Below are 144,179 nucleotides of genomic sequence, written 5' to 3'. Positions count from 1 at the left end.
GGTATGGTTGGGTCTAACTATTCTTACGAAATGTGTTACTTATGAACCAAATAAACAAAGAAGGTATGAACTGATGCTTCCAAAGCAACTTTTTTGCTTGAACTGAAGTACTGATGACATTAATATGCGTGAAGAAAGGGGACAAGTTTTCGTTTTAGGCAACACGATCAGATTTCGTACGAAGCGTGTTCTATCTATTAACCATCTCTTACTCGTTATCCATAGCCACAAAGGAAAATTTTCATATTAAGACGCCGCAAAATATAGTGGGAGGTAGGTTAAAGTATACTATTGGGAATGACGCAACACAGTAGTGGAACTGACTGACTGAATTATTAATTAAAACCAGAAATACAGAGTATCTAGGGAGAAACATTCATTTTATATTTCATCGTCCACCGTCTTCTAGCATTCTAGGCCCTCTCAAGAGAATTTGAGACTGAACAGAGAATCTACACAATATCAGAGGTACTATCGGTATAACGATTATTATTTTCAAAGGTATTGCTATTTTACAAGTACGTATACGAAAAATATAAATTGCAATGCTTCAATTTTATATAAGTACAAAACAAGAAATAGAAATTTAACAGTTATCTTTAATTTTGTTTACGATTAGTCATCATAACTTGCATATAACTGCACTGAAGATAGTTACACCGTAGCTGAAGTCGATCTGCAATAAAAAGATTAAAAATTTACGACCTATGCTGACGTTCCTCCTATCTTTGAACAGGAAATATTCTGTGATGATGTACTGAAAGTTTTAAGCTCTAAATACTCCTGTATAAATCGCTAAATCTACTGACTGACTGATGTAAACACATTGTATTAAATAAATTATACAGATATTTGTTAAGGTCTCTTAACTATACACAAATGATGAACTGTCATTAAGCGTATTGATAAGCATATTGTAATTGACACAAATAAGATACGAATGAGTAAACTTTATAATAGATTAAAAGTAAAAGAATAGGAGACTAAAGCAGTACACCAAGTCAATGCTATTACAGACTACTATGTCACATGGATAGAATTACTAGTGAATCTACAGTTCAGGTAGGAAGTTGTATTGTTGTAGCAGTATATGCGGTTGCCGATGCCTGAGAAGGTTAGGGAACCTGCGGCTTCGTCGCTACAATTTGATTAATAAATGGGACAGGTCAAAACTACGACCGTGACCGAATCTTGGAGTCACACATGTAGTCGCTAAGGTAACGCTAAAAGCTCTATTGTCGTCATGGCACCAGTTGACGGAAAATCTCTTTCGTTCACCTTCTTTTCTGTTGATTGTTCTGTGTGGTTTCTCATTCTGACCAAAATGTTCCTGTAGGTCCAATACGCTGCACAATCTGAACAGCTAAGCGCAGTTTGCCACTCTTTTCAATGCCATCAATTCATTTAATTGCGAGAGCTTCTTGTATCTGAGGGATTTATTCAATACGTCTCTTTCTTTGACTCTGTTTACGTCTCTTATTAAAGAAATTTCACTACGTCCCCAAGTGTCATAACTTCTGCTGGCAGCCTGATAATAATATCAATGGTTAAGCGAAAGATTAAGGTTAATTACGCTTGCAGTTGCGAGAGGAACGTGATGACAGGCTCTCGCTTAGGACAGGAAACACTAATGCGAACGCTCATTTTAGCAAAGAATGAAAGGCACCGCCTTGTGCTATTATTGCCTCATTGCTAACAAAACGTGTGGTGAATATTGAAGACTGCATATTCTGTTGGTGTGTGATGAAATGATCGTATTGGCATTGTTGCCCGGGAGGTCCCATTCGGATTGGGTCGCCAAGTGCAAGTCTTATTTCAGTCGGCGTCACATGGGGCGTCTTGCGGCCGATGATTAGGATCAAATTATGATGACGACAACACAACACCCAGTCCACGAGATGAGAAAATCTCCAACCCGGCCGAGAATCGAACCCGGGTCCAGTGCATGGGAGGCTAGCACGTTTCCACCCAACTAAGCAGGCGGACATTCTGTTCGTGATTATCGTCTTACAAATTTAGTAGTACCCAGCGGGGAAAGTACAATTTGCTTTATAGGTACGAATCAGTAATTGTGTTATTTTAATACACAGCTTAACAAAAAGAAAGTAAAACACCTAGAAGACTAGTTCCGATGTCAATATAACTCCGTCCACATATACACCATGGGCGGGCACATGGATGATTAGAGCTGCAATTCTCTGTGATAGCTATAACGGCCACCAGAGTGCATTAGTGTTGTTTGTGTTTAGTGTTGTTTCTAGGCCTGTTGGGGTATGTAATGGTCGCGAACAGCTTCAGATATTGAGTGACTACTGTGAAGAACCCAGGGATTCCACGTACTCGTCTGAGACAACGTTATCAGCACCTACCGTAGCGACCGCTACGGTCGCAGGTTCGAATCCTGCCTCGGGCATGGATGTGTGTGATGTCCTTAGGTTAGTTAGGTTTAATTAGATCTAAGTTCTAGGTGACTGATGACCTCAGAAGTTAAGTCGCATAATGCTCAGAGCCATTTTGAACCAGTTTCAAAGGGACCCCATTTGTGAGTCTCCATTTGGCCGGCTGGACGAATCGTGTAACATCCAGGTTTGTGGGGCATTCGGATATCGGACTACATGGAAAGTAAGGGCCGGCGTACTAGTCCTCAATTTCCTGGTCGTTTGTCAATCACTAGAGAAGATAGCTGCATTGTGAACAAAGCATATTGTTACTCCGACGCATCTGCACCTACAACAAGTAAAGGACTCTCTGCAACATTGTGTCATCACACACACCATTCGTCGAATATCAGCAGCAGCAGGACTGCGGAAGTACCGACTCAAGCAGTCGTCGTTAACACCACATCACAAACGACGGTGTTTGGAGTGATGCTGTGACTGTGAACCATGGCTTGGATCAGGAATATGCACCACCTCGGATGACCAACGCCGCAGAGTATGTTGACAACTTGGGGAGGGGTCTCAATTCCTCCAATGTTTCGAATAGGCACAGTGGTGTTACTTTTGGCTTCACAGGGTGTGGAGGGCATTAGGGAAGCTAGAAAATCTGAAAAAGGAAATGCAAGGGCTCTATTCAGATACAGTGGAGGTCAGTAAAGTGAAATGGAAAGCGGACAAGGATTACTGTTCAGACGAGTATAGGATAATATCAACAGCAACAGAAAATGGCATAACGAGAATAGGATTCTTTATTAATAGGAGCGCAGGGCAGAGGTTGAATTACTTTGAACAGCTCAGTAATAGGGTTGTTCTCATTAGAATCGAGAGCAAAGCAACATTGACAACAAGTATCAGATTGCAGCGGCGAATATTCTGTTCAAGAATCACAAGAGGAAAATGTATACTTGTAAATGGCCAGAAGATACTGGGATATTCCAGTTCAGTTTCGTTACAGTCGGTCAGAGATTCAGAAAGCACTTATTAGCTGTAAGGCAAACCAAGGAGCAGATTTAGATTCAGATCAAAATTTAGTAAGGATTAAGAGTAGGATGAGGTTTGAGAGACTAGTCAGGAAGAATCAATGTGCAGAGAATTTGGGTTCGGAAGTACTAAGGAATTAAGAGATACACTTGAAGTTCTCTGAGGTCATAAATGTTGCGATAAAGAATAGCTCAGTAAGCAGTTCAGTTGAAGAGGAATGGACATTTCTAAAAAGGACAGTCACAAAAGATGGAAAGAAAAACATAGGTACCATGAAGGTATCACGAAGAAACTATGGGTAACAGAAGAAATACTTCAGTTGATGAAGAAAGGAAGTAAAAAATATCCAGGGAAATGTAGAAACGCAGATATACAAGTCACTTACGAATGAAACAAAATGGAAGTACAAGAATACTAAGGCGAAATGACTGCGTTAAAAATGTGAAGAAATCGAAATAGAAATGATTGTTAGAAAGACTGGCTCAGCACATAAAAACGTCAAAGCAATCTTCAATCAAAGTGAAAGGAAAGATGGTGACATCAAGAGTGCAATGGGAATTCCGTTTCCTATGCAGAAGAGAGAGTGGTTAGGTGGAAAGCGCAGGCAGCAGCAGGCAGCAGAGACAGACGCAGCGACAGGGAAGTGACTTTTACAAGTTCCTAACCAGGAGTGAATTGTATAATTTCATCTGTGTGCTTTGACAGTTTAGTTTCTTAAGTTAATTTAATAACTAATAACCACAGTTCCCACGTTTCCGTTTGCGTCCGAAAGTAAACCGATTTTGTAACATATTACAAGTTCCTAATCAGGGACGAATTATTTAGTTTCACCTGAGAGCTTCGGTAGTTAGCTTTTTCAATCTCTGGGTATTAATCTAACTTATTAGACACAGTTCCTGCGTTTTCGTCAGTGTCCATAGTAAAGTTCCACAGCATGTGCCGATAGTCCATCAGTTGAGTAGTTTAGTTTTGCACGGTCTTTGGTCTGGGTAGGTACTGTGATTGTTGTGTGCCGATGCGAGTCGAGTTGGTGAGACTTGGCTCTCAACTCCAAGTTGTGATCGGTTCGGTTACACAGCCTGAAGCTTCAGTGAACGGGTACCAATGCTGTGGGCCTGCTGTGGGGATCCAACGGACGTCCAGCACGTCCGATTCTTCCGTCACCGGTGGCCAGCCCGGTTACTGCTCGCTCTGAGGATGACCCCCCACCTGTGGTAGAGTGGGAAGTCGCCCTCGGGAGTAGCAGGCGGTGAGACTTCCCGGAGAGCCGCACGTAAGGCCTTCCCGGTTAGTCTGACAAAGAGGTTCCAGGTGCTGTCTGTGGCTGACACTGTACTGTTTCGGAGGAAACCTCTCAACCTGCAATATCCGGGCAATCACAGAGGGTGGGATTATTGATAGTTGGGAGCTCCAACGTTAGGCACGTTGTGGGGCTCCTTTGGGACATGGCTGCCAAGAAGAGAAGAAAGCCAATGTGCACTCCATGCACATACCGGGTGGAGTCATCCCAGAGGTGAAACGGGTCTTTCCGGATGCCATGAAAAGCTCAAGGTGTAGCCAACTGCAGCTGGTAGCTCACGTCGGTACCAATGTGTGTCGCTTTGGATGGGAAGATATTCCCTCTGGTTTCGAGCAGTGGTAATGGCTGCCAGTCTTGCTTGCAAGATGAAAGATGAAGTGACCATTTCCAGCGTAGTCGACGTGACCGATTGCTGACCACATGTAGAGCCGAGTGGAGGGTCTGAATTATAGGCTCATAAGGTCCTGCGACCGTGTGTGCTCCAGATTCCTAAACTTGGGCCAAAGGGGAGTTTGTTTTAATGTTCTGCTGAACTGGTCAGGTGGCCACCACACGCAGGAGGCGGCTACACGGGTAGCAGGGGCTGTGTGGTGTGGACTGGGTAATTTTGTAGGTTAGAGGGTCTCGGAAAAACAAAAAAAATAGCTTCAGTCACAAAGGTGTAGGCCGAACACAGGAAGAACGTGGATACAGGAACCATCGTTATAATCGTTCTAAACTGTCGTAGCTATGCTGGGAAATTACCAGAACTCATAGCGCTAAGAGAAAGCACTGATGCTCAAATCGTTATAAGCACCGAAAGCTGGCTAAAGCCGGTGATAAGTTCAACCGGAATTTTTGCGAAGATCCTAACGGTGTTCCGAAAGAACAGGCGGAACTCAGTTGGCGGTAGCGCATTTGTTGCTGTTAGAAGTAGTTTATCTTGTAACGAAATTCAAGTAGATAATTCCTGTGAATCAGTATGGGCAGAGGTCACTGTTGGCAACCAGAATAAAATAATAATTGGGTCCTTTTACCGACGTCCCAATTCAGATGATAAAATTTCTGAAATGTTCAAAGAAAACTTGAGTTTAATATCAAACAGCTACCCGACTTATACAATTATAGTTGGTGGCGACTATAATTTACCCTGTATATTTTGGCGGAACTACATGTTTAATTCCGGAGGATCACATAAAACATCATCCGAAATTGTACTAAACGATTTCTCTGAAAATTATTTTGGGCAGTTAGTTCATGAGCACACGGGACTAGTGAACGCTTATGAAAACACACTTGGCGTCTTAGGAACAAATAATCCTGAGTTAATAACGAGCATCAAAACCGATTCAGGGATTAGTGAACACAAGGTTGTCGTAGCGAGAATGAATAATGTAACCCTCAAATCCTCCAATATAAACGAAAAATGTACTTATTCAGAGAAGCATATAAAAGTTCACTTGACATCGAAATGCAGCAGGATTTTGGAATATACGAATGTTGTGTTCGAATAATTTAAACTACATCGAAGAAAACGGGTTATTGACACACAGTGAACATAGATTTAGAAAGCATCATTCTTCTGAGACACAACTAGCTCTTTACTCGCTCGAAATGTTGAGTGCTGTCGACAAGAGATTTCAAATTGAATCCGTATTTCTGGATTTCCGGGATGCTTTTGACACTGTACCACACAAGCGGCTTGTAGTGAAGTTCCGTGCCTGTGGAATATCGTATCAGTTATGTGACTGGATTCGTGATTTTCTGTCAGAGAGGTCACAGTTCATAGTAATTGACGGAAAGTCATTGAGTAAAACGGAAGTGATTTCTGGCGTTCCCCGAGATAGCGTTATAGGCCCTTTGCTAATCCTTATCTATATAAACGATTTGGGAGAAAATCTGACCAGCCTTCTTAGTTTACAGATGACGCTGTCGTTTGCCACTAGTAAAGTCATCAAAAGATCAAAACAAACTACAAAACGATTTAGAAAAGGTACTTGTATGGGGAGATAGTTGGCATTTGACCCTAAATAACGACAAGTGTGAAGTCATCCACAAGAATGCTAAAAGGAATCGATTAAAATTCGGTTACACGATAAAACAGTCAAATGTAAAGGCCATAAATTCAATTAAATACCTAGAAATTACAATTATGAACAACTTAAATTATAAGGAACACAGAGAGAATGTGAAATAATAGAAATATGAAATAATTTGGGTGAAGGTCACGGTTAAAACAGCTTAAACATGGTAACTGGATGTCTCTATAGGCCTCCTGGCTCAGCAGCTGCTGTGGCAGAGCACCTGAAGGAAAATTTGGAAAATATTTCGAGTAGACTTCCCGACCATGTTATAGTTCTGGGTGGAGATTTTAATTTGCCGGATACAGATTGGGAGACTAAAACGTTTATAACGGGTGGCAGGGCAAAGAATCCAGTGAAATTTTTTTAAGTGCATTATCTGAAAACGACCTTGAGCAGTTAAAAAGAGAACCGACTCGTGGCGATATCATGTTAGACCTTCTGGTGACAAACAGACCATAACTATTTGAAACAGTTAACGCAGAACAAAGAATCAGCGATCATAAAGCGGTTACTGTATCAATGATTTCAGCCGTGAATAGAAATATTAAAAAATTTAGGAAGATTTTTCTGTTTAATAAAAGTGACAAAAAGCAGATTTCAGAGTACTTGACGGCCGAACACAAAAGTTTTGTCTCAAGTACAGACAGTGTTGAGGATCAGTGGACAAAGTTCAAAAACATAGTACAATACGCATTAGATGAGTATGTACCAAGTAAGATCACAAGAGATGGAAAAGAGCCACCGTGGTACAACAACCGAGTTAGAAAACTGCTGCGGAAGCAAAGGGAACTTCACAGCAAACATAAACATAGCCAAAGCCTTGCAGACCAACAAAAATTACGCGAAGCGAAATGTAGTTTGAGGAGGGCTATGCGAGAGGCGTTCAATGAATTCGAAAGTAAAGTTCTATGTACTGACTTGGCAGAAAATCATAAGAAATTTTGGTCTTATTTCAAAGCAGTAGGTGGATCAAAACAAAATGTCCTGACACTCTGTGACCACAATGGTACTGGTCGGTGTGGCCGTGCGGTTCTAGGCGCTTCAGTCTGGAACCGCTTGACCGCTACGGTCGCAGGTTCGAATCCTGCCTCGGGCATGGATGTGTGTGATGTCCTTAGGTGAGTTAGGTTTAATTAGTTCTAAGTTCTAGGCGACTGATGACCTTAGAAGTTAAGTCGCATAGTGCTCACAGCCATTTGAACCGTTTTTACCAAAATGGTACTGAAACGGAGGTTGACAGACTTAAGGCCGAAATACTAAATGTCTTTTCCAAAGCTGTTTCACAGAGGAAGACTGCACTGTAGTTCCTTCTCTAGATTGTCGCAGAGATGACAAAATGGTAGATATCGAAACAGATGACAGAGGGATAGAAAAACAATTAAAATTGCTCAAAAGAGGAAAGGCCGCAGGACCTGATGGGATACAAGTTCGATTTTACATACAGTACCCGAAGGAACTTGCCCCCCTTCTTGCTGCAGTGTACCGTAGGTCTCTAGAAGAGCGTAGCCTTACAAAGGATTGGAAGAGGGCGCAGGTCATCTCCGTTTTCAAGAAGGGACGTCGAACAGACGTGCAGAACTATAGACCTATATCTCTAACGTTTATCAGTTGTAGAATTTTGGAACACGTATTATGTTTGAGTATAATGACTTTTCTGGAGACTAGAAATCTAATCTGTAGGAATCAGCATGGGTTCCGAAAAAGACGATCGTGTGAAACCCAGCTCGCGCTATTCGTCCACGAGACTCAGAGGGCCATAGACAAGGGTTCCCAGGTAGATGCCGTGTTTCTTGACTTCCGCAAGGTGTTCGATATAGTTCCCCACAGTCGTTTAATGAACAGAGTAAGAGCATATGGACTATCAGACCAACTGTATGTTTGGATTGAAGAGTTCCTAGATAACAGAACGCAGCATTTCATTCTCAATGGAGAGAAGTCTTCCGAAGTGAGAGTCATTTCAGGTGTGCCCCAGGGGAGTGTCGTAGGACCGTTGCTATTCACAATATACATAAATGGCCTTGTGGATAACATCGGAATTTGACTGAGGCTTTTTGCGGATGATGCTGTAGGATATCCAGAGGTTGTAACAATGGAAAATTGTACTGAAATGCAGGAGGATCTGCAACGAATTGACGCATGGTACAGGGAATGACAATTGAATCCCAATGTAGACAAGTGTAATGTGCTGCGAATACAAATAAAGAAAGATCCTTTATCATTTAGCTACAATATAGCAGGTAAGCAACTGGAAGCAGTTAATTTCATAAATTATCTGGGAGTAGGCATTAGGAGTGATTTAAAATGTAATGATCATATAAAGTTGATCGTCGGTAAAGCAGATGACGGACTGAGATTTATTGGAAGATTCCTAAGGAAATGCAATCCGAAAACAAAGGAAGTAGGTTACAGTACACTTGTTCGCCTACTGCTTGAATATTGCTCACCAGTGTGGGATCCGTACCAGATAGGGTTGATGCAAGAGATAGAGAAGATCCAACAGATAGCAGCGCGGTTCGGTACAGGATCATTTAGTAATCATGAAAGCGTTACGGAGATGATAGATAAACTCCAGTGGAAAACTCTGCAGGAGAGACGCTCAGTAGCTCGGTACGGGCTTTTGTTGAAGTTTCGAGAACATATCTTCACTGAGGAGTCTAGCAGTATATTGCTCCCTCCTAAGTATATCTTGCGAAGAGACCATAAGGATAAAATCAGAGAGATTAGAGTCCACACAGAGTCATACCGACAATCTTTCTTTCCACGAACAGATCGAGACTGGAATAGAAGGGAGAACTGATAGAAGTACTCAAAGTACCCTTCGCCACACACCGTCAGGTGGCTTGCAGAGTATGGATGTAGATGTAGATATTGTGGGCAAGGCTAACCTAAGACTGCGTTTTATTGGCAGGACTCTTGGAAAATGTAACAGATCTACTAAGGAGACTGCCTATACTACGCCTGTCCGACCTCTTTTAGAATACTGCTGCGCGTTGTGGGATCCTTACCAGATAGGACTGACGGAGTACATCGAAAAAGTTCGAAGAAGGGCAGCACGTTTTGTATTATCGCGAAATAGCGGAGAGAGTGTTAGTGAAATGATACAGGATTTGGGCTGGACATAATTAAAAGTAACGTGTTTTTCATTGCGATGGATTCTTCTCACGAATTTCCAATCAGCTACTTTCTCCTTCGAATGCGAAAATATTTTGTTGACACCGACCTACATAGGAAAAAACGATCACCATGATTAAATAACGGAAATCAGAGCTCGTTCTGAAAGATATAGGTCTTCGTTATTTTCGCGCGCTATACGAGATAATAGCAGAGAACTCTCAAGGTGGTTCGATGAACCCTCTGCCGGGCACTTAAATGTGATATTCAGAGAATCTAGGCAGATGTAGATGAGTATATTGAAGGCCTCTATGACGGGGAAGACTTGGATGACGGGATAGGAAAAGAAACAGGAGTTGAAGAGGAAGGGATAGGGTGTCCAGTATTGGACTCAGAATTTAAAAGAGCTTTCGACGACTTTAGATTTAACAAGGCAATAGATATAGATAACATTCCATTGCGATTTCTAAAATCACTGGGGGAAGTGGCAACCAAGCGACTATTTACGTTGGTGTGTAGAATGTATGAGGCTGGCGGTATACCATCAGACTTTCAAAAAATTTCATCCACACAATTCTGAAGACAGCAAGAGCTGACAACTGCGAGAATTATCGCACAGTCAGCTTAACAGCTCATGCATCCAAATTGCTGATAAGAGTAACACGCGGACGAATGGAAAACTAAACTGTGGATCTGTTACATGACGACCAGTTTTAGTTTAGGGAAGGTGAGGCACCAAAAGGCAGTTCTGGATGTAGCGTTGGACAATGCTAGCAATACTGAAGAAAAATCAAGACATGTTCACAGGATTTGTCGACCTGAAATAGCGTTCTACAATGTGAAATGGTGCAAGATGTTCGAAATTCTGAGAATAATAGAAGTCAACTTTAGGAAAAGACAGGCATTATACAATATCTACAAGAACCAAGAGGGAACAATAAGACTGATAAACCAAGAATGAAATGCTTGGATTACGAAGGGTGTAAGACAGGGACGTAGAATTTCATCTCTGCCATTCAATATATACATCGCAGAAGCAATGGCGGTAAAAAATGAAATTACACAATTTGAGTGACATTACTTGTTTCATACTTATATGAGTTCATGTATACAGACTTAAGCGGAAAGAGAAAAAGCCGGCCGCTGGTGACCGAGCCGTTCTAGGCGCTTCAGCCTGGAACCGCGCGACCGCTACGGTCGCAGGTTCGAATCCTGCCTCGGGCATGGATGTGTGTGATGTCCTTAGGTTAGTTAGGTTTAAGTACTTCTAAGTTCTAGGGGACTGATGACCTGAGATGTTAAGTCCCATAGTGCTCAGAGACATTTGAATCAAGCTAAAGCGAAAAATTTGACCCAAAGCCAGGAATAGAAACCGGGTGCCCTGCTTACTTGGCAGGTACGTTAGTGAATAAGCGACCTTATTGCAACGGTTCACACAACTCCACGGATTACCTTGGCATGCCTCCCTCATCGATCCAAAGTCTCACCGACCCCAGTCTACCTTAAATTCACCACACACACGAACAGAATTTCCAGGCTTCTGGGAAAGCATCTAAGAATCGAATGTAAATAGGGAATCCAGCCGGAAATACTGTTGCAGGTACTTATAGATATGAAGTGACACACTTTCAGAGACTTTGTAAGTAGGCTGTTTAGGTTTTCTTATTGGTAACGCCACATAGCGCTCTGTATGAAAAATCACTGGCTGTGCTGTGTGCAGTCTGTGGCTAGTTTGCATTGTTGTCTGCCATTGTAGTGTCGGGCACCGGCAGCTGGATGCTAACAGCGCGTAGCGTTGCGCAGTTGGAGGTGAGCCGCCAGCAGTGGTGGACGTGGGGGAGAGAGATGGCGGAGTTTTGAAATTTGTAAGAATTGGTGTCATGAACTGATATATATATATATATATATATATATATATATATATATATATATATATTATGACTATAAAGGTAAATACATTGTTTGTTCCCTATTAAAATCTTTCATTTTCTAACTGTGCCTATCAGTAGCTAGTGCCTTCAGTAGTTTGAATCTTTTATTTAGCTGGCAGTAGTGGCGCTCGCTGTATTGCAGTAGCTTGAGTAACGAAGATTTTTGTGAGGTAAGTGATTTGTGAAACGTATAGGTTATTGTTAGTCAGGGCCATTCTTTCGTAGGGATTTTTTGAAGTCAGATTGCGTTGCGCTAAAAATATTGTGTGTCAGTTTAAGCACAGTCGTGTATAAATTGTTCTAAGGGGACGTTTCATATAGACCAGTCTTGTATAATTTTTCTAAGGGGACGTTTCATAACTTCGATGATCTCATACAGATATGGTTTTATGTATATAGACTGAAACGGCGGGTGAAAAATTGTACCAAGGCCGGGAACCGAAACCAGGTCTCTTGCTTAATACACAAATGTGTTAGCCCTTTATCTCATATTTTTTAAAAGGAATCTTGCCTTCCTGGCGTCCAAAGGAAGGGGTGAGGGCAAAATGGGCGGGAGCTACAATCGAAGACCTGGCCACCATGTCCCTTTCCTTCTGTCCAGGAACCAAAAAAAGTGTAGAGAACGTGGAGTTGAGGTACAAAGAACATGAATAATTTATTTATTGATTTCCCCTGTTTTTATAAATTATTGCTAATACCACCGAGAATACCAGGGAACCAGCTTCGCAAGGAGGAGGGAGAGAAATGTTGCCATATTCAGAGAGACGATCGACGCAATGTTGCGGAGAAGGACATGCCGATGAACAGAGAATAACCGCTTCTAAGATGGAAAAATCCTCATTGCCGTAACACCCCAACTTTTGGGTGAGTTAAGAACGACACTACAGAGGAAACTGGAGAAAATTGTCTGTATTTGGGATTGTGGGGAAGTACACAATGGTGTTCATTAAGAAAGTGCAAAAAATCAAGGATATTTTTCTCACCATCAGTAAACAAGTAGTGAACTGCGTGCACCTAAATCCACTTCATGTAGTTCGTCTTCGCTTGCGGGTGGTATCCTGCGTCCGGAAAGAGGAGCACGTGAGGAATCTGATGAGGAATCGTACGGATCATTAGGGCCAGCTTCTATCGCACCAAGAAACACGCACCTCTCGCAGATCCGCACACCAGGCGATGCTTCTCCGTGTCCAAAACATCACAGGCGACAAACAACGGGGTGTCTTCGAGATGAATCCTGTGAAGACGTGACCAGCATGCTTGCTTACCATTGACAATAAGGTACCATGCTCACTAGACTCCAGTGTCAAGATAAGGGGCGCACGCCGATTGCCAAATGGCACGTCAGTCGACGCGGGGATGCTTTCCCTCAGTCACATTCTGTAACCTATGCTCCTGAAAGAAGCCGTCGCCTTCGTGGATGTCAAGCGCGTTGGCAATATCGTAGTACGAACGCAGCTCAATTGGAGCAACGGAACTTCAGAAAGCTGGATAGGTGCTGAGAGAGAATGTGATGCAAGAGTCTCAAGCAATAGGCCGGTAAGTAGTGTAGGACAGAGACATGTGAGAGCTGATGAAAAGGGCTATAGCTTTGTCAGGCACAAGATACAGACCTAAGCCGTCCATGCGTCGCGCGAGGGTGAGAGTCTCGTACCTCATCTCTAACGGCAAGCTGTGGTAAACATACGAAACCCAGTGCCACTAGTACGTGGCGGGCCGTGGATGCTGTCATAGGAAGTGCCTGCACCATGTGGGGGATACGTGATGCCAAATATACGTTTACATATTCTATCCGCTGCAGAAGTTCAAACAATGGCTCTGAGCACTATGGGACTTAACATCTATGGTCATCAGTCCCCTAGAACTTAGAACTACTTAAATCTAACTAACTTAAGGACATCACACAACACCCAGCCATCATGAGGCAGAGAAAATCCCTGACCCCGCCGGGAATCGAACCCGGGAACCCGGGCGTGGGAAGCGAGTACGCTACCGCACGACCACGAGATGCGGGCTGCAGAAGTTCAAGGGCTCCTAAACGATGATATAGGAGCCCATCTCGTAGTGGGGACAGTAGGCGTCGCCAGCTGGGATGGCCGAGCTGTTCTAGGCGCTACAGTCTGGAGCCGCGCGACCGCTGCGGTCGCAGGTTCGAATCCTGCCTTGGGCATGTATGTGTGTGATGTCCTTACGTTAGTTAGGTTTAAGTAGTTATAAGTTCTAGGGGACTGATGACCTCAGAAGTTAAGTACCATAGTGCTCAGAGCCATTTGAACCATTTGAACAGTAGGCGCCGCCAGTTGAGGGCAACTGAACAACACAGATCACTTGCGAAATCTAATCTTGAGCATCAGATAGTAGCGAATACATGCAGTGCAGCAGCCCTGCGTGAAGGAAGCCCCACACCAATAGGCAACGCTCTCGAATTTCGGACGTTAAAGCAGCTACTAGAACCGTCGCGCCGCGCGGGATTAGCCGAGCGGTCTCGGGCGCTGCAGTCATTGACTGTGAGGCTGGTCCCGGTGGAGGTTCGAGTCCTCCTGTGGTGTCACCCCCAGATACCACACTTGCTAGGTGGTAGCCTTTAAATCTGCCGCGTTCCGTTATTATACGTCGGATCTGCGTGTCGCCACTATCAGTGATTGCAGACCGAGCGCCGCCACACGGCAGGTCTAGTCTAGAGAGACACCCTAGCACTCGCCCCAATTGTGGAGCCGACTTTGCTAGCGTTGGTTCACTGTCTACATACACTCTCATTTGGAGAGACAATAGTTTAGCAAAGCTTTCAGCTACGTCATTTGCTACGACCTAGCAAGGCGCCATATTCAGTTACTATAATTACTTCAAGAATGTATTCTGAACAGATAATATTGTGAATCATGTACCGTCAAGAGCGACGTTCATCATTAATGGATTAGAGATAAGTATGAAACTAATTAAGCCCGCTTTCTGAATTCTCATTCCTTGTTATATTCCATACCTGACGTCAGTATAGTTCTTCCCTTCTCACGCCAGCCTGGGTGAGCTAAAGCGCGTGCACATTTCGGCCTCTATTCGTAACACGGTGTTGGCTCTTCTGCTACACAAAACCTCCCTCGGGCGTGGGTTTGTGTATTTGTCCTTAGGATAATTTAGGTTAAGTAGTGTGTAAGCTTAGGGATTGATGACCTTAGCAGTTAAGTCCCATAAGATTTCACACAAATTTGAACATTTTTTTAGAACCGTCGCCGTAGGCAGTAGCCCATGCTGACATCAGCACCACTACGAAGAACTATGACGAGATTGTCCGCATAAGCAGGGCAGCTAAATACATGGCAACTGAGAGATGTCCCAGGCAGGCGCTGCCTGAGGCTACAGAGCAATGGTTCCACTGCGAAAGCACACAGCAGTGTAGAGAGCGGCCAGCCATAACGCACCAACGGCGGATCAGGATGAGAGGAGTGAGACGACAACTGTAGAGTAGACGGCGCGTAGCTCCATGAAGGAAGCGCATTAAAACGTATACGGTAGTGTCGGGGTATCTCATATGTAGTGCACCCTTTGCAGGTAGTCGTGATCTACCCGACTGAACGTCTGGTTGAAGTTAAGAGGAGCCAAACGTCCAGGAATACGAGGTGCGTGAACTCGAGCGAATATGTCCCGATAGCGACAGACGGCAATGCGGATGGTAGCGGCAGAAATTTGATCAGGGGAAACCATGTACTGAGCCACCCGTTTAAGCCGTGTAGCCAACAGCTGGGTAAAGATCTCCGTGTCGCTGTTGAGCAATGTCAACTGGCACTAATCGCATATGCATGAGGAACCCGAGGCTTGTGGGTGGGGAAAGTTGAGGTAAGGTCTTATAGGACCAAAGTGCTGAGGTCATCGGTCCCTAAGCTTATGCAGTACTTACTCAAACTAACTTACGCTAAGGACAACACACACACACACACACACACACACACACACATGTCAGAGGGAGGACTCGAACTTCCGATAGGGGGAGCCGTGCGGACCATGGCAAGGTGCCCCTACCCCGCGCAGCTATCCCGCGCGGTGTTGTGGTAGCGTCAGACATAGAAAGAGAGGTAACTGTTCCACAAGCAGGACGGGGGGCCATTGGTGGGGGGGGGGGGGGGGGGGGTAGGAAGTCGCTTTCCGTAGGTGGATGCTGATTGGAGATAGAGGTGGGGAGACACGACGCTGCGTCAGGTGCCAGGCGACAGGGGACAGCGCATCATCAGTAGCAGGATCGTCATCCTGTGCACACATTCGACGGAGACAGGCATCAGAAGGGGTACGGCGTTATCCTTTCCGTTTCCTCGGTGACCGTTGCTTCATAACGCGCTGTTCCGTGTCGGATCACGGGTGGCTATCGATCTGCATGAGGGTAGATGTCTGAAAAGCGGAGGTTGTTACAGCTTCATGATCAACAACCATGGCGTCGCGACGTACGGCTTACGTCTCCTGAAGAGCATCTTTCGTTGGCACTGCCTCCGGAAGCAGTGTAGGAAGGAGTCGACCCCGGTACCTACTGACTCAGAGTGCGTACAGTAGGCAGCCCCGCTGCGGACTCATGAGGTAAAGGTGACGCAGTGGGCACAGACGGAGAGCGAAGTCTCCGATGGTGTCTGAACTTACCTACTTTGCCACATTCAGAACGGACATGACCACAACTTGGAAAAGTGCGCTACTTGCCACTGTACATGACGACAGCTCTGCAGCCAGCAATTAACAGGTAGAAAGTTATGTGCTTCCTCAGTTGAATTTTTATCTGACGGACACTGCTGAGGACACGACATGTTTCGAACGTCTTCCATGTTTCAGCTATGTGACTGACGGCGGTGCCGTAAGATTTAAAGGCGACTAACACATCAAACGTGAGCTCGAAAACCCGCAACGTTCGGAGGCCAACACCAGAGCGATCTACAACGACAGCTCCTATACGGATGTCAGAGTAGCGGAACTTAAAAACGTTAGTATGGCGAAGCACAACATCGGTGCACAGCTCATCATTCGCCAGACTTATGTACACAGTGGTACTAAGGATGGAAAAATGAATTCCGATGACATCTTGCGGCGGCAGACGCATTTCGCCCTTATAAACCGTTCAACTTCATACGCTTTGGGCCATTCATGAGCCAAAGGTAACGTTAATTGAATCGTGCCTTAGGGATAGGAAAACGCCACGATGGTCGGTGAATTCGGATCTTAAGACAAGCCGCTAGCGCAGAAGTAAACAAACTCCAGCTCGCTCGCAAGCAGCACCACAGGCAAAACGCAAACAAAGCGTGCTCGCCTCACCATCACCGAAAGCTCACTGCACCACTAAGCCACCTTGGCGCAGCAGTTCGCGCGACTGCACGAATTACTCTGGCAAGCCTCCCTGCTCAATCGAAATTCTCATTGCTGCCCGAGTCTCCTTCACATTCCCCATTACCCGCGAACAGAGCTCCAGAGGCTTACCATGTTCTGGAATAGCACCTACGGCAAGAAAGGAAGAATGGATTGATTGTTGGTGTTAATAACGATCATCCTCCTTTACCTCCTCTGCATTACTGCAGATGACGTGTCACTGAGCACATTTGATCTGTGCATGCAGTACACGTGAGGCGCCTAGTTGTTTCCACTGCACTGTGTGCAATACGAAGGTTCTGTTATAGTTCACTAACCTCCTACCTTCAAGTTGACGTCCCCAGCGCAGAAAACAGCACGCAGGTCGTAGGTTGTGTATCTTGAAGCTGAAACTGAATTCTAGCGAGGTTCTGTTCTGAAATAATGTATCACTTCTTTGGGATGGCACTCGCGTAATTTAATATAGCCACACGAGAAGACTACGTGATGTTAAGACAACACCTTCTGATACAGCAAAGGCACATGATCAAACACACTCTCTTTACACTATTTGTGACACGTGTCTATGCCTCATGATTACCGGAGTGAATCTTTTAATACTGAATACTGGCAAACACATCCTACCACTGACAACATGACTGTACATCTCGACTGCCTAATCCAGAGTGACGAACAGGAACTTAAACAAAAATTGGAAACACACACTCCGACAGACAATATGTCTGTTCTTCTCGACTGCCTAATCCAGAGTGACGAACAGCCCGAAACACTTCGCGCGCATACCAGAAAAGGCGTGACCCGAACACTTCCGAAGTGCTTCGTCTGCAATTTCGTCAGTCTTTTGTTTTTGATTTAAATTGTTTTTAATAATTCTAAAATGAATGATTAATAGTCAGCTGGTGAGAGATATTTATATTAAAAAGTGAAGTCATTCCAATGAGTACTTTAACTAATAATAATAACTATACATAAACGTTTTGGCGCCCTTGCTCCGAGCACAGCAGCCAATCACAGAGCAATAGCATTATGCAGGCGGTCTTCTAACTGGAATGGTACCGAATCTAACATTTATGACAGGTACCTCACACCACATTTCGTCATCTATATACTTCCTGCATCTCCACTGCTCTGGGAACAGCTTCTTGGAGCCTAATATGATGGCTGACTAAGCCAGAAATATTACACACCTCAGCATCGAAAATAAATGGGGGATCCAGCCTGAAACCAAGACGTAGGTACTTATACAAGTGAAATGACAATTCAGAAACTTTGCTAGTCTCATACAGATTTGGTTTTGTGGATATAGACTAAAGCGGTGAGTGGAAATTTGTACCTACTCCAGGACATGTAGAGCCTCGGAAGTTCTGCTCCTGTGTAACGGAGATTTTAAAGTAGACTGGTGTGGCTGTGAGAATTTGGAGCGAGGTATTAGGGATGCCAAGGTAATCTGTGCAGGTCTGTGAACCGCTATGTGAAGTTGGCTTAGTGGCTAACACACCTGCCTGCTAAGCAGAAAACTCGGGTTCGATTCCCAGCTTTGATAAATATGTGCACTAGGTGCTTCAGTCTAGATATATGAAATAAAAGAAAGATTAAAGGATTAAAATTCAGGGCGAAACGATACCAGTCAGACCATTTGCTGATGGCATTACTACCCAGAGTCAAATCGAACAAGCCCTATGCAGGACATGTTGAATGGTAGAGACGTGTAATAAGTGCAGAATATGAACTGCGAGTAAATCGAATAAAGACGAAAGTAGAGAGGAGTAACACAATTGACGGCAACGAGAAACTTAACATCAGAATTGGGACCACGAAGTCGAGAAATTCTGTTACCTCAGCAACAAGATAACTCATAATGGACGGAGCGTGGAGGACATAAAAAGGAGACTGACACTAAGAAAAAGAGCATCCCGCCAAGAGGAGTCTACTATGTCAAACATAGACCTTAACCTAATGAATAAATTTCTGTTCAAATGGTTCAAATGGCTCTGAGCACTATGGGACTTAACATCCAAAGTCATTAGTCCCCTAGAACTTAGAACTACTTAAACCTAACTAATCTAAGGACATCACCCACATCCATGTCCGATGCCAACTAATCTAAGGACATCACCCACATCCTTGTCCGATGCAGGATTCGAATCTGCGACCGTAGAGGTCCTGTGGTTTCACACTGTAGCGCCTAGAACCGCACGGCCATCCCGGCCGGCGAAATTTCTGTGAACTTACATTTTCAGAACAGGGTTGGACAGCCATGAAACATTGTGGGAAAACCGGAACCGAAGAGAATCGAAGCATTTGAGGTGTGGTGCAACAAAGAATGATGAAAATCGTTTGATGAGGTGGAATGATAAGGTGAGGAATTCAGAGGTTCTCTGCAGAATCAGCGAAGAAATGAAAATATGGAACATACTAACAAGAAAAACGGACAGGAGAAGGGTACATCTATTAAGACATCAAGAAATAACTTCCACTGTACCAGAGGGACCTTAGACAGTAAAAACTATAGAGGAGATCAGAGACTGGAATACATCCAGCAAGTAATTGACGACGTAGGTTGCAAGTATTACTCTAAGATGAAAATGTTGGCATAGGGGGGGCGCGTCAGATCAGTCAGAAAACTGATTGAAAAAAAGGAAACGTTAAGGAACCATAGATTATAGCTTCAGAACGCGGCTGAGAGTGACTGAGGAACCAGCTCTGATACAACGGTACATAATGGAGATCCTATATCTTTCGCTCGCCTTGTTCACACATGGCACGCCTATGAACTGTTTGCGTGATGTTGAGTCCTCCAATGCCCAGTAAGATCGCTAAATATGTCCTTATGGAACATTTGTGGGACTAGATTGGACGTCAACTTCGTGCCACTACCGGTATCGGCGATAATATGAACCAATTACATTACCTGAGGGCCAGCCTGCCTCAGGAAAGGATTCAACGGCTTTATTATACCCTTTCCTACCGAATCATAGCATGCGCACAGTCCGTTGGTGTCAACATACTGATAAGTCGGCTCATACAGCCATAACCTTTGAAAATCTGACTTAATATTGCACTCACTGCAATAACAATACATAGCTTCACAATCCATGAAGATTCACTTCGTTTCCTCCTCTCCTTCTGGGTGCTTTACTCCTTTTGTCAGACATTACTCACTGCACATCCTGCCAGTACCAGTATGTGCAGGGAGAGGGCATCGTGCCGAATTTCTGGTAGACGTAGATGGTGCAAAGTGGACATCTTGAATAGAGCGGAGTTTACGCTCATCGCCTAGAGGCAAGTAATCCAGCCGTCTGGTGCGAGCAGCCAGTACCCAGGTTCTTCCATCACCAGCGCAGCCCCGCAGAACCAGTTCGGCGGTAACGTCGGCTCCAGCGGTCGTAAAAATTTAAATATTCATCGCGTCCACGCCTCCCGTCATGGGAGGGCCGCGTGCACACGCAACCAGTGCTGACAACCGGGGAGAGTAAAGGCGAAGGTTGCAGAAACGATGGGACCTCCGCAGTCGCTGCGCACATCTGAGGAAAACACTGGAGCTCAGCAACTTCCCGAATCTTTTAGCGCTTTTCAGCGTGTCAGGCGAAAAAGCTGTTAAAACTTAATTTGAATTGTTTGCCTATAATCCATTTGAATTTACATTTAGATGTGAAAGGATTGTAAGAAAATATGCCAAATGAAGCTGAGTGCAAGTGTATCTAATCCATCAGAGAAATGTTTTCCTGAGAGGCGGCTTGTTCACGTGCAGACTAGTCACAGCGAATTTTAGAATATTTCCAACAAACACCGGGAGCTTGAGAAGGGAACATGACATGGGAGTTGGACAAAATATGAAAACACCGTGAGAAATGGATGCTTGAACACAAATGCTGAGCTAGTCAAGCATTCTGATGACAAAGAGCAGCTATTCAATGTCCTCAATACGTTGCAAGTGTCAATCGCGGTCAAAACCGTGTTCTGTGTTATTCTGTTTGCATTATGTCGGAGAAAAGTGAATCCGAACGTGGGTACATTGTTGGTGCTCTTACGGTGGTTGTTTCCTTAAATAAGGTAGCCGAAGTGTTTGGTCTTACAAGAGCGCCAAATAGAAGATTTATATCTCATATAGAGAAAGTAGGAAAACATATCCCCTAAGTCACAACGTGGGTGAAAGTATGTGCTGAGTACTCGTGACAGACAGACAAACAAGAGGACTTACGTTTTTTCCTCCATGAATTTTAATTCGTACTCCAAATTTTTCTTTGATTTACTTTCTTCATCTACATCTACATGGTTACTCTGCATTTCACACTTAAGTGCCTGGTAGAGGTTTCATCGGACCATATTCATACTACTTCTCTACCATTCCGCTCTCGAATGGCGCTTGAGAAAAAGAAACACCTAAATCTTTCCATTCGAGCTCTGATTTCTGTTATTTTATTATGATGATCATTTCTCCCTACGTAGGTGGGTGTCAACAAAATATTTTCGCATTCGGAAGAGAAAGTTGGTGATTGAAATTTCGTAAATAGATCTCGCCGCAAAGAAAACTTCCTTTGTTTCAGTGACTGCCACCCCAACTCGCGTACCATATCAGTGACACTCCCACCCCTATTGCACGATAACACGAAAGGATGTAAAATTTGAAATTTTCCCGGCGAATCAATTGTTGGAATAGATTTCGGGCTTGCAGCCGGTCGTCGTAAACTTCTTCGCGCGATATTTCGGCTAGACAACTGCCAGCCATCTTCAGGTGAGCCGAACGAGGACTGACGAAGACGGTCACGGTCACGCTGCACAGGAGAGGGTGGTCCCTCGACTTGTGTAGGAAGTACTAGCGCTGGCGCGCTTCGCCTTCCTCTTGACGGGTGGTGAAGAAGTGGACTTGGCGGTATGATTTGCTTGACGTTGTGCATTTTGTTTTTTTTTTTTTTTTTTTTTTTAAGATGAAAGAATAGTGAGAGGGATAGTTAGAGAAGCAGGAAAACGAAAGGCCCAATTGACTGGCCGTTGCAAGGTAATTAACAGTAACAGGTGACAGAACAGTAAAAGGAATAGTGAGAGATAGAGGAAAACGAACGGCTCCATTGACTAGCCGGAAAAGAAACGTTGAGTGACAGACGAAAGAATAGTGAAAGATGACAGGAAGAGGATGAAGAAAACGAAAGGCCTTCGTCCTGGCCAGATCTTCTTGGCGACGGCGATGACGGTGGCGGCAGATATTTCAGGATGGGGTGACAAAAGGAGAAGTGGTAGGAAGAGGAAGAAGTAACAGGACGGGGGGGGTGGATGGGAGGTGTCAGGGGGGGGCGGGAAAGGAGGTCGGGCCAGCGAGTGGTGGCCAGGCGATGGAGGCGGGTGCCAAGAGAGACAATGAGTGGATTGGGGGAATGACGGGATTGGTCATAGAAGGAGATGGCGGAGGATCGGACACGGTCTTGAAGGAGGGGGATATTGGCAAGGAGGTGAAGTTCACGGGTTGGGAAACGGTAAGGGAGGCGAAGGGCAATTCGAAGGGCACGATTCTGTACCGTCTGCAGGCGGTGGAGATGCGTAGGCGCGGCATTGCCCCACACAACCGAGGCATACTCCAGGAGGGGGCGGATGAGGGATGTGTAGAGGAGGAGGGCAAGAGGAATGGGAAGGGTAGAGGTAGGGTTCATAAAAGGGTAGAGTTGGCCGATACGCCCCAAGGCCTTCCGCCGGATGGCCTCTATGTGGGGACGCCAGGTGAGGGCCCTATCCAGGGTGACCCCCAGGTACGTAGCTGTTCTGGCCCAGGGGGCGGGGGTGCCGAGCACAGTGACAGGGGGATAGGCGACCGGCCACCGCCGCCGACAAATGATGAGTGCCTGCGTCTTTGCCGGGTTGAAGGCCAGGCGCCAACGTTTGGCATAATCGACAACAGAGTCGATGGCTTGTTGTAGTTTCTGCCGGAGGAGCGCCTTGCTCCGGGAGCGAGCAAAAACCGCGGTATCATCCGCATACAGGGCGAGATGCACACGAGGCACGGTTCTCCATTCCGTCTTATATAGTGCGCTGATAGTACTGCCGCGCATGCGTTGCAGTCGCCGAGACAGAAGAACCACACCGCCCAGCAACAGCGCCCTCGCTGGTGGAACTGCGAAACTCAGGTGCCGTCGGTATTGTCGCTGGCCGCAGGTATCGATGTCTTCTGGCGTCTTCGTCTCGAGAAAATTTCTGTGATGACGGGATTCCATGCATTATTCAGTTGGTAACCACTGTCCCGGTTCATTAAATTTCCAGCACTGCGTATTTCAACGGATTCTTTAATAATGGAGTCCCAAAAAGTTGTTGCTGTGGCCAAAATCGAAGTTTTGTCGTACTCCATTGAATGTCCGTTAGAAATACAATGTTCTGCAACTGCAGATTTACTGGGTTGCAGTAGACGGGTGCAACGTTGATGTTCTGTACAACGCTCTTCCACAGTATGTGTTGTCTGTCCTATATAGGCCATACCGCAGTGACACGGTATTTTGTAAATTCCCGCCTTCCGCAGCAACAGATCATCCTTCACCGAACCCAGCAAATCTGAAATCTTAGAAGGCGGACGAAAAACAACTTTCACATGAAAAGTATTTAGAATCCTTGCTATTTTAAAAGAGATATTACCAACGAAGGGAAGAAAAGCTAGGGACTTGGCTGGCGCACTCTCTTCTTTATCCACTTCCCGGTTCCTGGCTCTAGTTGCGAAGGCCCTGTTAATTTGCCGGGTCGAGTAACCATTGTCTCTGAACACCGTCCTTAAATGTGCAAGTTCTTTAGGTAAATTTTCTGCATCCGACACCGTGTGTGCCCTGTGCACAAGGGTTTTAAGTACACTCATGGTTTGGGATGGGTGATGGCAACTGGAAGAATGCAGGTACAAATCAGTGTGACTCGGCTTTCGGTAAACAGAGTGTCCCAACGAGCCGTCACTCTTCCGTTTAACCAGAACATCCAGGAATGGAAGGACACCATATTTCTCTAGTTCCATGGTAAATCGAATATTCTGATGGATGCAGTTAAGATGATGAAAAAACTCCATTAAGATGGACTGCAACGCATGCGCGGCAGTACTATCAGCGCACTATATAAGACGGAACGGAGAACATCTTCGTCAGTCCTCGTTCGGCTCACCTGAAGATGGCTGGCAGTTGTCCAGCCGAAATATCGTGCGAAGAAGTTTACGACGACCGGCTGCAAGCCCGAAATCTATTTGAACAACACGAAAGGAGCTTCCCTTCTTTGCACTTTTTCGATGTCCTCCTTCAAGCCTACCTGGTAAGGATCCCACACCAACAGAGGACGGACAAGTGTCTCTTTAGTGGGTTTGTCGCACCTTCTAAGCTTCTAGCAAACAATCCTGTCTCACTCCCTTCTCAACTGTTGCTCCCCTTTCGTCACCCTCGACCCTCATAAGCGCCGTCTGGTTTCTGTACGAGCTGTAAATATTCTTTCGCTCCCTGGGTTTTACCCTGGCTACCTTCATAACTTCAATAAGCGGATTGCAGTAAACAACTTCAAAATCTGTCTGTAAGTCTGCACAAATACTACAAATATAGGTTAGCCTCTCCATAACCTACCTACTAAGAGAACTGATAGGGCTACCATTGCCTAGTGTGTTCCTATATTTCTCCTGAATCCAAAATGACCTTCTTCGTATTCAAATTCTACCAGTTTTTCCATTCTTCTGTACAGAATTCGTATCAGTATTTTGCAACCATGTTTCATTAAGCTGACAGTCGGTAGTTTTCACACCAGTCAGCACCCACTTTCTTTGGAATTGGAATCATTACTTTCTTCTTGAAGTCTGAGGATATGTCGCCTGTCTCATACAACTTGGTCACTATACGGACGACATTTATCGTGATTGCCTCTCCCAGGACTACCAGTATTTTATGTCATGTAGTGTCGTCTGCTCCAGAGACCTAGAGGACTTTCAATGCTCTGTCAAACTCTTCTCGCAGTATCGTATCTCCCATCTCATCTTCATCTACTTCCTCCTCATTTCTGCAATACTGCCTTGCAAGCTCACCCCCCTTGCACAGACCGTCCGTATACTCCTCCCACCTTTCAGCTTTCCCTCTTTGCTTGGTTTGGCTTTCCATTTGAGCTCTTCATACTCATACAGCTTTTTTTTCCATAGGCCGCTTCAGTTTTCCTGTAGACAGTATCTATCTTTCCCCTAGTGAAACATGCTTCTAAATCCTTCCATTCGTCCTCTACTCATACCTGCTTAGTCATTTTGCACTTCCTGTCAGTCTAATTTTTTAGACGTTTGTATTACCTTCGCTTGGTTCACTGGCTGCATTTCTATATTTCCTCCTCTCATCAGTTAAATTCAGTATCTCCGGTGACATCCAAGGATTTCTACTAGGCCTTTTTGCCTGTTTCATCCTCTGTTGCCTTCATTATTTCATCTCTAGAAGCTACGCATTCACCTTCTGCTGTATTCCTCTCCTCTGTTCTCATCAGAACTTTATCACTCCCAGATCCTAGCTTTCTACCATTTCAAACTCGCCTTTAAAATTCCGTCACATCAGGAGTCCTTGGTATAAATGATGTTTCAAAAAGATTCGTCCGATCTCACATTGACTATTAGCTATATGACTGAAAACAAAAACTTAATTTATGCATTGAAACTGAAACCGATAACAACTGACAACTGTCGGTTCGTGTGGTGGCGGATAGGGTCGGTTTGAGGAAGCGATCGTTCTTTATCAAAAGTGCGGCGAGGTGAGGTAATGGTAACACAGGAACAAAAGTTATACTCTCTCATTTCAGTGGGTGCAATTCAGCTGCAGCTGTGCAGATTATGACAGAAGGGTGACACCTACATGGCCGTCAGTGAGTCAGAGAAAGTTTCGTTCGATAGTGTAATGTGACCATTGAATGTTGTGGTTGTCTGAGCTCTTTTCGAGTATCCTAAAACTCAACCGTGTCCTATGCACTGTAAATAAAACACTTCAAATAAAATTCGTGTAATTACTTATATGAAGTTGGGTTGTAGGAGCTCTAAGTCGCAAGTTTCTCTAAAGGGGAGTGGACAAAAATATGGAAACACCAAAAACATAATGCGTTACCATTCCTAACACGGTGTAGGAAACTTGATGGAATTCGAAACAGTTTCCGGTCGTGTCGAAATGGATAAATAGAACTTCTGTACGGATGTGAATGGAGTCATACACCATTATTCCTGTAAAATAAAGACAAGTTGAGTTAATGATGACAGAGGTTTGACAGTGACGCTGCAATTCTGTCAGAGACGGCAAATGACTTGGAAGAGCAGTTGAACAGAATAGACACCTTGTTGAGAGGAGGCTGTAAGATGAACATCAATAAAAGCGAAACAAGGATAAAGGAAAGTAGTCGAATTAAATCAGGTAATGCTGCGACAATTAGATTTCTAAACGAGACACTAAAAGTAGTAGATGAGTATTGGTATATGAGCAGCAAAAGAACTGATGTTGGCCGAAGTAGAGAGGATATAAAATGTAGCCTAGCAATGGCAAGGAAACCTTTTCTGAAAAATAAAATTTGTTAACATCGAATATAGATTTTTTTGTTCGGAAGTCTCTTCTGAAGGTATTTGTGTGCAGTGTGTAGCCATGGAAGTGAAACACAGACGGTAAATAGTTTAGACAATAAGAGAATATAAGAGTTTGAAATGTGATGCTACAGAAAAATGTTGAAGATTAAATGGGTAGATGCGCAAGTCAAGAACAGAATTCGGGAGACAAGAAATTTGTGACACCAGTTGACTAAAAGGAAGGATTTATTGATAGGATACATTCTGGGACACCAAGGTACTACTAATTTAGTACTGGAGGGAAGTATGGGTGGTAAAAGTTGTATAGGGAGACGAAGAGACGAATACAAAGCAGATTGAGAAGGATGTAGATTTCAGTAGTTATTTGGAGATGAAGGGGCTTGCACAGGATAGCGTAGCATGGAAAGCTGCATCATACCAGCTGAACCTAAAGAAAATAATCCTTCAAACATCTTTAATTATCAGAGAGGCCAAATTCAACGTCTACAAGGAGGAGGTATCCTTATACCCCGTAGAGGCAGCAATTTAATTTACAGTTTCTGTAACAGACCATAGTATTTTAGAACCAAACAGATTCTTTGAACTCTATGACAATGGAAAAGGGCCTCCAGTGCACTTGCAGGAACTCACTACAATTTTGGCTACTTGGATATCGATATTACAAAGACCATAATGGGCATTATAAACTTTCAAGATAACGAAATATGCAAGATAATAGATACCTCTACACAGAAAGTGAGCATCACGAATTCATCAAGCATGATCAGTTATTCGAAAAAGCATCAGATAACAAATCAAAAGCAATTAAAGGAGCTGAAACTCGTGGATTAACCAACACATAGTATTACCGGCTTGAATCAGCCCAATCTCCAAACGGTTGTTCGATCCAACACACGTTCTAAAGCATACACACAGAAGATGGAGTAAAGTTACGCACCTTATAAATGGCAAACCGCACACGAGTTTTTTTAAGCTTAACTAACAATGAAAAATGTCAAGGATACCCTACACTGAAGAGCACATACACAAGTAGTGCGCAGAAAGATCTTTCTACAAGTTTAACAGACAGAAGTAGGTAAAACGGAAGCCACTTACAGTCGAATAAATTTTATAGCTATGACAACATAATGCTTTGTAATGCGTACATTCTTTTTGAAATACCCTGCACTTATGGGTGGCCGGCCGTGGTGGCCGTACGGTTCTAGGCACTGCAGTCCGGAACCGCGGGACTGCTACGGTCGCAGGTTCGAATCCTGCCTCGGGAATCGACGTGTGTGATGTCCTTAGGTTACTTAGGTTTAAGTAGTTCTAAGTTGTAGGGGGCTGATGACCTAAGATGTTAAGTCTCATAGTGCTCAGAGCCATTTGAACCACTTATGGGTGTGTCAACAAGCAAGGTTGTTGGAGCACTACACATGCCGAGCTTGTCATCGATTTTACTGGCGTAGTGGTGTAGACTAGCGGCAATAGCCAGAGACAGTGACCGTATGTGTGCGAGTTCCGCTTGTGTGTGTGTGTGTGTGTGTGTGTGTGTGCTCGCTTTCCACTTCGAAAGAAGCCCTACTGGCTGGAAGGTCAAATGTACACAGTCTCTTCGTTTTGTGCGTCTGCGACTCAACGTCTTTACTGTATGTTCAGTAGCGGTCTATGCTTTTCATACTTTTGTTGTTACTCAGTATACAGGTAAACGAATACATACATTCAGACAAATGGATGAACATATTCACACATTGTGTTTTCTCATGTTTTTTTCTTTTTTTTTTCCTGGGCTGGTTTACACCGCCCACAGTTAAGTAACAAATAGTACCTACGCCCTGGTTGTGACTAAGGCTTCATGAGATTTCTTTTCGTTGTAAGGCAAATGCCGGAACAGGAACTCCCTTCCCAATTATTCAGAATTGGGATTACCTCTGTCCCATACCAGTTCGAGTGGTACTTGACTGAAATCAAATAAAATTTAGTACGTGTATCCTGAGTGCAATTTAGTCGCCAGAGTACATTTGAGTACTGGATGAACAGTTGTAGGGAAGTAAAAGACTGGTGCAGTTCAATATTGTCTACTAATACCTTGTTTATATAGGAAGGGGTGGTATAATGAGCCCGAAACCTTGATTTCCTGTTCTTGCTGTCACAGTTACCACACAGACAATAATAGTACAATGAAGAGCAAGAGAAACATATCGTGTAAGGCCCCCGTGAGAACGGGGATGTGGCGCAGCACGACGTGGCACGGACTCAACTAATATCTGAAGTAGTACTGGAGGGAACTGACACCATGAATCTTGCAGGACTGTCCACAAACCTGCAAGAGTACGACGGGTGGAGATCTCTTCTGAACAGCACGTTGGAAGGCATCCCAAATATACTCGATAATGTTTATGTCTGGCTAGCGGAAGTGTTTAAACCGAGAAAAGTGTTCCTGGAGACACTCTGTAGAAGTTCAGGACGTGTGGTGTGTCGCATTATCCTGCTGGAATTGTCCAAGTTCGTGCACAGTGGGCATGAATGGATGCAAGTGATCAGACAGGATCATTACCTGTCAGAGTCGTATCTAGATGTATCAAGGGTCCCAAATCACTCCAACTGCACACGCCCCACACCATTTCAGAGCCTCTTAGATCTTGAACAGTCTCCTCCTGACATGCAGAGTCCTTGGTTTCATGATGTTGTCTCCATACCGTACACGACAATCCGCTCGATACAACTTGAAACGAGACTCGTCCGACCAGACATAAAGTTTCCAGTCAACAGTCCAATGTTGGCGTTGACGGGCCCAGACGAGGCTTTGTGTCGCGCAATCATCAAGGGTACACGGCTGGGTCTTCGGCTTCGAAAGCCCAGTCGATGATATTTCGTTGAATAGTTCGCACGCTGACACTTGTCTCAGGATTGAAATCTGCCGCAATTTGCGGAAGGGTTGCACTTCCGTCACCTTGAACGATGATTCTCTTTAGTCGTCGTCGTTCCCGTTCTTGTGTGATCTTTTTCCGGCCGCAATGATGTCGAAGATTTGGTGTTTTACCGGATTTCTGTTACAGTACACTCGTGGAAAGGCCGTATAGGAAAATCCCCACTTCATCGCTACCTCTCAGATGCTGTGTCCCATCGCTGTGCCTACTGTAACAACACGTTAAAACCCACTTAAATCTTGATAACCTGCCATTGTAGCAGCAGAAACCGAGCTAGCAACTGCCCCAGACACTTGTCTTATATAGGCGTTGCCAACCGCAGTTCCGTACTCTACCTGTTTACATATCTATATATGAATACGTATGCCTATGCCAGTTTCTTCGGTGTTTCGGTGTATGCACACCTTAGCGGCATTTTATGATACTTTCACTGTAGATGCACCCCAGATATGGTCATGCTAAGATGCGGCCAGTGAGGATGTTTGGGTGGGGGGCGCTACGGAAGTAATGTGCGACTGGTTGGTAACTCTGGTTGGACGCGAAGCGTGCTCTATTATCCGAAGCAGATAAGGCGAACGCTCGCTTAATTCGGGAAATCCGTGTTCGAGACCTGCCACAGATTTTCACATCTGCCTGTACATCTACATCTTACTCCGAAAGCCATCTAGTACTGTCTGGCGAGGTTACTTCTGGTACCACTAACTGATCCCCCCCACTACTCCGTTCTGATCCCTAACGGCATAAAGGATAGTGATTGTTGGTAAGTTTACCGAATTTTCTCGCCATGGACATTACGCGAGATGTATGTGGGAGGAAGTAATATGATGTCCAACTTTACTCTCTCTATCGCAATTTCAGCAGTAAACCTCTCCGCGATGCACGACGGGTGTCTTGTACCACCTGCCAAAGGAGTTTGTTGACCATCTCTGTAACGCTCTCGCGACGACTAAACGATCCCGTGACGAAGGCGCCTCTCGCACTTATCGCCCCTGAAATAATTCAATCCCTTCGTGAGGCTGACGTCGATATTTCTCTTTCATATTGTTTCATTGAACCTACTGCAATCTACAACAAAAAATTGTGGTTTTAATATGAGCCCCATGAGACAAATTCAAAAAATTATTCAGAAATCTTGAAGAATGGCAACTATATTTTTATAAAGTTGTAATTGTAGAAATCTTCTTGATGACCGTTCCCTTATTTTGACGCCCTTTTTAGGGCGATTCTTTGCTCGACAGTACCTTTAAAGCTCGGATCATGTCTCACTTGTCTCAAGACTTCCTTTTTTTCTACTGTTTTTTGATCTTTACATGGCATATGCGATACAAAATTGATCAGAAGTTCTGTAGTATTGGGGCCTCGTATTTCCAGCACCAAACAGGCTCACAATAACAACAGCGCCATCTTTGTGACCAAAAATTTATCTTCGTTTAACATTAACCTTGATGAGTGTGGAATACAAAGAAAAATCATAACGAGTATTTAAATAAGCCTAGCTTTAATATTATTGGCCCAAATCGCTACCTATAAATTTTGTTGTCGTTAGTGACAATAAGACAACTTCACTGCTCACTGAAAAAACTTAGCTTCTGCGTCAGGGAACTTAACTGGCGCAACTGCCAACTAAAACTTTTAAATGACACTTTCACCACGCGAATGCGCGGCTTTATTTATTGAACATTGGGATGGCCCAAATTACTAGCAGAAGCCCACGATACCAGGTCACACGGGACGAGTTAAATAGCACTGGTGTGGCGCTCTATGAGTTTTGTGACATTGACAGGAAACTGTACATACTTCCTCTAGAATTAGGATCTCACGAACTTGTGAGCGTCTTTGTGCTGTTTGGAGTTACAAGCACCCCGTGTCATCAGGGACGTGCTGTCGTCTGGAGGCTTGTGTGGACCACCTTTGCTTTGCAAGATGCGCGGGAGGTGATGCGCACTGTTAATCGTGAGATGAGGAGAGACATTAGTTGGCAGTTGCGTGTCATGAAAAGTAAGTAGTGCTGCATAGGCCGAGTGGTAGGCTTGCAGTTGCATTCTCAGGAAGTGGAACATGCTGATTTACTGATTAATTATTTGAGATGAGGAGAGAGATTCGAGAATTTTCAGAATAATACTTTATTAAGATTATTTTGATGAGTAATAGAAGTTGATTTAATTTAAGGTAATTGATTTTGTACTTCATTGTGGCAGCTCGAAGTAACACATTCTTGGTTCAGACATCCAGACAATTGCTACGCATGACTTTCTGTATGAATTTTGGAGTAAGAGTTGAATATTTAATGTCTTTTTACGAGTTGCATTTTTGAAAAGATCTCATTTGATGTTCAAGACTGCTTACGTTTGTCCACTCAAGAACAGTAATATTTTATGTATTAATATGTGAGAAGCAAAGAAAGAGAGCAATTTTCAAGACAGAACTTTTCTAATCGGAAAACTAATTACATTTCATCTTACAATTTATCCTAAGTCATTGACCGCATCCAAATCCATACCAAAATATGAGTTATCATTTTTACTTATTCAGATATTATGAACCAAGTATGCTTTTGCTTTAAAACAAAAAAAAATTGCACATCGCTCTAGGCGCATCTCAGTAGTTAGTTGTAGCTCATCAAATGCGACGCACTTTCAAGGCACGAGCAGTGTTACCGTGTTTCCGTTGTGCAACAGGCAAGTCAAAATCAAATGGTTAAGAAAACGACACATTTAGTTTTTCTAGCGCCAATTTATCAGCTTAAAAGCTTAATGATTGACAGTGTTAATGCAGACAGTGTTCTCGCCATTATGAATGTTTAAACAGATAGTGAACCAGACAGGCACTTTCAAGTTACTTTCTCTCAGTCAGATTTTGCAACGCATTCTCGCAGTCGTATTCTTTGTTGACAGTTCATTAATTCATATGTTGAAGTTTACAGACAGTTGACAATGGCAGCAATTATTAATTTAAAAATACAATTTATCAAGTGACGTCCTGCTGTTTCTCCTAGAGGAAACACAAAGTGAGTTTTGCATTATTTCGGCAACGTGCTAAGTGACGCAGACCCAAAGAAGATCCTAGAACACTATGTACGTCACAAGCAGAATAACTTACACCACAATGAATACATGCTGTTTCTAAGCGCCAGCGCCGCGCGGGATTAGCCGAGCGGTCTAAGGCGCTGCAGTCATGGACTATGCGGCTGGTCCCGGCGGAGGTTTGAGTCTTCCTCGGGCATGGGTGTGTGTGTGTTTGTCCTTAGGATAATTTAAGTAGTGTGTAAGCTTAGGGACTGATGACCTTAGCAGTTAACTCCCATAAGATTTCACACACATTTGAACATTTGACCTAACCGCCAGCACATAGAACCAATCTTTTAAGAACGCGTCGTTATTGGTACGATTTTTTCTAGTGAAGTGACTTAACAGATAATTTTGTTGGTTAAAGAATTTTCGTATTTAGTTCTTTTCGTTCTATACCTCTCGTGTTATGAAAGTACACCGTTTTAAGGCAATGGAACATTGACAATGTATCAAAAACATGCTATTCTTGGTAGGGTTTGTAACAATTAAATGTCAGTCAATTACATATCGGTGACTAAAGACTTCTTTAGGTTGCAACATTAAATACGAGGTAACTCATTGCAGAATTTCTGCGTAGTTAGTTGGTACGGGCGATATAATCATTGCAGCAGAAGATTTGTGCCATGCTCTACCCAGATTACTTTTTGTCTTCCGGTTTTCGAAAAGGATGTAGAACTTTCTTATTAAATTAATAGAAATAATTTCTGTAATATTTAATGTTGTGAAAATATAATTGCACTGTCTTTAAGGCGTAAGTTTCCCTTATTTCGTAAAATTTTATGAGCTGATTTCCTTACTGGACGCATATCTTTCCTTCTTGTTATATTACATCCTCGTGGATACTGAAGTTTCTTTTTATGCATGGCATACACAGAACAAAATGACCAGCATACGAACGGTGTAGGTAATTTGCGAATTAGTAGAGCTAACGTACGAATTTTTACGCACCCCGTTTTTGTACAGTAACGTGTGGTTTTCCGGGCAAATAAAGCCGACAACTGTCGTTGGACAGCGCTGAAAGCGCAAAATCACGTTAACCAGCTCGCCCTGTATGCCGACAGTGCTGTGTCTCTTGACGTTGAATTTCCTGTTTGTGTTCACGTCAACGTCAGCTGTCTCGTCCCGTGTGATGACAGCTCTACTCCTAAGTGTCCAGCTCAGATGTCTGCTCTGCTCTGACGACCTCCCACTGTCAACGAGAGTCTAACTTTATGAATAAAATAATTTCGAGTATTCGGCTTCGTGGTTGTAAAACTGGCGACATTTCCACCGACTTGCTGCGATCTTTTCAGGGCGTTAAAGTGCTGGACACTAGAGAATGTCTTCATCTATGTAGTATCTGTTTCGGTTATTTGGTGGCTACTGACGCCATATGTCTGGGATGTTTAGGACAGTTTGATGAGAGGTTTCTATGAAGGAAGATGGCTGTCGCTGTGCTACTCTGATGGCTGGAAGGCAATACTACCCCATGAACAATAGGTGCCGATTTGCTATTCGCCACCAGTCACCAACGAGTGTTGCCTATCAGTCACTTGTTGCAGTGCCACAGGTAATATCTTGCCTATATACAACGAGGTGTGTTCAGTAACTAATGCAACACCATCTTCTTCTCCGCTAATTTCGGTTGAAAAAAATGTTAAATTTGTCTTGAGACGTTGCGTAATATTCCCGATTTAGCACGTTTAGTTTCGTGAATTTCCGATTGATGGCGGCGTTATTCGGAGATTTCAAAATGGCGTCTGTAGCAGAAGTGCATTCCAACCAGAGAGCTTCATTGAGTTTCTTTTCGCGGGATACTAGAGCATCGCAGATTTCGTAGGCGCTTGCAGAACGTCTAAGGAAACCTGGTAGTGAATGAAAGAACGGTGAGTCATTGGGCGAGGCATCTCTCACCTCTACAAGGTCGTGAAAACGTGATCCATTTCCCACGAGACGGCCGGCCACAAACGGATGTCTCTCCTGCAATGTTGGAACATGCGGACATTCTAATTTGAGGATGTCAAATTAAACACACTTCAGCTGTCAAATTTCCAACCTTATTTTATTTGGCAACTGCAACCATCTCTAAAAAGAAGGACATAAAGATTATCATTTGTGTTGTTCGACGGTTCACTATCAGACAGTACCGAGCGAGGTGGCGCAGTGGTTAGCACACTGGACTCGCACTCGGGAGGACGACGGTTCAACCCCGTCTCCGGCCATCCTGATTTAGATTTTCCGTGATTTCCCTAAATCGTTTCAGGCAAATGCCGGGATGGTTCCCTTGAAAAGGGCACGGCCGATTTCCTTCCCAATCCTTCCCTAACCCGAGCTTGCGCTCCGTCTCTAATGACCTCGTTGTCGACGGGACGTTAAACACGAGCAACCACCACCACTATCAGACACCTCGCTGCTCACCTTGGCGTCTATGCAGGTAGTGTTGATGCACTCGTCCACCACCTGGGGTACTCTAAGGTGTATGCTGACTAGTTTTGTCACCGCCAAACGACCATTAAGAACAACGTAGGACAATCTGCAAGGAATTGCTTGCGCATTATGAGGTCGAGCATGAATTTTTTTTTTGTCGAACTTCATCACTGGAGATGAAACATAGGTTCATACCTTCAAACCGGAAACGAAACGGGACTCCACGAAGTGATGTCACACCGCCTCTCCTCTAAACAAAAAGTTCAAAGATGCCCGCTAAACCAGTAAAATCTTGACGACGGTCTTCTGGGGCTCTGAACGGGTTATTCTGTTTGATGTCCTCCCTAATGGTCGAACGATCAACTCTGAAGCGTATTATGCTACCCTCAGGGAAGTAAAGAAACTACTTCAGCGTGTTCGTCGCCACAAAAATACAAACGAACTACTTATTCCCCAGTGACAAACCAAGTCCGAACACAAGTCTGCACCATCGAGAGTTGATCACAGAACTTGACTGGACTGTTCTTTCTTATCCAGCGTAGAACCCAGATCTTGTACCTTTCAACTTCTATCTGTTTCGCCCAATGAAAGATGCACTCCGCTGGAAGCAGTACGTGGATGATGGAGCAAGATGTTTTCTCCGACATCTACCAGAGGAGTAGCATGTTTTGGGCATACAGGCCTCGCAAAAAGGTGGCGTAACGACATCAGATTGAACAGAGAATATGTTTAAAAATAGGGTTTTGTAGCCAAAAGATTGGGAAATAGTGTGGTGTATTGAGATCTTGAATAAAGGCAACCAGCAGTGAGGAAAAAAATGTGTTGCATTATTAACTGAATGTACAGCGATTATCCTCCGTAGAAAACTCGCTTCAGGGTGTTCATTGTTCTCCCAGATATGTGGCGTGGTTAGCCATTAGATAACGAAAAAGGTAGGTTTGTATGAGAAGACATTCACTAGCGTCCAGCAGTTAACCGCCCTGATGAGAACCACAGGAAGTAGGTCGGAACGTTGGCAATTTAGTTGCTGTAGTTACGATAATGATGAAGTGTGACGCAATGAATTAAAATTTGTATCGGCACTGGCATATGAACCCGTAACTCGTGGTTAGGGGGCAGTACACACTGGCACTGCAGCTACCTCAGCTGCACGGGTACCCTAGTGCAGCCCCCTCCCCGACAGAAATTCCAATTCACGCTTCTGACCATTGGAAGGGGAATAACAATGGGCTGAGTTGTGATTTGGAATTTGCATCAGGTTTGCAGACGTACTAGGGTCGTCTGGGCAGATCTAGTGCTAGAGTACCAGCGTGCTGCAGTGGGTTAGCCCACTTTGCCCCCACCCGTTTGGGCGTTGGGAAGGTGCCTGGCCAAAGAAAAAAAAAAGAGAGCGAGAGAGAGAGAGAGAGAGAGAGAGAGAGAGAGAGAGAGAGAGAGACCCCGCCAAGGTAGCCGAGGGCACTAACGCGATCCTTCCTGGACTCAGGTAGGCGCGCCGACCCTGGATCGAATCCGCCCGGTGGATTAACGACGACGGCTGGTGTGCCGGCCAGCCTGGATGTGGTTTTTAGGCGGTTTTCCACATCCTACTAGGTGAATACCGGGCTGGTCCCCACGTCCGGCCTCAGTTACACGACTCGCAGACATTTGAAACACATTCACACTATTTCACGATTTACAGTCGATGCAGACAGCTGGGGGTACACTAATTCCGTCCCGAGGGGTATGGGGTGGCGGTAGGAAGGGAATCCGGCCACCCCTTAAAATTAACCATGCCAACTCAGTACTTAACCCTGCCGACCCTGCGCACAATACGGGATAAAGGCAGTAGAAAAACAAAGAAAGAAAGAGAGAACGACGCGGCGGATGTGGTTTTTAGGCGGTTTTCCACATCCTACTAGGTGAATGCCGGGCTGGTCCCCATGACCCACCTCAGTTACACGACTCGCAGACATTTGCAACACATTCACACTATTTCACGATTAACACTCGACGCAGACAGCTGGGGTACACTAATTCCGCCCGGAGGGGGGGGGGGGGAATGCGGTGGTGGTGAAAATGACCCAGAGAGCGTACGAGCTTACTAGACTGCAACTGCTGCACCCCTTACGGCCGCGTATCTCTTCATCATCGGAGGAGAGCCAGCTGCATGACGCAATGCCGGCTTCAGGGCAGAGCTACGACCAGGGAATGCGGGCGTATTCACTCGGCGGCTGCTGCTGCTACTCGGGTCTGCCGACCGGTGTCGGCGGCCGCCGCTGGCGACGGCCGGACCGGCTGTGGCCGCGGCTGCCCGCCCACGCCTAGACGTGCCCGGGCCTGCTCCAAGCGGCGCTTCTTTTTGCTCGCGCGCTCCGTTAATTGGGAGTGCGCCGTTTTCCAGCTGCGCGACTGCCACCGGCCGGCTACTTCCCCGAATGATTAATTACCGCACGGAGATTAATGTTTCGTTTGGTTAGCGCACGCGCTACCCGGCGCCGCCGCGGCCCCGGGATCGCGCTGCGCCGTCCGTCCGTCTCCGCCTGTTTGCCGACCTCGTCGCGGGAGACGCGGTAATCCATCGTCGCCGGCCGCCCGTAAAATGCGGGACGCCCGCGGGCGGAGGCGTCTCGCCGGAACCCGATAGCCGCGTAGCAGGCCGAACTCGTGATTGATTAGTTTTTAATAAGCGCGCCGGAGCGGCGATTATTCGTGCAGTGGCGCTGGCTCCTGTCATCGCCATTAGCCCGTCCCGACTCCCAAACGTTAATGGCTTTCCTCGGAGGGTCTTCATATTTTATTACGGTTTTACTGCGCGCTGCCGGTCGCCTATCATCAAAACGGTTATAGCCCCGTTTTTCCCTGTTAATAGGAATTCCTGTTTCATAATGCAGAATTACACACACACTTTCTGCTGTAGGTAAGAGTGTGTTTCCTGACATTTTCCTGCCATATTTAATAGTAGATATTCAAGCACCAAGTGAAAAGTTGTCGGATTGCCACTGAGTGTGAATAGTTCAAATGGCTCTGCGCACTATGGGACTTAACTTCTGAAGTCATCAGTCCCTAGAACTTAGAACTACTTAAAACTAACTAATCTAAGAACATCACGCACATCGATGTCCACGGCAGGATTCGAACCTGCGAACGTAGCGGTCGGACGGTTCCAGATTGTAACGCCTAGAACCGCTCGGCCACCCCGGACGGCGAGAGTGAATGACTTACCTCATTTACGTTACGACGCGCTAACACAACAAATAGAGATTTCGTTAACATCAACCCCGCTCTAGTGTCAGTTTCACTTTCTTAATACGTATGTTTCCAGCTAGGAAGACAGCATGGACATTGCATTTTTTCTATGAAAAGAGCACCTGCTTTTTAGTGGAGATGAGTTGGAAATTTTGTTAACCCGTAATTATCTGTCCTGATAGGACGTTACTCTGTGACTTACTAACGGTTGTTTGTTTTGTAGTGTATGTTGGGTTGGTTGGTTGATTTGGATTGGATTGGACTGTTTGGGGGAGGAAACCAGTCAGTGCGGTCGTCAGTCTCAACTGATTAGGGAAGGTCGGGGAAGGAACTCGGCCGTGCCCTTTCAAAGGAACCATCCCGGCATTTGCCTGGAGCGATTTTAGGCAAATCACGGAAAACCTAAATCAGGGTGGTCGGATGCAGGATTGAACCGTCGTCCTCGCGAAAGCGAGGCCAGTGTGCTAGCCACTGCGCCACCTCGCTCGGTGGTTGATTTGGGAGAGGGGTTGGGGGTTGGGAGGGGACAAAAGAGCGAGGTCATCAGTCCCATCAGATTAGGGAAGAATGGCGAGGGAAGTCTACCGTGCCCTTTCAAAGGAACCATCCCGCATTTGCGTGATGCGATTTAGGGAATTCAAGGAAAACGTAAATCAGGATGGTCGGCCGTGGGTTTGAACCGTCGTCTAGTGGTATGTTGGGTAACACTCACTTGACAAGACTTATGGCAAATGTGACGTCAATTTGACAATACGACGCCGGCTGGGGTGGCCGAGAGGCTCTATGCGCTACAGTCTGGAACCGCGCGGCCGCTACGGTCGCAGGTTCGAATCCTGCATCGGGCATGGATATGTGTGATGTCCTTAGGTTGGTTAGGTTTAAGTAGTTCTAAGTTCTAGGGGACTGATGACCTCAGCAGTTAAGTCCCTTAGTGCTCAGAGCCATTTGCACCATTTGACAATACTACGTAATATCGACAACCGCAGGACCTGTTATGGGCTTCAGGACAATGAAGAATATGAATTTTATTGCTCCTCGTTTCACTTCCAGCAATTTAAACTGTACTCTTACGTTCCTGCCTATCAATACACTCGAAAATCACCGAATATGTATTTCACTCTCCGTTCTCTAATCAGACGGAAATGTAAATAGCGTAGAATATTGCAGAACATACTTCTATTACATTCATAACAAAGTCCCAAAATGTGTTAACAATGCTACGATGAAATTAAAAAAATCATTCGAAATCATGAACAACATTATCCATTACGCTAGAACTTCTTTGTGTGATAGTAGCCTCTTGTCTTAAATATCACTGTACGTCTTGAAGGCTTATATCGTTGATGAATTATCGACTGACATTTAATGATAAGAGACATGTTTGCGATGAATATTCAGAGCTCCGTTCCTTGAAACGGCATACAGAAAGTTGTAATACAAGTCTGTTCCATGGTTAATTTGTAAATTATTCACGGTAACAACTCGCTCCTGAGAGAGATGTCCTAGATGAAAGCTTGTGTGTTCATAAATCTTCAGTTTATGTCTTAGTCAGTAGCGTGCAATATTACTGTTTATTGGTTACTCTTACTTTTGGACCGTCTAACTCGCACATGCAGTCACAATTAAATAAATAATTAAAAAATACATATATCCCCTGCTCTCCATCCACTTTCATTCTCTGTCTCTCTCTCTCTTCGCCTTACACACACACACACACACACACACACACATACACACAGACACATCCACAAACAGACCACAGGTATTTCATTCTCTGTCTCTCTCTCTCTTCACCTTACACACACACACACACACACACACACACACACACACACACACACACACACATCGACACACAGACCACAGGTATCTCAAAAATTACACGCGAAACTTTGCAATAAGATTCGATCTTGGCCAATAAGATTCGACAGTCGGCAATACAAAGCAAAACACTACATCAAAGCAAGTGTTCAGATGTTCGATCAGCACCAAAAATGGAACAGAAACGTAACATATAGAATACCGTCCACCAACCTCTAAGTAAAATTTGAAATATTACTACGTCATAGAGGAAACCAGCCACCACAACTGTTTATAAGCTTCAGGTACATTTCCTCAAAACGTAAACTAAATAGTAAAAATAAGTGCACATTCCAGGCCACTGAACATGCCTTGCAAAGTAGAAAGGCGGAAGGCGTATGGAACGAAAATTGTGTTTCATTCAGTTGTAGTTAGACGGTCCAAAAGTAAAAATAATCAATTTACTATTTTTGTAAAAGTCTACAAAGAAGAAAAGTGGCGGAATAGTAACTTAAACTGTGATTTTCCAAAAATAGTGTCAGGTGAAGTGCTTTTCGATATACACTCCTGGAAATTGAAATAAGAACACCGTGAATTCATTGTCCCAGGAATGGGAAACTTTATTGACACATTCCTGGGGTCAGATACATCACATGATCACACTGACAGAACCACAGGCACATAGACACAGGCAACAGAGCAGGCACAATGTCGGCACTAGTACAGTGTATATCCACCTTTCGCAGCAATGCAGGCTGCTATTCTCCCATGGAGACGATCGTAGAGATGCTGGATGTAGTCCTGTGGAACGGCTTGCCATGCCATTTCCACCTGGCGCCTCAGTTGGACCAGCGTTCGTGCTGGACGTGCACACCGCGTGAGACGACGCTTCATCCAGTCCCAAACATGCTCAATGGGGGACAGATCCGGAGATCTTGCTGGCCAGGGTAGTTGACTTACACCTTCTAGAGCACGTTGGGTGGCACGGGATACATGCGGACGTGCATTGTCCTGTTCGAACAGCAAGTTCCCTTGCCGGTCTAGGAATGGTAGAACGATGGGTTCGATGACGGTTTGGATGTACCGTGCACTATTCAGTGTGCCCTCGACGATCACCAGAGGTGTACGGCCAGTGTAGGAGATCGCTCCCCCACACCATGATGCCGGGTGTTGGCCCTGTGTGTCTTGGTCGTATGCAGTCCTGATTGTGGCGCTCACCTGCAGGCGCCAAACACGCATACGACCATCATTGGCACCAAGGCAGAAGCGACTCTCATCGCTGAAGACGACACGTCTCCATTCGTCCCTCCATTCACGCCTGTCGCGACACCACTGGAGGCGGGCTGCACGATGTTGGGGCGTGAGCGGAAACGGCCTAACGGTGTGCGGGACCGTAGCCCAGCTTCATGGAGACGGTTGCGAATGGTCCTCGCCGATACCCCAGGAGCAACAGTGTCCCTAATTTGCTGGGAAGTGGCGGTGCGGTCCCCTACGGCACTGCGTAGGATCCTACGGTCTTGGCGTGCATCCGTGCGTCGCTGCGGTCCGGTCCCAGGTCGACGGGCACGTGCACCTTCCGCCGACCACTGGCGACAACATCGATGTACTGTGGGGACCTCACGCCCCACGTGTTGAGCAATTCGGCGGTACGTCCACCCGGCCTCCCGCATGCCCACTGTACGCCCTCGCTCAAAGTCCGTCAACTGCACATACGGTTCACGTCCACGCTGTCGCGGCATGCTACCAGTGTTAAAGACTGCGATGGAGCTCCGCATGCCACGGCAAACTGGCTGACACTGACGGCGGCGGTGCACAAATGCTGCGCAGCTAGCGCCATTCGACGGCCAACACCGCCGTTCCTGGTGTGTCCGCTGTGCCGTGCGTGAGATCATTGCTTGTACACCCCTCTCGCAGTGTCCGGAGCAAGTATGGTGGGTCTGACACACCGGTGTCAATGTGTTCTTTTTTCCATTTCCAGGAGTGTAGTTAAGAGTGAAACAGGCCTGGAGACATACTGTTGAGCGCTGAAAATTTTTTTTGCTATTGGCGTGTAATGATGGTGATGAATAGTTCTGCGGTGAATCTTACATTGAGTCACCGGTGATTACACACGAGGAAGTAGCGTAAATTAAAGGAGGTCAGACTAGAAGGCTAAGAAACTGAAGAATGAAACTGAAGTGTATTCCTGGTGACAATTCCCGAGCAAAGGGGCCTGGAAGATAGTTGATAATTTTTTAATGACGAGTAACATCTGCGTGAAGTTCCAGAGTAACGGATGCGTATTGAATCCGTAAATCCGAATGGGAGAACTATCAAGAAACAGTGAATATGAAACGTATATAATTTGTTATCAAAGAAAAAATGGTTACATCAGCTGTGGCAAATGAATTAAGTAATGTAGGTGGAAGTGTGTAGTATAACACATTTAGAAGTTGATAACCAAATTAGAGCTGTTTGCAGTTGTAAGGGTATAGTATGAAGCTTTACGTGAAGTGGTTTTGTTGATAAATGAAGAGGTTTATGTTATAGTGGTGTAAGTCAGCCTTACTCATTTTGAGATATTAAATGTTTTGTGAATCATTGTACAGAAAAATTAGAAAAGCCTGATAAAAGAATGTATAGGGATATCGCGTCTAACACGGGATGGTATTAATACTTGATATGCACATCCTCAAACAAATAAATCAAATGATGCGTTTGCTAATTGCTACCGCAATGTTATGTCGGTTTTCTGAAACCACACAGCATAGCCCATCTAGTAGTTATCTAGATCCTTTTGAAATTTTATTTTGCATTTCTGTCAGTACTTCGCTCAGGAGCAGAATTTCGGTGTAATTTGTTCAAAACGACTGCCGAGAGCCGCCGTTGTAGCAGTGTACGACAATCTGCTAGGAAAGGAGTAGAAGTGAGATCACGTAGCTTCCAAAAGTACAACTGAGTGATGTCAGCAAGGTGGGAGGCTAATATAAGAAAGAAGGAGAATAGAGAACACGTGGCTTGCGACAGTGCAACCGAGTGACGTCAGCAAGCTAGGAAGCTAATAAAGTACATCGGTAGCCGAGGCAGAGACATGAGCAGAATGCTATCTACAAAATATGTACGTTGTTAAGTCTTTTACTGACGTTGCAACTAATTACCGTTGTGCATGCTACTGCTGAGTTATTAAAAGTGACGTAAATACATAACATAAAGTATTTAAATGAACTAGGTGCTTACTGAGAGTATTTGCAGAGGAAGTAATTAGGGGCTGTAGTAAATCTGACATGTTTATCCAGCTATAAAGCAGACGCCGAACGCTCTTGCAGGTAGAACTTTATTCGGGAGAAGCACAATTAAAATTCATTTTGTACAGGAGAATTTATTTTGAAATAGGAATTCGTAATATATACATCCAATCAGACTCAGGAAGTAAATGTTAAATATTTTGCTGTTTAGCTTCGCCATACGGCGCACATCCTAAAGAAATAAGAACCGTTTATCCTGTAAATCGGAATAATAAGTGGATTCATTTATTATCAAAATTCTTCTCTTGTTATTAAATCAAGACACAACAGTTTGAATCTTAATTTTGTTCACCATGTGCTTATGACACTGCATAATAAATTTTTTCCACTGCTCAAATTTGATTTCTGCATTTGAATTCACTAATGTATCTGGTGTGTTTGCGAGTGAATGAGTGTAGGTACGTTCACATAATACTATATGTTGAATACAGAGGCAGTGCTTTAATAGTTAGTTGGTTATCATATACGTATTTGGTTTCGTCATCTTACTGAGTGTGGAAACGGAGAAAGTTTTTAACAATAGACTGAACACTGGATAGTTGCATTAGAATCAGTTTACCTGTGTAGATATAACGGTTTAATAAAGGAGTGTGCCCCTGATGAGAGGAGATAAACTTTTGAACAGAGTGTGAAAGGAATGAAAGGAGAAGACATGATTTTCTGCGTATTAGTGACTCTGTTATCTAAAAGGATGCGACTGTCGCTAAAAAAAAGCAGGTGCTCGTGTGACAAGTTCAAACTCAGCATAGATTAGCGAAGTGTATTTGGATGGTGTAACAGTCTCTCATAAACTTGTCTCGTTTTGAAGTGTGTTTGGATGGTGCAACAGTCTCTCATAAACTTCTCTCGTTTCATCAACACAGTACCCTCATACGGAGTTACACATTAGTCTCTTTAAAGTGCGTCGTGCGTCACCTATAGATAGCTGCTCGTTATACCGAATGCCCTGAATATCAATGATGCTCGGAACTTTTGGTGCAGTCATATGCAGTTCTGCCTTGGAGGCAGATGTGTGCTTATACTTTGCAGAGATGGGTCTAGGTGGCTGGATACCAACTATACAATATGCCACCTGGCGCGCTGCACCGCGTCTACAAGTCCGGTAGGCTAAATCGTACGCAGATCTGTGATTCCCCTTTTATCGGTTTCTATGAACCAATAATACATGACCGACAAAGCAAGGAAGCCATTAAAAGCAGACTAAGACAGGCAAAGAGTTCATGCCTGGCCAAACGAAGTCTACTAGTACCAAACATCGGACTTCATTTGAGGACGAAAGTTCTAAGAATGTTCGTCTGGAGCTCAGCGTTTTATGCAGCCACGGTCTGAGGGAAATCCAGAAAACAAAAGAGTCGAATAGTTTGAAATGTGGTGCTAGAGGAGGATGCTGAAAATTAGTTTGACTGGCAGGATAAAGAATGAGAAGGTGGTCCGCAGAGTCGTCTAAGAAAGCAATATATGGGAAACAAAAGAAGCGACAGAATGAAAGGGCGTGCGTTAAGACTTCTGGGAAAAACTTCCAATTATAGGGAAGACAGAGATCGGAATGAATTCAACAAACAGTTGAGGACGTAGGAGTAAATGCTACTCTGCGCTAAAGAAGTTGAACAAGAGAAGAATTCGCGGCGGGAAACTTGAGTCCACGAAAGAAAATTCAAATCATTATTCTTTGTAGTTTTGAAGATGCTCAAATTTCCTTAAAGCAGAAAATTGCCAGTCGTTAAACACAAACTACAGTTTACATATGGCTGGGATGTGTGTGAAGTGACATGAAGAACGAATCTTTAATTTGTGAACAATTAGGAACGTCAGAGGGTGTGAAATAATGTTATGCAATAGTAGAGTGGATCACGTATATTGAGTGAAAGAAAAAAAAACGTGATGTGAAAACTGGGGATAATTATAACAAAGAAGCAACACTTTTACGCTAGTGCATAGGATGATTAAAAATATTATTTGAATTTCATTTCGAATCTTGGAAGAAACAATTCGACAGTTAACACATACTGCGTTCAAGAGCTATGAATGGTTAGTTGGGTGTTATTTGTAGTTATATGAGAACTTATACAACTCTCGTTGAGTATCAATAGACTCAACCGAAAGGAGAAGAGCGTGTTTTCGTGTTCTGTTGTCGGGAGAGACGCTACACGGATGGAATATGGAGTTATGGTCTACTCACAGTCCATGTGTTGACAGCTGCGAAAATACCGAACTATCAGTTTAATAAGCCACGGCTGCAAAATTATAACACGAATTCTTTAGAGACGAATGGAAAAACTATTAGAAGCCGACCTCCGGCAAGATCAGTTTGGATTCCGTGGAAATGTTGGAACACGTGAGGCAATACTGACCCTACGACTTATCTTAGAAAATAGATTAAGAGAAGGCAAACCTACGTTTATAGCATCTATAGACTTATAGAAAGCTTTTGAAAATGTTGACTGGAATACTCTCTTTCAAATCCTGAAGGTGGCAGGGGTAAAATAGATGGAGAGAAAGGTTATCTGCAATTTGTACAGAAACCAGATGGCAGTTATAAGAGTCGAGGAGCATGGAAGGGAAGCAGTGGTTGGGAAGGGAGTGAGAGAGGTTGGTAACCTATCCCCGATGTTATTCAATCTGTATATTGAGCAAGCAGTAAAGGAAAAAAAGGAGAATTCGGAGTAGGAATCCATCGAGAAGAAATAAAAACTTTGAGGTTCGCCGATGACATTGTAATTCTGTCAGAAACAGCAAAGGACCTGGAAGAGCAGCTGAACGGAATGGACAGTGTCTTGAGAGGAGGATATAAGATGAACATCAACAAAAGCAAAACGAGGATAATGGAATGTAGTCGAATTAAGTCTGGTGATGCTGAGGGAATTAGATTAGGAAATGAGACACTTAAAGTAGTAAAGGAGTTTTGCTATTTAGGGAGCAAAATAACTGATGATGGTCGAAGTAGAGAGGATATAAAATGTAGACTGGCAATGTCAAGGAAAGCGTTTCTGAAGAAGAGAAATTTGTTAACATTGAGTATAGATTTAAGTGTCAGGAAGTCGTTACTGGAAGGATTTGTATGGAGTGTAGGACTGTAGTCATGTATGGAGGTGAAATATGGGCGATAAATAGTTTGGACAAGAAGAGAAAAGAAGCTTTCGAAATGTGGTTCTACAGAAGAATGCTGAAGATTGGATGGGTAGATCACATAACTAATGAGGAGGTGTTTAATAGAATTGGGGAGGAGAGGAGTTTATGGCACAACGTGACTGGAAGAAGGGATCGGTTGGTAGGACATGTTCTGAGGCATCAACGGATCACCAATTTATTATTGGAGGGCAGCGCGGAGGGTAAAAATCGTAGAGGGAGACCAAGAGATGAATACACTAAGCAGATTCAGAAGGATGTAGGTTGGAGTAGGTACTGGGAGATGAAGAAGCTTGCACAGGATAGAGCAGCATGGAGAGCTGCATCAAACCAGTCTCAGGACTGAATACCATAACAACAACAACAAACAAGTCTAGTCACCAGTGCGTCAAGTTGTGTGAGCAGAGGCTCCAATAATTTATCCGAAATGTTGCTGAAGAACGTTTTGATGAAAACAAAGAAGTGGCGGAGAGCCGAAAGTGGACATGTACGATTGTATTCGTTCTGGGTGACTGTTGTGATAAGTTGTTTTAATGAAGCGAAACATGAATATCCTACTACACTTTGTAACTTGGCGAGTTATATTACGCAAAAGTTGCTCAAACGAACTTGTAAGGATACTGTAACATTGCTATCCACCCCACCACAGTATCGATAGCCGCAGCTATTGAGATCCTGAAGCGTTGCCTAGTTGTTAGAGAGTACACTGTGCGTGAGGTATGTCATTGGACGCTACGTGTAATGCCGGATTCGTGGCCTGGAAAAAAGCAAACAGCTGCAATTTGGTCATAAATAGTCAAAGCCTTCACCGTACAAGCTGTGTGTTTTACAGTATTTTCAACGGTATCAGTAGCAGTGATGTTTTTATGCAAATTGTAATTTCCGCATTCATGTGCGTGCCGTTGGGTATGTACCACTGTTAGTTCTCACTGTTCCATCGCCTAATTAAGTGATCATAATAATTGAAAGAGACTTATAATCTTGGCAACTGAATTTTACGGGGGGGAAGCACCTTCGCATATCGTGTTGAGAGATCAACAGGCAGCCGCGAGGTGAAACGGCTTCGTGTGCAATCGTAAAATTCGTTATAATAAGCAGGGTAGGATGAACTGGCGTTAACTGCAACAAACTCTGTCGATTATCAAAACTATCTTAAGAGTGATTTAGTGTGATTGCGGCACTAGTAATCGAACAGAGAGACTAACCAGCACGACAGTAGATTTGCAATGTAGTGCAAGTGGACCGAGCCGCTGCAGTACTAATTACGATTTATATGTCGATCCTGCGATTAGGCCAATTGTGAACTGTGCAGCCCACATTATTGTGTTTAAGTGGCAGAATATATATGAATCTTTGCCACAGAATAGTGTACCTGATTGTGTGCATGCTTCATCAACTTCCCGCTAACGAATTTCAGGATCAAACTTGATGGTGGGAGCAACAAGGAAATAAACTACGAGAGGAATATAGGTATGTGAAAATTAGACATACGGTCATCACTGCACTGTATGCAGCGATCGAATGTGAAACAGCATATTATTTAACCATCTCCCAACCCTGAGTCACTTACAAATTGTATAATATTGAACATCACGTTAAATTTAAACTATTTATACAATTACTATTTCGGGATTTAGTGGCAGGAGGCTTTAAATTAATATAAATATTGAATTTTAGCGTGAATGTCGCATGCGCCATTACAGCTGAACTCTAACTAGTTGTTCTCGAACAGTAAACTGCAGACTTGTATTTGCAATTAGAATACGGACTTGGAAGCAGTTTTGTGATTTAGTTATTCTCAGACATACATCATTTATTCTTTAAAGCATTTATTTCAAGGAGCAGGGAACCTAACCAGGAAAAATACAAAGAACTGTTGGTTTTTGCAAAGTAAATGTGATGTAATCTAGAGACAGATGCAGTGCAGTCACAGTTTTCACTGCTTTACTTAGTTTAAAACCTTTGTGTATCGCCTAGATCTGTCGGCGGAATGCCTGGGGTTTGTGGTGAGATAAACCATTTTTTACAGCATCATTCAACACCCTCGCCATCGCAAACTGCGATACTCTTCTGTCACAGACGGTAATTAGAGCTGACACCCACCGGAATCACTGTTTGTACTATTAGCTTCTCCAGTCTGATCCCTTACCTTTTTTTTAGATTGAAGACGCGATCCGTATATTACTGTAAAATCTACCCGAATCTGGATTCATTTAATTTCAAAATGGCACGAAGACCATGCAATACTTCATCTGATAGCTAAACTGCTCACTGAAATGACTATGTCTGCTCTTTTGTATACTGAACTAGAAAGCTGGAAACGAAAATCTGCTAGCTGGTGATGGAGATTCAACGGTGCGTCTCATCTACTGAAAGCTCAGGCACGGAAACGTCACCGAGTGCTGTTGTGGCTGACTGTTGATTCCAAGAAAACTCCGACGAGTGTTAATGTTCGGGGACAACAGCGTCTTGGAATCAGTTGAATCACTATGTAAAAATGTGTGATGTGGGACAGTGTGAAACTTCGGAGAAGTAGCAGTTGAGAGACCATTGCTTCATGATGAGTTAATTTCGGTTTGACAGAGAAGCAATACTGCCTTGCATTTCAAAAAAGTTACTCTATAACAGTTTTCTGGGTTGCATCTCAACCTAAGCGTTGAATATGTACCTCTTCATTGTGTCCTGACTGCATGCAAAATTTACACTTTCCGCTTTCGTTACTTATTACTAGTTTGTATCCGATCCACAGGTATTTGGTAGATGGTTGCCTCTTTTAAATGAGGTATTGTACGCTTTATGCAAAAGTAGGTAGCACAGATAAACAGTAGAACCAAAATTAACATTCCCATTGATACACTGAAAATAATTGTTTTTTGTCTACATTTCCCATGATATTGATCCACATACTGCAATACTCAATTGAATGAATTTTTTCTTTTTCTTGAAGTTATTAACTTAAGGTTCGTTGATAAAAGTTAAGTTATTGTTAGGTAGTACATGCTGTGGTTTCTTCGGTTAATATAACACTTGCTGGGACACATTAAATATTGTGTGGCCACAGTGGTAGCTGGAAGGTGAAATTGCGTTCCTGCTATTCCACATCTAGTTCCATTAATCAACAATCTGTTGCCGGAAATTCTAGTTTCATTAATCCTGATGGTTCACCTTTTTTATAGCGGATGATAATTACTGTTTCAGGTGTAAAAATGGAGTAAATCCACTTCTCTTACTACTAATGATAGGTTAGTGGTGAACACTGTTCTCTTTATCCACATATGTAAATGTACATACGTATCCACTCATATACATACATTTATACAAGATGTGTCAGAAATCGATGGCAGAATTTCGCGAATGAATTCTGAACAATGACAGGAGAGGGATTTAGGGAGCTGGACCATAATGGAGGTTTAGTAACTGTTAGATGAAGCTTTTTCAAATATTCATTTCATGCCAGTAGCATAAACGAGAATCAGACATTGCGGCTCAGTTGTGCCACGTTCTATTGTATTACTCAATTCTTGGCAAAGAGATTAATTCGCGAAATAGAGTAACTGCTCTTTTCGGTTTTCTATAGAACACCAGTTAATAAAAACTGTTGTTGTTGTTGCGGTCTTCAGTCCGGAGACTGGTTTGATGCAGCTCTCCATGCTACTCTGTCCTGTGCAAGCTTCTTCATCTCCCAGTACCTACTGCGACCTACATCCTTCTGAATCTGCTTAGTGTATTCACCTCTTGGTCTCCCACTACAATTTTTACCCTCCACGCTGCCCTCCAGTACCAAATTGGTGATCCCTTGATGCCTCAGAACATGTCCTACCAATCGATCCCTTCTTATGGTCGAGTTGTGCCACAAACATCTCTTCTCCCCAATCCTATTCAATACTTCCTCATTAGTTATGTGATCTACCCATCTAATCTTCAGCATTCTTCTGTAGCACCACATTTCGAAAGCTTCTTTTCTCTTCTTGTCCAAACTATTTATCGCCCATGTTTCACCTCCATACATGACTACAGTCCTACACTCCTACACTCCGTACAAATCCTTCCAGTAACGGCTTCCTGACACTTAAATCTATACTCGATGTTAACAAATTTCTCTTCTTTAGAAACGCTTTCCTTGCCATTGCCAGTCTATATTTTATATCCTCTCTACTTCGACCATCATCAGTTATTTTGCTCCCCAAATAGCAAAACTCCTTTACTACTTTAAGTGTCTCATTTCCTAATCTAATTCCCTCAGCATCACCCGACTTAATTCGACTACATTCCATTATCCTCGTTTTGCTTTTGTTGATGTTCATCTTATATCCTTCTTTCAAGACACTGTCCATTCTATTCAACTGCTCTTCCAAGTCCTTTGCTGTCTCTGACAGAATTACAATGTCATCGGCGAACCTCAAAGTTGTTGTTTCTTCTCCGTGGATTTTAATACCTACTCCGAATTTTTCTTTTGTTTCCTTCACTGCTTGCTCAATATACAGAATGAATAACATCGGGGAGAAACTACAACCCCGCCTCACTCCCTTCTCAACCACTGCTTCCCTTTCATGTCCCTCGACTCTTATAACTGCCATTTGGTTCCTGTACAAATTGTAAATAGCCTTTCGCTCCCTGTAATTTACTCCTGCCATCTTTAGAATTTGATAGAGAGTATTCCAGTCAACATTGTAAAAAGCCTTCTCTAAGCCTACATATGCTAGAAACGTAGGTTTGCCTTAATCTTTCTTCTAAGATAAGTCGTAGGGTCAGTATTGCCTCACGTGTTCCAGTGTTTCTACGGAATTTAAACTGATCTTCCCCGAGGTCGGCTTCTACTAATTTTTTCCATTCGTCCGTAAAGAATTCGTGTTAGTATTTTGCAGCTGTGGCTTATTAAACTGACTGTTCGGTAATTTTCACATCTGTCAACACCTGCTTTCTTTGTGATTAGAATTATTATATTCTTCTTGATGTCTGAGGATATTTCGCCTGTTTCAAACACTTTGCTCACCAGATGGTAGAGTTTTGTCAGGACTGGCGCTCCCAAGGCCGTCAGTAGTTCCAATGGAATGTTGTCTACTCCGGTGGCCTCGTTTCGACTCAGGTCTTTCAGTGCTCTGTCAGACTCTTCACGCAATATCATATCTCCCATTTCATCTTCATCTACATCCTCTTCCATTTCCATAATATTGTCCTCAAGTGCATCACCCTTGTATAGACCCTCAATATACTCCTTCCACCTTTCTGCTTTCCCTTCTTTGCGTATAACTGGCTTTCCATCTGAGCTCTTGATATTCATACAAGTGGTTCTCTTATCTCCAAAGGTCTCTTTAATTTACCTGTAGGCAGTATCTATCGTACCCATCGTGAGATGAGCCTCTACATCGTTACATTTGTCATCTAGCCATCCCTGCTTAGCCATTTTGCACTTCCTGTCAATCTCATTTTTGAGACGTTTGTATTCCATTTTGCCTGCTTCATTTACTGCATTTTTATATTTTCTCCTTTCATCAATTAAATTCAAAATTTCTTCTGTTACCCAAGGATTTCTACTAGTCCTTGTCTTTTTACCTACTTGATCCTCTACTGCCTTCACTACTTCATCCCTGAAAGCTACCCATTCTTCTTCTACTGTATTTCTTTCCCGCATTCCTGTCAATTGTTCCCTTATGCACTCCCTGAAACTCTGTACAACCTCTGGTTCTTTCAGTTTATCCAGGTCCCATCTCCTTAATTTCCCACATTTTTGCAGTTTCTTCAGTTTTAATCTACAGGTCATAACCAATAGATTGTGGTCAGAGTCCACATCTGCCCCTGGAAATGTCTTACAATTTAAAACCTGGTTTCTAAATCTCTGTCTTACCAGTATATAATCTATCTGATACCTTTTAGTATCCCCAGGGTTCCTCCACGTATACAACCTTCTTTCATGTTTCTTAAACCAAGTGTTAGCTATGATTAAGTAGTGCTCTGTGCAAAATTCTACCAGGCGGCATCCTCTTTCATTTCTTAGCCCCAATCCATATTCACCTACTATGATTCCTTCTCCCCTTTTCCTACACTCGAATTCCAGTCACCCATGACTATTAAATTTTCGTCTCCCTTCACTATCTGAATAATTTCTTTTATTTCATCATACATTTCTTCAATTTCTTCGTCATCTGCTGAGCTAGTTGGCATATAAACATGTACTACTGTAGTAGGTGTGGGCTTCGTATCTATCTTGGCCACAATAATGCGTTCACTATGCTGTTTGTAGTAGCTTACCCAAATTCCTATTTTCCTATTCATTATTAAACCGACTCCTGCTTTACCCTTATTTGATTTTGTGTTTATAACCCTGTAGTCACCTGACCAGAAGTCTTGTTCCTCCTGCACCGAACTTCACTATTTCCCACTATATCTAACTTTAACCTATCCATTTCCCTTTTTAAATTTTCTAACCTACCTGCCCGATTAAGGGATCTGACATTCCACGCTCCAATCCGTAGAACGCCAGTTTTCTTTCTCCTGATAACGAAATCCTCTTGAGTGGCCCCATCCCCGAGATCCGAATGGGGGACTATTTTACCTCCGGAATATTTTACCCAAGAGGACGCCACCATCATTTAATCATACAGTAAAGCTGCATGCCCTCGGGAAGAATTACGGCCGTAGTTTCCCCTTGCTTTCAGCCGTTCGCAGTACCTGCACAGCAAAGCCGTTTTGGTTATTGCTACAAGGCCAGATCAGTCAATCACCCAGACTGTTGCCCTTGCAACTACTGAAAAGGCTGCTGCCCCTCTTCAGGAACCACACGTTTGTCTGGCCTCTCAACAGATACCCCTCCATTGTGGTTGCACCTACGGTACGGCTATCTGTATCGCTGAGGCGCGCAAGCCTCCCCACCAACGGTAAGGTCCATGGTTCATGGGGAGGAAATACATTTTTTTATGAAGTTATAATAAAAACAATAACTTCAGAAAATACTAACTTCATTTACTGTTAGCTGTGTTACTAAGCTTTTCTATATCACACTGCGCTTCGAACAACTACGCTTTATACACACTAATTTTACAATAAGGCAGAAAATTTAAAAAGCTTTTCTTGTCATTAGTAAGTTAAGTTAAAATTAGCTTACTTCCTAAGCACTATCCAGCCCTTTGACCGGTCTGTTTCGCAAAACTTCAGACAACGTTACACTTTCTCTCTGACATTTCATGAATAAGAGAGCAAAACTGAACATACGTTATCAAATTACCACTCGTCAGCTACCGCAGACCAAGAGTCCTACCTCCAATTGTCACATTCTACCTGTATTGGATAGAGCTGTGATACACATTAATTGTGTTCCTGAGCAATGCAAGAATGTCGCATCACTGGTTACTAAATCTGCCGATTCTCCAGTTTCACGTAGCGACTGTCTTAGGACGTAGTCGAACGTCAGTAGCACGTTCCTCTGCCCTCGCTGATGTCTTGCCAATACACTGTAAGAGATCTGTAATTAAAGAATTTGTTGCTAGCGCACTCGAGCTGATGTAATTTCGATGTATTGTTCACGCGCTGCCTGCGATATGTAAGCTAGAAGAGAATCTGAGACCAAAGAGCAGTATTGACTGCAATAGGAACTGTGTGTTAGTAGGAGTAAGTTGTTGCTAGCGAGCAGTCTGGTTTGGTGTATCGTGTTGGCTGGGCCGGTCGTGTGCAGCGACGGCGGAGCCTGAGCGTTGTAGGATAAGGTAAAAGCAGCCTCGCGCATATGTAGTATTGTTACATCAAGTCCACATGTAAATATTTTTAAAAAATCTGTTAATAATAATCTTTCTCATAAAAAGTAACTTTTGACATTTATCTCAATTTAAAGAATTCACTAATTTCTCCAATCCTTGGCAATCCCGATTATTGAAAAGAAAAGTCAGTTCTTTCCTTTTTTATAAGACAAATCTATCGGCCAGCATTGCACTTAGCTGCGCCAGGAAAATTTCTTATAGGAGCAGATATATACGCGTTATCCGGCGATCTAATTAAGGTAAGATTTTTCAGTTTATTCAGAATGATGTATCAGGGCCATGACGCAGCATTGCTGACGTCCAAAATTTACCAGGTTAAATTGACTGTCAATTACTGAAAGGTTATAGGTTTGTCACATTGTATTATATTTTCACTGTTGGGTAGTTACGCTAAATGAGAGTATTATTCATATTATTTTATTTTGTGGGGAGGTTACACTTGGCGACAACCGGCCAGGATCGTATTTTTGTGAATTTCTGAGAAGTGGTCAGCTATATATCTGCTCTTATTTACTTAATATTAAAAGTAGTTTGCATCTGGTGCAACGCATTTACTATTTTGTCACTTTTTGTTTCACAGATCATCGGCAATTTATTGCTCTTTGTTGTAACTGTATTTGTTCCATTTTTGCTTTGACTTTGTTTGACTTTGTGCTTAACTTTGAGTTGTGAAAATGCCGCGAAAAACTGCTAACAGTACATCGCGAGTCGTAATGAGTGAAATAGCCGACTTTAATAATTTGACTGATAATACTAGCGACACTCAGTGTCTTGATGACAAGCCTCCAGTTACAGAGAATCAGTGCGTACCGATCACTAGTAATGATTTTAATGCTAATGATGTGCAAATAAATTCAATTGTGTCCTGTGTTAATTTAACGACAATTGATGAGGCGGCACGTTCCGTTACAATGATCGCTGCCCAGTTTAACACACCTGATTTGCAAAATTTACACAGTGAACAGAGAAAATTTTCTCACGAAGATGAACAATGTAGTCAAAATACGTCAGATTTATTTGATTCCGACGTAGTGACCCACAGTGCACGTCCAATTACCAAACCTTTTTGTGAATAAGACAATGACCAAATGGTTATACAAAAAGTGACACATGCAGATTCACCATCACACAGCACAGAGAATATAGCAGCAATTTTGGCATGGATCGAGTTATGGCATTATTGCTACAACCAACTTAATGAAAATCTCAAACAACAAATTAATGAATCGAACAAACAACTTAATGAAATTTTCAAACAATGGAATGAAAAACTAGACAACAATTATAAACAACTTACTGAATCGTGCAAACAATTTAATGAAAGTTTCAAACAGTCGAATGAAAAACACGACAACCTTAATGAACAGACCAAACAACTTAGTGAACAGATTTCAGACGTTACCGTGCAAAGTCATGATACTAAAGAACAATTACGTGAGGAAATTAATGGCTGTGCTAGGAACAGTAGTGAAGAAATTAGATCTGTTGCACAAGAATTAAGTAATACACATGCAGCCACAACAGAATCACTTAGAGATGAAATTAGTGTGGTTAGCAAACAATGTTCAGAAAACGCAACACATTTACGCGACGAATTTAAATTAATGTCAGCAGAACTTTCAGACAGGCTGGACGCGAAAGTCGACAAGAAATTTGAACAACAAAACAGCCTAATTGACGAACGTTTTGATTAACACCTACAAAACAGTGAAACGCGTTACCGTAAATTCATACAGGAACAGAACAAAGTAAAGAAACAAGTCATGGAAACAATTACTGCACAGAGAGAGGAAGATAAGCGTAAATTATTTACGAAAGCAAAAACATACGTAGACAATAACATTGCTACAGTATCAGACGAAATCAATACTATTAAACAGTTGAACACCGAATTGCATGATGAAATCTCCGATCTCAAAACAAAAACAGACACACACATGGTAGACTTTCAGACAGTGACTAACAGACTTGAACAATTAGAATTAATACAGGATCCCGATGCCATTAAAGCAGACGTTAAGAAATTGAACAAAACTACCCGTAAAATCCACAAACAAATTATACTTGTGACACTAAAAATGATGATCAGGTTAAAGCGTTGACTGAAAAATTTGATGAATTAGCCAGTCGTATTGACGTTATCGAAAATAACAATGACACCAAATCAGAAGATACGTCACCAGTTTCGTTTAATCAAACACCCGAATTCCAAAATTTACAGTAGACGATTAGTGAGATAGGTTCGTCCATTAATACATTACGTAGAAAATTGTCATCTTTACAGCACGAATTGACGGAGATGAAAAATATTTCAGCCTTAAACACGTCACAGCATACGCCACTTTCCGAACATTTCTCACACTCACACAGCCAGTATAATTTAGGTAATTTACAGAGAGTACGTGACTTAGATTCCGAAGAGTCACAGAGAAACGGATTATCATACAATCCTGAACCAGTTCACACACTCAGAGACAATAACGTTGATTATAAGCAATTTTTATCCGCGAAAAAATCTAAGGTATTTAAAAATGACAGAACACAAATACATCCTTTGGACTGGATACGAAAATTTGCTTTTGTATTTCCACCAGATTGGCCTTCAATGCAGAAACTAGAAATGGACTGGATACAACAATTTGCTTTTGAATTTTCACCGACATTGCCTGTAATGCAGAAACTAAAATTTATTTGCAGCACGCTTCGATGAATATGTGCCGTAGCGTGCACAGGGCCACGAGCCGTAGTAGTGCTATTTCCTCTTTAGTTTTCTGCACTGCTGCCTTCTCTTCTACTATCCTTTATATCTATCAAAACAGCTCTTCAACTATCGACCTATCTACGGTTATGAATGAGGAAAGATATATCACAAGTTTTACCGAACGTGACAATTTTCATTAGATACTCCAGAGCTACCAGCGTAATTTTAATGAAAGACAGAAGTGTAATCATCAGTATGTATAAAATTTTCAGCTATCGCAGACGCATTTTGGGAACAATAAAGGGTTTTCACCGCAACAGCATCAAAAGCAGCCGGTTAGCATACCAAACCAACAATGTAGTCTGCAAGGTCAACCAAGCTTTAATGTTTCGCCGCCTACACGTATAGCGTCGGCTCCACCAAATAGTAACGCACAGCAACAAGGAAATCACTACGTACAGAAAACACATCATTTCAACTCCTATCGCAACGCGCCGTATAGCAATGATTATTATAACAGACGTAAAAGTAATGAGCACAGTTTTCAGCGTAACAGTCGGTCTTACCAGCAGCAGAATCATCGGCAACAACAGATTATCATGAATGAACCAGACAGTAGATATCATCCCCAACGTAATACGTCAGGGAGAAATAACAGAACAGTACAAATAGCGGAACGCCACAGCATCCTCCCGCAAATAACAGCACGTCAGATAGAATTTGACTAGATACAGTACAGATTGAACCTTCCAGCGATACGTTTGATACACAGACTCTTGTTCACGAAAATGTTATTACTTTTGACGACATCCGAGACACTCTTTTGCATGAAAAACCAGTTATTCAAAAAACCATTTCCCACCCTGTCATTGAAGTAAAGATTGGATCATCCACATTTTCAGCAGTAATCGACTCTGGATCACCTATGTCAGTTATAAATGAGGAAACTTTCAACGAATGTAACGAAGAGAATACTTATCCTACGTTACCATTAGGTAAAACTAAAGTAAAAGGAGCAGTATCTGGTAAAGGAGTAGATGTAAAATTACAGACACACTTATCATTTTGTATTGCAGGTCATACGTTCCACTCAAATTTTTGGATTGTTTCCTTATTGACAACAGACGTTATTTTAGGTACGAATTTTTTGGTACAACACGACGCAATTATTGACTTTCAAAATTCCTATTTAACGTTAAAGGATGAAAATGTACAACTGGCATTAGAATTTCAGCACTCTTTATCTGCAGAAGAACAAACAATTAATCGGACTGAGGTCATTTCTGCATCACGTAACATGGACTGTCATTCCACATTGTTCACAGATACGTTCATACACAATTATAATACACCAGACGAAGCTGACTATGACGTTATGCAAATGATTTCTGATAAAGTAAAACAAAGCAGCCCAAATACAGACGACGAACGTACGCAACTACGCAAAATTCTTTTACAGCAAGCTCCAGTTTTTGACAACATCCCTGGTACTATGTCCGGTTTCATGTATGAATTTCAAGTTAAACAGCACGACACGTTTAAAGCCAAACATTATCCCATTCCGTATATTCACAGAGCTAAGAAAGAATTTCAACCTATGCTTGACCAAGGTATTATTGAATCGGCAGTTAGTCCGTATATAAACCCGCTCCATATTGTTAAGAAAAAGGATGGCTCACTTCGGCTCGTACTTGATTCGCGTCACATCAATGACATTATTATTAATGAAACAGATCGCCCACAAACACTAGAAGAACTTCTACAGAAATTTCATGGTACTGCTATTTATTCCACATTAGATTTGAGATCGGGATTTTGGCAAATTCAGCTCCATCCGAACTGCAGAAAGTACACAGCATTTCTCTGTTTTGGTGACTGTTATCAATTTTGCAAATTACCGTTCGGTTTAACAATTTCTTCAGCAGCATTTATTCGCGGTTTGAATGCTATACTTCCGACAGAACTTAAAGACAGAATCACAACGTATGTAGACGACATTCTTATTGCAGAAGCCAACTGGTCTGAATACAATTTGATTCTGGAACATCTGTTGCAAACTTTTCGTGCACAAGGACTCACACTTAATCTTAACAAATCGCACTTTGGCAGAACTTCCATAAAATTTCTTGGACATGTAATTTCAGCAGAAGGCATTGCGCCTGACCCGGAAAAACTTCAAGCTGTACGTGACATTACTGTTCCAACGACAAAGAAACAGTTACGCAGCTTTCTGGGATTAATTAACTTTTTTCGTAAATTTATTCATTACTCTGCTTTAGACACCCCTAGATTATGCCAACTGACGGGTAAAAACACTATTTGGTCCTGGGATAGCCAAGCGCAGTCTGAATTTGTCAATCTGCTTTGCTTTGTTGAATGCACCACTTTTATCACACCCAGATCTCACTAGAAATTTTTCCATTGCCACCGACAGTCCTAACACAGCTTTAAGCGTACACATTTTTCAGGAAATTGAAGAAGACGGTAATACAGTATTTAAAAACGTCGCTTTTGCAAGTCGCGTTCAGTCACCTGCTGAACGCAATTATTCTGTTACAGAACTTGAAACATTATGTGTTGTATGGGCATTTACCCGATTTAGGCATTTTCTTTATGGAAGACATACTACCGTTTACACAGACCATAGAGCTATCCAGTTTTTACTTTCCGCTAAATTTACACATGACAGATTAAGCAGATGGAAACTGTATTTACAGGAATTTAATTTAACAATTGTTCACATTCCCGGTACACAAAATATTGTAGCAGACGCACTATCCCGTTCTCTCTGCAACAATCAGCAAGACATCGCAACCAACTTCTGCCAAGAAAATTCTAGTCGCATTTGAAAACTTCATTTCATCGTCATTACGAGATATAGCACAAGAGCAGAGTAAAGACAACGTATGGAAAGAAATTAAACACCTTTGGCAAGATAAGAATAACGTTACCATTAGAAACCATTATACGGTACGCAACAACATTGTTTCTCCGCTTTCGAACGTCAGTAGCACGTTCCTCTGCCCTCGCTGATGTCTAGCCAATACACTGTAATAGATCTGTAATTAAAGAATTTGTTGCTAGCGCAATCGAGCTGATGTAATTTCGATGTGTTGTTCACGCGCTGCCTGCGATATGTAAGCTAGAAGAGAATCTGAGACCAAAGAGCAGTATTGACTGCAGTAGGAACTGTGTGTTAGTAGGAGTAAGTTGTTGCTAGCGAGCAGTCTGGTTTGGTGTATCGTGTTGGCTGGGCCGGTCGTGTGCAGCGACGGCGGAGCCTGAGCGTTGTAGGATAAGGTAAAAGCAGCCTCGCGCATATGTAGTATTGTTACATCAAGTCCCATGTAAATATTTTTAAAAAATCTGTTAATAATAATCTTTCTCATAAAAAGTAACTTTTGACATTTAAAGAATTCACTAATTTCTCCAATCCTTGGCAATCCCGATTATTGAAAAGAAAAGTCAGTTCTTTCCTTTTTTATAAGACAAATCTATCGGCCAGCATTGCACTTAGCTGCGCCAGGAAAATTTCTTCTAGGAGCAGATATATACGCGTTATCCGGCGATCTAATTAAGGTAAGATTTTTCAGTTTATTCAGAATGATGTATCAGGGCCATGACGCAGCATTGCTGATGTCCAAAATTTACCAGGTTAAATTGACTGTCAATTATTGAAAGGTTATAGGTTTGTCACATTGTATTATATTTTCACTGTTGGGTAGTTACACTAAATGAGAATATTATTCATATTATTTTATTTTGTGGGGAGGTTACAACACGTACGGTGATAGTAGGATAGTCGTGCAGTAAGTAACGGTTAAACTTCCGTCCCGGCCCTGGCCGCTTCGCTGCACCAGCTGCAGGGTCCTGCTGCCGTGTGTCGGTGCCCAGCGGTACCGCACCACTCGACTTGGTGCACCATCTCTTGTTACCTGAAGACAGGCACGCCACCCTCGTGCTCGCTGTTCTGTCTGCAACTGCTATCTCCAGCTCAGCCTTATCTGCTCCTCTTTCTGCAACACTCTGATACCGATTATATAGACCAGCTGATCTGTCTCTGAAAAACAGTCGAAAAACTACAGCCCGACCCCGACATAGCAAGATTGATACTTCTACACGGCTCACATTCCTCATAGAACAAGGAGGAAAAAACTGCAGTAAAAATAGGATCTAAAAGGCTATTGAGCTATTTGAGCCCTGTTTGATTTTCTCCTCTCCCATCCCATAACGCTGCCACGCCTATACTCCTGCATCCCACTTGCTCTCCATCTTCACACTCTCCACACCCTTGCCAAGGAGGCTGCCACCAACTCCCCCTTCCTGAAGATGTTCCATCCGTATACCCCTCTTTATCAGCTCTAATCCTCCCCATCCTTTCCTACCTTCCTCCTTTTTCCTCCATGGCTCCCTCTGTCCTTCCTCATCTTCCTTTCTCCCTCCCCCCTCCTCACTCTCAGTTCTCCCACACCCTTCCCCCCTCTATCCCCGGGCTTCCACACCTGACCCAGCCCTCTCCCTTCCTGTCACCTTTGCTTTCTCCCATTGGCTTCTTCCTCCCCTCCTTCCCCCCCTGCCCTCCTCCTACACCGAGTGGCAGTTCCCCTCCCCCCAATCTCCTCAGTGCGCACAGTGTGCCGAAGATCATCACCAATGTGCTCTTCGTCTAAGTGCGTCGGTGTTCTTCTTCTGTGTGCTCTTTCATTCACGATTGAAACTGTTTGTCTCCATTTGTGTGCACTGCTGAACTTACTTGTATAACCAGTGCCTTCTGCAAGCGCCTTCATGTCACTTTTTATGTATGTCTCCTGTTTTTACCATTCATGTATATCCGTTTTTCTGTCTCCATGTTTATTGTCTGTTTTTCTGTGGCTGGAGAGTGGCGTAGATTGGCTGCTGCCAGCCTACCTTTTGTAACATATTACAATAACAGTACAGAAAAAAATTGATCTTCACTGCTATAAAACACATCTCCTGTATTTAACAAGTTCTCACCGATCTTACGATACGTGCATTCTGGAACCATGTTCACTGAACTTTTTTTTGTTTTTTGGTGCATAATACTTCCTCCCAAAATATGGTAAGCAAAGAGCTTGGAATGGAAGAGATTTGCTTTCCAGTATTGAAGATGAAGAGATGCTCATAGCTCTTAATGTATACGTTTTAGAGCCCATGTTAAACTGACTTTTCTCCTTCCTGTTATGTGAGGAATCCATTTCTGATCTCTTACAGACAGTTCGCTGAAATGCAATGATTGTGGAACCAATGGTGTCGAGATAATCTTTTGACAACAGTATGACAAGAAGAGCAGACACGCGTCCTCCCAGCACTACACCACGAGAAGATTGTTAGAGTGTCTGGCTGCCTCTGAAGAGAAGGCAGATGACGAAAGATTGAATCTGGGCAGAAGTTTTATACTGAGTGTCAACATTAACTGTCGGGCACAGATTATTGGAAGTTTTGTTGCGACCTTCAGTTGCTATTCCCCTTTGGAAACAGACGACACAGTCTCACATGCTATAGTGTCAGTCAACTGGGACTCTGGATGGCACTGTGGGATGATATGTGATGAATCTCTCATCTATTTGTGACAATCAGGTAGGCGACCACCTCTCCATGGACGACGTAGTTCAAAATGGCTCTGAGCACTATTCGACTTAACTTCTGAGGTCTACAGTCGCCTAGAACTTAGAACTAATTAAACCTAACTAACCTAAGGACATCACACACACCATGTCCGAGGCAGGATTCGAACCTGTGACCGTAGCGGTCACTCGGTTCCAGACTGTAGCGTCTAGAACCGTACGGCCACAACGACGACGTAGTAAAACGTCACAGAGTAGCGATTCTTTAGACCTGTTTCTCTGCAACTCTTGAAGTCATTGTGTAGAGAGCTATGGAATATGACGTGATGACTGATCTAGTAGTTGTTAAAGGAAGGATGAATGATCGCCAGTATGAGACAGGAATGGTAACCTCTGTTACGATACTATTCACGAGCAGAGCGCGAAATAGCATATCCCTACAGGAGAATTCACAGTGCAGCTGACGCCGCTAAGACCTTGATGTATGGATAGATCTTTGGCTAGCTTGCCCGGGCCTTTGATTTATTCTCCACTGATCACGTCTGGGGTGTGATGCGATAACCTAGACCTTTGTACCAGCCTCCAGTCTACAGTTTTCATTAACTAACACAGCATGTGTTTCAGGTATAGCAACGAATTCCTCGGAACGACGTTCTGGGGCTCTTGGCTTCCATGTGACAGTTAATAAAAGAGTGCATTCGTGCCCTTGGAAGTTACTGACGGTTGACATGATCTCCTAAATGTTTAATACCCACTGGTGGCCAACATCTGCATAAAATTCGATAAATATCGAACCGGTTCTTCGTCGTGTAACCACTTTCCATTTCCGTCAGTGTAGAACGTATTTCCGATTCCTGTTGTCTGAGTTTCCAGGATTTCCTGGAGTGTGGTACGGCGTCCATTGAGAGTCTCTTTTATGTCGATGTTTGCAGGAATGCAGAGTGTGTGTTGCGGTGCGATGGAAGGCGTCACGTGTTAACGCCAGCCACTCCACTCGAGTGTGCCAACCATCGCATCGGAGGGCGTGCACTACCGTCATTTGCTTTGGCAGCGCCGTTACCCTCTCCATAATGGCCCCGCTAAGTACACCGCAGGACCCGGTTGTGTACACGCTCACACGTGACCCCTTAGACGCGCCAACACCTCCGCGACTTGGCGCCTCGGCCGCACCTTCCACTCTGCATTCTTCACTGACACCTCAGCACACACATTGGTTGCACGGGCACCTGGATACTGGCGTTGGATAGTCTTTAAATTTTAATGCAGGCTATGTTGCCTATAAGCACGGCAACAAATGTTCATCACAATTCCATCTCGCTTCTACTTACGGTACTTTGTCAGCCTTCACCATACGAAACAACTGCTGTAGCAAAGATAACCCTGACAGGATCGATATTCCTGTAGCAGAGAATTTAACGATAACTTCCGGTTGTGCGGAAATGCGGGTGTAGCGTTTTGTGTGAGCCGGCACTTTCCTGATGAACGCGATCAGTCCAAATTAAAACCGCATTCTGGGCGTATTGTGGTCGCAGGAATTAGATTAGTTGGTTTCTGCGAATCTCAACGTCCGCCAATTACCAACTGGTAATTCCACACACTATCCTGCCCACATGGACGTTCTTGCTTCCCACCGTTCTTTCTTTTTATTCTCTTATGTCCACCTCATTCTGTTTCACAATGTTTTTTTTACAATCATAATGACTGTATGAGTTCACGAAACTTGCAATTTCGATAACAAGACATCACACATTGTGTGACTTCAATATCTGGCCTCGTGCATGCTTACTTTGTGGTTTGTACCCCCATTGTGTTTGCTATTTCCGATTAAATTTATTCGAAATAGTTGTTACTGACTTTACACACCCTATGCGTAATCATCCGTACTTCCTGGGCCATGTTTCCTATGGCCATGGTTCATCCTTTTGTAAGAGACTGAGCATTGTGCATTACGTAATTAGGTACATAAATGAGCTCTCTCACCGTCTCAAGCAAGTTTGTCACAACATGTCTGCCAGAGGCGGGACAAATACAAAGGAAGGTCTTCCAGAATGAGCTAAAAGGCCGAGAATAATTCATCACAGTAACCTACTAAGGCACCTTATACGGATGTTTACCGTTAACCACAGATGTAACAGGGAATTAGACTGAAATACAGTAGTACTGTAATTACCCTCCGCGACACATTGCACCGTGGCTTAAGGAGAATAGATGTAGATGTAGAAATAAAAGAATCCTTTCACAACAAACCAAAAAATACGGAAAGTATTATTCACAAGTGTCTCGCCAATTTCGCCATGATTGTGTAGTTATAGTTACCAATCAAAAATAATCTCCTGTCTCAGTTAGAGTGAGTGTTGTAATGTCCTTGGTAGTATTCATGTATGGAATTAATAAAAAAGTTAATATAATTTAATGATATGCACATCAGCACGCATGCTGAAAGCAAGCTCATGAACATATAAAAACACCGGCAGAATTACAAACGACCCTATCTTCGAAGGGCATACCTCAACAAGAATCGAGTACTTGACTTCTTAGAATGTGGAATAACGTCGCTACATAAGCGTATAATGACTGAAATATTCGTGTTCGTTAACTTGGCTTAAAAGCCATATGGAGATGCCAATTAGTTCGCAATGCGCGCAGACGGCTTACGTTAAGATACGAACAGAGTGTAAGTAAGGCCACCTCACTGCGAGATTCCACAAATACTGCAAGGGTACCAACGACTCTGACATCACACTCTGTCGAACGCTTCAGGTACCGGAAGCGGTGAAACTTTTCTCGTGACCAAAACCTGTAGTACTTCAGAAGCGATATTGACGTGTGTGTTTATGTGTGTGGGAGAGGAGCCACGGTTGACGATAGGGAAGGTTACTGAGGAAATTGTAGCTAGCCACAGAAGTTCAAACTGAGCTGTATAGACAGCGGAAGGGGACCCGTGTTTCGATGTGGAAGTTTGTAGCTGACTACGGTATGGTCGTAGGATTTTGTTACTGTGTACAACAAGGGTAAAATTTGGCAACTTGTTAGCTGTTGCTATACCTCATGCTTGTGAGTTGCTTTTCCGTGTTCTGTAGCGCCGAAATGATATTAGCTCACACAATCTGTGCCATTTCTTCATCAAAAAATTCACGAAAAGCAAAAAAAAAATCTTCAAACAGCCCTCGTTTCGGGAGTACAGCTGAATAAATTCCATTTCTTATTCTGATATTTCGGCCGTATGTCTTCCGGCCATCTTGCGTGAGTCGACAAACTGAAGGTACAGCACTCGCTCCGCCCTTTTAACCCTGCGCGTGCAGCCACAAATACACGAGCACTAGATAAGGCTGATGGGATTAAACGCTAAAATGAGTACTGTAAAAGCGGCTTTCGGATGAAATCGGTCGATTTAGTCGTAGCGACTGGCTGGCCTGTTGCGTAAAAAGAGGTCTAGGTTAGGATGACGGTGATAATTTGGTTACAAGCTGGCGAAGTCAACAAATGTGAATGGCAAATTCAGGTTAATAGACTGACCTGTAGCGTAGCCCAATGGTTACGTTACGGACTTATTTAATTGGTTGATTTCAGCCTAACGCCAGTATACCCCACTCGTTTAAGTTGCTCGTTTGGTCAGCGGCAAAGAAGTATACATAAATTCAACCTGTGGCTATGCGACTGATCCATGCTGTGATGTCGATATACTACTGTGTGCTGAACTGCAGCTTTGCAAGCTTATTTAAGAAAGCACCAGATTCAATGACCTGGCCAAGCGGAAACGGCTATCTCTTTTAATTAAATACTTTATCAAATGAATTTTAACTGTTTCTTTCGTCACCGAGAACCGGAAAAATGAAGTCTACGCTATACTTTCAAAATTTCATGCCCCATAGACTAACGATGCAGTGCTCTTACACTGCTCATTCAATGTCACATTCAGTCTAAGTAGCTTAGTGGTCCTCCGTATGACGATACAACATAATATTTCAGTAACCTCTCTGAAAATTTGATTGTACTGGATTTCGAAAAATCATTTCATTGTTTAGCATCATGCACCCGTGACCTAGGGATAGAGTCTTTGATTCATAATCAGAATGTCTTCTGTCCTGGGTCAGAACCCCGCTTCTGCTTAAATTCTGATTAATAACCAGCATTGGTGGACGAAGATTTCCGTCATAAGAAGTCACCTCTCATTACGCCGACGGACTTGACAAAGAGGGCGGATGAGCGAACAGAGGTTCAGGGCACTCTCTTGTCCTAGGGGTGGGAGACTGCCCCTAAAGACGGAAGAATCAGCAATGATCAACGGCATGAGGATGCAGAGGGCATGGATACAACTGCATCAAAGAGATGTAAGGTGTATCCACAGGACATGTGGCCTGTAATTGAAGAAGTGTCATGATGATCTCTTCATTGGCAAAAGACTTCGGAATAATCCCCCGCGCGGATTTCCGGGACGGAACTGGCAAGGGGGCGATTACCATGAGAAAAAGATTGAATAATCAATGGAGGATTAACGTTCTACGAGTTGGTGAGTGGAATGTCACAAGCTTGAACGTGGTAGGGAAATTAGAAAATCTGAAAAAGGAAATGCAAGGACTCAATCTAGCTATAGTAGCGGCCAGTGGACAAGAATTTCTGGTCAGTTGAGTATAGGGTGATATTAACAGCAGCTGAAAATGGTATAACTGGAGTAGGATTCCTTATGAAAAGGAAGGTAGGGCAGAGAGTGTGTTACTGTGAACAGTTCAGTGACAGGGTTGTTCCTATAAGAATCGGCAGCAAACCAACGTCGACATCAATAGTTCAGGTATACATGCCGACATCGCAAGCTGAAGATGAGGAGACAGTGAAAGTGTGTGAGGATATTTAAAGGGTAATACAGTATGAAAAGCGATATGAAGATCTAATAGTCATGGGAAACTGGAATGCAGTTGTAGGGGAGGAAGGAGTAGAAGAAAAGGTTACAGGAGAATATGGGTTTGGGACGGGGAGTGAGAGAGGAGAAATATTAATTGAGTTCTGTAACAAGTTTCAGCTGGTAATAGCGAATATTCAGTTCAAGAATCACAAGAGGAGAAGGTGTACTTGGAATAGACAGGGTGATACGGGAAGATTTCAGTCAGATTACATCATGGCCAGACAGAGATTCCAAAATCAGATATTGGATTGTAATGCGTACCCAGGAGCTGACATAGACTCAGATCACAACATAGTAATGATGAAGAGTAGGCTGAAGGTGAAGGCATTAGTCAGAAAGAATCAATACGCAATACTAAGGTACAGCAATAAGGAATAGTTCAGTAGGCACTACAGTTGAAGAGGAATGGACGTTTCTAAAAAGGGCCATCACAGAATTTAGGAAGGAAAATGTAGGTGCAAAGAAGGTAACTGCGAAGAAACCATGAGTAACGGAAGATATACTTCAATTGATCGATGAAAGGAGGAAGTACAAAAATGTTCGGGGAAATTCAGGAAATGAGTTATGAAATAAATACGAAGAGCAGTGAAACGAAATCTTGAGGATAGACTCAGCATACAGAAAGTCAAAACAACATTCGGTGTCATTAAAAGCAAGGGACATAACATTAAGAGTGCAACGGGAATTCCACTGTTAAATGCAGTGGGGAGAGCGGGTAGGTCGAAAGAATACATTGAAAGCCTCTATTAGGTGAAGATTTGTCGGATGTGATAGAAGAAGGAACAGGAGTCGATTTAGAAGAGATAGGGGATCCAGTATTAGAATCAGAATTTAAAAGAGCTTTGGAGGACTTCAGATTAAATACGACAAAGGGATAGGTAAATTCCATTTCAATTTCTAAAATCATTGGGGGAAGTGGCAACAAAACGACTATTCACGTTGGTGTGTAGAATGTATGAGTCTGGCGACATACCGTCTGACTTTGGGAAAAGCATCATCCACACAATTCCGACGACAGAAAGAGCTGACAAGCGCAAGTATTACCGCACAATCAGCTTAAGAGATCATGCATCGAAGTCGCTTTCAAGAATAATATACAGAAGAATGGAAAAGAAAATTGAAGATGCGCTAGATGACGAAGAGTTTGGCTTTGAGAAAAGTAAAGGCACGAGAAAGGCAATTCTGACATTACGGTTAATAATGGAAGCAAGACTAAAGAAAAATCAAGACACATTCATAGGATTTGTCGCCCCGGAAGAAGCGTTCGACGATGTAAAATGGTGCATGACGTTCGAAATTTGAGGAAAGTAGGAATAAGCCATATGGAGAGAGGAGTTATATGTAATATGTACAACATCCAAGAGGGAATAATAAGAGTGGACGACCAAGAACGAAGGGCTCGTATTAAAAAGAGTGTAAGACAATGATGTAGCCTTTCGCCCCTACTGTTCAATCTGTACATAGAGGAAGCAATGATGGAAATAAAAGAAAGGTTCAGTAGTGGAATTAAAATTCAAGGTGCAAGGATATCAGTGACATGATTCGCTGTTGACATTTGTATCCTGAGTGAAAGTGAAGAAGAATTACATGATCTGCGGAACAGAATAAACAGTCTAATGAGTACAGAGTATGGTTTGAGAGTAAATCGAAGAAAGACAAATGTAATGAGAAGTAGCAGAAGTGGGAACAGCAAGAAACTTAATATCAGGATCGATGGTCACGAAGTAGATGAATTTAAGGAATTCTGCTACTTAGGCAGTAAAATAACTAAAGACAAAGCAACGACGACGTCAAAAGTAGAACAACTATGGAAAAAAAAAACATTCCTGGTGAAGAGAAGTCTACTAATATCAAATACCGGCCTTAATTTGAGGAAGAATTTTCTGAGAATGTACGTCTAGAGTACAGCATTGTTGGTAGTGAAACATTGACTGCAGGAGAACCGGAAGAGAAGAGAATAGAAGCATTTGAGATGTGGTGCTACAAACGAATGTTGAAAGTTAGGTGGACTGATAAGGTAAGGGATGAGGGGGTTCTAACCAGAATCGGAGAGGAAAAGATTACGTGGAGAACACTGCATGATAGGACGTCTGTTAAGACACGAGAGAATGACTTCCATGGCACTACAGGGAGCTGTAGAGGGCAAAAACTGTAGAGGAAGACAGAGATTGGAATACATACAGCAAATAATTGAAGACGTAGGTTGCAAGTGGTACCCTGAGATGAAGAGGTTGGCACAAAAGAGGAATTCTTGGAAGGCCGCATCAAACCAGTCACAGTCAGAAGACTGAAAACAAAAAAAAAGACACAATTGTCTCTTTAAAATCGATACTTACTTTCATTTCACAAAGTTGCAACTGAGTAATGATGTACATCGCAGTTTCCAGAAATCACGATAAACTTCTTCTTTGGATAGTTGATTCCGAATCAATATTTTCCTGTTTCCAGTTTCAAAACGTTATAAGAAACTATCCACTGTTCAGAATGATGTCAAATTCGAATGGAATATTTTCAAACAAGTGAGAAACGGTATAGAAACAAAACAAAACGAAAAAAATTACGAAAATTTTACCATTAGAAGGAGCTGTATCCGGCAGAATTTGTAGACTAGAAGACGCAGGGTATACGGCTGTTCCTTAGTTTGCGTCTGAGATGCTAGGCGTGACTGTCTCAATGCAGGCTCCCGCACTACCGGTAAAGCCCTTATACAAAAACGGTAATCTTTCCCCACTAGCTCTGAAGTTCCGGACACTCAAGGACACGTAAAAAGGCGTTTGTCCGAAATCTGCTAAGAATCTAGAGAAATTTGAAAAGAGAGGTTCATTTGAAGTGCAGTGTGGCAGCGGGAGGAAAACAATTGATCCGAGATCGGGCGTCGAGTGGTGGTGAGCTAACATGCAATGGCTAGTCCCGGTGGAGGTTCGAGTCCTCCCTCTGGCATGGGTGTGTGTGTTTGTCCTTAGGATAATTTAGGTTAAGTAGTGTGTAAGCTTAGGGACTGATGACCTTAGCAGTTGAGTCCCATAAGATTTCACACACGTTTGAGCATTTAACATGCATTGCACCGGGAACTGCCCGGACTCTGGACTTCGTGTGAGCACACAATTCTACAAAACAATCCTGCACTGCTAGCCCTACAAAATTACCTATTTTCAAGGGCTGCTTCAGGCTGACCTGCCTGTAGGACAAACATTTACTCTACAATTTCTTGTTCGCAAGGTAGTGGACAATGAATAGCCATTAAACATTCCGTTGACAGATGAAGTCCATTTCCAACTCCTAGAATTAACGGAACTGTAGAATATTGGCAACGGAAAATCCTCCCGCAAATCAACTGGTACCGCTTCAGTCTGCAGAGGTAACTGTGTGGTGCGGGTTTACGGCTACGTTCATCATAGGGTATATTTTTTCAAGGAAACGGGTCCTGCGGGACCTGTTACCTGCACCGTCAGTAGTAAACGTTGTGAGAGTCTCTTTCGTAGCAGCATCATTACAACCCTTCAACAACGTGGATGTGTGGGTAGAATAATTTGTATACAAGATGGCGCTCCCTCGCACATTGTGCAGCCAGTGAAGCAGCTACGCAGAGGCATTTAGGAAATATACAAAATTTCAGCTCTAATTTCCCTACGGCCTAGTCATACAGTTTGCCCGACCTTAAGATGTGTAGCTTCTGACTGTGGAGTTAGCTGAAAGATCCTGTGTTCAGTGTTCCGGTGCAAATGTAGGTGAACTGATGCCCCACGTTGCGCATGGCGTTCTGAACGTGACCCCTGAGACACTCCAATCTGCTGTGGAATATGCAGTTTCCCGACTTCGGCGTGACAGAAAACGGTGGACAGCATATTCAATATGTCTTGCGTCAGTCTCATGACAATTAAAAACCGATTTCATTTTTTACGCGGTTTTTTTGCTCCAGGACAAATAGAAATCGATGGTGTTACCTAACTAACAGCTTCAAAATTGTTTAATGATAAACTTGGGCCGTCATGAACATTGCACAGTACGGATGGTTTAATGTGCATCTCCCACGATAGTCGTCGTATTGTGCTTCATCTGTCATTTGTAGCCGAATCTATTCACATTATGACATTTACAACGCCATCTAATGGGAAAATGTTCGTTAATTTTTTTTGTTACCTTAACGTTTCCCCCTTCTTCGATAGTATTGTGTTCAAATCTGACGTCATTCTGAGCAGCAGTTTTTTTTTTGCATCGTTCAAACTGGAACTTTAATTATGAACTCCATGTAAACAAAATTAAGTGTCAAAAGCTACGATAGACGAAATGTAAACTTTTGTTTTATGTAGTTGCTCCAACAAAAGGTGACAATTTATTGATGGTACCTCGCTCATCGCTCATATCGTTCAAAGCGGATTGAATTCAAAGACAAGTGTTACAAATATTGAAATAGAATTAAAAATCTCTTCGGGGTTTGCTGCCGGATCCTAAAATCAACTTGACTCGATATTTCGGCGATCCAACTGGTCGCCATCTTCAGGAGAATGCTGCTTGCTGATGAGTCCCGCTGAGAACTAACGCCTGGCTGCAAAACGACGTCCTATATAGCCCACCGTGCAGTACACGGCGCGTGCGCCGCCCGTCACAGTTGCTCCCCTCCAAGACAGGGAAGGGGCGCCGCCCCTGGTAGAACTTTGCGGCAACGATATATCGCACTCATGGTCGCACCGAAGAACGTTCAATCTTGATGCGGGATAGTACCGGATTCCACGTCCTGCTAAGAGGAAACCCATTGTCTCTATTGATTAAATTATCCGCCAACCTAATTTCAATGGCCTCTTTATAAACACTATTCCAAAAACTGGAAATGTTGGCAACTACCACCGTTTCGTCATATTTCATGCCGTGTCCCTCATTTAAACAGTGTTCTGCTACTGCCGATTTTTCCGGCTGTTGTAGCCTCGTATGGCGTCGGTGTTCCACACACCTGTCATGAACTGTGCGAATCGAACGACCAATGTAAGTTTTCCCACACTGACACGGAATTTTGTATACACCGGGTTTCCTAAGCCCCAGATCATCTTTTACAGAGCCAAGTAGTGCCCTAATCTTAGAAGGCGGTCGGAACACACTTTTGATGTTAAAATTCCTTAAAATTCGTCCAATCTTAAACGATATACCTCCTGCATAGGGAAGAAAGGCCACCGATCCATGTTCCTCTTCATGCACCTCCAGAGATGGTCCAAACTCCATAGCCCGACGAATCTGCTTCTCGGAGTATCCATTATCCTTAAAAACAGCCATCAAATGCGCAAGTTCTTGGGTTAAGCTGTCCGCGTCGGAAATGGCATATGCTCTCCGTACCAAAGTCCTGAGGACGCCACTGCGTTGATAGGGTGGATGACAACTTGTAGAATGCAGATACCGATCTGTGTGCGTCGGCTTCCGGTGAACACTGTGTCCCAAAGTACCATCTGGTTTTTTATAAACCATAACGTCTAAAAATGGAAGCATCCCATCACTTTCGACCTCCATGGTAAATTTGATGCGGGGATGAAGACAGTTGAAATCTATTAAGAGAGTCACGTCCATGAGGCCAAACGAAAAACGTATCATCCACGTATCTCCAGAAGCACGTTGGTTGCAAAGCTGAAGTCTTTAGTGCCATATCCTCGAAGTCCTCCATAAATAAATTGACGACTATAGGTGATAAAGGACTACCCATAGCCACTCCGTCATTCTGTTCAAAAAAGTTGCCTTTGAATAAAAAATATGTGGATGTCAGAAGATGATGACAAAGCTTCACCAACTCTTCATCCAGTTTTTCACTAATCAAATTAAGCGACTCTTCTAGAGGAACTTGCGTAAACAGAGATACCACATCAAAACGCACTAATAGATCTGAAGGACTCAACTTCAAAGATTTCAATCGACTAATAAAATCCACCGAATTGGAAATATGGTGTTCACACTTGCCAACATATGGACGGAGAACAGATGATAAATACTTCGCCAGGTTATAAGTGGGTGCACCCAAATTACTAACAATTGGGCGTAGAGTTACCCCTTCTTTATGAACCTTAGGCAGACCATACAACCTAGGCGAAACGGCAGCACCAGGATGAAGTTTCTTACATAAATCGTCGGATAACGAACTCTTTTTCAACAGTGAAAGTGTCTTGCGTTTAATCCTTTCTTGCAGCCAGGCGTTAGTTCTCAGCGGGACTCATCAGCAAGCAGCATTCTCCTGAAGATGGCGACCAGTTGGATCGCCGAAATATCTAGCCAAGTTGATTTTAGGATCCGGCAGCAAACCCGAAGAGATTTTCAAGACTTATTACGCCGGGAAAGCCTACGAAGTCATTGAAATAGAATGTTTGTGAATAAAAGTGTCAAGGCTCTCCTTACATAGCTGAGGGTGGAATCGATTTATGTTTCACTTCTTTTTATGCGCTAATGCATCTCGCTTTCCTTCTTAGACACATTTACAATTTAAATCAGTCTCTATGCAAGTTAGCAATTTCTCCATGGCAACAAGTACACGTTTCATTCATCAGGTTACGTTCGGGATAAATCAAGAGGCAAGCTTTCCGCTGTTGTACTGAGTAACAGATTTCTATCACGCTCGCCATTTGTATTAATTCGCATTTCACGCTAAGACCATCCATCGTAGGAGCAGACCTTGCCTTCTTGTGATTAAAGCCAAAGACATAAATTAAAAGCACTCTGCAGGCAGTTCGCTCAAAGTGCAGCAGATAATTATCCAGCGTCATTCCAGTTCCAGCGCACTTTTTCTCGAGTCAGAAACGAGCTGCCCTTCCAGGAGATCCTGGTTCGATACTAGGTATTTATCTTCGCTCGCTTACTGTATTAATGCCACTGCCCCTCTGAGCACAAATCATTTTGCCTTGTTTCAGATTGCTATGGGGAGCAAATTTATAGTATCTTTTATCAGGTCCTGTACACTTAACTCGAGGATTCATTACAAAGTCTCGAGAAATCTTGCAGTTAATTACAAATAATTTGCTTTCCACTTATGTATGTGCTATGCACATTTCGACGCAGTTAAGCATCCCTTTCGTTACATTGTGCTGTAACTCTGTAGAGCTGTCTGTTGCTGGACAATTTAATGTTACCTACAATAAGGAAACAAAAGTGAACTAGAAGAAGAGTTTTCAAGAAACATTTTAAGGGTTTTCAGATAAGGTTTGTAGCGATAACAGTTCTTCCTTTGATAATTACTACCTCAATATTCCAGGCGCAAAATACTTTTGAAACAAAGAGTGTTCGAAGTTATCCTTGTGGAGTATCGCCTTTTGTGCTCAAGCTTGAAATAATAGTAACTTGTCAACAAAACGATGTACTTTTTTGACAAGTTATAGCAAGCAAAGCGATACGACATTTTCTCTGTAATTAGCCCCTTATATACACACATTAAAAAAGTTTTGCATCACCTCGGTTCCGAGAGTTCCGGAACCTGTATAGAAAATTGGAACAGAGATCAACATAAACATCATTTCCACCCTCTCTATTGCTCACGAAAACCACACACTGCATGTAGTACCATCATATAGCGAGACCTTGGGAGGTGGTGGTCCAGATTGCTGTACATACTGGTACCTCTAATACCTAGTAGCATGGCCTCTTGCATTGATGCATGCCTGTATTCGTCATGGCACACTATCCACAACTTCATCAAAGTACTGTCGGCCCTGATTGTCCCACTCCTCAACGGCGTTTCAGCGTAGGTCCGTTAGAGTGGTTGGTGGGTCAATCTATCCCAGGCATGTTCGATGGGGTTCTTGTCTGGAGAACATGATGGCCACTCAGGTCGAGCGATGTCTTTATCCTGAAGGAAATCATTCACAAGATGTGCACGATGTGGCGCTAATTGTCGCCCATGAAGACAAATGCCTCGCCATTATGCTGCCGATATGGTTGCACTATCGGTCGGAGGATGGCATTCACGTATCGTACAGCCGTTACGGCGCCTTCCACTACTACAAGCGGCGTACGTCGGTTCCACCTCCTCCTTATTACACTCGCTGGACAATGTGACCGGGTTGCCTCCAAACACGTCTCCGATGATTGTCTAGTTGAAGGCATATACGACACTCATCGGTGAAGAGAAGGTAATGTCAATCCTGAGCTGTCCCTTCTGCATGTTATTGGGCCTATTTGTTCCGCGCTGCATGGTGTCGTGTTTGCGAAGATGGATCTCGCCATGGGCGTCGGGAGTGAAGTTGCGCATCATGCAGTCTATTGAGCACAGTTTGGGTCGTAACACGACGTATCACGGATTCACGAAAAGCATTATTGAACATGGTGGCGTTGCTGTCAGGGTTCCTCCGAGCCATAATCCGTAGGTAGTAGTCATCATCTGCAGTAATAGCCCTTGGGCGGCCCGAGCGAGGCATGTCATCGATTGTCACTCTGTGTCTCCTCCATGTCCGAACAACATCGCTTTGGTTCACTCCGAGATGCCTGGACACATCCCTTGCTGAGAGCCCTTCCTGGCACAAAGTAACAATGCGTACACGATGGAACCTCGGTATTGACCCTCTAGTCATGGTTGAACTACAGGCAATACGAGCCGTGTAGCCCCTTTCCGGTGGAATGACTGCAATTGATCGGTTGTCGGACCCTCTCCGTCTAACAGGCGCTGCTCATACATGGTTGTTTACATCTTTGGGCGGGTTTAGTGACATCTCTGAACAGTCAAAAGGACTGTGTCTGTGATACAATATCCATAGTCAAAGTCTATCTTCAGGAGTTGTGGGAACCGAGGTGATGCAAAACTTTTTTGATTTGTGTACTTACCAAGTGAGATGCTGAAGAAATCCCGTTTACTTAAATGGAACGGTGCAGTGGCTTATAAGATGATACTGAGTTTTAACAACAGACTTGGCTTTCTTTTATTTCTGTTTTTATTTTGTTCTCACAGTTATACGTTACCACCACTTTGGTCACTTTTATCAAAAACATTTCGATACGATCTATTTCAGCAGCAGGCTGGAACCATTAGAATTCAATATGTTGCCAACTCATTATTCTGTATGGTACACACACCTTTATAACCTGATCCCTTTCCTGAGCGTTCCAGCTGGGTTATTTGACATTCTGTCACCTCCAACCAGAAAATGTAATGTTTATTTGCGTATTACTAAGCGTATTGTTGTTTATATACTAAGAGATAAATTAATTCAACGTATAGGGAGAGTGTTTAGTCAGATACTGGCACAATAAACTGCAGGGGATATATGAACAATATATTTCAATTGTGAATGTCCTGCGGAAAAATGTACTGCACGGAGTAAAATAGACCTCTAAGACCGTGTATTACACTTTGTGGGGTTACCGTAACTACGAACTCTAATGCGCTGTTCTATTTAATTTGGAATGTTAAAATATAGCTTGCCTTATTCCTGCATTTCTGGTATTCAGAATTACTGATTTCGCTGCACTAGTTCCAAAATAAGAGCAGAAAAAAAATTGTTTTACAAGTGTTTACGTTAATGGTTGTACAGAAGTGATTGGACTGGAGATGGCACATGAGTAACGTTATTACAACATAATAAAAATTAAAAAGTTACTGTAAAATACTTTTCACATTAATGAAACTACAGTTCAACTATAAAACAATCATTATTTTTTAAAATTAGTTTCCACTCTGCCGTTAAACAAACTCTCTTTATGTGTCATTGGTGAAGATTTAAAAATTTAATATAAACCATTTGGTGTCCCTTGCCCGCTTTATGAAATATACTGTATAAAGGTCATCTTCTGTCTCTTAGAATGGGTGAACAATGTCGAAGCGGATGGCTGTTGCTGATTTTCAATGTCTGTTTGATAGCCATTTGTGTGTTCACTGACATTTGTTTAAATGTCTCCTACGTGGCCTACACAGAATTTGATATATGCCCAAGTTCGTATATTTGTACAGTCACGCAATCGAAAATATAAGAAAGTCTTTCTTTCCAAAAAATTTCTAGCCAGTTCCTATAAATTTTTTCTTTTTTTTGACATGACCCTTTAGTTAGGACATATCACTTTTATATCTTAGTATACGACAGGTAATTCACAAAGATCTGTGACACACATTCGTATATGCTGCATCACCATCCTATAATTATTACAATTTTTCTTCGAAACAGAAAATACATTTTTGCCTAAGAACAGAACTTTCTCCCCCACATATAAATGCATTATATCAACTATATAGCATCTTTAAAATGGCGACATCTGCTAGTACATACTAAAATGCTTAGCAACCTGTCTTATCCATGGACATAATGTTTGTCAGTATCATGGAAAAGTATCTCGAGAGCGAGTCTGCATATGCTGCACAAAATTTATGGATGAATAAGATACGGTTCTGTTATCAGATACGTCTGGGTGTTGGAATAAACACATGTTTCATGTACTTCACATACTCAATCAGTAGGCCAGCAAATAATCGTTATGGCCATCGTCAAATCGAACATGGTAAGTAAACTTCGAAGGTAACTGTCCTATTTGCAAGGTCAATTTTCAGGAGGTTTTGGACATATATGTGAATGAAATTGTGAACTTAATATATGTACTCAATCTCTGTAGTATCGATATAACGATGTTCTTTGTAAGTCTGTTCCTGAGACTACAGATATGGGTCAGAGAGGTTACTTTTACTTTCTCAAAGTAGCAATCAGTGTGTGTTGGACTGCCTGGCTAAGTCCTCGCTTTGAGAAGGTTGGAAGCAGGACCGCTGAGTAGTGGAGGCAGCATTATTTGAAAATTATGTTGCATTAATGTATTCTGAGGAAAAATTTTGTGGAACTGAGAGTATATGAATGCAAGAATGTCAGAAGGGAAGTTTTATAAGGTAATCTATTTTTTATATACAGCGTGGTCCATTGATCGTGACCGGGCCAAGCATCACACGAAATAAGCATCAAACGAGAAAACTACAAAGAACGAAACTTGTCTCGCTTGAAGGGGGAAACCAGATGGCGCTATTTTTGGCCCGCTAGATGGCGCTGCCATAGGTCACACGTATATCAACTGCGTTTTTTTAAAATAGGAACCCCCATTTTTTATTACGTATTCGTGTAGTGCGTAAGGAAATATGGTTGTTTTAGTTGGGCAATTTTTTTCGCTTTGTGATAGATGGCACTGTAATAGTCACAAACATATGGCTCACAATTTTAGACGAACAGTTGGTAACAGGTAGGTTTTTTAAATTAAAATACAGAACGTAGGTACGTTTGAACATTTTATTTCGGTGGTTCCAATGTGATATTGTGCATTTGTGAAGTTATCATTTGTGAGAACGCATGCTGTTACAGTGTGATTAGCTGTAAATGCCACATTAATGCAATAAATGTTCAAAATGATGTCCGGTCACAATCAATGGACCACCATGTATATTCTAAATTGCGCACTTTCTTGTTCTTCGAACATTGTGCATGATTAAAATTTACTGTAAGAAGTTTCATAGTTGAGCACATGGTTTTGTCATATAACTGAAATAAGTGTCAAAGAAAGTAATTGTACACAAGAAAATTATTGAGAAATATTTTTGCTAACTTGTCTGGTTGTTAGAACTTTATGAAGGGGTGTATTGTTGTTAATGAAACGTAGTTATACTTCGAGTCTCTATTCTCATTTGACTGTCGTTAAATTTCGTTGGTCATTTTTCATTCTTGACATTTATGAATGTGTTTTGTGTACTCGCATTGCAGATCGCTACTTTTGTGCTGCAGAAGCATTTATGAAAGTTGGTAAGATACCGTCTTGCATTGTACATCGCAAGTATGGCAAATGAAATTTGGTTTTGGACAGTTGCTAGTAACAGGTTGCAGAACAGATGAGCATTTTGTGTGCACAGGTAGGCCAATGAATTTAATTACCATCATGATTCATGTACATTGGAGGGTACAGTGATTATCAGACGGTTTTTTTGAAAATGTCAGTATTAGTTCTGAGGCTTAATACCAGCAAAAGGTTTCATCACACAGTCAGATGCGTTAACTTTTATCTTCATTTGCACTGTAATTACAATAAGAATTCTGGTATAGTGGTTGTTTACAAGATTAAGATAAAGATTAAATGTGTTCACGACCAACATTTTATTTTGAATTAGTTTGTTCTTCAGTCAGATAGCAAACGTAAATTCTGTTGAAGACCGATTGCTCTCTCGCAGGCGAATTCTTTGGTGTACTGGTTAGCCTGGATTTCCCATCTAATTCGTATTTAACTGGAAGAATGCAGAAGGTTGAAAGTAACAGTTCACGTAATCTGCAAAAATCAGCAGGGTCCTCTAACTGGGGAGGTATCAAGAACAGTGTCCAAAGGGCTCAATCTTAGGTCCCTTATTCCTCCATGCAAATCTAGTTCTCTTTGCTGAAGATACAAGTATAGCAACCACACCAAACAAATAAGAATTAGCCGAGGAAATTGTGAATAATGGCTTTCAGAAAATTACTTCTCTACAAATGGACTGTCAGTAAATTTTGAGAAAGCACAATATATACAGTTCTGTACAGTAAATGGCATAACATCTTTGATAAATATAGACTATACAGGTGTATGTTGCTAAGGCAGAATATTCCAAATATCTGGGTGTGCGCATTGGGGAGAAATTGAATGAAAAGAGCTACATTGATGATCTGTTGAAACTTTTAAGTTCAGCTATTTATGCTACTACGATTATTGCAAATTTTGGTGTTAAACCTATCAGGACATTAGCCTACTATGCTTATTTTCGTTCACTACATTCATATGGCATCATATGTTTGGGTAATTCATCATTAAGAGAAAAAATATTCAGTATACAAAATCGTGTAATCCGAATAATGGCTGGAGCCGTCCCAAGGTCACATTGCAGACATTGATTTAAAGAACTAGGGATAATCACAGTAGTTTCACAATACACTTATTCACTTACGAAATTTATTATTAAGAACCCATCTCAATAAAAAAATAACAGGAAACTCCATAGCTACAACACCAGAAGAAAGGATGATCCTCGGTGCTCTGTGTTAAATCTGACTTTGCCACAGTAAGGGTTGAATATTGCTGCCACAAAGGTCTTTGGTGATTTACCAAATAGCACTAAAAATCTGACAGATAGCCAACCAGTATTTAAAAATCAGTTAAAAGAATTTCTGAATCACAACTGCTTCAGTAGATGAATTTTTTAATATGGAGTGGTAATTGTTAAAAGAGAACCTTGTGTTAAACTGACACGTTCCACATCGTTACGAGATGTCGTATTCATAATCTATGGAAGAAGTATGAATATAATTTATGTGTATAAATTTCGTCTAGAAAAATCAAGCAGAGTTGTTGGAAGCAAGAGAACCGGACAAAATAACAATTGTATAAAAGAGAAGCTCATACTTGGAATACAGCCTTTACTCCTTGAGCAGTAGTGAAACCAGACGCATGAGACGCAAATGCTGGCGAGGTCGTGACAGCTAGGTGACGTGTTCGTGAGTTCCGATGGCGGCTGTCCCGCCTTCGAGTCCCGTTAGCTGCACGGCGCACTCGTATTATAGGCGTGGCGGCGGTGTACGGCGATCGTATCACTCGCTGGCTTTTGCACACCACTGCCAATTCTAGCTGCACTGACCACACGTGCACAGTACTCCACGGACTGTTTAGAGCGACAGCTGGATATCAGCAACATGCAGATGTAACGAATAACTGGCATGTCTGTTTTCTATGTACCTTGTATTCCAATTGAGCTGCCTTACACGGCTGAACCTAGTGGGATTTGTAGTTTAGTTGGCGTAAGTTCATCGGTGACAGTTGTAATGGGATGTACTAGGTGGCTTCGCGCCCCTACCTCAGTCAAAAACACTACGATATTTCGCTAGCGTCTCTATGACAACGCCTCATTGTTGTTACAGTTCTATACACGGCTTTTGTTTTCGCCTGCAGCCGTTAGCGCGTCACAGTTAAGTTGACAACAGTGCTGCGAGCTGGCAGGAATCTTTTTAAATAGTCTCGACTACAGTGTTAGTGTTGTGAACGTCATTAGATATTTTACTGTAAACGTTCCAGGGAACGGTGATTACACGGCTGTATAACTATTTAATGGTTCAAATGACTCTGAGCGCTATGGGACTTAACATCTGAGGTCATCAGTCCCCTAGAACTTAGAACTACTTAAACCAGCCTAACCTAAGGACATCACACACATCCATACCCGAGGCAGGATTCGAACCTGCGACCGTAGCAGTCGCTCGGTTCCGGATTGAAGCGCCTAGAACCACTCGGCCACCGCGGCTGGCGCTATAACTATTTATCTGGTAATAATAATACGACAGAAATAGGGATAAATGGCTCGAGAAATTAACAAGAGGTGCAGAGAGAAAGGATGTGTGTGGTCTGTCCAGTAGCCATGAACTATCGTTGTGTCTACTGTATTGACGTTTTGGAAACCAGAATGCTTCGATCTTGGTGGCCTGTGATTACAGTTAGAAAACGACGGGCCACGCGGAGTAGCCGTGCGGTCTGAGGCGCCTTGCCCGGTTCGTCCCGATCCGCCAGTCGGAGGTTCGAGTCCTCCCTCGGGCATGGGTGGTTGTGTCGTCCTTCGCGTAAGTTACTTTAAGTTAGATTAAGTAGTGCATAAGCCTAGGGGCCGATGACCTCAGCAGTTTGGTCCTGTAGTCCTAACCACAGATTTCCAAAAACGTTGACAGCCATGTTATGAAACGTCCCCTTAGAACAATTATACACGATTGTGCTTAAACTGAAACACAATATTTTTAGCGCAACGCAATCTGACTTTCAATAATCCCTACAAAAGAATAGCCCTGGCTAACATTAACCTATAGCTTTCACAAATCACTTACCTCACCAAAAATCTTCGTTACTCGAACTACTGCAATACAACGAGCGCCACTACTGCCAGCTAAATAAAAGATTCTGACTACGGAAGTCACTAACTACTGATAGGCACAATTAGCAAATAAAAGATTTTAATAGAGAACAAACAATGTATTTACCTTAATAGTCATAAAAACTCCGCCATCTCTCTCCCCACGTCCACCACTGCCGGCGGCTCACCTCCAACTGCGCAACGCTACGCGCTGTTAGCATCCAGCTGCCGCTGCCCAACACTACAATGGCAGACAACAATGCAAACCAGCCACAGACTGCACACGGCACAGCCAGTGATTTTCATACAGAGCGCTACGTGGCGGCGGCGTTACCAATAAAAAAACCTAAACAGCCTACTTACAATATTGTTATATGAAACCATCTCAATGTAATCACCCATCAGTGGGTGAGTGTGGGGCTGCGTGAGGGAGTGGAAGGAAAGACCGAAGGACTCTGGTATATGCTGTTCTCCCCGGTAGACTTAAGCACATGGTCATTTTATTTCCGTTTATAGTGCCAGTAATGATGCGAGGGAGGATATGTCCTTGACTTCTTCCAAATTTGTGAGAGGCACATACCGGATAAAGTATACTATACGCAAATAAAATATAAAAGGAAAGACGTACCAGGAATGAGCTATGCAAAGTGGTCACAAATGGAAAATTATGCAGAACTAAAGTTAAGCTGCCGATGGTTGAATGTGTGACACTGGAGAGCTATTTCACAGAGCAGCTGGCAAGGGCAGTAGGCGGGGGACATGTTGATACGAGGGCATAAAGCCTTTGCGAATATCATTCTGTGTAGTGAGTGGACACTAACTATGCCTCGCAGAAAAGCGAGTAAACAATATATGCACATGTCAGCATTTGAGAGAAGACGAATCGCTCGAGATTTCAATAGGAGCGATGCTAATATTCGACGACGTTCTCAGGAATGCGTGAAGCATGGCCGAACACAGCGTCAAGAAGGAAACGGTCGATCTAGAAAGACAAAAGAACGTGAGGACCGAGCAATCGGCGGAGAGGCATTCACAGCCACAGATTGATCATTATTATAGATCCAAAGCCATAGCCCTCGGTACGTCAACAAGCCCGATGCAATGGTGTCGGCCATATTCGGAGTGGAATCTCATTGACTGGAATAAAATTGTCCTTAGTGATGAGTCACGCTTCGAATTGAGCCCCGATGGCCAGTGAAGACGTATCTGGAGACACTCTAGAAAGCGATGGGATACCGGCCCACTTTACGGCTCGACACCCAGGAGTGATGATCTGGGTTGTCAATTAATTTCATAGCAGGGCCCCTATGGTTGTCATCGGCGCTACCCTTACAACACAAGGGTATGTTGACAATTTTGTTGCCCTTCACGGCAAGCCGTGCTGGGCTTACATTTCAGGAAGGTAGTGACTGCCCGCACATGGCAAGAGGTTCTAGTAGACTACTGGCCATTAAAATTTCTACACCAAGAAGAAATGCAGATGAAATTGGACAAATATATTATACTAGAACTGACATGTGATTACATTTTCACCCACCTTGGGCGCATAGAGCGAAATAACGGCCTTGATACGCCTGGGCACAGAGTCAAACAGAGCTTGGATGGCGTGTACAGGTACAGCTTCCCATGCAGCTTCAACACGATATCACAGTTCATCAAGAGTAGTGACTGGCGTATTGGGACAAGCCAGTTGCTCGGTCACCATTGACCACACGTTTTCAGTTGGTGAGAGATCTAGAGAATGTGCTGGCCAGAGCAGCCGTCGAACATTTTCTGTATCCAGAAAGACCCGTACAGGACCTGCAACATGCGGACGTGCGTTATCCTGCTGAAATGTAGGTTTTCACAGGGATCGAATGAAGGATAGAGCCACGGGTCGTAACACATCTGAAATGTAACGTCCACTGTTCAAAGTGTCGTCAATGCTAACAAGAGGTGACCGAGACGTGTAACAAACGGCACCCCATACCAAAACGCCGGATGATACGACAGTATGGCGATGACGAATATACGCTTCCAATGTGCGTTCACCGCGATGTCACCAAACACGGATGCGACCATCATGATCTGTAAACAGAACCTGGATTCATCCGAAAAAATGACGTTTTGCCATTCGTGCACCCAGGTTCGTCGTCGAGTACACCATCGCAGGCGCTCATGTTTGCGATGCAGCGTCAAGAGTAACCGCAGCCATGGTCTCCGAGCTGATAGTCCATGCTGCTTGAAACGTCGTCGAACTGTTCGTGCAGATGGCTGTTGTCTTGCAAACGTCCCCATATGTTGACTCAGGGATCGAGACGTGGCTGCACGATCCGTGGATAAGGTGCCTCTCATCTCGACTGCTAGTGATACGAGGCCGTTGGGATCCAGCACGACGTTCCGTATTGCCATCCTGAACCCACCGATTTCATATTCAGCTAATAGTCATTGGATCTAGACCTACACGAGCAGCAATGTCGCGATACGATAAACCGCACTCGCGATAGGCTACAATCCGACCTTTATTAAAGTCTGAAACGTGATGGTACGCATTTCTCCTCCTTACACGAGGCATCACAACAACGTTTCACCAGGCAACGCCGGTCAACTGTTGTTTGTGTATGAGAAATCGGTTGAAAACTTTCCTCACGTCACCACTGGCGCCAATCTTGTGTGAATGCTCTGAAAAGCTAATCATTTGCATATCACAGCATCTTCTTCCTGTCTGTTAAATTTCGCTTCTGTAGCACGTCATCTTCGTGGTGTAGCAATTTTAATGGCCAGTAGTGTACTTGTCTTCGAGTTAGTCAAACCCTACCTTAGCCAGCAAAGTTGCCAGGTCTCTCCTCAATTGAGAAAGTTTGAAGCATTACGCGTAGGGCCTTCCAACCAGCTCGGGATTTTAACGCTTCCTGGCATGAGGGCCAGATGTGGAGCAACGCTTTACTGACTTGCTTGGTTTGTAAAGTTCTTTCTGTTAAATAAAGCATCAATTTTTTCAGAAATTTTAACGATTTGTTTGTCTGTACATGTGCATTGCGTCTACCGATTTCCGTTCTATTCGGATAATTCCTTCGCCGTGCTTTTCTTTCGTCTTAGAGTGTATTAATCATCTTAAAAAAAAAGAGTAAATCGTCGCTGGAGGGCTGCATAGCGTTTAGAACTGGCACCATACGGTAATTGAGTCTTCAACCGCTGAAATCGTGCGTACGTTCCAGTCTGTTGTATGGAATCACCCTAATGAGACGGGACAAGGTGGAGACGTCACAGAATGGCAGAGATGAGCTATTGCGTTTGTACTTGCCCGTGGTTAAACAGCGAATGAATCTGCCCGATTTGTTGGTATATCAACGCGAACAGGGAATAGTGCTCCACTCGCAGCCACGTAACACGGCTTAAGATCACTGGTAGTAGAAAGACCTTAATCGACAGCGACCCGAAACGAGAGTCACGTTTGTCAGTGGCAGTCAGCTTTAAACCCGACAGAAATTGATGATGTCAGTGATTGCAGTCCGTCTCAATCAGTTCCAAGTGAAAATTGCGAAGGGAGCTGCACATAATGAACATTTGGAATCACCACTTCTGAAAGCAGCATGCAAGATTGTATGTCTTCAGTGAGCCTAATAACGAAATAGTAACGGTTCCTATCGCTTCCTAATTAATTAATTAATTAGGGCGAGATATGGATTGTTCCTGTCGTGGCACATTACTTCGTCGGAAACGCTAACGCTAGGAGTTGTTTCTCGCGAATCGTTGCCCGTCGAGCATAACATTGACCAGCTCGTAAAGAGAAGATCCAACACATCTGCAGTGTCCCCCATTCACCATTGACTGTAGCCATGTCAAAGCATTGCGCCCACCCTAGAAAAAATTATAAAAAGAAATTGGTTAATTATTGTTGAATTATACTAACAACATACTTTTTGAAGAGTTATGTATGTGTAAGCGGGGTCCAGAACCTGAAAATACCTTTTAACACAGTCTCAGCAATATCAATGCAATTTCAATAGCGTGTACAACGACTTTCTCACAACCACAAAAATTATTTTAAAGACGGCAGTTTCGTCCCTTTTTGCTGTCTTGTACTCTCAACAGACTCTTTAAAGAGGTACTGATGTGTAAGTAAGGCACCAAACGTGGAAGTACAGAATTCGATATTCACTGGTGAAATTGACATCTACTGCACAGACATAAATTTTTGGGTTAAGTTTATTTTAAAAATTTAAACCATTTCTGGAATCTGGTGGGATAATTCATTAAAAACAACCACCTTTTTTCAGAATTTGAAATGTAAGGCAAATGACTAGTTTACAATATTTTCGGAAGATGGGCATAAAGCACCTCTTGCTCCTGGTATTACGAGGATTAAGATGGTCTCTCACCTCGCGTCTTCGTAAGTTATCTCGATGTCCCAGTTCGGCTCGTTCTAATCCGAAAGTCGCGGTTCAGCATAAGCATTCCATCAACGTTGAGAAACGCATCGGCAAGAGAGGAATCCTCAATGCTGCTTTAAATGAAAAGTCTCGAAGTAATGGGATGCCACCTTGATACAATGAAAAAGCACGAAAGAAAACTGTCTTCTGTGTCAGCATTGTGGTAATCCTTGATTGTAAGTTGGCAAATTCTGAACTTTACTTGTGGAGCACCATTTAAAGTTCATGAAGTTGTAAGTAGGCTGTTTAGGTTTTTTTATTGGTAACGCCACGTAGCGCTCTGTTTGAAAATCACTGGCTGTGCTGTGTGCAGTCTGTGGCTGGTTTGCATTGTTGTTTGCTATTGTAGTGTTGGGCAGCTGGATGTCACCAGCGTGTAGCGTTGCGCAGTCAGCAGTTGAGCCGCCAGCAGTGGTGGATGTGGGGAGTGAGATGGCGGTGTTTTGAGAGCGTAAGACTGGATGTCATGAACTGATATATATGACTTTTGAAAACTATTGAGGTAAATACATTGTTTGTTCTCTATAAAAATCTTCCATTTGCCAGCTATGCCTATCAGTAGTTAGTGCCTTCAGTTTGGTCCTTGATACTCCCTCTGGCTTTTATTTATGGCTTTATTTGTAGCTATAGGCTTGTTTCCTTCAACGTCAAGGGGATGTCAGTTCATGAAACAGTCACTCTGCAATGGCTGTCTAAGTTTTTCTAGAGTTCTTAGTCGAAGTAGTTTAGACATACATTTAAATTCCAGTTGGGATACAGTAATAATTAAATTGTTCTCATCCAATAACGCCTGTCAGCTTAGGATGACACGGTGGTCGGTCGGTAACGTTGGTTCTTCCGAGGCCTTTTCGGACAGAGTTTAGTCCAGTAATTAAATTAGTAATTGCATATGAATATCTACAGCAAAACGAAAACAAATCGTTTGTAAGTAAACAAGTTTGTAAGATTCTGAAAGATTACAAAAAGAAAAAAAGTTCACCGCTTTGTGTACTAATATTTTATTGCATCTTCCCATCATATTGATGGGGGTGTAAAGTACGCTTGACTTATATTTATGTAGTTTTTCTTTGATCATTCGGTCTGTTTTACTTCTTGTATTGTCTCGTATTTCACCAGTATTCGAATTTCGTCACCTCTGTAAAATGACTTTCCCATATATGTTCCCTCATTTACCTAGTGTTTTAATTTCTGTCCCTACCAACATCTGTTGTGTGCTTTTTTAAACGTTACACCCTTGCCGCCAAACTCTATAAAAACACAGATACTCCCTTACACTCCAGATTTTCTAGCGTAGTTTAGACGCATTGCTTTTGCAGTAGGGTAATTTCTGCAATTAATCTTCAGCTCACAAACTTGTATATTGCCTGCACGTTCAAGATGTGGAATTCTACCGCTAAAAGGCTATAACTGGGATAAATACCGGCGGTTGCTTCCTGAAACGTAGGCAGTCATATTATGGGTGACTTACATCAACCGGTTTCAGTGCACCCTCTTCTTGTGCCATAACTCAGCCGGCTGCAATTATTGATTATTATTGCTGCCAGTAGGACGTATATCTTCCATGTAGATTAATGCTTCTCTTTGTAAAATACATTTAATTGAGTTCAGTTAGGGGAAAAAAATCAGAGACAGCGTTTCCCTAAGCATAATACTTCAAAATACTATTTGAGTGGGGGAAGAAAAATGAAATTTATGTCTCAGAAAAAATATAACTTGACTAATTCTCATAATTAGACCACACTAACTGAAGCAGTCACTTTTTAAACATGAAGTTCGTGTTGCTCACGCTATTTTTATTTTTAGAGGATTTCGCGCAATGAATCTCGCCATCACACACAGAACTATGAAACAATCGTCAGCATTAATTTTAAGTTACTAACTATGTTTGTCGTACAATGTACTGAAAATCCTAGAATGTAACAGCTGCACACTTTACCACCATCACTACATAGAAACTGAACAGAAAATTAAGGTTTGGACCTTAAAGTAACCAAAACACTAGAACGAGCAGGTAACAAACGAAATCTTTAATTAATTAAATAAATTAGTTTTTACAAAAGGTAATAAATTTATAGATACACTTGAATATTTGATGTTTAGAAAAAAAAATACATATAAGCAGAGCGAGAAGTAGGCTAATACAAAATTGGGTAACGTAGTGTATTGGTTTTCATCTTTTTTGCACTTTAAAAACTTCACTAAAAATGAAAGATGTCCTCTTCAGATGCGCAGTAATTGTGATTCGAACGGGTTATTAATATAAACAGGTGTTTCGTTATCCCAGCATACAATGCTGGTTATGAAAACTGCAACGACGTAAAAGTTAGGCAACAAACGTCAAACAGGCCTTAAATACACTATATCCTTGGACATAAAGAAAATCAGCATTCCATAGCAAGTGCCCAAACCATCCACATTCTGTATGCAGGATGATTACAAACAGTCTGAAAAGCTGGTAAAGTTGTTACACAGAAGATTCTGTAGAGAAATGATTGCTAGAAGAATATTCAATGCGTTGCGTCGTTTCCTAGCTGCCGGCCGGTGTGGCCGTGCGCTTCTAGGCGCTTCAGTCTGGAACCGCATGACCGCTACGGTCGCAAGTTCGAATCCTGCCTCGGGCATGGATGTGTGTGATGTCCTTAGGTTAGTTAGGTTTAAGTAGTTCCAAGTTCTAGAGGACTGATGACCACATATGTTAACTCCCATAGTGCTCAGAGCCATTTGAACCTTTTTTTTTTTGTTTCCTAGCTAATTAGCACTGAAGCTACCCAATCTGGTCGTTGCGTGCACAAATTCAAGCGGTACGTATCACAAAAAGGAACAACAGAGGGAGGTAAATTTTTAAACAATGGAACACGCAAATAATCTCCAGCTTCTCCCAACTGAAGAAGGAGTGATAGTTCTAGCTTATCGCGATAAGAAACACCAGTTACAGTTGCTTCGCCGTAAATGAAAGGCCTATAAATTTTCCGCCAGGGTATGGCAGAAAAAAACATTCCATTCAGGAGAGTCTCGTTGTCGCAACTGTACCACCTCGTTGGGATTTCCTGACCTTACATAACGTGTATTCACGTTTTCACTTAGGTGAACTGTCGATGCATTACTGAAGACGGTAGACCCAGAAAAGCTTCATCGTCATGCAGGAACATTTCTTTCGCAAAACTGGCACGTATATGGTAAGCTGTAGGCTTTAGAGCAGGAGTGCCCAACCCACGGTCCCCATGCAGCCCAAAGCAAGAATCAGTGGGACCCAAAAAGTAAACGTCTATCATACGATCAAAATATATGTAAAGTTACGATAAACTGAATATTTTTATTTTGAAACTCCAGTCACACAGTGCTATTCCATTATCTCTTCTCTCATTGGTCCAGTCCCCAATCATTTGCCAGCCGCTGTGGTCGAGAGGTTCTAAGCCCTTCAGTCCGGAACCACGTGTCTGCTACGGTCGCAGGTTCGAATCCTGCCTCAGGCACGGATGTGTGTGATGTCCTTAGGTTAATTAGGTTTAATTAGTTCTAAGTCTAGGGGACTAATAACTTCAGATGTTAAGTCCCATAGTGCTTAGAAACATTTGAACCATTTGAACCCAATCATTTCTTTCTTTTCCCTCACCAGTGCTAACTTCTTCCATTGTGGCCCAGGTAAGTTAAGAGACTGAACACCCTTGTTTTAGAGCTTGTAAAAAACTTCAAACGGTAAGAACATGTTTTTAATCGAACGGCGAGTGGCTGCTCTCTTGTTGTGCTTGCCGTGCCACCCCCTTGAATTGGAAAATGTGATGATGCCATTCTGGGTTGTAGTCTAGTTTATGGTACGTTGTGGTCACGTATCACTGACATTTACTCCGTATGCTTGTACATGCGCAACTTTGTCTGGAAGATTAATGCTTCCGCCACAACTGCAAACACAGTACTAATTAGTTCTGCTTGCTTCAAGATATACATTTATTAGAGTGCTTCGTCCGAGTTGATTTAAGAATATTGTCACGCCTGTTGTCTTTTTCAATGTTACTGATTCGATCTATCTAAGGCAGAAAGTAAAATTGTGATTCGTGGTTCGTACTGTTGAAGCAAATGTGAAACTTGTTAAGTACACGTAATGCTTGTAGTAAGACTAGATGTTTCACTGTTTCCTAATGTGAGTAGTAGTGTTTTGCACGTGTCGCTGGACTTAATGAATATTTATTGGAAATACTGCTCCCCACCTTCAAGATTTGATGTTTTCACTCTGTTTTCTGGGTAAGATTTTAATAGTTTCTGCCACGCAACAAGTGCAACTGTCAGTCTCTTTCATTGTAATATGATTTGCAATTATCCCGTGTCTAAAGTATGCGTGTTTCAGGAAATGGACTGTATTAAATGGAAGGTAGTACGTTCAAACGTATACTACGATGCTGGTACATGTTGCAACGAAAACAGACGTCAGAGGCCTCACTCGTTAAGAAACGGGCTGCATATGTGGAATGTACGACATAAAATTGCGTTGTTGTCGACAGTTGTAATTGCCTTCCTGCTAGTTTGTCGTTATTGTAAAGTTTATCGTTTGTTCTACAGAATGATTTTGTATTTTATGAACAGAACTGAACAGGCTTTACCTAATGCTTTTCTGCTGTTTTACGTAATATGCCGTTATGTTTGTGTTTAAAGTTTTTTTTTGCATTCTACTGTAATTACGTTGGAGGAAACTGTTTAAAAGTTGTTGAGAGATTCTGGGATTATTTCTGAGTTTTTATAAGATATTCCTTGTTAGAGGTATTAGCCAGTATCTATGACGTCATATATCCCGGTACATTAATGTTAAAACTTCTTGGCTTGAATATTTGTTTACTAACGATTTTCAATATTTCAAAACGTACACATGCTGTACTGTGAGGCGATTGCTTTGATCGAAAATGAACACACTTCGTATGCCCTGGTCGCTGTGTACACACTTTCAGTGTTACAAGATGATCGGTTTCTTATGCTCCATCATCTGATCTTACGGAACTTATTATAAAACTACCATCTTACAATACATGAAGACAAAGCATAAAGGGCACTCGCGCTCCCAGTTTATAAAACGCACACAGATTGGCATGCCTGTTTTTATGTATAATAAGGAGTGCCTTTTATGCTTTGACTTCATGAAATGTAACATGGCAGTTTTATAACAAGTTGCATAAGATCAGATGATGGCAAAATATGACTGTTGAAGCCGGTCAATAAATGTGTCTACACGTGCTATCACGGAGTACGCTGTTTGTTCGTTTTCAATCTTTTGTAGACTATATAGGAATGTGTAACTTTTGGAAGGGTATCTGTTTTGGACTGAATAAATAAACTTTATATGAATCTTTCAAATGAAATGATACCATGAATGAATGTCAGATACCTCCGATTGTACTCCTGTCCTAACACCCCAATTGGCTAGGACAATTTGGGTAGGGTGCTTAAACTATCGGCACAGTATCTTCAAAGCCTCCATGACATTATCTTTCAACGAGATAACGCAAGACCGCATATTATGTGTTCTGTTTTGACCTATCTCGATACAGTAGATGTTCGGCTGTTGCACATGTCGGTACATCACATTCAATGAAAACGTCTGATGCACGGATTGCCAAAAGAGTGGCACAGAACCATTCCCTCGTACAACAACTGCAGCACTCTGGCTTAGAAATGGAGCTATGTGGAATGACGCACCCGTATCTGCCGTCCAAGCTCAGTTTGACTCGTCACATTGTGTTACTGTTCGCGGCGACGAACAGCGTTACATTGACACAGAGAGGGTTTCGTGCTCATTTCGGCACACGATGGGCTCCCAGCGCACAGACAATACGCAGATTACATCAAAAATTTGGAGGTATTGGATCTGGTTTGGAGTGTCAGCGGCCACATGCACGTACCGTACGTTCACCACAAAACATTGAACCAGTTCGAGTGGCTTTGACTCGTACTCAGAGTAAATCAACAAAAAGAGCCAGTGCCGAGTTGGGAATTTCACGCCGATCTGTGACCTTCGCTCATATCCATACAAAATGACTGTGGCACGTAATCTTACTGCCTGAGATAAGGCGCGGGGACTGCAGTTTGCAGGGCCAAGAGGCAGTGCTACACAACACGTGGTTTTCTGACGATGCTTATTTTTAAGTGAACGGTGTTGGAACAAACAGAACGTTCGGTTCTCGACACGTGAACTCCGCGAATAATCCACACGAGAGACACCTACAGCGAGAAAGTGCGTGTGGGTCGCGACGTCAAGCCATGGATCATCGGTCCGCTCTTCCTTGATGCTACAGTAATCGGTGAACGCTATTTACAAAAGCTGTGAAGCCAGTTCCTTCCTCAACTCAGGGCCTCATGTCATCCATTGCAGACACAATGGTTCATGCAGGGTGGAGCATGCCCCAATACTGCCAACGATGTACTTGATTTCCTACACGAAAGTCTTGGCCTAAGGGTATTGTCAAACAGATTTCCAGAACGTTATGCAGGAGGAGTAATGTGACGCCCCACAGCCCGGATATTGTCCCATGTGACTTCTTCCTTTGGGGGTTCCTTAAATGAAAGGTGTACCACAGAAAAACCCGAAAATGCAGTACAACTTAGGGCCATCATTGTGGAGTTGTGCCGTGCCATTCCAGAAGATTTGTGTCAGAGAGTCGTCACAAATGCGCGTGTGCGACTTGAAGAAACTGTAAACTGAAATGGCAGTCATATTAAACATGTTATTCATTAGACTGTATTTCCAAGTAGTATTCTTTACTTGTACATCAATAAATTACAAATCTTGTCAACAACTACAAATTCCACATTTTGCACACTCCCAAATCGCCTAATACTTTAATCACGTATTCCTCCTGCTACACAGCATACACACAGAAATGGAATTTTGTGTGTATGCTGTCCCTGATATCGTAGTTGTCAATGACCAACTATGTACTATCTACCATCAAATATGTGCACTGCTTCTTCGCCGTACAGCATTGATAGTGACAGAGAGTCGAATGATTGACCACAAGTGTAAACCTTTGTCCTCTGTCCGAATAGGCCTCGGAAGGCCCAACGGTACCGACTGACCGCCGTGTCATCCTCAACGCAATGGCATCATCGGATGTGCACATGTAGGGACGTGCGTTCAGTATATCGACCTCGCGGCTGCTGTCAGTTTCTTTGATATGGAGACACTACTTCTCAATGTAGCAGCTCCTTAATTGGCCTTACTAGGACTGAACGCACCCGCTTGCCAACTGCGCACGGCAGTCCCGCACGGTCAACCGTGCGCGTTCTAACCACTTCCGACGGTGCTTAACTTCGGTGACCCGACGGGAACCGCTCTACCCATCGCGGCAAGGCCGTTGGCATGTGAAACCTGATGCCTGCGTGTAGCCAACACTTTTCAAATATCACCAAAAATCCGACGAGGTCAGTGCCATCTACAGACAATAGTTTCGTTTGCCTTCTCGCGAGGAGATACTGTGAAGCGGTTTAGAATGTAGTGTATTATTACAAAGTCTAGTGTTCAAAAACCTTAGGATATCATCTCTACTCCCTACCCCGACAAAATATTCGCGATTACGTCCACCATTAGAATTCGAGCCAGTTATCTTCGAGTCGAGTGTCACGAATAAACTAGCGTTATCAAATTTGGTTAGGTAGGCCCATTTTTTTTGTATTTGCACTGCAATTTAATTTAATGATATGGTTTGTGTATACAGGTAGGTACAAAAGGAGAAGCCCCAACAAGCTACATTAAAAGCAATGATAATAATAATCATTAGCGCGGCCGCCTTAAGCGCCGATAAAGGTATATTTTGCTACGCCGGAAGACGGATGACAAATGATAAAAAATTTCATTCCATTTTTTTATTTATTTTGGAGACTATACCTTGAGTTCTCGTGTAGAGAGGACGTGTTTAGATATGAGATGCGTGTAGTAGCTTTCACGGTATCTGAATAATAATTTTTCTCAGTGCAAAAGTATGTGGCCTTTTTATTTTCTTCCGCGCAGCACGAAAAGTCATGTCACGCATGCAGCCTGCCACGGGCGAATAAGTCCGATAAATGAAAATTACATTACCGACACGGTCACGAAGAATGGAAAGTTTTGCGGCGTCGGAAGAAGCACCTAACAGAAGTGTGTAGATCTCGACAATGTAGAAGTAAGTCCATGTTAAAACTGAGTCAAATGAGGCAAACAATACAAATTTAGAATTTGGGCATCAGTTGAAAATAATTGATTTCTATTAATCTCTTTGCTTATGTACCCTTTCTTCTTCTTCTTATTATTATTGTCGCTATTTATATATGTGTGTATGTGTACATGTATAAAAATCTGCACATGTGCTAAGAATGCCATTCCATTCGCGTTCTGGAGGACAAGGTTTCTAAATCCTGTGGGCTATCCATATTTACGTGGTCTTAGTCCTTTTAAAGCCCTTTAAGGCAAATGCTGCATGGTCCCTTTGGAAGTGACCAAATTCCTTCCCCTTTCTTCCCATGCTGACTACGTACGTCCTATCGTCTACGGGCGTAAAGCCCTGATCTTCCTCCCTTCCTAACCCACCAGTAAAAATCTCGTCTTTTATTGCTACGATACACGACACGCTTTGAATAGCAATGAGGACCTGTTGTAGATGTGCTGTAATTGATGTCATTCCTTCACGTCACATGTGCTTGCCCCAGATAATAGCAGATGATTTTCAGTCTTTTTCTGAAACATTGTGCAATTTCGCGCTTCGAAATGAGGTGTTTGTCCTTTAATGGGTGACCGAACGGAAGCAATGGACACTTGCCCCAGAGGCCGGCTGAAATTAGTACACACCGGTTCATCCACTGTTATCTGCACAGACCAACCAAAATGGAGTAAAACAACCGGATTGAGTCGGTAGGAAGGAACCGCGATACGAAAAAAGAAAAATAAACAACATCGTCACCGATTCTGCGTTGGTGCAGAATGCATGGCCCTCAGGGTTAATTATGGTCGGCGATGTAATTTAATTACAAGACGCGAGAGGAGACGATGGGCGATAAGGCGACGATTTGCATAATAGATTGCGCGCCGCGACTGCGGCGGCCGCAGAACCTGTTGGGCGCGTGTCGTTAACCCGGGCAGGTGGCAACACTGCGTAAGTGCGAGGCAGGCCCGTAGGTATGCGCAAACAGCCACCGTGTGCCATCGCTCCTGGTTCGCCGGGCCGCGCTTTCCGTAGGCCGACCGCGTCGAGTGTCTGCCCAGAACGACAACTGTGTGTTTTGTTGGCACACTGCTCGTCATCAAAACTGCGACAATATCCAACAAATGTGCTGTACTGGAACTGATTAGTATTTCAGCACAACCACACAAACTAGGTAGAACTAATGCCCTTTACCTCCAGTGTATTTATATGATATGCGGTTGAGTGTTGGTTGTTTGTGAGAAGATCTTGATATGCGTCGTACAAGAAGGTGAAGCGTCTGCGACAATGGAAGGGGCCCTCGGATGTGCCATGGCCGTGGCGTATATAGCCTGCAGCTTATCGCTCTGCAATGCTGCTGCTCAGTACCCCGACTGACATGCGAATATGTAATCAATGGGTTGAGAATGTACACATTCAACGCCATGTAGGATCTCAGCAGTACCGCACGACTAGCGCCCGAGAGGGCACGTGTCCCACCGTGAAGGATTGTACAGCTATGTCACGTACAGACAGTGGACGAAAATATTGATACACCAGAAAAAGCAATACTTATACGGTGTAGGAAAACAGCTGGCATTCGAAACTGCTTCTAGTCGCCTCGAAATGGATAAATAAAGGTCGTGCACGATATTGAAGGGAAAATTATACCATTCTTCTCGCAAAATAGTGGTTCAAAATGGTTCAAATGGCTCTGAGCACTATGGGACTTAACATCTGAGGTCATCAGCCCCCTACACTTTGAATTACTTAAACCTAACTAACCTAAGGACATCACACACATCCATGCCCGAGGCGGGATACGAACCTGCGACCGTAGAGGTCGCGCGGTTCCAGACTGAAGCGCCTAGAACCGCTCGGCCACCGAGGCCGGCCAAAATAGTGGCAAGGTCAGGCAAATATGATAGCGATCATGCACCTTCTCTCCAAAGTAGTCCACAAAGGCTCAGTACTAGTTAGATTTGATGACTGTGGTGGCCAGAGACGATGGGACAGATCTTGCTAGTTTTCACAAAACCAGACGTGGAAGATTGAAGCTGTGTGTACGTGGATCCTGTCATCTTGGACCAAAGTATCACCATTTGAGAACAAACATTGTACCATGAGATGGTCACATGGTCATTGACAGTAACGCGAACTTGCAGTGTAACCATGGGGCCCATGTAATACCACGATATGGCTCCCCAAGTCGTCATCGAATCCCCACCAAGGTTCATTGTCGGGACGTAATCTCGGCCAGTTGTTGGAAAACGTGACACAAGACTTACCCGACCAAATGACATTCTTAGATTGCTCAACAGTCCAGATTTTATGGCTTTGGCCCCACATTTTTCTGTGGCTGAAATTTCCATCACTGCTGTGTGGTCTTGGAAATCTAGTTCGCTCTGTGATTCCCTGTCTCGTCTTATTTCGGTGCTGACAAGATTGTGAGTACGACATTCAGTTTTGCACTGACTTTTGCAGCTTTCCTCCTTGTATTTTTCGTCACAATCCTCTTTAACGACCGTCTTTCACGATCATACATCAGTCATTTTTGTCCGCGTTGTGACTTAGTGGATGACATTTTTCCAATTGCCCTGTAGGGGAAGATTGCTTTCGGTTGACTGGCTCTGTCAATGAGCCAGCACAGTGGATACTGACAATAGGCTCCTACTAGCGGCCATTAAAGGTATTCCATGTTGCCAAAAATTCGCCTTCTTTTTAGTGAATTATTCCACGAAGACACAAAGCAACTGTGAAAGAATGTAGGATTTGCACTATTTTCTTGTAATTTGGAAATATTAGTGATTGCAGCCTCATGGTGATACCAACTACAGATTAAATATCAGCAGCCACCATTTGAAATTAGAGCAGTTCACACCATTTCGTCGTATTCACAGTAGAAAGTTAACCTGCTGTGGACGGAGACTAGGTATTGCTAAGCGATGAATTGCGAGTTGTCTTGAAGGAGCCACTCCGAATTTTGTCTAATCTTAGACCTCACTTGGCCACTGTGAAGAACATTTAAGAAATGGCTTTCATTATATGTTATCCAATTGTAAATGTTTTGATAATCAGTTATACGTGTTTCTTTTTACATTTCTGACGTTTTTAGTTTTAGCGTCTGTGATTTTAAATACATGTTATTCGGTTTCAAGTGCCAATAAAAAACTCCTGAAAAAACATGATATGTGCTGACATTAAGATGTGTATAGTATTTAACAGCTATATTACTCTATAGACCCTTCACTGAACTGCCGGGCCTAGTGAAGGAAACCAGTCCCTCTCTATTGGGCCTATGACACGTGTTTTCTGTTTTTCAAACATTTCATTACCATTGAATATTTATTACTTACATTTCTACTACTATGAAATGCAAAAGATAATTTATATTGAAAAAAGTATTTATGACAATACACCAGAGTGTTATTATATATTTTCACCAGGTTGCGCATACCTTCCCCTATGTAGTAAAAGTCTTCGATATGATGCCTCTTGAAGCATCAAACACTTAGGCTACCTGTGTTATGAAAGCGCCACCATACGAGCGCCTACAATTTCCCCAGGTTCCAATTCACTTTGCTCCGACCTAATGCACTCACGACAACACTGAACATTATTCTGAGCTAGACTGACACTTGTAGCTTATTAACGACATTGGACAGGTGACATTAGTGATCACATACAACAGCGCAGCATGCAGACTTGGCTAGGATCTATATTTATGTCAAACATGCATTGATAGCGGTGTTTTCATATTTTCATCCACCCCATCCACACTATGTGAACAAAAGTATCCGGACACCCCAAAAAACACGTTTCTCGTATTAGGTGTACTGTGCTGCCCCCTACTGCCAAGTACTCTATATCAGCGAACCCAGTAGTCATTAGACATAGTGAGAGAGCAGAATGGCGCGCTCCGCGGGACTCACGGACCTCGAACGTGGTCAGGTGATTGGGTGCCGCTTGTGTCATGCGTCTGTATGCGAGATTTCCACATTCCTAAACATCCCCATGTCCACTATTTCCGATGTGATAGTGAAGTGGAAACTTGAACCGTCATGTATAGCACAAAAGCATAAAGGCCCACCACCTCTGTTGACCGACAGAGGCCGCCGAGATAGTAATGTGTTATAGGTTGACATCTATCCGGACCATCACACAGGAAACTGCATCAGGATCCACTTCGAGCACTATGACAGTTAGGTGGGAGGTGAGAAAACTTGGATTTCATGGTCGAGTGGCTGCTCATCACACATCACGCCGGTAAATGAAAACGACGACTCGCTTGGTGTAAGGAGCAGAAACATTGGACAATTGAACAGTGGAAAGACGAATAACGGTATACGTGGCGATCCGATAGCAAGATGTGGGCACGGCAAATGCCCGGTGAACATCATCTGCCAGCGTGTGTAGTGCCAACAGTAAAATGGTGTTATGGTGTGTTCGTGTTTTTCATGGAGGGCGCTTGCACCCTTTGTTATTTTGCGCGGTTCTATCACAGCACAGACCTACATTGATGTTTTAAGCACCTTGTGGCGGCGCGGTTCCTTCGGCCCTTTTGTAATGAACCTGCACCTACCTGTGAACATTGTCTCAACATATCATCAGTAGGGAAGTCGGGCGAAACCTACTGTACTTCGTCTTGAACGAGTCTGCAATCAAAGTTACTAATCTACGTTTCGGGTGAAAGTTTTCACACGAAATGAAAGTTTGGAAATTTTTTCCTTAATATATTCTGAAACTTAGGTGAACAAGTATATCTGCCAAGCCCGTGCTAGTCTTAACACAGTCACTCACAATCCCTTTCACTCACGTTAGCAAGTTTATGGTGTTGCATTTCCCGAAAACGTAATAGCTACAAAGATACGTATTGTTTTTGGTTGAGAATGCTCGCCAAATATTACGTCTGTCGGTACCTAATGCAGTCACAGTTTTCAGCCATCGACCTGCTCAATACTCCACGAGGAATACATGTCTTTTCTCGTCACAAATTCACTTAAAAATTCCGAAATTTCTACACACCCATCGGAATAATTATGACGTCACTTTACCACACTTTTGATGTATGGAACACTGATAGATCCGGCAAATTATCATTTCCATCGGAACTACTACTACACACGTCCAAACTGTTCCATGGCTAGGCTCCGACTCTTCCCTAGAATACTCTAAGTCTTATCTACCAGTCGAAAAAGGCGCGCGAAGAATATTGCTTTACCATTGGTCAATTTACTCAACAGCAAATAGCAAAACAACTCTCTCCCGCGTCAGTCCCCGCTTTTCATCCATAACCAATCGCAAAATAGTAAACCTAACGACTGCACTTTTTACCGACGTAATTATCTAATATACTGAAGTTTTGTTTATGCATAAACTTGTTTACTATTGTTATTTATACCTGAATTAACTTTCCCTTTACCATAAACTTACTTTACAAATCTATTCTACAAAAATCCCCTTTGTCCACATCCATACTTCTTCGAAATATTCCCACACTAAATCCCACTACATAACTCGTTAAACAATTATGTTCAAATTAACCTTAAACCACACTCACGCATCATTCATACTGCTAAAACACATTTTTAACATTTTACATACACAAAAAGACATAATAACACTTTATGAAAATACTAGAACACTTTATGAAAAACATTCTGTTACTTTAGTGCACTCTAATAGCCACAATCGAAACTAAATCAGTCTCCTATCCAATATTGTCCTCTATCGGCTGATACATAAACTACGTGCGCGTCCAGTCTCGCAATACCATCTGTCACTATCCAGCTCTGAGACACATCTCCCACTTACCAGCCTCGAAGGTAGGATCGGTACACGGCGCTACGCCTCAACCTACTTGCTTCCCGCTGTTGAAGAGCAATTCGGGGACGGCGACTGCATCTTTCAACACGATCGAGCACCTGTTCATAATGCACGGCCTGTGGTGGAGTGGTTACACGACAATAACATCCTTGTAACGGACTGGCCTGCACAGAGTCCTGACCTGAATCCTACAGAACACAATTGGGATGTTTTGGAACGCCGTGCCAGGCCTCACCGACCGACATCGATACCTTTCCTTAGTGCAGGACTCTGTGAAGAATGGGCTCCCATTTCCCAAGAAACCTTCTAGCACATGACTGAGCGTAATTACCGACGGAGGGCGCCACGAACTTGTAAATCATTTTGAGCCAGGTTTCCGGATACTTTTGATCACATATATCTTGAGCCATTCGGCAAGTGGACCTGTTTAAGAAAGAGGAGCAACCATACGGACAGTGTGAAGACATGTAGAATATTGTCTGTCAGCACTGCGGCGGTAGTTGCGGCTTCCCCTGACGTGGCAGCAGAAAGAGACAGCTTCACTGGACTTCGCCGTCTTATCACACGAGTCCCGGTTCTCCATAGGGAGACTGGGACGATCCATTCGCCAGCCTACAAAGGATGAATTCTGGCCTCGAATGGAACTAGAGTGGAATAATGTACCCGTATCTGTCACCCAAACTCAGTTGAACTCGGTTTCCAACAGGGTTATAGCGTCCTTGTTGGTGCCAGAGCCAGAAGCTCTGTGTACTAAATTTTACACTCCATACATCTCCAGATCTCTTAAAAATTTGATCATGTATTGAACCAATTACAGTGCACACCCAGAATAAGTAAAATCTCGTTGCTTTCTTGGTGTTGCAGATTTAAAGGCCAGAAGTCTTCTTCAGTGTTGATGTGGCTTACGGATCTTTGTTTCCTGGTATTTTGTATATGTTTCCCGAAAACAAAAAAAACAGTATGGTCCGTAAAGGATATATTCAATTTTGATAGAGTTTCAGGATTCATTTTTACATTCAATATATCACAACTGACCTGATCTTAATCCTGCGAGTGGTATACTTAGGTGTGACCGCTGCCTCAACTCCAACAAAAATATGAAACAAAGGGGTACTCGGTATTATATGGCTGCTGCTAAGGACTTCGAGTAAAGCTAAATGGTTTTGTCTGTTTGGCGTTGAACTATTGTCATCTGGGATTGTTGTGGTTGCGTTGGTAAGTTCTTCAAGGTTTTATCCTGTTGGCAAAGTTTTCTTGATTCCAGAGTTTGCCATATTGTTGAGAGAAACCTTCCTAAACTCCTAACAAGGGTGAGATTCGAATCTCTCCCGTTTGTGTCCACGTCACTTGATACTTAGACAGAAATTGGGTAAAGTTATCTATTTTTTTCATTACAACACATGTTGTGTGGTTATGGTCTTCAGTCCAGAGACTGGCTTGATATAGCTCTCCATGCTACACTATCCTGTGCTAGCTGCTTCATCTCCCAGTACCTACTGCAACCTACATCCATCTGAATCGGCTTAGTGTATTCATCTCTTGGTCTCCCTCTACAATTTTTACCCTTTCCGCTGCCCTCCAATACTAAATTGGTGACCCCTTGATGCCACAGAACATGTCCTACCAGCCGATCCCTTCTTCTAGACCGAGCGAAGTGGCGCAGTGGTTAGCACACTGGACTCGCATTCGGGAGGACGATGGTTCAATCCCGTGTCCAGCTATCCTGATTTAGGTTTTCCGTGATTTCCCTAAATCGTTTCAGACAAATGCCGGGATGGTTCCTGTGAAAGGGCACGGCCGATTTCCTTCCCCATCCTTCCCTAACCCGAGCTTGCGCTCCGTCTCTAATGACCTCGTTGTCGACGGGACGTTGTAAAAGCACTAACCTAACCTAACCTTCTTATAGTCAAGTTGTGCCACAAATTTCTCTTCTCCCCAATTCTATTAAACACCTCCTCATTAGTTATGTGATATACTCACCTAATCTTCAGCATTCTTCTGTAGCACCACATTTCGAAAGCTTTTGTTCTCTTCTTGTCCAAACTATTTATTGCCCATGTTTCACTTCCATAAATGGCTACACTTCATACAAATACCTTCAGAAATGACTTATTGGCACTTAAATCTATACTAAATGTTAACAAATTTATCTTCTTCAGAAACACATACGAAACCTCAATTTATGGTGTAACTTATGGTCCAAAACGGAGATCAATCAGCAGATGAATGTCCCACGGGTGGTGCATAATTATGTTCCTTTTGATGTACATAGTTTAAGTCGTTCGCCTGTCGGATGACCTGTTGGTATCCGCCACGGTCAGTTTGTGAATCATATGTGCTGTAAAAATAATTTTTTTTTCGCAAACTTGAAATAATTTTACCCATGTGGTAAAGAGATATGCCAGAATACCGGTTATTATCAATTGCCCAAGCATGAATGTTCTCACTGAGGAGAATGGATATGATTGGTAACCCGCATGCATCTAATGATTGATTGTCTATTCTAAAATCGATAATTTACGTTCTATGAAAAATCAAGATCAGTTAAGCGCTGTGTAAGGAAGTCCTTAACCTGCCACGTTATAAAAGGATCTGATTCTTTGGTTTTCAGGGTGAGGAATTTTATTTATTTTTACCGTCTCTTCAATCCGCAAACACGGGCAGACAGGAAACTAAATATGCCTGTCCTTCATCCGTACAGTTTTTAAGAGTGTAATATAGTAAAAATACATTAAAAAGTGAAAACATACAGACGAATTCAATATAAACTTATGATTTCCAAGGTTGTGGGGCTTACGTTAAGCTGCATGATAAAGATGGTACATTGATAAGTCGTCCGAGGTCCGTATTCAGATCCTTCATCTGTTACCAGAGTAAGTTGTCCAAGTACAGTGTTCAGATCCTTCATCTCTAACTCCTGGTAAATGGGTGAATGGAAGGTCATGAGATCGTGATTACTAACGGAGACTGACAGGCAGCTGACATTGAGCATTACGGGTTTGGGAAGCGAATTTGTGATGGCGTCTGTGTTGTGGTCCTATTTATAGCCGAATACAAAGCCCGTCTCGATTTTCTAGGTCTGTTCGGCCAGGTGATTAGTGAGATATTTATAAACCGTAAGCTGGAAACCGAGCCTTTCATAAATGGAGACGTTCGACCCTGTTCACCTCGGAGACTCCTTAATTCCGTGCCTCACGAACTTGACACTTTCACCACACAGTGGTCTTGTTGCTGTTTTCGCTGTTGTTCTTGTTGTTGTCTTCAGCCTGAAGACTGGTTTGATGTAGCTCTCCACGCTGGTCTATCCTGTGCCTCTTCATCTCTGAATAATTGATGCAACCTATATCCATTTCAACCTGCTTACTGCATTCATGCCCAGGTTTTCCTCTAAGCCTTTTAGCTTCCACACTTCTCTCCATTACCGAATTGCTGATACCTTCACGCCTTGAGATGATTAAAATTAACCGATTTCTTCTTTGAGTCAAGGTGTGCCACATTTTTTTCCTCTCCAATTCTATTAAGTACCTCTTCATTAATCAATCGATCTACCCATTAAATCTTCATCATTCTTCTGTAGCAACACAGAAGCAGAAGATTCAGTTATCTTCTTGTTCCAAATGTGTATCGACCATGTTCCGCTTGTGTAGTAAGGTACACTCCAGACGAACGCCTGCAGAAGAGACTTCCTAACACTTAAATTTATCTTAGATGTTCACAAATACCTCTTTTTTAAGAAATGCAAGACTGCATTTCATATTTTCTCTACTTCGGACATAAGAAATTTTACTGGCCAAATAACAAAAGTGATATACTAGTTTGTCTCATTTCCTACTCAATTTCCCGAAGCGTCGCATGATTCTGTTCTGCTACATTCATTAACGCTTGTACCGCCTTTCTAAATGTTCATCTATAATCTCCTTTCAAAACACTGCCTTTTCCGTTCAATTGCTCTTCCAAGTTGTATGCTGTTTCTTAGAAAATTACAAGGTTATCGACAAACCTCGAAGTCTTTATTACTTCTCCTTGAACATTAATCCACTTCCCAAATATCTACTTTTCTCCTATATACAACTTGCCCGATGTATAGGCTGAATAACGGCGATGGTAGAATACAAATCTATCTCACTCTCTTATCCAGCACTGCTTCCATTTCATGCCCTTCGATCTTATAACTGCAATATGGTTTCTACGCAAGCTTTAAGTAACATTTCGCTCCTTTTATTTATTCGATGCTACCTCCATTACTTCAAATAGTGCGTTATGGTGAACATTGTTAAAAGGTTTACCTAAACACACACATGCAATAAATGTAGATTTTCCTTTCTTTGATCTATCTTCTAAGAAAAGTCACATTGTCAGTATCATCTTGTGTGTTCCTGCCTCAAAACTGATCTTCCCTGATGTCGGCTTCTACGAGTTTTTCCTTTTATCTGTGTATTGAAACATGACTTATTAAATTGATTTTTCTGCCAGGTTCGTAATGTTTGACCTCATTGCAAAAGGAATTATTATGTTATCCTTCCAGTGTAAAGTTATTTCGCTTGTCTCATATACCTCGTGTACCAGGTGGAATTAGTTTATACTGGTTGACTCTCCCTAGAATCTCAGTAGTTTTGAGGCAGTATGGTCTATTTAGACTTTGACCTTTCAAAGCGCTTCTCGCATTATATCGGTTCCATTGATGTATAGCTCATGTCGATGAGCGCTTGCCTACTGCAGTCGTAACTAACAGAGAGACCGTCTTCTGCTGAGCCCCGTGTTCTACGATGTGCTGAGAAACACTTGAGCCTGTTATAGCATTGTGATCAATCGTCATTTCCGCCGCAGATCGTCACCTGCCCTACTTTACAGGGCGGGCAACCTTCCGACCTCCACGTTCCGTGATGAAGTGTATCATCCAACACCTTCTCATCTAGTCCAGGTTTCACCGTCCTTCAAGAACTTTTCCTACTTACTCGTGACCATAGCAGCTTGCTGCTGTGGTCGAGCGGTTCTAGGCGCTTCAGTCTGGAACCGCATGACAGCTACGGTCGCAGGTTCGAATCCTGCCTCGGGTTTGGATGTGTGTGTGATGTCCTTAGGTTAGTTAGGTTTAAGTAGTTCTAAGTTCTAGTGGACTGATCTAAGTGCCATAGTATTCAGAGCCATTTGAACCATCATGACCATGGCAGCTGAACAGGAGACCATCTTTGACATTTCTGAGATGCTTATTCGCAGAAAAAGGGCCATAACATTGTGCCCTTTATAAAAAGTCGCTTATGCCAGTGGGTTTGTATATTTGCAGCCCGTATCGTAGCTACAGTAATTCCCCATTCGTTTCTACCGCCCTTATAAACACGGTGACTCAGCTGCCCCTACCACTGTCGTTTTGTGCAGTCTGTAGTGTTCTATCTGGTCTTCAAAACCACGCATGAGGATTTCATATTCTCTCGCTCGCTACGCGCAAACTATTAGACCTACGACGGAAAATGAATGGGACATTTATGTAGCAAATTTAATGCAGTTGTTTTCGTAGTGGTATACGTTTTCGCTGGAGGTTTTGGTTTTCGAGTTATTCAAGAAAATCGTACGAAAAGTGGGAGCGTCAAACCACTCCCACACTCAGCCCACGCCGGTCAGGATTTCTAGTATGTAGTTCATGGCACTCCCTCCTAACACTGTACAAAAATTTGCGACTGCTCAAACTATTTCCTACATTTGACCTTTGATGTTCACTGACTAGCCTTATCACGCTACCAGCTTAATTGAGCTCTTAGAAGTTGTAAAATTGCCGTTTATGTAAATATTACTTAACAGTTCTGTGAATTTTAACAACATAAAATAAACAGTTACATCGATGTCTTAGTCAGGCTTCTCATTACGACATTACTCTGCTTGTAAGGGTTACGTTTGTACCGAATTGCGTTTACAAAGGTTGTATTTCTTTCATCACTCTCACAGGCACATTTAAATTAACAGTGTAATCTAAATAACCGACTTTGCTGTTGGCGTAATAGACCAATCGATAGAGAACAAAGTATGTGGAATACCGGAAATAGTTCGTGTGGTTGGAAATTTTAGTACAGTGATAAGAGAGAGTGCCCCGAGCAACAAATCAGAAACCTGACTGGTGAGGGATGAATGTGGTGGTGGAAGTGCGTTTGAAGGTTACTTTTGTACGTTTTCCCTGAATAACTCGAAAACCGTGGCATCGAGCTAAAACTTATTCCGGAACTAAATTTAACTACAATAATTTTCCTACAAAAACCTCCTGTTCATTTTTTCCTGTAGGACTAATAGACTGAACGAAGTGAGCGAGAAAACGATGAAAATCTCGCACATGGCCAGTTGTAACATTGCCGGTTGCCGAAAACGACTTCAGTAGGAGAAGCTTTAACACATTGTAAAAAGAGTGATCTAAGAGTTTCCCTTTGAGAGCGTTGATGCAGCGTATATGCAACGTAGTATTATTCCTATGCGGGTGCATAAGCAATTACATGTAGTCAAGGGACTAGTGTAGCATTCGTGTCTCTCCGACACTGTGCTGTAAATGTGGAAACCTGCACTATGTCGACGTTTCCAGAATGAAATTTTCACTCTGCAGCGGAGTATGCGCTGATGTGAAACTTTCCGGCAGTTTAAAACTGTGTGCTGCACAGAGACTCGAACTCGGGACCTTTGCCTTTCGCGGGCAAGTGCTCTACCATCTGAGCTATCCAACACTCTTTATGACCCGTCCTCAAAGCTGCAATTCCGCCAGTACCTCGTCTCCTATCTTACAAACTTCACAGAAGTCGTCCTGCATACCTTTCAGAACTAGTCTGCGTTATGTCGACGTTATTACAAAATGCGTCAAAAAGTGGACCAACGTGCTGCTATTCTTTTCTTGGATGCCGACGAACAAACACCAGTAGACATCCATTGGGCAATGAAGAATGTGTATGGGGCAGCACGTCTGTCGAAAACCACCACAGTGGAATGGTGCGCCAAGTTCCGTACCGGTCGCGATTCGATACAAAACGCTGATGTATATGGGGAAACCAGCTATGTCCATTATATCCCAAGTGGGAGACACTTGAGCACCCGCCCTATGGTCCTGATCTCTCCTGATGCGATTATCGCGTTCGGCCCCTTAAAGGAGAACTTGAAGAGTCGGCTACTCCTGCCAGACGTCGAGATGCAGCAGACTGTTACGGATTTCTGTATGCAGCAGGACTCGGTGCTTTAACAGGTGAGTATTTTCAGCCTGGTGCGGAATGGTTGCCTCAATGCTCAGGCGATTTTTTCTAATTGGTATACCGATTCTGGGCTGTACATCCTTGTACTTTCCTCACCGTGCCACGTGCCCGCTAAGCTACCAATCTCGAGCTCGACAGTGGGCATAATGTTTCGGCTCATCAGTGTATAACTTCTTTGGTATTTGGACAGCCTTTCGTTTTTAGGATAGTTAAAGCAACACTTGCAATACACATTGATTTTAAACTTTCCGTTTCATAGACATCAGCAGCTTCGTCTTTCAAACTCTTTTTACTTTAGCTCTCTGTATGAAAATCGCTGACTACACTGTGTGCAGTCTGTGGCTGGTTGGACTCATTGTTGGCATATTCGCTAGTGTAACAAGGCCCCGGGAGTACACAACATTCCATTAGAACTACTGACGGCCTTGGGAGAGCCAGTCATGACAAAACTCTACCATCTGGTGAGCAAGATGTATGAGACAGGCGAAATACCCTCAGACTTCAAGAAGAATATAATAATTCCACTCCCAAAGAAAGCCGGTGTTGACAGATGTGAAAATTACCAAACTATCAGTTTAATAAGTCACAGCTGCAAAATACTAACGCGAATTCTTTACAGATGAATGGAAGAACTGGTAGAAGCGGACCTTGGGGAAGATCAATTTGGATTCCGCAGAAATGTTGGAACAAGTGAGGCAATACTAACCTTACGACTTATCTTAGAAGAAAGATTAAGAAAAGGCAAACCTACGTTTCGAGCATTTGTAGATTTAGAGAAAGCTTTTGACACTGTTGACTGTAATGCTCTCTTTCAAATTCTGAAGGTGGCAGGGTAAAATACAGGGAGCGAAAGGCTATTTACAATTTGTACAGAAACCAGATGGCAGTTATAAGAGTCGAGGGGCATGAAAGGGAAGCAGTGGTTGGGAAAGGAGTGAGACAGGGTTGTAGCCTCTCCCCGGTGTTATTCAATCTGTATATTGAGCAAGCAGTAAAGGAAACAAAAGAAACATTTGGAGTAGGTATTAAAATCCAGGGAGAAGAAATAAAAACTTTGAGGTTCGCCGATGACATTGTAATTCTATCAGAGACAGCAAAGGACTTGGAAGATCAGTTGAACGGAGTGGACAGTGTCTTGAAAGGAGGATACAAGATGAACATCAACAAAAGCACAACGAGGATAATGGAATGTAGTCAAATTAAGTCGGGTAATGCTGAGGGAATTAGATTAGGAAATGAGACACTTAAAGTAGTAAAGGAGTTTTGCTATTTAGGGAGTAAAATAACTGATGATGGTCGAAGTAGAGAGGATATAAAATGAAGACTGGCAATGGCTAGGAAAGCGTTTCTGAAGAAGAGAAATTTGTTAACATCGAGTATAGATTTAAGTGTCAGGAAGTCGTTTCTGAAAGTATTTGTATGGAGTGTAGCCATGTATGGAAGTGAAACATGGATGATAAATAGTTTGGACAAGAAGAGAATAGAAGCTTTCGAAATGTGGTGCTACAGAAGAATGCTGAAGATTAGATGGGTAGATCACATAACTAATGAGGAGGTATTGAATAGAATTGGGAAGAATGGGAGTTTGTGGCACAACTTGACAAAAAGAAAGGACCGGTTGGTAGGACATGTTTTGAGGCATCAAGGGATCACAATTTAGCTTTGGAGGGCAGCGTGGAGGGTAAAAAACGTAGAGGGAGACCAAGAGATAAATACACCAAACAGATTCTGAAGGATGTAGGTTGCAGTAAGTACTGGGAGATGAAGAAGCTTGCACAGGATAGAGTAGCATGGAGAGCTGCATCAAACCAGTCTCAGGACTGAAGCCCACAACAACAACCACAGCATTGAACAGTTGGATGTGAACAGCGCGTGGCGTTGGGCAGTTGGAGGTGAGGCGCCAACAGTGGTGGATGTGGGGAGAGAGATGCCAGAGTTTTGAGAGGTTCTATGTGCGGATGATCTGCACGTGTGTACGTGTGTCCGACAGAAAAAGGAAATTTGTAAAACTGGATGTCACGAAATATATATATATAGGTCAATACATTATTTGTTCTCTATCAAATTTTTCATTTGCTAACCATGCCTATCAGTAGTTAAATCCTTCACTAGTTAGAAACTTTTATTTATCTGTCAGTATTGGCGCTCGTTGTATTGCAGTAGTTCGAGTAACGAAGATTAATTGTGAGGTAAGTGTTTTATTAAAGTTATAGGTTATTGTTAGTCAGGGTTATTTTTTGGCAGGGATTATTGAAAGGGTGTCAGTTTAGTGATGATCAGAATAAGTAAAGATAAAACTGTCTACGTTGAGGTTTACTCAGCTGTTTCTGTATCAAATAACGTAGAAATTTACCAGCACAGTCATTTTCAATTTTCAAAGGGGAAGTTTCAAAATACATAAAAACAAATTAATTTTGATATATGTCGCAAGTCAACTATCGGCTGCTCAATAATCCATGTGCCGTCATGCCATCCATACAAACATACAAGAAGTCCTTTCAGACCCATGATAGACAACCTATGCGAATTTCCTTCCTTTAACGCTGGTCTCTGTTGCTCTTCGTTGCTAGTAGTAATGTATACAACCAGAATATTATCAATAAATTACACGAACAAAAAGTTGAGATAAGGAGCAGTTTAACAGTAGTTACTTCTTTAATTCCAAAAGAAAATTTTCCTGTCCTACCGTTCTTGGGTAGCATTTGCTATCAGATCGCAAGGCTGTATAAGAGCTACATCTTTAAAGTATCTTACACCACTGAAGATAAGATCCAGTATCACTTTCTACATAACGAGCAGCCACGTAAAGATAAATTCTCCCATTCCGGCGTTCATAAATTAACATGCGGTCAATATCCTATGCTCTACATTGGCAGGCCGACCGTACGTTCAGAATGATATTTCACGAACGTATGCTCATTAAAAAAGTTGCAATTAAAAATAATACCTCTTTAGCCGAATATTTAAAAGCTGGCGGACAGACAGGACCTGTATTACAATCGCTCCAAATTTTGCATCGTGCAGCCAAGAGTAAAACATTGACTTTGCTGGAGAAATTGGAGATTGGAAGCAGCCTCAAGAAGTTGGAGATGTAAGTCTTAATAACCAACTGATTACCAAGAATCAGACGTCTCATGATTCAATGATAACAATGCTTATAAGAATATAGCTGAGCACTGGCCTAACTATCCTCTTAAAGACATTAACATATTGCTATGTCTTACGTTACAACCTCGCGGGATTAGCCGAGGAGATTGCCGGCACGGTATTTCAGCGTGTTTGGTCAGAGGGTTAGCTGCCCTTTGCAATAAAAAAAAACAGAGTTAATCGATAAATAACGAACTTAAACGGATGTCCTACGACGTCCACACTGAGCAGATGCAACGAACAAATAGCGAATAAAATGAGTTTAAAAGAAAGCGGCCTAAGGCGCTGCAGTAATGGACTGTGCGGCTGGTCCCGGCAGAGGTTCGAGTCATCCCACGGACATGGGTGTGTGTGTTTGTCCTTAAGATATTTTAGGTTAAGTAGTGTGTAAGCTTAGGGCTGATGACCTTAGCAAGTTAAGTCCCATAAGATTTCACACACTCTTTTTTCTTACGTTACACTTGGCTTATGAAATATTTTTTTATAATTCATATCTGTTTTGTGTGGGAGCTGTAAAGTCTATGTATTCCTTACGTACATCTTGTTTTTACACCTGATGCCAACAGATGGCATAGGTTAGATATTTCATTTCTTCTTTAACAGTTTTTACATCTTTTTTAGCTTCTGTTAGATGTTTTAAATCTATCCCTCCTTTGCTTTGACTTTGCTTACCACTACATGTATTGATTTATTCTTATTTGCTGTACTTTCAAATATGTAAACGCCGCTCGGCGGAGTTTCTTTCCGCTGCCTTGGTAGCGTCCTACCTGCACGTCTTAGGTAATGTGTACATATGAGGTCATGTATTCAAGGCCACTAAAATTAGTATTCCGGTATTTATATTTCAAGATTGTAATGTTGCGCTTCTTAGTACAGCAGCGTGCCTTCTTAGAAGGTAAAAATTTTCGTCTCTTCATGGTTCTACTACGAACTGGTTTTTCATATCTAATCTAGGGCAATACTTTTAATATCTTTTACTGTTGCATTCCAGGTTGGTAGCAAATATTTTGGCTGCTTATGAGTATTGCGTTGACCACAGTTGCTAAATAGAAGCCCCCCCCCTCCCCCTTCACTTTGGTTTTTTCTACCTTCTCATACTAGATAGGACCAATACCTAATCCCTAACCCCGTGTAGAAATTCTAAATTCCCCTTAGAATGACTAAATGCGCCAATAGAACTTCTGCTCTCATTACAACATGACTTTCTTTTACTGGAAATGTATCACAAAGGTTGCTGCATCATGACGATAGAGTGGGAGGATTTATACAAATTAATTATAGTTCTAGAAAGATCGCTTGAAGAAACTTTCACAGACATTAACAAATGATTCCTAGGCAATTATTTGTCTCAAAACTCGTGAAAAAACACACTTCACGCTGTTCAGAACATGTAAGAGGTTTCCCTCCAGTATATGGCTAAAATATGACGGCCAAAAGATAGTTGTTAAATTCTTGGGATTATAGCGTTTTAATAAATTTAGCTGAGAGGTGAACACCTGCTGAAGCGACTAAATGAATCTCTGTTTGCAACGCGAATATTGTCAGATACAGGTGATATAAAAATAAAAATGCTGGCATCCCGTGAATACTTGCATACCATTATTTTTTTTGGTTAACTCATCAAGCCCAAACTGACGTTTTCCGAATCCTAAATCAAGCAACAAGAATTATTTTCGGTGCAAAATCAAGAACACCCAGCAGAGGCCTGCTTAAGGAACTAGGAATACTAGCTACTGCTTCCAAATATTTTTATTCCTTAACTATATTGGTCATTAAACCAACAGCTCAGTTCACTGGATGAATACTAGAAATAATGATAAAAAAAATTGAAAGTCACTTACTTTATTCCAAGAAGGTGACTGTTATTCAGGAAAACGTATTTTCAATAACTCACCAGCAGCGATAAACAGTTTAATTACTCTTAAAGTTCAGTGTAAAAAGGGTCTAAAAGATTTCTTGGTGCCCAAATTCTTCTGTTCCATTTCTTTATAGAACCAACTGATAGGTATACGTTACTAATAATGTCAAATAATGCCAGTATTATATAATCTAACTTCTGGACAAATTCAGCTAAGTAACGCAATAATTATAAAAAAAAATGTTTGATGACGCATGGCTCCAGTAGTCGAAGAATTATCATATACAACTCAGACCATCGAAAATTTACATAGCTTGTAACAATATATTTATTACCTCTTAAACGAAAATATGGTTATGCTTCCTTTCACTTTTTCCACATCAATCAGGACCACTCCACTTGAGATCTGTGGAGGTGCACTAGCATATTTGTTTCTCTATGAAAATAATTATTGTGTATTCTGGTTTTTCTGACATGTTCTACATCCAGGAGGATCTCCACATTATGGATCTAACCCAACGGAAAATACATCTAAAAATAATACATCAAGATGTGTAGTGGGACGTCTTATACGGATATAATTTGAATTAGTGTTTCGTTCACAAGAGCTGTTACTACAGATTCTGTTGATGCTGAGTCGAAAGGCTTTAAAAAGCCTATGGATATCAGACACACTATTATTTCATACGAATTGGTCTGTTCTATAACTTCACTTGCTACAAGGGAATCGCCCCCTCCTTTAAACTGAACGGCCTTCTTCCTCCCCTGCTGCACAAAATATTGCAAAAATTTTCCCAGTTTTGAGTTACCTTGTATCAGTTCCCTAACCACCCTTTAAATTTTCCCATCGTATTCGGCGCCAAAATTGTTTACGTGCTAATCTGGCAACCTGAGCTTAACCTGCAACTCTGTAACAACTAGTCTGAACCCACCTGTTTTAACCCATATTTGTGCCCTTCAACTTTATTCCCCGTGAGGTAATTCAACAACTACTACATTTCGCATTTCGCCACCGCTTTTCGCTGAGGATTATGAAAACAAGACTACTGCCATAAGCTGTCGGCATTAAACCTGCGCTCTTACTTGGAACGAGTTTACCAGCGGCTTCAGATACCACGGCAGGCAAGTTTATAATTAGTGCAACTTGAGACCCTGAAAAAATTTTCCTCGTGTGGAGATGTTTCGTATATATCACTTAACTTGAAAGGCTTGCTTGGTCACTTGCTACCGTGTTCCCCAACGCTTTTCTCGTGCATTAAAATCCTTCATGCAGAAGGTATTAACTTTCAGTTTTTTGTCTACTGTTTTTTAAATTGTAAGCAGCAACTACGCTCACTGACCATAAGTGGTGGAAAAATTCTAGGTATTTATAGACGCCTGACGTTGTTGGACGGATATACAGGGTGTAAAAAATACTTACATTTTACATTACTTAGGGCATATAGAGAGCAGCATTTTTTGTGTGACAAGATGGTCGCAGGTGTACACTTTCCCCAGCTGGTGGTCCATGAAGGTTTTGACGACAGCGTTGTTCAGAGACTGTGTTCAAACTGCCATCTAAAGAAATTGCATAGAGCAAAGGCAAAAATGTCGTCCGTTTACGTTAATGTACAAGTAGCATCTGCGTTGTAATGATTGTGTAACATGCTTCAAATATCCAGGTACTTCACGAATAAAACTCCATCCAAACAGGAAGCCAGTTCCTCTGGAGTTATATAACATGTAGACTGGTAACAGCAACAGAAGCATTTCTGAAAACGAGAGGAATGTTATCACAGAATTTAAATGTAAATATTGTGATATCTTTCCTAAATGTATCTTCAGTCTCTCCTTTTAGGGAAGTGAAACGTGAACGATAACTGGTTCAGTCAAGAAGGATATAGAAGGTACTGAAATGTGTTACTAGAAGAACGCTGGTGTAATCGTGGATGGATCGATCTACTACGGGGAGGGTACTGAATCGAATTAGGGCAAAAAGAAATTTGTGTCCCTATTTTTCTAAAATAAGGGATCGAGTGATATACCACACATTCTCAGGCATCAAAACTCATAACTGTGGTTAGCGGAGGAAGTGTTGATGATAAAAACTGTAAAGGCAGACAGGAATCTGTGTATAGTGAGCCAGTTGAAGCGGATTTAGGTTGCAGTACTTAAAGGAGTTAGATAGACCATAAATCATACGAACTCTTAAAAGAAACACTAACAAATGCAAAATCTTAACTAAATTTCATGGGAAAAATTTCGGATCAATTTAACATTAAGACAGTACCCGGATATATCGATGGACAATTTCCAATCATGTTTAACTGTGTACTTGAATAAGTGATCGGTGAATGTCGTAAGGAATTGACAGAATCTAACATAAACTGTGGAATACAAGTTGTTCGGAAACAGCATAGTACCAAAATTGACTGTTTAGCATTTGCAAATGATTTAGCAATTGTAGCACACAGTAGGGAAGTAGCACAAAAACAAATAGAAACACTTGAGAAAGCAATAGGGAAAGCGGAACTACAAATTTCCTTCGAGAAACAGAGGTAATGACGAACAACAGAAAGCAGAAAGTGTGGAGAGATCTGCAGAACAAACAAAATTAAATATGAGCAACGTTAAGAAAGTTAAGTTTAGCATTTCACTGAAGAAAGGTATTTACAATAACAAACTCATTGTCTATAAATGCAAAAATCCATCACTACATGGCAATAATTTGATCACAGTGCACTTACTCATAATTTTAAGGTCAACAAATTTAAATAAAGAAATGAGGAACAAGAAAGGGAAAACTGTAATGATATTAGGAAAAAATGGCTCTAAGCACTATGGGACTTAACATCTGAGGTCATCGGTCCCCTGGAACTTAGAACTGCTTAAGCCTAACTAACCTAAGGACATCATGCATTCATTCCCGAGGCAGGATTCGAACCTGCGACCGTAGCCGTCACGCGGTTCCGGACCGAAGCGCCTAGAACCGCTTGCCACAGCGGCCGGCTCCGACGGGCAGGGTTTGCACGTTAGTGGATAACGCCGGACCTGGGACCAGCTGGCGGATCCACCAAAATTATCCCGGCACAGGACTACGGCTCTGATCCGTTGCAGAAGTCCGCTCATATGTGGCCAGCATTTTTCAGCCATCTGTGAGCTGCCTTAGAGATCGTGTTGCATACATCTTTCTCCTCTGTGAACACTTGCTATATTTGCGTAACAGATCAAATATTATTTTGGTAACACCTGCGCACGTAACTCAGAAAGAAAGTTGAAAGACACATTTCACAATTCATCCTCTCTTCATCATGCATTTTTATCACATGGCTTAAATGTTCTCATTAACTAATTAAAATACAACTGGCATACTCTGTTTTCAATATTAAGAGCAGTGCTGAAGCAATTATGAATCACAATAAAATACTACACCGTTGTATTGAGAAGGCGAGCCTTTAAGAATGACAAAGTGAATAATCTGACTGCAAGAATAAGCTGCCTGAATAATGAACTTTGACATAATACCTACCAGAACTAAAACTGATACACAACACAGAAAAAATTAACTGCCTCTGAATGACATAAGTTGACTCTGATTTAATTTAAAAAAACATCAAAATATTTAGTCCTTTGCCCTATTCTGCGCAAATCTGGATAACGCGTTGCAGTACTGCTCTGTCTTAGGTGCCGCTATGCTAAAGCTGCAAAATACACTCGTGAGGAGTAATGAGTTCTGTGTTAGTTGCAAATCCTAGTATTTTCGGAACATACTTGGTTCCTTTTCTAATTTTGAAAAAATTATGATCAATTGTAAGAGGCGAGAAATGGCGCTTTAACAATACAAGTGACTTAAAAAAACCTTATAATTCCGTTTCAAGTAAAAAAAAGACTTCATCACACTTCCTCCTTCTCAGTTCAGTTACCATTACATAATTATCTTAATTAAGCACATCGATAAATTGAGACTTTACATTTGAAACGTAACAACTGCTTCCTCGCTTTAAGAGAGCTAACCACTATCTGCCGCTGCGTCTACGCGCACACCAAAGATGATAAGCTAACTCAGCGATACAGCTTACAACATCGCTGCTCGCTCACAAGTAACACTTGGAGATATGGCATTATTGTACAATCGATTAATACTGAAATGACGCCTCGGTCCGGCGGACCAAAATTTCACAGGAGATGTGATGTCAGTGACATTGCTGAGACAAAGGAATTTTACTTTACAAAAATAATATTGTGATAAAAATACTTAGAAATGTGAGTAAAAAAGTTTAAAGACAGATGAGTACACAGGTAATAATAAACATGTACATGACAGAATAAACATAAATAATTGATGGACATAAACATTTAGCTACAAGCACAATATTTATTGAATATTGGGATACACTCACAGCAGCGCACACTCCATTAGCACAGAGAGAAAAATAGAAGCGATAGCGTACGTATATGTAGTGCACATAGGAGTGTCCTAAGTACAAAGAAATTGTTTATCACCACCATAGGCTGCAACACGCGCGTGAACTAAATGGCACGCCCTTTTAGCAGTAAAACTTGTAATTAACTTCCATCCATAACTGCGAAGGAAGAGCATACGACACATTATGGGAAAATATTGCAGTCCCACAGACAATGGCAAACATTTTATTAGAAAAGCACAATGAGACACAGTTTCCCCTCAGTTCGTCATGTGTTTTGATCGATTGCCTGAACGTGGAACACCCAACGGACCACCACAATACAATTGCGCTGACAGGTAACTGCTGTCAAATTCATAGTTACGTTATTTCGTAACAAAGGCGCTATCGGTATACTGCTTCAGTGAAAGATATTGCCCGCATCTCATCTACATCTACATCTACATGACTACTCTGCAATTCACATTTAAGTGCTTGGCAGAGGGTTCATCGAACCACAATCATACTCTCTCTCTACTATTCCACTCCCGAACAGCGAGCGGGAAAAACGAACACCTAAACCTTTCTGTTCGAGCTCTGATTTCTCTTATTTTATTTTGATGATCATTCCTACCTATGTAGGTTGGGCTCAACAAAATATTTTCGCATTCGGAAGAGAAAGTTGGTGACTGAAATTTCGTAAAAAGCTCTCGCCGCGACGAAAAACGTCTATGCTGTAATGACTTCCATCCCAACTCTTGTATCATATCTGCCACACTCTCTCCCCTATAACGCGATAATACAAAACGAGCTGCCCTTCTTTGCACCCTCTCGATGTCCTCCGTCAATCCCACCTGGTAAGGATCCCACACCGCGCAGCAATATTCTAACAGAGGACGAACGAGTGTAGTGTAAGCTGTCTCTTTAGTCTCTCGTGGTCGTGCGGTAGCTTTCTCGCTTCCCAAGCCCAGGTTCTCGGGTTCGATTCCCGGGGGGTCAGGGATTTTCTCTGCCTCGTGATGGCTGGGTGTTGTGTGTTGTCCTTAGGTTAGTTAGGTTTAAGTAGTTCTAAGTTCTAGGGGACTGATGACCATAAATTTTAAGTCCCGTAGTGCTCAGAGCCATTTTTGGACGTTATTCCGGAGTACACTGACAGAGAAGTAGTCTGCTCTTTACATTAATGAAACACCAAAAAATTACTGAATAATGGTATTCAGTGTACTATATTTGCTTACTGCAACTAATCACATCCACCAAACAATGCGCTTCAATACAGGGTGTAGAAAACCTACGTTCTTAAAATTTTAGTGTGTCTGCGAGAAACACGAAAATGTCGCAGATGCACCTCTTTCCACCGAGGGGTTCATGAAGGATTTGACACAAGTGATACTCAGGGACGGTGTTCGCAATGCCGTGTGGTGAATATTATTTTAGAGATATTGCCGAAAACGTCGTCCGTTCATATCAACGCTCCAGTGGCATGTGTGTGTTAATGATTGTGTAACATACTTGAAACGACCAATTATTTCACGAATAATGTCTGCAACTTCAATCTGAGGCGCAGGATTTCGATGGGAGTGGAGTGTGGATGGGCCTTGTGCATTGTAATCTCTTAAGCAAATGTAAGTTTCTTTAACAGTATAAACCATACATTACCAGAGAACATACATGAGACAAAACGAACCTGAAGTTCACACTTAATCTATCACATGACTCAATACCTATAATAGCAAAAATCCAGGAAAATAAACCCTCACCTTACAACAAAACTTGACCAGGTCCGAATAGGTTCCCGTATAAAGTTAATTAGATATATATAGGAAGTCCATCCATCCCAGGGATCGAGCATCTCTACGATTTTTGCCTGTTATCGATATTTATACTGGCACGATATCGATCCTGGGAATTCCAAGACTTTTAAGAACATTTTACTTTTAATTCTGAAGTCAGATAACAAACGGCTAAAGAAATTGCTGCTGATAAACCATCCGTGGTATTAGGTCGTAGTCCACGAAACTCTTCTGTTCCTAATATTTCGTGCACAACTCCGCTGGTTATCTCCATAGGCGCTGCTCCTCCATTGAGTCTTGCCGACTCAGTATCATCCGGTCGTGAAAGTCTTCATTCTATCGACAAAAGAAATATTTGTTTCGTGTGATATTATTGCAAATTACTAGTTTCTCCTTTTCTTGTATTGTGAAACCTTGATTCTTGCCCATTTTTATGATTACAGGTTAACGGAAAGTATCCTACAAAAATGGTTCAAATGGCTCTGAGCACTATGGGACTTAACTTCTGAGGTCATCAGTCCCCTAGAACTTAGAACTACTTAAACCTAACTAACCTAAGGACATCACACACATCCATGCCCAAGGCAGGATTCGAAACTGCGACCGCAGCTGTCGCGCGGTTCCGGACTGAAGCGCCTAGAATCGCCCGGCCTTTCAGGCCGGCCAAAGTACCCTAAAGGTTTTGATAAGTGAGTTGGTAAGTATCAAATTATGTGACACAAATAGCCATATCTTTTGATTTCCTTGAGTTAGAAGCTTCAATTTTTGACATCGCCAAGAGACCGCAGATCTTACTATGTGACGTAAGTTTCAACTTGATACTTCTATCCATTCCTGAGAAAATTAATTTCTAGCAGTTCGGCAGACGGACAGGCAGACAGACAAACAGACAGACCATCTGCTGACAAGAAGTGATCGTATGAGGGTTCTGTTTACATCGATGGAGGTATAGAATCTTAAAAACACCTAAACTGTTCAGAAACTCTTCCGCAATGAGAACGTCTTAAACCAAAATACATATACAGATTAATCTGCCAGGAAGTTTCATATCAGCGCACACTCCGCTGCATAGTGAAAATCTCATTCTGGAAACATCCCCATGCTGTGGCTAAGCCATGTCCCCGCAATATCCTTTCTTCCAGGAGTGCTAGTTCTGCAGGTTCTCAGAAGAGCTTCTGTGGCGTTTGGAAGATTCGAGACGAGGTCCTGGCAGAAGTAAAGCTGTGAGGACTGAGAGAGTCGTGCTTGGGTAGTTCAGATGGTGTAGCGCTTGCCCACGAAAGGCAAAGGTCCCGAGTTTGAGTCTCAGTCCCGCACATAGTTATAATCTGCCAGTAAGTTTAAAATACATATGTCATTCAACTGAGATTAGCTTTAGGAAGGGGTACGCAATGTAACTTGCAACAACAAACAACAGGGACAGACAATTGGGACCGATGACACTATGTTTGATCCCCTCCCCCAGCCAACCAACCTACCGACTATGCAGACAACGTATACAACCTACAGTAACGCAGTAATCAAACCGGCATCAATAATGTAGGCACAATGAAAGGTTACTTACACCACCAAGAGCTTATCACTACTAAGAGCTTAACCTCGGATCATTCACTGCCTTACAATATTCTGCCCCCCTTTCGTCAAGATGCAGTACGCTACACTTGTACAACACTGAAAGCTCAGCACAGCGAAGTGGTACAGGTCACTCCTATACACAGCCTTCCGCTGGTCGTACAAGAAATCTTTCTTCCGCAGATACATCCTGGTTTCCAGTTGTCATATCTTATGGACGTGCCGAGACTAAAACCGTCTGCTGCTGCAATCACACGATGCCCCATGTTAACAGCGGGCTACACCAGAGTTGATAGTCCAAAACCCCACTGCCATGCTGCCTCTACGCAGCCTCCCACTCCAGGCGGCCGTCTTGAATTTCCACCATGACGTGTTCACTTTCGTCTGCCGATTCCAACTGCCAACCCGCTGCTGACTGACCGTGACCGCCTCACGCCGGCCAATGGTCGCCTGTCGTCTGTAATGGGTGACCGTACAGACACCTGCATGTCCCGAAATGGCCCCACTGATACAAAAGTAAGTCCAGCCTGGCCGTTGGCGGCGTACTTCAGATTTTTTCGCCATTTCCCCACAGAAAGCCGAAGTTGGCTGCCAGAAGAAGTGGCCGATTCCGTTCTGTTCGTACAACTCATCCACTACGATCTGCCTTCACTGTGGTACGTCCTTGGGCCAGCCAGGCTAATGTAAAGCAAGCTCGGCCAGCTTGCCATGCTAAGGTAGCGACGCTGCACCGAGGCCGCTGTCTATAGCGACCATAGCACACTGCCAGCCCAAGTTGCCGCAACAGACTGCTCTTCAGTGTCCCACACCACCACAGCAGGCCCCGGCGTGGTGTTGACTCTGCCAGTTGGCCAATACTCGCGTGACTGAAGCACCTGGACAATGGTGGCCCAAACGTCTGACAGGAATTAAGGCATGTTGTGAAATCCTGCAATGGAGTAAACATTGTCTAAATGTTTTCTGACACCATCTGCAATGTGTGGTAGGATCCCAAGTTGTTGTCAAGTCTTGGAAGGAAGCACTCAAATAAGGAATTCATGGTATCCAGATACTAATGGATCCAGTATGCTAATATCGATACATCTGAATGTCTATACATGAAGTATGTATAGAGCCTGAAGATATATACTGAAAAGCCGAAACTGGTTGTGAAAATAAAATAACTTCTCAAAACGTGCGGCTGTTCGGCGATTTCTCTTGATGAATAACTGACCAGCCGCTGTCCTGTGTCCACAGTGGATGAACAGAGGTTAGAGAAAGTTCGTAGGAGCCACTTTTCTTCTTTTGAGTCATCAGTCTTCTCATTTGTTTTGATATGGCCTGACGCAAATGCCCCTCCTGTACCAACCTCTTCATCTCAGAGTACGGGCCACTATGAGGAATGCAAACTAGGTTGGCCTTAAATATGTTCTATAACGGTCCTGAGCGTTAGTAACTTTGAGGTTTGACATGGTGAGTTGATATTAGTCAAGAAAGTCTTTAAGGTGACAAAGACTCCATTAGCAACACCTTACTGACTTTGAGTGGGATTGTGCAGTAAGGCTATGAGGAGCTCGATGTTAATTTTCCAGTACTGCAAAAAGATTTGGCAGGAATGTAGCCACTATTGTAATATGGCAAGAACTATGCCCCTTAGATGAAGCCATTAAAGATCACATAACTCACGTTGAGCGAACAGTATGGCTGAACAAAAATGACTTACAATGCACAATGCATCTTGTAGAGGGTATAGTATGGACGTACTGGAATAATTAATGTCGGGTGACGGTTTTAAACTAATTCACATGACATGAAAACTCTGTGGAAACGCATCGATTTACTGGAGGCTAGTTTACTCCAGGGAAGTACTCGGAATTGACCGTGGCCGTCGCGGGAGCGGCTAAGGGAAGCGACAATAGGCAGCTTAGGGCGGCTCAACCTCTGAGAAAGCAGTAACGGGGCACAGCCTCCAGCTGCCTTAAGATGAGTGACAGTGATTGGGTGGTTGATGACCCCGACTCCTCGCTGGTGTACCGGGAAACAGGCAGAGAACTTGTACACCTGTTGATAAATGTCCATCGTCCCACTTTCAGTGAAACATGCGAGAAAGCCACGCAAAGCTACAGTGGAGCGGTCAACAGAGGTCAAAATATGTGTGTTTGTGACTATAGAAACTTCACGCTGAATTCACAGTGCACAGAGTCTGAGTAAATCACGAAAAGAGCGACAGAACGAAATACGCCGGCCTCCGATGGAACGTAGGGCCAAGGAATTTGAAGTACTCTTCTGGGAGTCAGAATTCCGGAAAAAATGGTGTTTGTGCAGACGCTAACCTTGATGGGTGGCCTGGGAGGAGCTAAATAGCAGAATCTGAGAGGAAGGGAAATTTTGTGGGAATTTGTTCACTTCCCAGAGCAGGCATTGGTCGGCACTGGGAAGCGACACATAATTAACGCAACTTGCGCTGCAATTGGCGTAAGTGCTTTCGCTGGAGGGAAAACCAAGGTGAAGAGCGGACTGGGAGAAGTCTCCACACTGGTCTTCCATTCTGAGCTTACCTAGAGTGCAGACGTGGCGTTCTTTACTCAGCTTGCCTGAGAAAGAGTGAGCATCTCTGCAGTTTAGGACTTAGCAAATGGAACAATTGCGCTTGTAGATAGGAAGTTTTGGTTCAGCTATGTACTGAGCAAGATAGCTTGGAGTGAATAACGAGCGCAGCCTTGCAGCACCACGAGGTTGGCCGATGTCTGCAGAACGACACCGCCCAGCCACGCTGGAGTCAGTGATATTGCGCTCACTCCCACCACTGATTAATTTGTTGGATCACGTCGGCAAGGTTTCCTTGAGGGTTTCATGGGCCTTGTATTGTAGAATTCTTCTTGCACTTCCTATTAGACCTGGGTCAGTCAATAGGAATTACTTATGAGTTATCGCACTTTATTCCAAACAAATGCAATTTATTACCATTGCCTGATAGGAGAGTCTTGTAATGTGATGATTGAAGGTTGAGAGTTAAAATAAATTTGTGCTAATCGATTGCATCTGTTTTCAATCAAGTAGTTGAAATCCCAAGTCACTTTCTTGATTAATTTTATGTTCAACATTTGCATCTGGTGTTCAATAGCTGAATATAACATCAATGTGCACCCCTTTTTAATTAAAAGTGATCAATTCTGAATCAGTTAATGTCAACACTGCCACTGCAGTTCAATCAGTAGTCACAGGGCCCTATTACTTTGCTTTGCGTTATCCAATATTGTGGCAGTTTTGCACTCTGTTGAACTGTTAGTCAATTAGCTGGGGCGAACACACGCCAAAACCAGATAAGTGATGGGTGGGGTGTTACACTATAAATTTTTTGCTTTCAGTGGTGGTAACGGGAATATCAAGTCGCAAGCAGACCGGGCACCGGACGCCCACGTGGCGCTAGCGAGACGGAAGACCATCGAGTTCCACGCACGGCTCTCGCGCATCGTATTGCATCTCCAGCATCAGTTTTAGCAGCAGTTGGCAGCATAGTGACATAACGAACTGTTACAAGTCGGTTACTTCAGTACCGAACCTGATGCCCTGTAGCATGCATTCCTCTGATTAAAAACCAGTCGCGTGGGATTAGCCTTGCGGTCTAAGGCGCTGCAGTCATGGACTGTGCGGCTGGTCCCGGCAGAGGTTCGAATCCTCCCTCGATCCTGGGTCTGTATGTTTGTCCTTAGGATACTTTCAAGTAGCGTGTAAGCTTATGGACTGATGACCTAGCAGTTAAGTCCCATAAGATTTCAAACACATTTAAACATTTGAACCAAATACCACACGCATTTGCTACTTCAGTGGTATCAAACGAGAGCTGATTAGAGTGCAAGGTGGAGGTCTGTTGTGTTTTATGATGACAGCTGGCTCTGCCTCGCTGCCAGTGATGGCCGTGTGTTGGTTAGCAGGCCAGTTGTGGGACTGGAACCAATCTGTCTGCGTGCTAGACACACCGGACGTACACCTGGAGTTGTGGTCCTGGATGCCATTTCGTACGAAAGCAGGAGCACTCTCGAGGTTATCCGACAAACCATGACTGCAAATTTGTACGGCAGTCTGGTGATTCGATCTGTTATGCTACCATTCACGAAGAGCATTCCAGGGCATGTTTCTCAACAGGATAATGCTCGTCCACATCCCGCTCTTATAACCCAACATGCTCTATCTCGTGTCGAAATGATGTCTTGGCCTTCACGATCACCACATCTGCATCCAATCTAGAACGTATGAGACATCAGGAGACGACAGCTCCAGCGTCATCCTGAAACAGTATTAACCGTTTTAAAAATTTTTGATAGACGACTGCCAACAGCCGTTAAGTAATGTATAAAATGCATATTTGAACGATGAGCTGTTTTTATTTTAAATCCAAATGCTGCCGGTTTCGGGGTTGGACCATCATCACGTATGAAGGGTTAAAAGGCACCATATTGCATTAGTCATTACTTAAAATGTGTAGTGAGTGCCATGAATGTGAATATATGACACAGGACTTTAAAAGCAAACATCCGAATACTGAAGATATACGGAGCAGTACTGCAAACATCCGAATACTGTAGTAGTGCTGTGTATACGTTTAGTAATCGGATGTTTCCTTTTAAAGTCCTGTGTCATACATTGAAAGTTATCTTTAAAATAATAAAAAATAGAAACTGAAGTACTCAGTTTCTGATTGTAAGCCTGAACTGTGATAAATCAACTGCCGCATTGTAAACGCAAAGATGCACTGTTATAATAATTGTCAAATGAAAAGGGAAGCTTTTGATACTGTAAAAGTTAGCAATTTGACTGCAAGAATTTTCATCAGTATAAACTGCCTGAATCATTAAGTTGTACATGAAACCTACAGTAATAGGCTTTGCTAAATTTGATCACAAAAAAATCTGTCTCCGAATAACGTCAGTTGACCCTGATTGAATAAATAAAACAATCATTATCTTTTCTCGTTACCTCTGTTCTGCGTAAATCTGGATAACGCTTTGCAGTACTACTCTGTCTTGCGCCCCGCTATGCTAAAGCTGCAAATTACGGTATCTGCAGAGACACTCGAGAGGTGCAATGAGTTCGCTGTTACCAGCAAATCGAACATACTTGGTTAGATTATCCATTAAAAAAGAATTGTAAGAGAAAGATTGGCAGGAAAATGGAGTATGGGCATAAATGACAACATTTTTTTGTGTATTGAAAACAAGTGCTCCGGCTGATTTTAAATGAAATTAACATCTCAGCGTCCAAACAATACACTTTCCTAACTCTCAAATCTAACAGCTTTCAGTGCAATAACCACGTTCGTTCGATGGCGCAGGAACAGTAAAAAATAAGAATATTATTGTATTTACCTGACATTCCATTAGATTCCTTTCTACTCATATCAGTTTCATAGTCATGTTGATTGAACAAAAGATAAGTTTTAACTTGATTCATAATATTGCCATAGCTTCGTCACTAACACTTGATAACATTATCGGCCTAACTCTAACACACCTGAACTTCGACTCATTGTGAACCACACTGCGCCATCGTGCAGCTCAAAGATGATAGCTTAACTTGTGCGATACTGCTTACATCGCTGCTCGCCCACAATCGATTAATATACCAAAAATTCAAATGCCAAAATTATACATGACACCATAAATATTTACATTCGTGGCACGCGCTACTCATTTAAGAAATGACTGATGCAGTATAGTGGCTTAAACCATTCTAATCCTTCATCCGCGAAGATGGGCCAATATCGAAACCGGATTAAAAAATAAAAACAGCTGGTGGTTCAAATATGCGTTTTATACAGTATTAACCGCCCCTATATTGACCGACTAAGCGCAAGACACATGGACCTCCATCACACACATTGACGTCCAGCATCTGTACAACACAATAGCATGTACGTTTTCATGATGACATTCAACGTTCTGACGGTTACGCCGGTTATTGGCGTACCAGCCATTCACATTTGCAACGGTTTATCTCGCGCTTGCGTTAAGCTGAGATCTTGCAATGTTAATCACTTCAAGATGTTACCTATACAAATGTATTACAGAAATTTACTTACTCTCTACTAATTATTTTTTGGTGTTGTGATTTTTCTTCTCGGCAGTGTATTTGTGAAGCCACATCGATGTTCAAAAATGGTTCTAATGGCTCTGAGCACTATGGGACTTAAGTTCTGAGGTCATCAGTCCCCTAGAACTTAGAAGTACTTAAACCTAACTAACCTAATGACATCATACACATCGATGCCAGAGGCAGGACTCGAACCTGCGACCGTAGCCGTCTCACGGTTCCAGACTGTAGCGCCTAGAACCGCACGGCCACCCCGGCCGGCACATCGATGTTCTCACATGCGCTTAGGTCATCAGCATCCCAGCCCTAAAGTGGCGCTGGACGTTATGTGATGAAAACTGGCCCGGAGGTTTTGCCGTGACTCCACGTGCACTGGCGAATGTAATCTGACGGTGACCTGAGGTCGCAGGTACACGAAGCTTCTCCGTGCTAGGCGTGAGAGTGAACCGGCAGCCGGCAAAGCTTGAGGGAGTCACATCTACCGTCTCCAGAGCGGGGGCAAGCGGTTCCGCGCTGCAGAATTGCGGGAACGGATGCGGCCGGCTCCGGGTTCGACTGCCGACGGTTCCTCCCCCCTCCCCGTCGGCTGCTCCGGGCCCGCCTCTCGCATGACTGGGCACATACAGCACCGGAGCGGTGGCCCTCCCCGGCTCGGCGTGTCGGATCGCGGGCCCCGCTGCCTGGCCGGCCGACCTGCCCGAGTTAATGCCCCGGGGCCAGCTCATGTCGGGGCCGATGCCCCATGTTCTGCTCCGCGCTCCGGCGAGCACACGAGGTCAGCCGGCCGCGTCACCCCAGCCGGACCGATGCAGCTCCGGCGCCGCACCGGCCGCCTCGCCGATTGCGACGGCGCGGCGCGGCGCCCGGGGCGCTGTGAGGTCGGCTGCAGGCCGGGGGCTCGGTTGGATTCGTTTTCGAATCTACGTGTCTGTCTCCATCTCTACTTCACAGCCCACCCTACGGTGAGTGTGAAGTCAAAGGCGAACCAAAAATAACAGCAGCTTCATAAAAAAAACAGCCAAAATAATAAAACCATAAAACATAAAATAAAAAGAAGCAAAATTACACAACAAAGGAAAATAAACAATATCGGGAAAATCAAAAATCTTAAATAAAACCAACAACAAAGCCAACATTGCAACCAAAGTACATAAAAAATGGAAACAAATATACGCCAGCGTCCAGAATGATATTTTCACTCTGCAGCGGACTGTGCGCTGATATGAAACTTCCTGCCATATTAAAACTGTGTGCCGGACCGAGACTCGAACTCGGAACCTTTGCATTTCGCGGGCAAGTGCTCTACCATCTGAGCTATCCGAGTACAACTCACGCCCCTTCCTCACAGCTTTACTTCCGCCAGTACCTGTGAGGACGGGGTGTGAGTCGTGCTTGGGTAGCTCAGTTAGTAGAGCACTTGCCCGCGAAAGGCAAAGGACCAAAGTTGGAGTCCCGTAGGCTGTTTAGTTTTTTATGTTGGGAACGCTACGCAGCGCTCTGTTTGAAAATCACTGACTGTGCTGTGTGCAGTCTGTGGCTGGTTGGCATTGTTGAAATATTCACTATTGTAGTGTTGACAGCTGGATGTGAACAACGCGTAGCGTTGCGCAGTTGGAGGTGACCCGCCAGCAGTGGTCGATGTAGGGAGAGCCATGGCAGACAGTAAATTTGTAAGTGTAGATGTCATATATACACTCCTGGAAATTGAAATAAGAACACCGTGAATTCATTGTCCCAGGAAGGGGAAACTTTATTGACACATTCCTGGGGTCGGATACATCACATGATCACACTGACAGAACCACAGACACATAGACACAGGCAACAGAGCATGCACAATGTCGGCACTACTACAGTGTATGTCCACCTTTCGCAGCAATGCACGCTGCTATTCTCCCATGGAGACGATCCTAGAGATGCTGGATGTAGTCCTGTGGAACGGCTTGCCATGCCATTTCCACCTGGCGCCTCAGTTGGACCAGCGTTCGTGCTGGACGTGCAGACCGCGTGAGACGACGCTTCATCCAGTCCCAAACATGCTCAATGGAGGACAGATCCGGAGAGCTTGTTGGCCAGGGTAGTTGACTTACACCTTCTAGAGCACGTTGGGTGGCACGGGATACATGCGGACGTGCATTGTCCTGTTGGAACAGCAAGTTCCCTTGCCGGTCTAGGAATGGTAGAACGATGGGTTTGATGACGGTTTGGATGTACCGTGCACTATTCAGTGTCCCCTCGACGATCGTCAGAGGTGTATGGCCAGTGTAGGAGATCGCTCCCCACACCATGATGCCGGGTGTTGGCCCTGTGTGCCTCGGTCGTATGCGGTCCTGATTGTGGCGCTCACCTGCACGGCGCCAAACACGAATACGACCATCATTGGCACCAAGGCAGAAGCGACTCTCATCGCTGAAGACGACACGTCTCCATTCGTCCCTCCATTCACGCCTGTCGCGACACCACTGGAGGCGGGCTGCACGATGTTGGGGCGTGAGCGGAAGACGGCTTAACGGTGTGCGGGACCGTAGCCAAGCTTCATGGAGACGGTTGCGAATGGTCCTCGCCGATACCCCAGGAGCAACAGTGTCCCTAATTTGCTGGGAAGTGGCGGTGCGGTCCCCTACGGCACTGCGTAGGATCCTACGGTCTTGGCGTGCATCCGTGCGTCGCTGCGGTCCGGTCCCAGGTCGACGGGCACGTGCACCTTCCGCCGACCACTGGCGACAACATCGATGTACTGTGGAGACCTCACGCCCCAGGTGTTGAGCAATTCGGCGGTACGTCCAGCCGGCCTCCCGCATGCCCACTATACGCCCTAGCTCAAAGTCCGTCAACTGCACATACGGTTCACGTCCACGCTGTCGAGGCATGCTACCAGTGTTAAAGACTGCGATGGAGCTCCGTATGCCACGGCAAACTGGCTGACACTGACGGCGGCGGTGCACAAATGCTGCGCAGCTAGCGCCATTCGACGGCCAACACCGCAGTTCCTGGTGTGTCCGCTGTGCCGTGCGTGTGATCATTGCTTGTACAGCCCTCTCGCAGTGTCCGGAGCAAGTATGGTGGGTCTGACACACCGGTGTCAATGTGCTCTTTTTTCCATTTCCAGGAGTATATATATATATATATATATATATATATATATATATATATATATATATCATGAGCCAATTCAATCATTAAATGATGTGCCTCTTCGAGTCGTGGATTCAGGTAGGCTTTCAGCAGTCTTCTCCAAATAGGACGGTCTTGGGCAGTTCTCTGCCAGGTGTTACCAGCGATCTAGCGATCTTCGTGATGTCTTTATCCCATCTGTCTGGTGGTCTTCCTTTAGGCCTCCGGTGCTCTCTCGGACTCCACTCCAGTACTAGCTTCGTCCATCTGTTGTCTTTTCTTCTTGCGACGTGGCCAGCCCACTGCCATTTCAAGAAACCTACTGTCTCTAAGATGTCATTAACCTTCGTCACAGACTGGATGTCATCTGCCCTTTCCCTGCACTTTCTTGTATAGCCCAGCATTGATCTCTCCATGGCTCTCTGTGCTGTACTAAGTTTCCCCTTCTGTAAATGAGTTCAGTGTCCATGTCTCGCAGCCATACGTCATCACAGGAAGAATTCATTGACCAAATACTGATTTCTTCAAATTTACTGGCATTTTTGATCTGAATACTTTTGAATTCTTCCCAAATGCTTGCCAGCCATGCTTGATGCGTCGATAGATTTCTGGCCTTATGTCCCTCTTCATGTTTATAATCTGGCCAAGGTAGACTTATTCACTGACCTCTTCTAGTAGACTGTCCTTGACTTTCAAATCTCCATCTGACACCCATTTGTTGGGCATTACCTTTGTTTTGGAAAGGTTCATGTTCAAGGCAACCAGCTGACATTCCGATGCAAGATCTGTTACTAAGTTTTGGAGCTCTGCGAAGTCTTTGGCCAGTAAGGCAATATCATCAGCAAATCTCAAGTTGGTAAACCTTCTTCCATTAACTCTAATTCCCTTACCTTGCCAGCTCAACTTTGACATAGCCATTTCCAATACAGCAGAGAATAGTTTTGGGGAGATGGGATCGCCTTGCTTGACACCCCTCATGATGCGGCATTCTTTAGTTGATTCGCCGATGTTAACATAAGCTGACGAATTCTCGTAGATTTTCCTGAGCACTTCAGTGTATGCTGCTCCCACTCCTTGCTCACTCAAAGCTTGGAGGGCAGCTACATGGCTAACGGAGTCAAATGCCTTTTCAAAGTCAACAAAGTCAATGCAGAGAGGCAGTTGGTGTTCATTCGCTCTGCTTATCACTTCACTAAATGTCAGAATGTGGCCAATAGTGCTAAAATTGCTTCGGAATCCTGCTTGTTCTATAGGTTGGGCTGAGTCTAGGGCGGAACTAATTCGGTTTAACAAGATCTTTGTGAAAATTTTGTACAAAATTGAGAGCAAACTGAAAGGACGGTAGCTTTTAATATTGTGAATACTTCCTTTCTTGTGTATCAATATAATCTTAGCCTTGTTCCACGATAATGGGATTGAAGCATAGTGCAGGCAGGAAGTAAATACTTTTGCCACGTGGTTTATTGTTACCTCTCCTGCCAATTTGAGGATGTCAACGCTGAGCTCATCATCACCCGGCACTGTTCCCTTCTTCATGGTATCTAGAGCACACTTGACTTTCGAGGGGAGTATATCTGGAACACTAGGTACATCATTTAATTTAGATACACTCAAATTTTCCCTTTGATTGCTATACAAATTGCTATAAAAGTCTCTGACGAACTTCGAAACCTCCTCCTTTTCAGTGATTCGACTGTCACTTCCATCAAGTGCGATAATCTGCTTTTTACCGATTGTGAGTTTGCGTTTGGCTGATTTTAAACTTGTCTTGTTCTCCAACCTTGCTCGTAAGGTGTCTTCAGTGAATTTCTGTATGTCAGTTTTCATTTCTCTTCGCACTGCCTTACATAGTTCAGAGTACGCTACCATGTCACGATCGGTTTGGATTTTCATTTCTCTCCTCTGTTGTAAAAGGGTTTCAGTTTTGGAACTGAATTTCTTTGTTTTTTTTTTGTTTTTTTTTTCATAGGCCACCGACTTCTTGTGCACTTGAAACAATCATTTCCGCCAAATCACCATGTTTAGTTGCGTGGAACTTGCTTTGGAGGACTTCTTGGAATTTCGGGGAACGTTCTTCCAGATTTTTGAGATTGATGACCCTTCTCTTCCCTTTCATAAGTTTATTCCTTTCATTTCTTACATTGAGTTCGACCCTTGCTCTCACAAGACGGTGATCACTGCCAGTGTTGAACTGATTTAGCACTGATACGTCTTTTACAATCTGCGGAATGTTTGACAGAATAAAGTTTTGACACTGAAATTTGGGATTCTCCAAGTCCATTTCCGGTCAGGGTGCTTCTTAAAGAACGTGTTCATGATGGACATACTGGTGTACTCAGCGAACTGGACTAATCTCTCACCTCTATCGTTTTGGTCGTCAATCACGTAGTTGCCCACCACTGTGTCCCCTTGTTTCTTGGTGCCAACTTTTGAATTGAAATCGCCAATGACCATCTGGAAATGACAATCGCTACAGGTGCTATCCAGACTTTCATAAAAGGATTCAATTTCTTCATCAGGGTGACTTGAGGTGGGAGCGTACACCTGAACAATCTGTATTTTGTACCTATTCGACACCTTCAGGACCATTCGAGCTGTCCTGCTGAAAGTTCCTTCTAAGACAGATACTCTATCAGCAATATTCTTGTTGATTAAGAACCCAACTCCATTGAGTTTTCCTTCAGGGTCGCCACAAAAGTAAAACAAGTTGCCAGACTGCAAACGGAGACAGTCTTCCCCTTTTCGGCGTACTTCGCTTAAACCAACAATACTCCAGTTGATTTTTGTAAGCTCTTTCTCGATTTCTTCTAGTCTGTCGTTGGCTATTAGAGAGCGACAGTTATACGCACAGATTTGAAGAGTCTGTATCTTCTTCTCAGCACCAAATGATGTTTGGGACATCAAAGTTGCTCCCACCCGGAGATCCGACTGTGGGGCTATTACTCCGGAAAATTTAACATTAATGTCACACAACATAAGTCGAAGGTGAGAAGCATAATCACCACGCTCGCTTCAGAACGGATTGGCAATATAATTTCCGGGCCGCCCCTGACATGGGGTACAGACGCCTTTGGTAGGCCGCTCCACTAGAGTACAGACGCCACCCTACGCTGCTAGTTTTGGTCCACCCCGGGTATTTCATTTCCCCGGTGCCACCCATATCTGAGAGGCTTTCCCCTATCCGCCACCTGAATATTTTGAACACTATTAAGGTAAATACATTGCTTGTTCCCTATAAAAATCTTTTATTTGCTAACTATGCCTATCAGTAGTTAGTGCCTTCAGTAGTTAGAATCTTCCATTTAGCTGGCAGTATTGGCGCTCGCTGAATTGCAGTAGTTCTAATAATGAAGATTTTTGTAAGGTAAGTGATCCATGAAAGTAATAGGTTATTTTTAGTCAGGGCCATTCTTTTTAGGGATTATTGAAAGTCAGATTGTGTTGCGCTAAAAATATTGTGTGTCAGTTCAGTGTTGATCAGAATAGGTAAAGAGCGATATGTCTGAGTACGTTCAGTTCTGCTCAGCTATTTTAAAATCAAATAATGTAAGAGGTTTATCAGCACAGTAATTCATAAATTGTTCAAAGGGGACGTTTCATAAGTTTTAATCTTCCAGGAAGTTTCATATCAGCGCATACTCCGCTGCAGAGTGAAAATCTCATTCTGGAAACATCCCCCAGTCTGTGGCTGAGCTACGTCTGTGCAATATCCGTTCTTTCAGGAGTGCTAGTTCTGCAAGGTTCGCAGAAGAGCTTCTGTAAAGTTTGGAAAGTAGGAGACGAGGTACTGGCAGAAGTACAGCTGTGAGGACGGGGCATGACTCCTGCTTGCGTAGCTCAGTTGGCAGAGCACTTGCCCGCGAAAGGCAAAGGTCCCGAGTTCGAGTCTCGGTCCGGCACACAGTCTTAGTCTGCCAGGAAGTTTCATACGCCATCGTATTTCCGGTACTGCAGTCATTCTCTCTGGGGATGACGTTTATCGCCGAACAACCAGTGTCTGTTATATTGGATTTTTCTTTCAACGCCAATCTAACCTGAGTGTTAAAACCGCTCAGAAAAAAATGATTCAGATGGCGCTAAGCACTATCGGACTTAACATCTGGTCATCAGTCCCCTAGACTTAGAACTGCTTAAACGTAACTAACCCAAGGATATCACACACATCCATGCCCGGGGCAGGATTCGAACGTGAGGCCGTAGCAGCAGCGTGGTTCCGGACTGAAGCCCCTAGAGCTTCTCGGTCACACCTGTTCAGAATAACCGGTTTCTGAAACAATCGATTTTCGTTTTTTTAAATTCCTGTTATTTGCTGTAATAAACATACAAATCGAAAAAGATTGAAAAATTTGGTCCTTTCAGTTTCAAGAATCGGAGAAACAAAATTCTCACTCAAACAGGCAAATAAAAAGAAAGTTTAATCTGTCCACCGTTCGTTGCTTCTCTCAAAAAGTGACATGTAGCTGAATACTACAAAAAATTACCATTATTCTTCAATTGATTCTAATTTTTTGAACCTCCGCTCAAACATCTTGTGTAATTGCGGGTAATCTCTGTTTCGGCATTAGGAATAACCAGTGGTGGAGGGCAAAGACTGAAGTCAAGAACTAATTTTTTCGTGCTAATTTGTCCGTTTTCAAGGGCTACAAGCAGATACATGCATAGCACATACACACAGAATATGGATCACATTTTCAATTTTTGTTGTATATTATGAATAAACTGTTTAGTCAAAAGTTTTCACCTCACATGATGTCACAAGTTTGACGTTGTTAATCTGTCAAACAAAATAGAGCACTGTATTTCATTCGTACTTCACTTCTTCAAATACTTCCCGACTAGGGATGGTACTGTTTTGCAATACAACTAATGTCCGACGACGACAGTGAGGTACGCCTGAACAGGCCATGAAGTCCTAATGGTAGCGACCGGCCGCCGTGTCATCCTCACGCCACATGCGTCACTGGTTGCGGATATGGAGGGGCACGTTGTCAGCACAACGCTTTCTCAGCCATATGTCAGTTTACGAGGCCGGAGCCGCTACTTCTCTGTCAAGTAGCTCCTTAGTATGCTTCACGAGGGCTGAGTCCACCCCGCTTGCCAACAGCGCTTAGCAGACCGGATGGTCAGCCATCCTAGTGCTCCCAAGCGCTGAGTGCACCCTGCTTGCCAACAGCGCTTAGCAGACCGGATGGTCAGCCATCCTAATGCTAGCCCAGCCCGGCACTGCTTAACTTTGGTGATCTGACGGGAACCGGTGTTACCACTGCGGCAAATCCGTTGGCCTACCATATAAGACAAAGTGTTATGATCACTGCCGCCGGCCGCGGTGGTCTCGCGGTTCTAGGCGCGCAGTCCGGAACCGTGCGACTGCTACGGTCACAGGTTCGAATCCTGCCTCGGGCATGGATGTGTGTGATGTCCTTAGATTAGTTAGGTTTAAGTAGTTCTAAGTTCTAGGGGACTAATGACCGCAGCAGTTGAGTCCCATAGTGCTCAGAGCCATTTGAACCATTTTTTGATCACTGCCCACCGCGACGTTGAATTCCGCATGGTGGCTTTGCGGACACGTGACACGATAACGAAAGTGCGTAAGCAGAGCAAACACCGATGGGGGAAACTCTAGCGAATATACGGCTGCAATTGGGGGAAAAAATGGAAATGAGTGTATGGCATCATCGGCCGGGAGGCCCCTACTCGGGGAATTGCGGCTGCCAACTGCAAGTCTTATTTCATTCGACGCCACATTGGGCGACTTGCGCGCCGGTGATGAGGATGACAACACTACACCCAGCCCACGAGCGGAGAAAATATCCAACCCTACAGGGGATCGAAACCGGCCCCCCTTGCATGGCAGGTGAGCACGTTACTACCCAGCTAAGCAGGTGGACTGCAAATGGGGAGATCCACTGAGAAAAGGTACTTTGAAAAAGGGCAGATTATTACTAGGCAAAGCCTGTGAACGAGTATCTCGAAGACGGCGAAGCTGGTTGGAGCTCCACGACTCGAAGACTTGTTTGCTCTGTAGAGTAGGATCGACGGTGATCTGTGGCATCTCTGGCAAAAGGGCACAGCGCTGGAGAGCGCACAAGTGTTTCGGGGAACACTATTCATAGTACATTGTTGAATACGGAGCTTCGCATCAGACCACCCCTACGTATTCACGTGTTGACACGAAGATATTGTCATTTACTAATGCAGTGGGCACGGGACCATCTAGATTCGACCGTCCGGTCAACGGAAACCTGTCGGCTCTTCGGGAGAGCCACATTTTTCTACACGCCACAAGCGTCGTCATCGAGTTGAAAGGCGGCTCGAGAAGTGCAGCTCACCACTGGCGCTGGTTGTAGTGAGCAGTCTTATGCTCTGGGAGACATTGTCCTGCGCTTGCATGAGACCTATGGTAGTAATCTAAGACATGCTGACAGCTGCGAAGCACCTCCACCCGTTTGTGCTTGATGTCTTCCTCGACGGCAACGTCGTCTTTCAGCTGTCGGTGACTCGGAGCCAGAACCGTGCTATAGTGGTTTGAGGAGTTTTATTGTGAAATCACGTTGATGTCTCGGCGACCAAATTCGCCTGATGCAAATCCTATGGAACCCATCTGGGTCGCTGTCGGGTGGCATCACAGCGTACGCACATCAGCGGCCCGTTTTTAACGCGAATTACACGACCTGTGCGCAATCATCTGATTCCACATACCTCCGCAAACCTACCAACAAACTGTCTGATCCCTGATACCCAGAATTGTCGCTATATTTCGTTATACACAAGCTATTAAGCAAGTGGTCATAATGTTTGTGCTCATCAGTGTAGACGAGCTGAGGTAAGTCTTGCACACTGCATGTGCACTTGTTTATTCCAACAAGGCGCGCCGCGTGGTAACAGGTGCATTATTGTCTCAGCAATGCCTTACCAATTCTTATGCCATGTCTTCGTTGGTCGTTTCTGTCGGCATAATTTTTAAAATATCAGTGATCAGTTTCCTTATTTTCTAGAATAACGTAAGTTTTCAAAGCAATAGAAATTTTCCCAGTAAAATTACTTGTGTCTTTTCTTAAAAAGTTTTATTTAAAAACAAAAATAATTGGCACTGCCGCTATGGCTAATTGATATTTCGATATTTTACCCAGTCTTATGCTCTGGGAGACATTGTCCTGCGCTTGTTATAAGCGAGACCAAACAAATATCGAGAAGTACTGGTTACTCAGAACTTAAAATACCGACATCGGTTTTAACCGGTCTGTTTTTCCCGTTCCTACATCTCTCCCTCTTTCTTGCCCCATTCGCGAATGGTGTACGAGAAGGATGACTTTGGGTAAGCTGCCATCATCGAACACTGCGTGGAAGCCTGCTATCAGTCTAAACATCGGAAAACGTGCCGAGTAAGAATGTTCTTGGTCGTATATGAAGAAGTGCAGCAAATTTCCCTATGAAAAACAGACGTTTAGGTATGAAAAAAATATGCGGTGGAACGGTGCGTTTACACCAATGCAAATTAGGTGCATGTCACCGATCCACGAAGGGAAATATTATAATGATTGTAAGTTAAGTTGACGTACCAGCAAATATCAAAATGTGAAGTATGAAATTACAGAGCAGCACCTGACGTTCTCAGGAACGGAGAAAGCGGTCTTTCTTTAATTTATTGAAACTTAAGAAGCATAACAGCCTTGGGCACGCGCATCGTCACGGAAAGAAACGTTGTGCAAGACATCTAGCTTAGCTTACAAGTTTCGCCTTACGTACCAAAAGCAAGGAAGCTAGATTTAGTTCACGAACTGGATATATATTCTTGTACGAAGAAGACTCCGAGTTTTAAATGAGCAGTAAGAAATTAAGTAAAAGTATTTTTTTAGTGTTTTTGGTGAACTACTATAGACTTCTCGGCTAGTTTATTGATGATAGACCGAAATATTTACTGCCTTTGTATTAGATGACAGTACAGCTGCGCTTGTACGTAAAGCTGCAAACAGGATAGGTTCTACGTCCTAAGAGGTAGCGCAATTTTGCCCTCAGCTATTTTGTTACCCAGAGTAATAATTTTATTTTGTAATATTAAGTTCGGCAATGTGATAATTGTAAATCTTGTTATTATATGGCAATGGACCATATTGGTGTTTCACTTTTGTGTGGAATATTTCTTGTATCTGATACTGACTTCATTTCTGACCATTATTTTAATAATTAATTGCTCGCAACATTTTCATTATGAAATGTAACTCACTTTTATTACGCAAACACATTTGTACCTATGTCAAGAAATACTGCATGTACACTCTAACACACAAAGAACGACGCATCACGAAGGTATTTTATGAATCGGACGGAAGATAGTAAATTGGAAATCTGTGGTACGTTCTATGGGACCAAACTGTTGAGGTCATCGGTCCCTAGGCTTACACACAATCTAACTTAAACTAACTTACGCTAAGGACAACTCACACACCCATACCCGAGGGAGGACTCTAACCTCCGACGAAGGGAGCCGCGCGAACCGTGGCAAGGCGCCTAAGACCGCACGGCTACCCAGAGTGTTGAAGACAATAGTAAATGTGCGTATATGTACAGATTAATAAGGGATGACAATTTCAGATAAATCTGATGCGTTATTCAAGAGGAAGGGCTTCACAAACAGAGCAAGTCAATGACGTCTTGTTTCTCCCCTGGCTCTCATGCAAGCAGATATTCGGCTTGGCACTGACTGCGAAGTGTTGTATGTCCTGAAAGGATATCGCGCAAATTTCTGTTCTATTGGCACGGTAGATTGTCAAAGTCAAGAAAGTTTCGAGTGCTCTGCTCGTAATGCTCGAAACGCTCTCAACTGGGGAGAGATCCGGCGACCTTGCTGGCCAACGTACGGTTTCGCAAGCATGAACACAAGCAGTAGAAACTCTCGCAGTTTACGGACATGCGTTGTCTTATTGAAATGTAAGCCTGTCGCGGCTTGCCATGAAAGGCAACAAAACACAGTGTAAAATATCGCCGATTTACCGCTGTGTTGCGTAAGGAGTGTGTCAAGAACTCTCCTTTACATGAAACAATACACCCAACACAACGCTATTCTTTGCATTGTGTAAGCACTCAGATACCGATAGTAACCTTCTGAGTGCGAAACGTGAGAACACGATCCTAAGCATTGTTCTGAGAGTGGAACAGTAGTGTCGGTCGAGAGCACGGAGACAGAAGACATGTCACGCTGCCGTCACGTCGGTGAGGGGATATCTTACCACACTCAAGGCCTGATTTCATTTATATAGCCGTGAGAGATTTAGAACTACTTAAATCTAACTAACCTAAGGACATCACACATATTCATGCCCGAGGCAGGATTCGAACCTGCGACCGTAACGGTCACGCGGTTGCAGATCGAAGCTCCTAGAACCGCTCGGCCACATCGGCCGGAGGACACATGGTGCCAGTACTTTCCAGCGCTACTTGAGACATAGTGGAGTCCATGCCACGTCTTGCTGAGGCACGTCTGCATGCTTGCGGGTGCCCCACAGCGGCCGGCTGCAATAATCCCATGTTTTGCTTGTCAGTGAGAGAAGCCTCCTTATCTTACAAATGATAAGACATTCTCCACATATAAATAATATGCTGCAGTTACTAAATGTTAATGTAACTTTGAAATTGAAATACTTTGGTAACCTGGCACTTAATCGTTATTGACACGTGAGTCATTTGTCTTTGTCATTATTAACACTTGTTCATGATGATTCTGGTTTTAAATAGACTTAATTATTGAAATACCTTCTCAAAAGTTATTTAGTAGTTAACAGGACCTAAGGAAACTCGTTTTTATTAAATTCATTCTAGTAAATAAACTTTAGCCGTTGCTGCATGCTGCAGCGCATTGCTGTAAACTACATGGAAAAAGGTAGTTATTTACAGAGGCGAGTATAAATCGTAGGGCCAGAACAGAGACACTGACACACCACAACATCTCATGTACTCTAGTCTAGTAAATTCCGTTGCACAAGTCGGAATTTGTATCAATTGTAAATTCTTGTTCAAAAACGCAGTCAGATAGCTTATCCGAATGTTAGTTTTAAGTTTTTCATCTAACAATCTGTTGAGGGCTCAAATGACAGTGAAACTGACACTTATACAACACGCGCACAGCGTTATGCAGGTTAGATCCCGTTTACTGATAGCTCAGGTTGCTTATCGAGTCCAATTTCACAGACGAACGTAGGCAATATTGGCTGTAGCTACGTTACATATTGATTGCATATACGTTACAGCTGTAAGTGAAATGGTCCTCCAGACCATTACTCCTGGTTGTCAGCGGTATGGCGGATTTCTATCACGTTTATATCCTACAGCTGTTCAGGGTGTATCCAGACACGTATTCGCTGGTCACAGAGGCTAAATTGGAAGCTGGACTCATCACTCGTTCTGCCGGCCGCGGTGGTCTCGCGGTTCTAGGCGCGCAGTCCGGAACCGTGCGACTGCTACGGTCGCAGGTTCGAATCCTGCCTCGGGCATGGATGTGTGTGGTGTCCTTTGGTTGGTTAGGTTTAAGTAGTTCTAAGTTCTAGGGCACTAATGACCACAGCAGTTGAGTCCCATAGTGCTCAGAGCCATTTGAACCATCATCACTCATTCTTCTCCAGTCAGTGTGATTGTGGACCAATATAACATGCAAAGACGTGTCTGGAGATGTCGCAGACAACTGTTAGATACCAAACTGTCATCCACCATACGGCCCGACACCCAGAAGTGATGGTCTGGGCTGCCATTTCCTTTCACATCAAGACCCATTTGGTTGTCACCCGTGGCGCTTTTGCAGCACAACGGTACTTGACGTCATTTCACACCACCATACGTTGCCCTTGATGGCAAGCCGTTCGAGGCTTACATTTCAGCAAGATATTGCCCTTCCGCACAAGTTGAGAGTTCCTACTCCTTGTCTTCGTGCTTGCCTAATCCTATCTTCGCCAGCGAGATTACCAGATCTTTTACCAGTCGAGAACATTGGAAGGATTAAGGGTGGGATCCTGTAACCTGGTCGGGATGTTGATGATCTAACGTTCCAGTTGGACAGAATGTGGCATGATATCCGTCAAGAGGTCATCCAGCAACTCTGTCAATCAATGCCTAGCCGAATAACTGCTAGCATAAGGGCTAGAGGTAGGCCATCGCCTTACCGACGAGCTAGATTTGTGAAGCTTGTTCTGTTGAATAACATCCTAGTTTTTTTGAAATTTTAATAATTTCTTTGACTGTACATGCACATCACATCTACCAATTTTGGTCCCATTCGGACAACTCCTTAGTGGCGCGTCGTTCTTTTTTTTTTTTTTGCAGTGTATTTATTACATACAAAAGTGCACGCAGCTCATAGTCTTGCTGTAGCGTTCTTGTTTCCCGCGCACGGGCTCCCGGGTTCGATTCCCGGCGGCGTCAGGGATTTTTCGTGCCTCGAGATGACGGTGTTGTGTCATCTGCATCATCATCATCTTTCATCCCCATTATGGTAGGAGGAAGGCAATGAAAAAACCACCTCCACTAGGACCTTGCCTAGTACGGTGGTGCGGTTCTCCCGCCTCGTCCCCTACGTTTCTCGGAGTATGGGACCTCATCATAATCATCATCATTATCACTTCTGACAAGCCTGAGTAAATTCATGCACAGGTCAGGTACCTATTGACTTCAAATGGGGTTAATGAAGTCAGTCCGGACGTATTAACGGTCTATTTCCTTACTGACTGCTTACGTGATGTAATGGTGGCCGTTTTATATTTTCTTTTTGGATACTATTTGATAGCAGGACTCGTTCTTCTTCTGAGATTCATTACTGCTTGTGATGTAAGATCTAATTTTGAACTTGGTTGATTGATTTCATACAGGTGTTGAAACTTTCTCAATTTTTGTGCCTTTGCGTAAAAGCCTTTTTCGCTGGACTTGCATTTCATACAGTTGCAAGTTAATGATTGATGTGATTTTACAGATACAGCAGGTTTGTCCAAACTGCATCTCGTAAGAACATGGTTTAATTTTCAACATTGTCTCCTTCACTTCATCACTTATTTTTAAATGTTTTAACGTTATCTAGAATGGCGAATAAAGTTTTTCTTGGTAAGACATTTGTTTGTTCTTGCGTATTTCTGTAAGCGTACAGCCTTGCTGTTCAAGAAAATTTTTTCTTATTCATGTTGCTTTCGACATGAGCACATGTAGCATGGTGACTGGCATATACAGTTGGTGTTCAACCAGCATTTTGTATATGCATGATAGGTTACACTAAAGGCATAATTTTTTTGTTGACCAACACTCTAAAGTCAACTGTGATGTAGGTTAATTTTTATATATCATGGTTTTCACCTTCTGTGTTGTCATTTTTTACCAGAATAGTGCATATGCCTTTGAATTTTGTAACTTTTTAAAGATTTTTGTCTTCTATATCAATTTTTGTCAGTGGTTTTGCTTGTTTACAGCTCTGAACATGGTTGTTACTTACAACCGGCACTAGCTGGTCATGTTACGAGCGGTGTTCGACAAGTAATGCAACACTTTTTTTTCCTCGGCCAGTTTCGGCTGAAAAATGCGGAATTTGTTGTGGGACATCGTGGAATTTTCCTGCTTCACCCGCTATATTTCCATGAAGTTCCAGTAGGTTATATGTAGCCTTAAAAATGGCGCATGTAACGGAGGTACTTTCCAAGCAGAGAGCTGTCATTGAGTTTCTTCTGGCGGAAAATCAGAGAATCGCAGATATTCATAGCCGCTTGCAAAATGTCTAAGGCGGCCTGACAGTCAACAAGAGCACGGTGAGTCGTTGGGCGAGGCGTCCGTCATCATCGCAACAAGGTACCGCCAACCTGCCCGATCTGCCGAGTGCCGGCCCACCGCACAAAACTGTGACTCCTGTAATGTTGGAACGTGCGGACACACTCATGCGAGGTGAACGACAGGTCACAATCAAACTGCTCGCAGCACAACTGGACGTGTGTGTTGCTACTGCTGACAAACTCGTCCACCAGTTGGGGTTCGCAGAGGTGTGTGCACGCTAGATTCCTGTTCTGCTAACAGAAGACCATTAGGAGCAACGAGTTTGGCTCAATGAAGAATGCACCGCACAGGAAGCGGTACGTTGATGACGGGAAGGTTGCTCATACAGTAACACGTTATCTCCAACATCGACAAGTGGTGTGGTACCATGTAGGCATACAGGCCCGATAAGGTGGCGTCAGGCCTTCGCATTGAACGGAGATTATGTTGAGAAAGAGTTTGTGGATTAACAAGGTGTGTTGGAATCCTGAATAAAACCAATCTGCTTAAAAAAATGCATTACTCACTGAACGCACCTCATTTTCACTTGTTATATACAAAAGCGTTATAATTATAAAAATATTTCTGTATTATTTTTTAATTTTACTGAATGAACTTAAAAATATTTTACTATGTAATCTGTTGATTCGTAATATACACTACTAACCATTAAAATTGCTACACCACGAAGATGACGTGCTACAGACGCGAAAATTAACCGAATGGAAGAAGATGCTGTGCTATGCAAATGATTAGCTTCTCAGAGCATTCACACAAGGTTGGTGACGGTGGCGTCACCTACAACGTGCTGACATGAGCAAAGTTTCCAACCGATTCCTCATACACAAACAGCAGTTGACCGGCGTTGCCTGGTGACACGTTGTTGTGATGCCTCGTGTAAGGAGGAGAAATGCGAACCATCACGTTTCCGACTTTGATAAAGGTCGGATTGTAGCCTAGCACGATTGCGGTTTATCGTATTGCGATATTGCTGCTCGCGTTGGTCGAGATCCAATGACTATTAGATGAATATGGAATCGGTGGGTTCGGGAGAGTAATACGGAACGCCGTGCTGGATCCCAACGCCCTTGTATCACTAGCAGTCGAGATGACAGGCATCTTACCCGCCTGGCTATAACGGATGGTGCAGCCACGACTCGATCCCTGAGTCAACAGATGGGGACGTTTGAAAGAGAACAACCACCTGCGCGAACAATTCGACGACGTCTACAGCAGCATGGACTATCAGCTCGGAGACCATGTCTGCGGTTACCCTTGACGCTGCATCACAGACTGGAGCGCCTGCGATGGTGTACTCAACGACGAACCTCGGTGCACGAATGGCAAAACGTCATTTTTTTCGGATGAATCCAGGTTCTGTTTACAGCATCATGATGGTCGCATCCGTGTTTGGCGTCATCGCGGTGAACCCACATTGGAAGCGTGTATTCGTCATCAACATACTGGCGTATCACCCGGCGTGATAGTATGTGGTCCCACTGGTTACACGTCTCGGTCACCTCTTGTTCGCACTGACGGCACTTTGAACAGTGGACGTTACATTTCAGATGTGTTACGACCCGTGGCTCTACCCTTCATTCCATC

This window comes from Schistocerca gregaria, chromosome 8 (assembly GCF_023897955.1).
Source record: "Schistocerca gregaria isolate iqSchGreg1 chromosome 8, iqSchGreg1.2, whole genome shotgun sequence".
Lineage (NCBI taxonomy): Eukaryota > Metazoa > Arthropoda > Insecta > Orthoptera > Acrididae > Schistocerca > Schistocerca gregaria.
The sequence above is the reverse complement of the archived record's forward strand: the minus strand, read 5'-3'. Positions refer to the sequence as shown.